Genomic DNA, 144,179 nt, shown 5'->3' with positions numbered 1-144,179 from the left:
GAGGACTACACAGATGACTTGACAGCTTACAGATGCTGGGGAGGAATACATTTCAGGAAGGCCAGGGCTGTAGATCATTGCCTGGCATCTCTCTTCACCTCTGTAAGCTGTTCTTTCTGGGATCAGGTTTCAGAAAGGAATGCCGTCACGGGAGATTTTACACTATGACTAAAACTGCTGACTTTCCAGCAGGATGATTAACCTTCCGTTCTGGGCTCGGCACTTGCTTTATTTACTAATACATCCCCTAGTTGTTAAATGGTGGAAGAGCAGGGGTAAATGCTCTGGCTTGGGAGTGTATGTGTGAGTGGAGAAAGTACCACCCATCTCCCCAGCATCGTAGTCTCTCCTCCGAAACAGTAGGAAGAGTCCTCATCTGCAGTCAGGGAACTATTACAAGGAAAAAGCATGAAAAGCAATTGGAGTTCACTGTCAGCTTTGATCCCAGCAGAAAAACTATCTATAGAATAGTGTCCCAGGCTGCAATATATCTTCTGTTACATTCTCTGTGCTGGGAAGGAGGATCTGGACAGGGTCCACTGGGAAGGCAACAGCTGCGGGGAGATTTTATGGCCATGTGGTTCTACTAGAGGCCGAGCTCTCTGGTGTCAGGAGGTTGACTTGGGGCAACTCCTACAAAACACACCTTTTGCTGTACAGCAACAAACCACCAGCCAGGAGTCAAAACCCTTTACCTGCAATTGCACCAAAATAATATTTTCTGTGAAACAGTTGGAAGTCAATTATTAATCTGAAAGATCAAGAATACTTAAATGATTACTATTTCTTAATGTCACAGAAATTTCTTATTAGCTGCTCTTTTGTAGTAGCAAAAATATACCTCAAAATACAAAAGTTGAAAATGGGAACATTAGCATTGCTAACTTGTGCTGTGGATTTGTTTCAGTCGCTGCCAATGTTCGCACTTTTTTTTAATGGCTTTATGTCCTTCCCCTCCTGTCAAAGGACAGTGTTGGCAGCCATCATGGAAGTATCTGAAACCTCAGGCTTCCTGAAGCCTGGAAAAAGAGAAAGCAAACAAACCCACCTTTAATGTGTATATACATACAGATGCATACACGCATAGGTATAGGTATACATAGTACGGATAGGTGCGTCCATGTGTATCTGTCTATCAGTATGGAGGGAGGGAGAGAGAGAGAAAGTCATAAACATCTCATGATCTTTGTGAAGGCAAGAATTTCAGTTTTTGGAAGGCAATGCCAGTCCTGGGGAAAAAAAAAAACAACCCAACCAAACAAACAAAAAAACCCCAAACAAACAAAAAAAAAACCCCAAAACATTCATGAAGGTCTGGAGGTACGTAGATGGTCTGGAGAAGACTCAGCATGCTGCCACACTGGGTGCTTCAGGAGACAGCATATTTACGGCTGGGTCTTGTAAGCACTTGATGTACTTGAGCAGCTTTTCACATGGATGGAGGTGGTAGTCAGTGGGGAGCACGAGCTACCCATGAAGGAGCACAAGAGCTCCATCTCTTCCAGCAACAGATTCCAGCACCCTAATACTGCAGTTAGTTTTCTCACTCGTGGTAGTAAAGTTTGCATCACACTTTGTGAGGTCAGAAGCTAAGGATCCAAAAATTACATTCTTCCTCATGAGTAAGCTTTAGCATGATCTGGAATGACTCATCAGGTTGAAGGGTTCTAAGGCCAAGCCATTTATGAAAATATGCTTTTAAATATTGGCTGACTTTTCTGAGAAGGAAATTTTGTATAAAAAACAGGAAGAATTTCACCCAGTAGGCATTAAATATTTAAATACATTTTTTGACAAGATTTGTAATTCTGTATGCTGTAGATTTTCTTATTTTTCTTTTTTTTTTCTATATGCCAAAATAAATTTTAAAGCAAAAAAAAAAACAATACATAAATGTTGGCAAATATTCTTACCATCTAGTATATTCAGACTTATATTTAATTAACTTATATTTAATTAAATTGTCAGGCTTGATTTTTACCAAGCTCTTTCTGTGGCTATGACAAGTTCTGTCTTCCAGATCTGATTATTAATTAAAAGTCTACTGTGAATTTCAGGCTCCCTCATGTTTAAAATACAGTACATGTTTAATGGGACTAAGAATTAAAATATGCTTCTTAATTTTATTTAATTTATGACTTAAAATTACAGAATTTAAATTCTAAGGACGCTACAGAACACATCAATTAACTGTACTGAGCTAATTAACTTTTATCATTTTTTTGACTGCAACGCATATATTTTCAGACCTGAAAGAAATTACTGAACTGCTTATTACTGAGATTAGCTTAAAAGCTTTGTTTTGATTTCAGTGGAGGGCACATTTTAATCCACTTTTGGAGTAAATAATGAATGACTGAATCCTCACTGCATTTATCAGAAAGATCCAATGATGAAATTAAACATTATTTTAGAGTATTGTTTCCCACTGTTTCTTGAGTGGCGTAATAAAGTCTTGGGAAGCTTGTTGCAGGACTTTGAAGATGTGAACATCTCACTGCTGTGCAGTAGAGTAAACCGCAGAGAATTTGCTCTCCTGCAGTAGAGGAGCAGGATTAGAGTTCAGGTTCTCAGTGGCTGCTGCTCAGAAACCCCCGAGCTTGACCCAGTGGACACCAATGGCTACCCGGAAGTTCCCACAGATTCCTGTAGATTCTGGATGAGACGGATTAGAGCTGTGTTGCACGAATTGCAGTTGGTATGTTGCTTTCATATGCCTGTTTCTCTAGAGAAAGTTATTTTATCCTTTTGTCATGAAGTTAACATATCACTCTTTTTTTTTTTTTTTTTAAATGAACCATTGTCCCTGTATGGACTACTTTATTTTCTCCATTCAAGGCCATAAGAGACCCTTAAGCACAAGCTTGGGTAAAATTTGCATGAGAAATTATTTGTAGCACGCAGCCAACCACCACTTCATCATACTTACAGGAAACCCCCGCGCCTCTCAACAAAGCAAAAAAATTAAAAATAGGATTCTGTATGCAGGGCCTGATGTTATCGCTGCTGTCTTCAGCTGCAGTCCTGTCATTTATGACAGTTGCGTAGTTTGTGCAGCTCAGGTCTTTACAGGCTGAGAATATGCTGAGAGAAATTAAATGTTTATGGAAATGCAATTAGAGTAATAAGCAATAAGGAGGATGCAGTGTGAAAAACAAGTTTAAAGGACAACACAAGCATCCCAGAAGCGTCCCAATAGAACTTTTAAACTGTCTGAACTGGGAAGGAAAATATCCTCTGGACAATCTGCCAAAGATTGCTTCTTCTTCACAAGTAACTTCAAAATCCAAATGAAAGACTCTTCCAGGAGATATTTCCTGCTTCAGCTACCACTCTGGACTGGGGAATGCATTAGTTCAAGCAAGTCCTACAGCTTGCATTAAGAAAACCTCACCGATTCTGAACTGAAAATCAACAAATCTTTGTGTGTTACTCAGCAAACATCTGTCAGCAAGATTAAGATTTCACGTCAATATGTTACATTTCCTGTAGCCCTCTTATCTGTGATATCTGTGATGATACCTCATTCTCTCCTCTCCCTCCGTAACACATTCCTCTGTAGAATCCTCTTCTGCATGGAAGAAGCCCCCTGAGGTCACCTCATCTTCCTGTAATGCATTTTCTAGTCTCTCTTCTGCTGTGATGCCTGTAAGATAACAGCTGCGTCCTGTAAGAAAGCATCCTGTAAGAAAAAAGCTTGAGAGAGGCACTTGTAAAAGAGAAGCTACATTAAAAGCATAAGAAACTGTGATACAGGGGTTTTTTTTTATGTTTGACAGTCTCCTCCTCTCCAAAACACATATGGGGCTTGTTCTCCTAGGAGTCTCATTAACGAAGGGCAACTCAAAAACATGGAGCACTAGGAACCTGTGGGAGGTTGTTATAAACATTCATTAAATATTTAAAAATAATAATATGTACACCCAGCCCCAGTTAACTGAGGCTGGTTACCTAAGCAGACACTTTGCTGCTGGTGGACTTTCTGCTCTGCTGGGCAAAAATAGGTGGGTTTTTTTTCTGATTTGTAAAACTAGCTGTGCCGCTGATAGTTTTGGATAATCACATGAATCCAGTTTTACAATTTGAGATGGAAAGCCTGGTTAAAGCCATAGTAGGCAACAAGCCCTGACTGGCAATAAAATAATCCTTAAATGCTAGATGTTCCTCAGCGTTGTATTGTAGGGGCTGCATTTAAGGCACTGTCTGGCATTCACAGCAAATTTTGCCGTTCAGTCTTTGAGGAAAGTAATGGGGTCTGCAGTTAGGGATGATTTCAATAGAGAGCAATTAGGATAAGGAAAAAAAATCAGCTATTTCTGTATTCTCTCCCTGGCCTTGCCCTGGTGACTCCACGTGTGGCTGCACAAGCGATTTGTCTTTGGGCAGAAGATAGCACCTACCTCCCCATGCTGCCATGAGATTAGCTTCATGTTTGTAAAGCGCTTTGGCAAGATCAGGTGTTAAGTGTTATTTGGGACTCCTACACCCCTCCCTCTGACACTGCTTCAGCACCAGAGCTTCAGCAGGCAGCGGAGGTGTCTGGTGCAAACCAGCGGCAGAGGGATGTGAGCAGCCTCCGCTGTAGCCACTCTCCCACTCGTATTAACGTATGAGGCCACTTTTGTGAAGTTATGCTGAGCTTTAATTACGGCGTAATTTGCTCTGCCTGCCATTTTTAATATGTGGCTGTATATATTTTGTCGTCTTTGATTGGTTCTGTGGTTATACTTATACTGAGTGGGGTTATCTTTTGAGCAGCAGCACAGATCAGTGGGAATAAGAAAACATGTTAAAAGTAGAAGAGCAGGATTATTTTACGCTTAGTGTAATTTCTCAGACATTTTACTTGCCCGCCTCTCCTTCTTGGGGAAACAGAAGCATCCTTTCTCTGTTTTTCTAAGCATCTATGCATTTTCCTGTGCTTGTGGGAAAGGCAACTGGGCAATGACCTAATTTGATGGAAATGAAAGGGATTTCCTAGCAAAGGATGGTAATTTGCACAGCGCTGCAGGTATGTGAAAGTGCGGACTGGTAACCTGGGAGTACTGAGAGGGGAAGACCTCTGCCATAACCGAGCTATAATCATCTTGCACTTTCATTAATTGCCAAGAGCCAGAGCTCTTAAGTGTCATATTATTTTTTATATGAAATCTATTAAATTACTACACCTTGGCCATTTTCTCCAGTCATTCCTATCAGCCCTCATTATTGCCGTCCCTCAGTAGCAAGTCTCGGAAATGAATGCAGTTCCTACAGCCCTCCATTCATGAAACTGGTGGTGGTAGAGGACAGACTCTCTATGAAGAATAAAAATGGGTGAACTGCTCGTAAGAATATAATTAAACAGTTTCTCCTCTCTAAATTAAACCAGAAATCATCTTCCAAATGCAATGCCTGACCTCAAAGCTGACTCTTAGTTTTCAAAAAGGCTGCCACAGATGTGACAATGAATAAATAAGAATATGCTACAATTCCCTAGTCTAGCATATTCCATTTTACTGTGCTTTGTAAATATTAACTAGAGAGTAAATCTGACATCAGCCTGAGATGAATGTAAGTGTGTTTCATTCCATGTTAATCCGAGGGACAGAGAAACACGGAGGGATTGGGTGATCTGCATAGAAATGTTCTGGTGCTCTTTTCTTTCCTTCCTATGTGATGTCAATAATGAGCTGAAAAATAATGTCTGAGTTGCACCTGCATGCACATCATGTGTTTGATGTGCACTGTTTTTTTTTCTGAACATTAGCACCAGCCAAGCCATACACCAGGCCATGCACATAATGTTATTTTTATATATGCAGAAGTATGAAGTAATAGCCTGCCTCTTTATTATATTTTAAACTACAGTATATTTTTATATTTACCAAACATATCTGTGAGAAAGGAAAACAGGCAATGAAAAAGATAACAATTACTCAATTTATTTGAGTAATCAAATCAAATAAAAATTACAATCAAAATTAAATCAAATCAAAATTATTTAAATGCTCTACATATACAGCTGTCACAACAAAGAATACTTTCTTCTTACAGAGCAAAATAATCTTTAGCTTCAGGAAAAGTAAAGCAAGTGTTCATATAGAAAAAATAGCTGCTGAGCTTTATTTTGCATGTTTTCAAAAATCTGAAAGCTATTTCTCTCAGCTAAGGAAGAGTTTATGACTGAGTCAATCTTCAACCGGAAAAATAACACACTCTCTTTAAGTAAAAGTTTGGATCCTTTTTGCATACCTAGAATGAATGCTTGTACTTAGCAGTTGACCTCCCAAAAGGAAAAGTGAAAGGCTCAAAATTCATCTTTTATTACCAACTAAATTACAAAGTCGATTGTTTATCACTTGTATGTATTGACAAGTTAAACATTTACACTTCTGTAGTGTAGAAAAGACAGCAGGATTTGACTCTAAAAGGAACAGGGTGTGAAAAATACAGTGGAGAAAGTCTTGAGTTCCTTTTGGAGACAGTGAAATCCTTATCATCACTCCAGGTTGTATTTTCAGACTAACCAAATTTCATGTACGGAATTACAGTGACTTTTCTTTCTTCTCACAGGTCTGTTTAAAGGAAGTCCATCACTATTTGGAAAGTTTTTTCATATGTGCTAAAGGGATTAATGTATAAACTTAGTGAGGCATATGCTGAGGACCTTTTTTTTTAATTACAAAAATATTTTACTGAATAACAAGCATAAACAGGGAGGAAGAAATGAAATGTGCCCTGTCCTGAATGTGAAGAGTGAAGTACCTGAAGATGCTAATAAGCTGTGCTGACTTCTGCACTTTTCTGTCTGTCAAAAACATTAGCCTTCCTCTGCCAGCTGCCTCAATCTCTTCCTTTCCCAGAAAATTCCAATGATGTAATTGTGTATTCCAAGTATGAATTTCTTCAGAGTGATAGAAATCACAGGACAACGCAAAACAAAGCAAATGTAGTATCAAAATAACCCAAATAAAAGACTCTGTTGGAGCAGTGCAAAATAATTATGTTTTACTTGCTGTGTGTGCAGATCCATCCAAGTACGTTGACTGCAGAGGGGGTGAAACGTGCCTCTGTCTTGCTCTGGGCTCATGGGTTGTTCTCATTCAGCTCATTGGTCGTGATCCCTCACTTTAACCAAGGCTAAAGCTTGGGTCGTCCTGGCTTCTGTTTTCCAGGATGCTGGTAATATTTTTCAAAACCAGATACTTTTTGGCAAGATTGCAGTGCTGCATGTTTATACCTTCTGTCCAAAAGCAGAATGGGGGCTGTTACGACAGTGAAATGTGTTCTGTTTCTTTGAGTCTGCTCTGGGAAGACTGGAAAGGGGAAGGCTGATGGAGTCTCTGGGAGGACTCTTCACCAAGAAGTCAAAGAGGGAGAGCAGGGCTTTCTGTAGTAGCTTTCTCAAAGAGCTCCTTGTTTGCTGTTGGAGGCAACAGGATTTTCTGTGTTTACCGTTGTCACATGACGACAATATCAGAAACACAAAGCTACTCAAAAGTTGTTGTGTACCTGTCACCATGTGCTTGTTTAAATACTTGTAAAGGTAAATGATTTAGCAAAAGGAATATGAACCCTAAGTGCCGACACCCTTTTGCTAGTTGACTACGTCTTAAACTGCTTTTTGTGCTCGCTTTTATGGCTAAACTCAAAACCTTCTTTGTTGTTGAGACCCTTTATTTGGCTGGCACAGACCACAAACTATGGACACAGTGTGCAATCACAGCCTTACATAAACACTCATTGCAAGACCACTGCAAGACAGACAGAATTTCAGTGTATCTGAAATCTTTTCCTGCAGTGTAGCTGCAGGAAAGTCTGATGTGATTATTGCTCGCTGTCGTAGTTCAGCCCCGATCAGGACCAGACTATGCAGTCTCTCTCTCACTCCCCCCACCCTTCGAGAGAACAGGGAGAGAAAATGTAAGAAAAACGGCTCGAGGTTTGAGATAAGGACAGGGAGAAATCCTTAAAGTTACCGTCACGGGCAAAACAGACTCTACTTGGGGAAAAATATTCATTTATTACTACAAATAGCAGGATAATGAGACAGAGAACAAGATAACCTCCATCCACCCCTCCCTCTTCCCAAGCTTAACATTATCTCTACTACCTTCCCCCCCCGAGCGGCACAGCGGGGGAAGAGGGAATGGGGGTTGCAGTCAGTTCATCATATGTTGTTTTACGCTGCTGCTTTCATGGTCGGGGGAAGAACTCCTCACATTCCTCCCCTGCTCCATCGTGGGGTCCCTCCCACGGGCCACGGTCCTTCGTGGAACTGCTCCGGCGTGGGCCATCTCTTCCACGGAGTTCAGTCCCTTCAGAACAGCTGTCCCAGCAGGCCCTCCACGGGCCACAGCTGCCTTCAGGCATCCACCTCCCCCGGTACGGGGTCCTTCACAGGCTCCAAGTGGATCTCTGCTCCTCCGTGGACCTCCATGGGCTGCAGGGGGACAACCTGCTCCACCATGGTCGTCACCACAGGCTGCAGGGGAATCTTGGCCAGGAGCCGCATTACTCCTCCCCCTCCTTCTTCACTGACCTTGGCGTCTGCAGCTGTTCCTCACAACAGGCTGGTAGATGTCTCTCAGGATCTTTTTTACATCTTATTCACTTCTCATCTCCTCTCCACTTCTTGCAGCCAGGCTGAACCGAGTCGGGCCCAGTCGTCTGCCTGGCGAGAGGCCAGAGGGTGAGGCCTGCAAGGCCCATGAGGCCTGCGCCTCCCCCTCTGCGCCTCTGCCCCCGCTCAGCTTCTTCACATCTTCTCTCCTCTTTTTTTTTTTCTGTTTTCCCCTTCTTAAATACGTTATCGCAGAGGCGTTATCACGGAACATTCTGCTACCAATCGGCTTGGCCTTGGCCAGCAGCGGGTCCGCCCCAGGCCCGGCCGAGTCCACTGAACAAAGGGGAGCGACTTCTAGCAGTTTCCTACAGAAGCTACCACCTTAGGCACCCCCTCACTAACAAAACCACGACACTCGCAAACGTCCTGGGTGTGCCGGGGACCACTTGATAGCATAGGTTTTCTTGTTGAAGTGGATCTCTGATACAGGATTCACAGCTTTTAGGTGCAAAATGGTGGAAGGGCTTGTGACAGTGTTTTCTTAAGCAAAGTAGGATAAAAAGCAAAATATACTAGCTCTCTGTAGAAAAATAAACATCCTGGGCTCCAGCACAGTCGTTCAGATAGGCTCTCTCCTTCTCCTTATTTCTCTCCTGAATAGTGCTTTGGATAGTATTTGAGGAAGGATGAGGAAGGGTAATGATAAATTGATGATAAACTTCTGTGAATTAAGAAACAGGAGGACATACTTATTAATTTTATGGATGAGTAGCAGCCGAATCACAACTGAGACTTGAATTGGCAGACTCTTTGAATCTCTATTCCAAGTGAAATTCCAAAATAAAAAGTCATTCTAAAACAAAAAAATAAACTTGGAGATTTCCCATGGAAGGACATTTTTGGATTTTTTTCAGGGACAGTATTCTGAATGACATATTTGTCCTTTACAAATTCTTCCTCAAGGTCTTTGAACAGCCAATAGCTCTGGCTCTTGACCATGCTGTGATGTGGGACACTCAAGAGTGAGGAAACCAAAAAAGCCTGATTTCCTCAAATTTTTGGACTCCTGAGAAGCCCAGCTCTTGGAAGTCCTGGAAGGACCTTCACATCTGGTTTGGAACCTGGAGCCGGGTTATTGTGGGATAATTTGTACGCCAGCGTAGACTAATCATGAGGGCCCTGTCATTTAAACCCTCCAATTACTTTTTTTCTGCAATAGCTTCTGCTCTTCTTCACATCCCACAATGCATTCCAGGGCTACTATGTTAATTGGAAGTATATTCATGTGCGTGAAGTGGACTTTAATTAGCACCTAAGGGGTACATTCTGGTGTCCTGACTCACGTGGCATGGAGGCGTACCTCAGAATTGCTCCATGGAAGCCTGTGGGACTGGTCCTGAGGAAAGGTGCTTCCTGGCCTGGACGAAGGCTGGCTGGGAAGCTCCAAGTCACCCAGATGGGACAAGAGGCTCCACTGACTTTCCAGCATGCAATGCCATGGCCCGGGGCCCCGTAAAACAATAGTTACACTAACTCTTCCAATTATTTTGCTCAACTAATAAGTAATATGAGTGGCTCCAGATTTTAAGTCTGTGAGCAATGTAGGAACACTGTAAAAATTGGAATTGCAGACAGCCTTGTAATAAATTAATAACTTTGACTATTATGTGAGTCATCTGTAAAGTGGGCCCTGAGTTATGAAGACACACACCAACTGTGGGGGGTATTATGGAAAATTAAAATTAATGTGACATAATACTACTTCAATTACAAGAAAAGTACTGCAGCTGGAAGAGATGGGAAAAGTGGGAGGGGCATAACTCCACTGATTAGCATAATTAGAGCCATGCATCTGGTTTCCAAAAGCCAGGTGCAAATTGGTTTCAGCTTGGTATCAGCACCTCCTGCCAGCCATGCAGTGAGACAGCCATGAGCAGACATCCCTGCTCCTGCTTCACAGGATGAAGCTGGCAGCCAGGGTAGAAAGAAACAAAAGGCACTGATTAAAACAAAAAGCCTAGTCGGCAGGTTCCACAATCAGGACATAATAAGTCATTTTTGGTTTGTTTTTTTTTTTTTTCCTTAATGCTATTAATCGCCTTTCAAAGCCCTTACAAAATGCTCTTCCCTGATGATATAAAACATCCCCTCCAGCATCAATTCTCTGGCTCTTTCCTCGTTCTAAATACACGTGCACTCAAAATCCTCACCTGGAGGACTGTGGGTGCAGATGCCACTAAATACAGGTTCTTTGGTGGTTACTACAGGATGACGTGTGCCATTATCCTTTTCGCGGACATCATATAACAATCCCAGCAGGAGGAACCAGGGCCAAGTTATAAATCACCTGGGCAGTGTCCCAGTTGTGCTATCTTTAAGAAGCATGTCCTGCCCATAGTGACAACTTGGGATTAAAATGTCAGCAAGTACTTCATGAAAGTTGTTATCTATGAATTATTTCACAACTCCCTAGAGTATTTATGAAAATAGGCTGTAAGAGTTATTCAGACTTGAGAATTATTATCTTAATTGTGCTTGGACTGGAAAAATAATCGCAATGCACTGAGGTTACTGATCTCTTCTCAATGAGCTCAGTGGTAGTAAAATATTTTGAAATGTTTTAAAGTGAGGAGACAGCTGAAGTTATTTAAACACAAAGCCCTGACTAAAAATATTCTAAGCAACATGTCCATCACAAATGTAATACAGAAATATATGAAAGCTAGACTGTGAAAAGCATGTCTTAATTGCTTATCATGTTTCTTTTCCTGTATTATCAAAATGTTGTGCAGAATTTTATCAACACCAAATCTATTTTATATTGTTAAAGACAGTAAAATGTTTTAAAATACAGCATTAATAGGTTTAATGTTTCCTGTCGAACCTGATGTAACTCATATAATGTGAAAAGATTGCATATCTGCCAATGAAGAGAAAGACAATCCTTAAATATTCTTCTACTTTTTGCAAATTATACACTAGGGGTTTTTTTTATATTAAATAACTGTCTAGTGTACATCCTGCTGGGTAAAGAATTGTCATCTATAATATATTTATTTTGGCTGAATAACCCTTAGCATGAATGAATGTACAGTAATTCATTTATTGTTCAAAACACAGGTCTTGGTATAAACACAGGGACTCAGTATAAATGTTACTTTGAGGATCGATATTTATCATCTCTGTGATTGTTGTTGGACTGATGCTTCATTTACAAGTGGAAACAAATCCTTTTTTTCCCCTTTTAACTGCCAGCCTTGTAATCACAGCTTAAGATTTAGAAGCCAGCTTTAAGACCTTTCCTTTTGGCACATAACCGCCAGCAGCTTGGGTTTGGCAGAGCTGCAAGGCCCTCACCCACACTGTTGGTCCCGTCTTCCCTGATGCCTTACGCAGGGCTGGTGCAGACGTAAACAGTGGGAGCACGGCAAATGGCGAGCTCTTTGCTGCTAGAGCACAGAACCCTGGGTCTGAAAACAGGCTCCCCTCTCACTAAGACACATGAAGGTATGTCTGTCTCGGCCACTAGCACAGGTCTGAGCCTGCTGGCAGGTCCACACCTGCCCATCATTCACCTCATTTCTAAAGCTGGAGAGACCGCAAACATTTCCTACTCGGCAGAGATGCGAGCTGGCATGTGCTCAGCCTGGGAAGCCAGAGCATACGTGGGTATGGGGAGATGGCTACCCATCTCTCTCCACTGGCTCATCAAGGAGGGCAGGTGACTAGCTTTGATTGATCACCTATTTCACAGGTGACTGAAGTCACATGAGGCAAATCTCTTTCTCTCAGCCTAAGTGATCAGCAGCATGCCACCTGCAATTCTCATCTTGGAATCATAGAATGGTTTGGGTTGGAAGGGAATTTTAAAGGTCATCTAGTTAAAATCCCTGCAAGGAGCAGGGACATCTCTAACTAGATCAGGTTGCTCAGAGCCTCATCTAACCTGGCCTTGAATGTTTCCAGGGGGCATCAACCACCTCTCTGGGCAACCTGTTCCAGTGTTTCAACCCCCTCATTGTAAGAAAGCTCTGAGTCTACCTCTCTCTGTTTTAAAACCATTTCCCCTTGTCCTATCGCAACAGGCCCTACTGAACAGTCTCTCCCCATCTTTCCTGTAGGCCCCCCTTTAGGAACTGGAAGGCTGCTATAAAGTCTCCCTGGAGCCTTCTCTTCTCCAGGCTGAACAGCCCCCACTCTCTCAGCCTGTCCTCACAGGAGAGGTGCTCCAGCCCTCTGATCATCTTCGTGGCCCTCCTCTGGACCCTCTCCAACTGGTCTATGTCCTTCTTATGTTTGGGGCTCCAGAACTGGACGCAGTCCTCCAGATGGGGTCTCATGAGAGCAGAGCAGCAGAATCACTTCCCTCATCTTGCTGGCCACACTTCTTTTGATGCATCCCAGTCCCTTTTTAATAACGCCATGATACTATACATGAAAGACTGTAATACTATACATGAAAGAAAGTAATACTATTTAGTTTAAATAATTTTTCAAGCTGATGCACTGCTCTTTGCTGTGTGCTTACTGACTGAGGAGCAGATGAGTTCAGATCAACTTTACCTAAAATGGAAAAAGCTGCTTTCACAGTTGTCCGCAGTGAAATACCCAGCCTAGTCTAGACTGGAGTAGCTCACTGATGCGGACTTTTAATTTGTACATTACAGTGCTGAATGTATTGTTATATAATACTATATAGTGGGGTATCTTGGGGGGGCAGCTCCCATTCCTCTGAATTCCCCTGCTCTGTCTCCTGCTGTTCTTGCTTTCATCTGTAGCTGCCCCCCACTCACGCTCATGCTGCCTCCACCTGCAGCAGCCATCTCTTCGGGGACTTGGACTTACTTTCCTCAGTTGGTGCGTCTCTTCCCCCACCCCTGCTGCAGTTTTGGCAGTAGTGCAATAATATTACAATATCTCTTGTCTAGGCTTGATTAGAAATCTTAACATACCCACTTTGATTGCTGTTGCAGTGAAGTTCCTGTTATCTGCTATACAAGATGGGCAACTTTGAAAAAAACCCCAAAAACTTGTTTTTAACAATTAGTGGTCTTTTTTTCTGACATTCCCAACATTGCCTGGTGTCATAGGCTTAGTCACTGGATTTCTAGTGAATTCGTATTTCTCTACAGAAGGCAGAAAACATGGCAGAAATATATGTAACAGCCTGGCAGGCACTTAAGGAAACAAAATGCAATGACAGAATTCATTGTGCATGCATTGATGGCTGCACTTGAGTATGGCTGGCAGGGTCGTAGCACAGCTAGATTTCTATGGATGCGGTATGGCTCTACGTATTTATAAATAAAACAACCTGACTTTCATAAAGGCTGTTTTCATTATAAATGAATGTCCTTTGAGTTGGATTCACCCTCTAGATACTATCAAAAAATCGCCTCCGACCTGGCTGGAATCCCATGGACTCTGATGTATCTTGATGACTTTGCCATACGTGACCTCTCTCCGCCCTATCACACCAGATACTGCCAGAAAGATTTTGGTGTTTTTGATGACGCTCACTACATTTGCACAACTGGATCTGTTCATTTCTGTAAAGCTCTGCATGGCTATCCCTGTTGCTCCCTGGTGCTTATGATAAGCCAAACCTTCCCTTACTGAAGGAAACTGTTCCTTCTCCATCTTGCCTTGGAAGAATGAACTTTTAGCTTTGGCTTATCCTAGTGTATTCAGCTTGCTAAGTTATTTACTAGCTTTTAAACATTTCTGCAAAATGTTTGTTAGATTTTTAAACTCTTGTGGCACCCAAACAATCCAAGCATCTTCAGTATAAACTTCTGTCAGTGTGTATATATGAGCTGTGTCCTAAATGTCTCTCCACATTCTGTGTTTCTATGCTGGTGTAAAATTAGTGTTTGAACCCAAAGAAAATTTTAATAAATGTCATGTTCGCTCTTATTCCAACTCCTCCATTGAAAATTTCCCCTCTAATGCAAATTAATCTACTTATTCATTCCTTCTCTCACTCCTTCTCTCTCTCCATTTACTCCTCTCTGTCCTCTTTTGTTTTATATCTTGCATTTATAATTTTTGCATTTCTACTCCTAAGAACAGATGACTGGGCAGGATCTTCGTGGTCACTTTGGTCCCTCGTATATCAACCTCTATCTTAAAAGCAGTTTGTGTCCCACTGATACTCTAGCTTTCAGTCTGCTCCAGGTCCTCACTGTTCTCACATTTGAGAACTTTGTTGTGTTTTCTAATCTGGAATTGTTAATGGCAACCATACTGTCCTTTATTTGCCTGTTGTACCAGCGTTGGAACAAAACCCCACCCTTACTTTCTCACTTTTGCTCTATATGCTTCCCAGCCTCTTTACCTGTTTTCTGGGTTTCCTCATTTCTCACTAAGCTATTTCTAGACTACCAGTGTCTGTGATGTTCAAAGCACTCTCCAGCTCCTCCAGGGTGGATATGCCATATCCTAGGGCTTCACAGATGTTTGTGGAAGCAGGCAAAGACTTTCTGTTCACGTTAACAGGAATCATTGTGGAACGGAAAGACAGACCTGGGAAAATGATGGAGAGAGCTACCATGGCAAGTGTGACAGTGCATTCTTTCCCAGTTCCTCACTGGAAGAAGAAACCAGTTCCCTTCTTTCCACTCCTCTTAAAAAGAACCCCTCAGTTCAAAGACAAGGTGTAAACAAGAGTGACTCCAGAAAGGGGAAGAAGCACATAATTGGTGACAAGAACTGTGCGAGCCTTTCCTGTATTTGCTGAGGAGGACAGGAAGCACTTCCATGCAGCTTGTGCTTCATATTCCTCCTCTCCTGTATGGGCACAGTGCCTGCTAGCATTCTTTTGTTCTTGTGCAAGCAGGCTACCTGGAAATAAGTTTATGTGATATAGCTAAGGCAGTAACAGCCCAGGGCAGTGAGGAATCAGTAGCGTTTTTATCTTTCATGCTCTGTTCCAGAAGAAACAAACACTGTGCGCATACCAGGGAGTGGCAAACCTTGTGTACTGGTTTCGGCAGGGATGGAGTTAATTTTCCTCTTAGTAGTGGGTGTGTTTTGGATTTTGGATGTGAAGAATGTTGATAAACACCCTGATGATACGAGTTGTTGCTAAAGAGACCAAGGACACTGTCTGGCTTTCCAAGTCTCCCTAATGTGCAGGTGCAGGAAGCTGGCAGAAAGACAGAATAATTGACCCAAACTGGCCAAAGAGAGTATTCCATGCCATAAACATCACACTCAGTACTTAAGTGGGGGGGTGAGCCGGTAAGCTCTCTCTTTTCTTTTCTCTCTCACTGTTCGGAACTGTTCTGGGATCGTTTATAGTTTTTTTCTTGTGCCGTGATTGCTGCTTGGGATGGGCTGTATTGGTCACTGAGTTGTTGGGTGGTGAGAAATTGTGCATCATTCATTGTTCTTGTTTATTTGTTTTGTTTTTTTAAAAGTCTTATTATTATCTTCTATTAGTATTATTATTATTATTACATATATATATAAAATTATATTTTCTTTTGCTATCCTAGTAAACTGCCTTTATCTCAACCCACGAGCTTTCTTTTCTTCCTGAGTCTCTTCCCCATGCTCTGGGGAGGGGGAGGGTGATCGAGCAGCTGTGTGGTACGCGATTGCTGACTGCAGCTAAACGACGACAATGAGTCTTTTTGCTCAAGGCCGAAAACTAGATTTTTAAAAATGGGCACTAGATATTTACAGGAGATGCCCTGTTTTTTTTAATTACTATTCTATGGCTAACAGTTGGCTCTAACCAAGCTATTACAGTTTGGTTAGACCTATGTGCAGTGACACTAGCTTCCTGCTCCCATGCTTTCCTCCTCCAGTCCAGTGCTCCTACATGCAACATGGGACTCACAGTTTATCAAGTGCATCTAATTTGTTATGCAGATTGTGGGGCAAGGGTATCAGGAAGTGACATGTATCAGGCAAAAAAGCCCCCAAACACATTACTTCCACCATGCCAGTCCAACCCCTCCCCATTTTCCTATTATGTGTATCCACATCTGTAGTGCAGACCTCACTTATACAGCTCGAATTCTTGCTTCTCCCTGCCATGGCACATCAGTCACATACCCCTTAGCCCCCCCCCCGTCTCTAGCTTTTCCCCCTAAAGTTTTAGTTTATTCCCACTTGCCATGCCTCCTTTCCTCCATCACTTTCTCACTACAAAGTGCCTATTTTTTAATTTCCTGCCACATACCTACTATGTTCTCTTCCAAGACTGTGATTATTTCTTTCTAAGTTGACATTAGACAGACCAGGGTGTCCATGGGCTGTAAGCCGGTCAGAGGCTGTTGACTGTACAGTTCTGATATGTAGAACTTAAGGAATATCTTAAAAAACTGAAGGAACAAGTTAAGGAATATCTAGAAACTGAAAATATTTCTCTTTGGGTATGTGTACAAGGCACAGTGCAATGCCATACAGATGTGATTGAGCCTGCTGTAAAGCCGGCTCTTCTGCCCAATGCTCTGTCCTGCCTTTTTTTGCCTGCCTTTAAGCAGGAAAAGGTAAAATTCCACATTTGTGTCACTATACCATCGCTGATACCAGAGTCAGCTCTCCTATAGCTAGCTCATTTACCTCTGACTTTTGCAGACATACTGTGAAGACTTTTTTTAGGAGGCTGTTGAAGAGTAAGAACAATGTACATGTGAAAGGAGTATTTAAAATATTTCACTTCTTTGGCTTTCTTTGTATGCTTTTTATATTCTGCCTGTGCTGATAAACTGGTTTTTAGGTGCATGCATTATTATTTTAGACAGTCACTGTAAACAATGTGCCTAGTAAGGACAGCATTAACTCAGCTTCAGTCCAACTTGCTTTTGTTTTCTTCCCTACCCTTTGCAACCAACTCCTGTCTGTCTTTGACAGGGAGTCAACAGGAAGCATGACACTGCGGGGCAGGATGTGTGACAGCGTTAAACTTCCTGGAGAAGCTCCATTCTTTGTCCTATCATAGCCATAAGCATCAGTGCAATAAGTATCCTTACTTACTGATCGCAAGAACCACTAGAGGAGACTGTCTCTTTCGTAATACTGTAGCAGTTAGGTTAAATGCATCATGTACAATGCTTTGCGTGGATAAAGAACTTTTGCAAATTTATGTTAAATGTGATTTGAATTATATAATAAAAAAAGAGAGTATGCTAAAGAACTGGGTTTTTTTTTTAACGGAAGATAGAAAAAGACTGGATTATTTTTTATTTTGGTTGAAAAAGAATCATCATAAAACCCAAGCAAACAGTTTCATATTGTAATTACCAATCCAGAGGAAATGCTGACGATGCTGATTTTTAGCCATAAGAAAAAGTGCTCAGATATATTTATTGACAGGTGAAATATTCTCGAGTCAGAGCAAAGTCATGCTTGCTAACGCAATCTCAGGTCCACGTTACAATCCATTCTCTAATGAATGACATAATAACGTCCTTTCCACCCATCAATATCACTTATTCATTCAACCTAAAGGTCAGGTGACAGAATAGCTCAAGATTTATTTTTATCATTTTATTTCATTTTTATCAGGAGTGAATTCCTACTTCCCAGTTACTTGGATCCCAGCCTCCTTTATTATTCAGCCTTGCTTCATTCAGCAGGCAGCATCTGGAGAATACATTCCTCATTTTCCACATGAGTTGCAGGGCAGGCAGCGGCCAACGCAGCGCTTCTATGTGAACAAGGAACAATATTTATCTGATGTGCAGAGAACATTTTATTTTCCCAAGAACTTTACCTAAGACACCACAGCCAGTTGATCACGAAGCCGGTGGGAGCTAGAAGTAGCTTTGCGTATGCCAGCCTTTGCCCCTGGGCTTGTCAGGCAATTGTACAAGTACTGCAATTCAAAGCGTTGTAAGGAATGTTTTCTTGCAACACTTTTTGTTTAGCGTAGCCAAGCCTAGAGTGAGGGTTTCTGGCAGACTCTTTGCATAGAAAGTTACAGTGCATATAATAGATTTTTTTTAAACCCCTCATAATTACTACATTTGCAGACATTTAGGCATGAGGATAGATGGGCTTGTTCTGTGTAGCGCAGAAAAAGCTACCCTAAAAACCTATAGGAATTTTAGGTGTTTGATAACAGACTTCCATTGCTGGAAGCAGCAAAACAAATCAGGAGATCGACTAGATTGGTTTCGGGGCACCTACTTATAAATCCATTGCACTTGCACTTTCAACAGAAACTTTAAAAGCTCCCTCCCCCAAAATATGGGTCCCAAAAGAAGCTTCTGCTATGGCAGTCGCGATGTCCGAAAGGATCCAGAGAACATTCAGTACCTACTATTTTGAATGATACGATGAGAAACTTTTTCATGCCTGAGAAATAAATGCCTTTTTCTATACCTCAGGGGAACCGTTGTGCAATCCCAAATGACTTGCCATGCCTAGGCTAGTCTTTAAACCCTTGGTTCCAACTGTACGAGGAGCTGGAGCTTCAGAAAGCCACGTTCCCTTCCCAGCCGCACCCCTTATAAGGAACTTTTCTTTCCTATCTTTGTTTACCAAGCCATCTCGGAGAGCTGAAGCCAATGCTTTGGCGTGCCACAGGATAGCCTCGTCCGTGCCTGCGGCTGAGTATTTCCATCTGAATATCAATATGTAGATAAGACAGATCAGTTGATCCCTCAAAGCGACCGATCTTTGTATTACTTTGTGATTGCATGCTAAATGAAAGCCAAACGGAGGAAGCACAGAGCTCAGCACTATTTCTTTCTGAGCTGGAAACGATGCTCACAAACATTTACAGCCCAAATACTGCATATACAAACCTGGGTTTACTGGCAATCTAACATCAAAGGGAGCTTTTTAATATAAATTTCAGGTTTATGATGCACATCTCTTGGTATATTTTACTACACTGGAATAATTTTTACTTAGGCTTCTCCAAGAGCATGGCAATTCCCCAGCAGCGTGTGTATCGCTCCTCTGACTTAAACAAAGGACGCGCGGCGGTAAATATTGCCAGTGCCTTAGTCTCAATTAAGAATTACCATGACCAGAAGACTTGGATCGACTATATATAGATTTCTGTGACTCTCCAAGTTGGCTTGTGTATTTTTGGCTCCTAAAGAAATGAACGCACGTCGTCGTCGTTGTCGTCTGTGGACCATGAATTTATTCCACATTTATTTCCCCGCAGCAGGGGCGCATGGCAGCTCCCGCACGGCGCTCCCGCGTCGAAGCCCTCGCCATATCCCGGCGCCCTGCCCGTTTGCCTCCCTCGGGCAGCTCTGCCCTCTGGCTTTTCCTCCTCCCCCCATTTTTGGGTTGCTGCCCGGGCCCGGCGGGGCGGGGGAAGGCCGTGCCGTAGCAACCGCGCGGTCTCCGGGTCAACAGCGGGGCGGCGGCCACGCCGTTTCGCGGCGGGCGGGGAGCAGGGAGGCGGCGGCGGCGGCCGGCGGCGGCCGGAGGCAGGTGAGGGCGGGTGGGCGGCGGCGCCGGCAGGGGGCGCCGCAGGGCGGGAGGCGGCAGCGGCCGAGCCCCCAGGGCCGCGGCCCCCCAGGTCCGGCCGCGGGGCAGAGTGGGAGTGCCCGGCCGTGGCGCTGGCGGGTAGGCTCGCAGGCGTGTGAGCGAACCTGTCAGCCCTTCACCCCAGGGGCCTCGGTTTCCCTTCTGTGTCTGTTTCCATGCAACGTGTTGGTTACATCAGGCAGTGGCTGTCAGGGTGGCTGCGTGGGCCTACGATGGCTACCACACCGGCGAGCAACATGGCTGCGCCTCACCCCGGGTGGCCCCGGCAGCAGGTCAAGCCCTGGTCAGGTCTTAGCCTGTGCTCCCCCTCTTCCTTGGGCCCCGCTGTGGTTTGTAATGATACTTTCTGCCCCGTTTCAGCAGCAAGCGGCTGCCCACCTCAGCCCTCCGCACACCTTTCACGTGGGGATCAGTGCTTCGGGTGGTGTGGGGTGGCTTCTCGGGCTGTAACGCACGTGGGTTTTCCTGAGGCGTTTTCGTGTGTTGGGAAAACTCAGCAAACACAGCCGCATCTGTTAAAAACAGCACGTTGGGGGTGAAGGTTTTAGCAGATTGTTTGCACTGGCCGGAGCGGAAGGGTAGAGGTGCCCAGATGAACGCTCGTTCACCTTTCAAAAATAACCTGTTTTGATCCAGACTTTGGGCTGAAGGTTATCCCGGATGTCATCGTTTTTAAACTCGCCTTTCCGAGACTTGAGGTAAACTCACTGTTTCTGTTGGAAGTTGCTTCGTTTCTTTTCAAGTGCTCCTTTTCATAGGGTGCCAGCATTTCACATCCAGGTGCTGTTCAAGCGGCTGGGGCTGGCGCTGGAGGCTAACGCAAGGGAAAACCTCTCTCCACACCCCATGGCATCTTGAACATGAGATGGCACCTGGAATTCATTCTCCGATGCAGGCTACTGCTTGAAATCTGCCTCGGTTATTACCGTGAGAGCATTGTGGCACTATTTCTGCAGCCTGAGAGAGGAATGGCACAAGTCTGGCAGCTCGCTGTGGGCATTGTCTGCGGTGGCTCCTCTGTGGCGAGGGCTCCTTTTTACTGCGCTAACAGCAACTCCCTGCTAGTCAGGGGCTGTGCTACTGGGGGGCATCTTCTGTGCAATGCCTGGGGTGTTAGGGTGCAGAATGAGCTCCTGTTTTTTTAATGTCCTCCCTGCCTTTCACACTGTGTCTTTCTGTGTGAGCAGGACAGAGGCTGGAATGGTTTATGTATTTCTGTATACGTATTTAAACCCCTATGAAGGGAATAAATAGCATCTTCAGTTCTGTAATGAAGAAAGAGGGAGGAGGCTAAGTCTTTGGATTATAATTTTATCCTATTTTTTGCTTTTCGCATAGGAAAAACTGCTTAATGACAATAGCTAGCATCTGGCCTGTTAGTGATTCATAAATATCCCGTATGAATTCATCGTATTTATTAAAAGAAGAACCAAGTAAATGGCAAAACACTACGTCTCAAAGCGATACACTCAGCCAATATATGCTACCTTGCTTCTCCTGGCGTTTTGTTTTCTATTCATATGCTGTTTCTTATTCACAGTTGGGCTTTATACCACATACACATACATACATGTATATGCGCATAATTCTTTTTCTTTGTGAGTCACGTTGCAGTCTTGTAGGCAAAGTTATGAATCTCTTCACAAAATTGCGTCTCAGATACTCCCAAGCTTACTCATAGATTGGATGTTCCAGTCTGTTCCAGTCTCACCTGTACTGTATATGGGGTGCTGTGCTGGCCTTTCTGCATTTTCAGAGGAGGAAACTGGGAATGACTGTTCAAGTGAATATAAACAGTGCCTGACTATATACAAAGCTCAAACAGCTGCAAACCTTCACCTGTGTCTCTCTAGAGTTAACATCTGTCACTGCTGCTTCTGCATTGAGTGGAGGAGGAGGATTGGTAAAATGCCAGTTTCTACAGGCATGCCAGCCCACCACTCTGTTTGTACGACTGATGACTGTGAAAGAGCTGGTGGTGGTCTGCACCGTATAGAGGGCTACTGTCACTGAGAGATGATTTCTGAAGATACAGTCTCATTTCCTTTATATATTATTGACTGAGGAACAGTCTATCTAATGAACCTTTGTAGCCAGGTCAGTTGTAACATTTGATCTTAGCAGAGAGTTCTGATCATATTCCATACTAGACTGAAAGTTATTTTTTAGTCATTAAAGACAGAAGTACCCTCCCTTCTTTGTATTTTGGACCAGTTTGATCCATGCGGTACATTTGCAGCCAGCTTACAGTATATGGGCAGTGGGGTCTGGGATACTCCAGATAATGTTGATGCTGGGGAAAATGGACAGAAATATCAAAAGTCCACGGAAAATAAACTTAGATACAGCTTAGCTCATGCAGAGTATTTTGTGAATGAACAGGAAATACCAAAGTCCTCCTAGAACCTCTGTGCTGAGGAACAGGGGCATTACTGTTGTCATTTCTGCATCAACCACTCTAAGCTCTGGGCTGTCTCTGCAGCGAGTTTCAAGTGGAGCTAGCCCTGCCAGCTATACATCAGTGCTGAGATATATTCCTTGTTCTGTAGAACTTAAAAGGAAACTTGACCTTCATGTCCGTGATTTCCTGTGCATGCACTTGATCCATCACAGCCTGGAACAGGTACTGCCAGAACATTTACACTTGAGGTAATTGATGTGAGGAAAGGGAGTTTCACCAGCCTTGCGATAAAGTCAGAATCTGCTGCTGGTGCTGCTATTGCTTATGGTAGGAGTTCAACATATAATTGTTAAGAAATCCTTGTTTATTGCACAGTAATTCTAATGTGTATGTGGTGATGGTCTGAAAATCTTTGAATGCCTATTAAGAGTTCTGATTCCCAAGATTTAGGAGAGATGTCTTAGAAGCTGGAAGAATTGCCATTTGGCAAACTGAACTTAGATTTCAGGGCTTGGATTTCAGCCTACAAGAGACATTTTCTTTAATGAATTGAAGGTAAATGTATATGGATGAATAAAAGACATAACAGCAAGTAGATGTGTAGGACTGAGAGCAGCTTTCCAGATTAAAAGCACAGTTCGGTATAAGAAAATAAAACAAGAGGTGAGCTATATATGTACAGAGTATCATGGAATATAGGTAAAGAGAGGAGACAATTCAAGTGAATTGTTTGGTTAAATGTTGTGTTTCCCTCATTTCTCTTTACAACAGATGCTTTTGATTCAAAGCACGGATAAGATCCAGAAAATTCCCACAAAGATTCCCACGAGGCCCACAAGAAGAAATAAGAAGAGAAGGAGAGGAGACTGGCTATCAGTCAGTAGTGGGACATGGATGTACAACCCCTCATTTCATCTACTAAGTGGCTTCAACTTCATGGACTCAAAAGAAATAAATTGTCCTTATCCCAGATTTTGTCACAGATTGGATTCCGGCACAGGAAAGGTATAAGACAAATAATTAATAGAATAATTAAAACTCCCTGACTTTGAATGGTCTATAGGGTCACACATATTTTGCACTCCAGCATACACAGAGGAGATTTACACGTTGTCTCTTATCTTACGATCATAGCAAAAAAGGAAGCTATATCCACAGTTGCTGACATTGCCAGTTCAGAGAACTGAGGAACTCCATCTCTTTTTCATCTGAGAAGGACTTAGGACCTGAGAAGGGCTTTAGTTACTCATCTCTACTGTTGCTTTACCCTAGGCTCCAGTTCACATCCTCTCCAATTTAGTTATAGCTGGGAAATAACTCGTGCTGCAGAGGCTGTTAGTCTTTTTCATGAAAATAACACACCATGAGATCTCTGTTGATTTTTAAATAGCAAATTTAATGTATACCATGCCATAATCTGCAATCTGCTGGTTGATCATCAGGACTAGCTGACCTGCTTAGGAACAGTATATTATTTCCAGAGATCCAGCTTTAAGGAAGCCATTAAATTTGGTTAGAATTCAGGCTGCCTTTTGTCCAAAGTCAGACTATAGAAAAAGTGTTCCTTTGTTGTTATCTGACAGCTAGAGAGGAAGAGTTTGCTAATAATTGTTAATCACTGCCATAATCTTGCTTTGCAGAGCACAGTAAGATACTCTTTTCTATGAAGAGCTTGCTGCCTGAGAAGTAGGAATTTTAATGTATTGCAATTGTTCTTGGTTGCATAATTTAAGATTTTGTCTGGCTTATGTCCATGGGGCATTCAAAGATCAACAGTGCAGATCCTGAAATCCTGTTTGCTGTAGATGAAGAAGAAGCTGTTAAGCAGGGCTAGTGTTCTTACAGTGTAATTTTAGGAGCAGAACGTACTATCTTAGCAGGGCAGCATACTGTACAGGATAGCTGCTTTGTGACGTTAAATATTCCCACCCCTAATGTTTTCCTATCAGTGGAGATCCTGTAGAAGATTTCTAGCTCCTGAAAGAGCAGAGTGCAACCTTTTCCTTAGTTGCACCCACTTCTACACCCAATTAGTTGTGTAAGAGAACAGCATTATCTGTACTGGATTTTGTATTTTGTTTGATGGACAAATATTTGCAAGTCCTGTTGTGAGGTAAATGGATAATACAGAAGTTTAATTGCTTAAACCTTTCATTTATTAAAGTCCCATGTAGCTTTTTGGCCTATAAATAATTAAATGTGGTGTTTTTTCCACACTTCTGGCTAAACTGGCAGGAAGCGGCAAGAGCAGGGCTGCCTCATGGGAGTAAATGAGCCAGGAGCCAAAGGGGACGGCAGCTCAGGCAGTGCCCTCACTGACCAGGATGCAGTCCTGCAACATCTAAGCACTGCAGACAGAGCAGGGTGCTGCTAACAGTGTCCACAGACAGACTTGGACAGGATGAGGTGATGAACCATGTCTAGGGTCCAGCTGGGGACTGCAGCCATGAGCAGCAGGAGATGGAGCCAGAAACAAGACTGGAGACAAGGCCACAACATAGGTCTAAGAGCCACATCCAGGAGACAGAACTGGAGACAAGGCAATAATACAGGGCTGAGAGGTCTATCCAGGAGAGAGGTCCACTTGTAGAACTTGAGACAGGTACACCTACAACACAGCTAAAGCAAAGACTGGATGCCCAGGCCTGAGTGCCCTGTGAGTGGAAACCCCAGATGAGGCTGATCAGGGCAATCAAGGCCAGTTGGTGCGCTCATGGCCCCAACATAGACATAGCCAGAAAAAATGGTAAAGCAAAATCATAATCAGAATTTCTCTCAAGTTTCTTAACATCAAGTGTTCAATACAGATGCATGTGCCTCACACATGGATAGTAGGTACATCAGCCCGAAAAATATTTGCTTGAAGTAATTCTTATGATTAGCAACTTAATATTTTGTAATTTTTACTGTAGATTATGTGACCACCTTGGGGAAACTTGTGGCTTCTCGGTATGCAGATGGTCTATTTCCTCAATATAAGAGAGCACAAGATGGCAGTGTGTATAACGTAAGTGTGACTGACTTGTGGTAACTTCCCCGTGCACTTAATAAGTTATTATCACTGTAGCAGAGTGATGCGACTAACTTGTCTCCCTGTGGCATGAAATACTTACGTTCTTTGTGTGAGAACTTTATCTGTTGATATTTTATTTTCTGTTTTGTCAAACTGTTGGTGATAACAATCAGTGGTAGAGAAGCTAGATAACTTTCTTTTTTTCCTTGCAAAGCATTATACTTGTGCCTTGGTGCAGCATTGCAGTAAATCTTTCCCAGCAAGACTGCAGTTTCTAAGCAACACTTACCCTGTCTTGAAAGAGGGAACACTTAAAAAGAAGATGCTCAGCCGAGTTAAAAAAAATAAAATCATAGTCAATAAAACGAATGGGGATGCTGAAATAAGAAGACATAATATGCTGTCATTGCCGATGCGAAGCACTGCTTTGCTTAGTGCCAGCAGGTCACAAAAGGCTCAGCCTACTCTATAGAGACAGCTAGCTGGATCTCTGCCCAGGCTCATGTTCTAAGGAATGTCTTAGCAACAGCTGCTGGCGGCCCCATTGTTAAGAGGATGGATTCTGATTGAAGAGATATGCATGTGAGTGAGGAGGGGAGAGATTGAATTCATAAACAATTTTACAAAAGCAAATGGCTTGTCATTTTTTTTTTTTCTGATAACTAGAGTCACTTCTGAGGCACAAGACTTAAAAATGGGAAAAGAACCATTTCAGGGGGGCTTTTCCCCTAATTTTTTCCCCCATCAATTCCATATGAGATATCTACATAATATTTTTTAATCTTAGGACATGTTGAGAGCAGTAGGAAAGACATTTCTGGTAGCATTAAGGTAGCAATGCCACTATACAAGATCTGGTGAGATCTCATTTCAGATATTGTGTACAGTTACCAGAGGTTGAGAAGAAGGAATTCAAACCGGAACAAGTACTGGAAAGAGCTAGTAGGATGAACTGCAGTGGAGTGCTGATCTTATAAGAGGGCTTGGTTGATGCTGACGTGTGTAAGGCTGAAGGAGACTGACAAAGGGTAGCATTATTGCCCTTGAATGCATACAGAAAGGCAAATTACAGGGATAGGGAAAAACTAGTTTTCTATGCTAAAAGGCATGCTAGCCCAAGAATAAATGGGTATGAACTGCTATGAATAAATTCAGGCTGGGCAGTCAGAAGTTTTCTAGCCCTCAGAGAAATGGCAATCTGGACTGGCCAACTACAAGTGAAGGAGTGGTGCACGAAAACCGCTGTATTTTAAGATGGAGTTTGATCGGTGTGGTGCAATAAACTTATTTGTAGAAGTCTGGCTGTCATAGGAGGAAACTGGATTTTCTAACTGCTCCTTCCCAAGCCTACATTCCTTTGGCAGACAGCCTGAGACTGTATCTGGGAGGCACATTACAGGGCCCTAGCTGACATTAAAGAACAGAGAAAAATAAAAATGAGAGGAAGAAGTGTGCAGACTGGCACACGAAATATATTCTCCCTGAGAAATGTTCTTGTTTAAAAATATTTATATCTCCAAGGTTTTGTACTTAGTCCTGGAAAAGCAGTTGGAAGTAGAAGGTAGCTGGTAAATCAGCTTACATGGGTCAGAGATATTGGGGGAATGTTTTTACTGGAACCTGTGGAGAATTTTTAAACCCACAAATCATTTTGCATGGTGAACGTGTACACATATATTCGTAGGGAGAGTCGACTGTTTTTCATTTGAATACTGAATCTACATTTTTCTTATTTTACTGATACGGTATGGGAAGTTTTGGTTGTTGATTGCAGTTGCCTGATCTAAATTTCCCTAAGGACCTACCCACAAATAGTTAAGCTGTACTGCTGGGCATTGTTAATGAAATAATAGTACAAACAGGAAATATTTCGCATTTTCTTTTCAAATGCTGAAGACAAGATGGAGATTGAAGTGCCCCAGAACCAAACATTATGCTCCCTTGTATTGCTGTACAAAATTTTAAGAGCCAGTCAGAATTCTAGTCTAAGAAGGTACAAAGTTTCTGTGTCCTTGTTTGTTCACCCATCTGCTCTGCAGCCCTTTCTACATTCTAGCCTGTGTTCAGCTCATTATAATTGCTCCAGTCTTGAGACAGACAAGTCAGACAACCCACTGGCACTGTCCCATGCTCGTATAAAAAGATTATGAAAAGCAATTAGGGCAAAATGCAGTGTGTTTTCTATTATAGCTTAGATGCATTTGTCAAGTATTTTCTCCTGAAATAGTGGGAGAAAAATGGGCTGTTTTCACTGCTACCTTGGCTGGCATATCTGGCACTTGCAAACCAGCTATTGCAGCTGTGCTAAGCTTGGGGCTGCATTTGTATTATTTGTTTTCATGTTCAATTTCTTTCTCTCCCTTATTTAAATAAAGCTAACAGCCAAAAAAGAACTGATTCTTCATTTTGTGGATTGTCTAATGGGAGCTATTGAGCTATATAAGCAGCGAATGGACTGGTTAACCAGTGAGAGCCGTCAGATATTTGGAGTGATTCAAGAACAGTGCATTGTCATTGTTTTGGATTTTGGCACTGTGGCTCCAACTGAATTTGATTTATGTCGGGATGCACTTGCTATGGTTCTTCTGGAACAGGTGACCCAAATTGCCAAATTCAACCTCATTCGGTAAGCAGAAAGAATCATAGAATCATAGAATGGTTTGGGTTGGAAGGGATACTTAAAGGTCATCTAGTTCAACGCCCCTGCAAGGAGCAGGGACATCTCCAACTAGATCAGCCCCCTCCAACCTGGCCTTGAATATTTCCAGGCATGGGGCATCTACCACCTCTCCGGGCAACCTGTTCCTGTGTTTCACCACCCTCACTGTAAAAAATTTCTTCCTTATATATAGTCTGAATCTACCTTCTTTTAGTTTAAAATCATTACCCCTTGTCCTGTTTCTACAAGCCCTATTGAAAAGTGTGACTTCATTTTTCTTATAAGCCCCCTTTAAGTACTGAAAGGCCATAATAAGCCTTCTGGAGCCTTCTTTTCTCCAGGCTAAACAAAGAAGTCCATGTCTGCCCATTGCTGGAGAATAAAAAGGAGTCTCATATCATATAGACATGTGTTTGGATAATATGCTTTCTGTAGTGGAAATTGTCCAGATTCATGTCATGGTAGTATCTATAGATTTTCCAGCAAGTTTCACCCACAGTCATGCCAAACTTGCTACTTCCATTTAACAGAAGACCACCATTACCCTGAAGAACAGGTGAAGACTAACAGAACCCAGATACTGATATATGCCTTCTACAAATGTAGCACAGAAAAACAGAAAGATAAGGGGGACTTTGCAATAGCAGTAATGCTCTTCGGGCATCTAAGTATTACAGTGAAACAATGAGGTCCCATCTAACTGCCTAGGCATTTTTGTGTCTTTAGGCATTACTGGTTTCTGCCTTACAGCTAAATGTACACTCCCCCAATGCCATAGACACAGGCATAGTCATTTGTATTTCTATAGATTTCCATGGTCACATAAATCAGTAGCAGAACTAGGAAACAATACTAGATTTCCATAACAAAAGACAAGTGCTTGTTCTCTAACATGAGTAAATGAATTTCAGTTTAGTTACAAATAGAAGAATAGAAGCAGCTATTCAGATTTATATATCTCTGCACAAATTTTCATATATGCTTAAAGGTTTGAACGCATAAGCTTGGGTTTAGATAGATAAATGGAATTTTGTGACCGTGAAAAAAATAAAGCACAAATTAGGTCATATAATTTTAAAATTGTTTCCACAATGATAACTTGCAACTGCACTGTGATTCTTAAAGTTGTTTTACCCAAGCTTTGTCCTGCAGATTTGATTCTGGTGCCCTATCTTAATTCTCTAGCTTGTGATACAACTGATATTTGAAAAGTAGATGATAACTTCCACAGCTTTTGAGAAGCACATAAAACATTTTCTTTGAAAATTATCTGCAAAGGCAAGGCAAAATTGAGGTACAATAATTGTGTTCATCGATTTGTTTGTTTGTGCAGGAGGGAGGCAAAGGACAATACAGAATATAAATTATTATTTTAAAAGAATCTTGGAAAACATACTTGTCTTTTAGATTTGCAGGAAGCTTTTCAAAATAGTGCTTTATGGAATGTCACAGATACTGGAACCAGTTATTTTTTAAATTTACTTTCTGTCTTTTAATGTACAAATGCACAGGCATACATGCTCGTATACTTTGTATTTCTGTATGCCATTAACGCTAAAGCCTTTGTTCAATTAAAATATAAAAAAACTTAGCATCACTTTTTTTTTTTTTTAATGAGTAGATAAAGATCAGCCCTACTACAAAAAAAAAGCTTGTCAGTTAAAATGGTCTGACACAAAGATCATTCAGCAAGTTCTCGACAGTTGTCCTGGAAGCCAAACCTTTTTTTCATGTACATATTTTAAAAACCTGATTGTGTTTTTATGTTAAAGGGAGATGTGAATTAGGAACTGTTTTTAAAGTACTTTATCTCTCTTGACCCTACTTGGAAAACAGTTGTCTCAAAAAAATTATTAAAATTACAGTATTTTTCTAAGGGTTTTATTTTTCCTCTACTTCTTTTATTGCAAGTCTAGATTTAGTGTCTGGGGTTTGTTGTAATTATTGCTTAAGAATATAGAATGGTAACAATAGCAGAGCTCCACTCTTTTGCTCTGTCAGCGTTATTCTCACTATTTCTGATTTATAGTTAATGTCATTTTCAGAGCTGCTCAGGATCTTATGAAGTGGCAACAGAAATCTACTGCTGTGTCTGAGCATACTGTAAAGTCTGCTGTTACGTGGCTCTGGAAGCTGGACCATATGACAGCTGCCAGCCATACCAGCTCTGTTGAAGCCCTGCTGGAAGCCATGAGTGATGAAGCGGTGAGCTCATACATCTTTTCAGAAGCCTCAAGTAAATCCAAGAATATTCAGTGCCAGACTGGCTACTATGACTTGCCCTGATGAATATTCCAAAGATAAATATTAATGATGGCATTTGGAAGGGTTTTTTTTTTTCCCAAGTATAGCTGCATACTATGCTTACTGATGGCCTGTTTATGTAAATATACTGTATTTTGAATGCAGAAACTTGTTTATTTTCTTTTCTAGAGTACACAGAATTCAGTCATTAAGGGAAAGAGAAAATGTCTTCCCTTCCACTTTCTTTGCCATATATGTTTTTCAGGGCTCCAAGTTTATCATAAAATGGCTAGTATGGACATTATTGAAGACAAGGAAACAATTTTTATTTTGTTATGTATCCAAAGTGCTCATGAAAAATTATACTTACAATCCAAAATAATAAGTACGGATATTTATTTAAGCATTGACTCATGGTACGCAGTTTGCAAATCCTTTTTCATCAGTGAGGTTATAGCTAGAGTTTCTTCCAGGACAAAAAGACAAAGCATGCACAGATATTTCTGCAATTAAACTCTATCTGTTTCTAAAAGTACCATATTACTTTATTCATTGTATTAGAGTCACAAGACATAAAACAAATATGTCATCATTTGAGCTAGTCACTTAAAAATAGTGTTGTTAAAGAAATATTTTATCAAATTTGCTTACGATGTTCATTGTTTCCGTTCCCTAGAACTCAAATTTAATGGAAAATTTGGCCTACTGTGTGTGGACTAGAATAATTGGTTTTTAGTGCCATTGAGATCCATCCCTGTGCACAGATCCAGTCCTAACTCCTTTGTAAATCTTATTCTGAGATGTTGTTTGAAGGAGAAGGTAAATTTGGCTTGAGTTTCCTACTGGTTCCCTGTACTGGTGGATTCTCATCCAGATGAATCTTCATGTTTGGAAACTGATATTAAAAAGGAACTGGGTGAGGAACAAATTGTGCGTCTGTGAGATTTTTTTATGACTGCTTTGCCAAATGCCTCCTTCATAAATTTTATTAACATTTTCAGTTTGCGATATGTTACTGATTTCCTCTTCTTGTATGAAGTTTGCTTGTTTAGATGACTGAATAAATTACAATTTTCAAAATACGAAGGACTAAATGGAAAGAGTTTAACCTTTTCCCACTAATCTGTAAGGAACATTTCCTCTGTGGTATGGTGCTGCTGGGTTTGTAGTTAAGTAGAGTGATTTGTCTGTGGTTAGCGATTTTATTTACTTTCTTGGGAGGAGCTGGTTCTTCATCAGCTATGCCCAAGAAATGCCAGCATTTAAAAGTTGCAGAGGCAGGCAGCAAATCCTTTGGAGGAAGTGTGAAAATTGGTAATCCTTACTGAATATCAAGTTTATGAATTATTGGCAGTCTTAGGAGGGAGGTGGAGAAGAAGTGAATTGGAAGGAACACAGAGAAAAGTGGTTGTGCCATATGCATGAATTCCCCCAGGTCAGGATCCTCTTCAGTAAAAGGAATAGGAACAAGGTGTTGTCCAAGGACTTGATCTTAGCTGGGAGAGCTGTGTGTGCTCAGATAGCTTTTTAGCTGGGTGAAACAGAGAAGGAACCTTGTAAAACAGAACTAAAGCCCAGATAGATGCAAGAGTTCTTTCACTTTGTTTCTGTGCACCTTTTTCTAAAGCTAATAAGTAATTTGTTAATCTTGCATTTTAATTAAACGCATTCATTCTTCTCTTTAACCTTAGCATTTGTCTAGCATTAACAGTGATGCCAGGACACCTGGCTGACCACAGATGACCGGCTTGCTCCCAAGCAAGTGTGGTCTGTGTCTATGGGCCCTGCCTCCCGCATGATATCTCGCCCCCTCTACAAGATCCAAGGGAAGCCCAGGGTGGCAAGGGCTTCATTCATTTGGCTGGTCTGGCCTGAGATTGAGTTGCTGCTTGGGAGGGATGTCTTCCAGTGCTGAGGATTAGCCCAAGTGTTTGTGGCAAAAGGTAGAGGAGGGAGAGAGCTTGAAATCCAGAAGTCCGTGTCTGTATCAACATGCTTATGATGCGTAACAGTACAAGGATCCTACAGCTTGGGAGCTTCAAGTACAAACTGGACAAAAGATGTTCATGTCCCAGTCTGTTGACTCAGGGAGCTGAAATACAAGTCAATATCAAAGGCAGTAGTGGTAATGGATGACCACACAGGTGATACTGAATTTGCTTTACTACTGCATGAAATTCTGTGGGTGTGGAAACATTTCCTCAGTGCCATCCCAGACTCAAATAGTTGTCTTCTCTTTTGTGGCTCATGGCTCGGGATTCCTGGTCATATTTGAGTGTATTTTTTCAGTTAGATAGTTATTTATCAGATATTCATCAGTGGATATGTACCATGCCATAGGACTGATATGCTATATTTACTGTCTTAAGCATCATCATGGGATAGCTGTTGTTACATTTGTTTTTAATGATGATGAAAATTCAAGAGGCATACTTATCATGAGGACTGTTAGCATGGATAAGTGCAGATAACATCACATCCCTCATAATGTAATACTCAAGTGATAACTAAAGCACATTTCTTCAGCTTCTCTCTCTTCTTACAATAACATTTTCAGAATATAAGTGTGTGTGGTCATAATAAACCTGCTTAGCTCCCTCTGCCTGAAAATACAAATTATCTGTAAATACCAGCAGTAGCATACAAAGAATGATGCATCTTTTCTATCCTCAAAATATATGCTGCCAGTAAAAGTATGTTTGATATAAATGTTCCTACTGATTTTCAGCCCTGGCAAGACACCAGCATAGCATCTCACAAGTGGAATGTAGCAGAGAGCCTTGTCCTGGCTAATAATATAGTTGTGCTTCCTTACACTTCTCTTCACTTGCAGTTAACTTCTGTTTTAAGGGGCTTGCATTGGGCAGAATGAGACCCAGGGACTGTGGGCCAGGTTCTCTTCTCACTTCAGGAAATTTTGTGTGGACTTCATTTGAGGTACTGGTGTAAATGAGAGGAAGAACCAAATACATGAAAATCTTATAGCCCAAGTAATGCATTGGTTCTACCAAATTTTCCTACTAGTACCCAGAACAGAACAGGGCTTGAGTAACTACCAGACATCTATGTAAAACAACCTCTTCCAATTCCCTTTTTTTTTTTTTTTTGTTTACTGACAGGTTGAAGCTGTTTATTACTTTGTGGTGGGTGATATTCCAGTGGACACAAAGCAACTACTCCTGGAGAAGGTTTCTCATGGCCCCTGTTCAGTCAACACTGTATCTTTCAATGCTAGGGAAGATGAAACTATTATTTTTCTGAAAGAGTTGAGCCACTTGGCCTCTGGCAGGTATGACAACGAAGAAGCACAGTAATGATTTGAGTACTTGTAAAGTGTTTTGCTGTTAGGAATGGTATCTGAATATATTTGGATATAGTCCCTGTTATACTCATGAGGAAAATTAAGCAAAGTTCCGTAAGCGATCTGGGGAAACTGGGGAAATAGTCTAAGAGATATGACTAAAATGCAGGACCTACTTGAACAGACCAGCATTTCTCCGCATATGTGCTCACTGGCTTGCAGAAAGGCCATTCCTTTTTTATATCCTAAATTGTCTGCTATCTGCTCCTCTTCTGACGTTTAACAAACTGTTCAGGGGAAAGAGTCACAACAAACAGAAACAGGTTTTTATTGTACTGCTTTGTACTCTGGTAATATCCATAGGGACCAGCAAAGGATCTAGAGTTTTGTTGGACCAAGAGCCATACAGATATGTACTGAAAAGGCAATGCCTGTCCTAAATGGGCAATTCCTGGAACAACAGAAAATTGATGTGGTGTTATCCATCAGGTCTGGTGGTGTGGAAATGCGGTTCTATACCATGCTGTCTAGTATCTATTTGGTATGGTTGGTGGAAACCGATGCATTCCACATGGCTTGTTGGCTACTTTATCCTGGGAATCAGCCATGTGGTAAGAATCAGTCTTCAGCAAAAAGGGTTAACAAAACTTTAATCTTGATTCTGATATAAAAATAAAGAAAACAAAAGAACAAACAAATACCAAACTCATGCTGCACAGCAGAAGGGCAGTAGGAGTCAGTAGGTGTTTGTCCGCTTAACAGAAGTCACTGTACAGTTACAGAGCTGTGAAATGGCTGCTGGTTCTTTCTGTTTCACTGTTGTTTGTGCCAGAGTGGGAAGACCTCCAACAGCAGAAATCTCCCAAATGACAGCAGAGCAATTGGTAAGATGGCAGCTGCTTAGCTCTTTTATAGCCATCTGTGTTTAGAAGTAGCTTTTAAGAGATGGAGCGCCTGCCAAAAAACAAGACTGTGGGAAAGTGTTACGTTTGCTCTGGTCTGATGTGTGTCTAAAATGATTGTGGTCATTTAGAACCGTGGTACCTCCATGATACCCGGTTCATTGCCAGGTGTTTTCTTTTGGCAGTGTTTTTACCTCCTTTATAAAATGAAAGTGAATGTGTCTTGTATAGTAGAGAAAGAGGCAAGAAGGATTGTGGTAGGGAGCTGAGAGGATCTGTTTTTTTTTGATGTGATCCCCACTATCTTCCTTTTACACGAGTCTAGCTTTGGTGCAGAGACTTATTGGGACAATTAATATCTTGCTGGTGGGTATTTGCCCAATAACTCTCTGTAAGTTTGCCAGCTTTCACAATGGAATGGCCATGGCTTTTCATGGTTTGAGCCTGTTTCTAGTGTAGTTCTGTTTTAGAAATGCGTCTTTCTCCTGCACTGAGAGCTTTTCTGTTTTGACAACAAGGGTAAATTATGTCTGCTTGACTTCCTGATTTGTATGTCGATGATGAAATATATGTTCCTGTTGGGCTTTCAACTGGGAGGATAATCTGATAAAAAGGTGTTAGTGTCATCTCAGACATCTCAAATGACATGCTTGCTGAACATGTTAAAAGCATTAATTAAAAATAGATTTCCAGGAGATTGAAGAGGAAGGTGCCTCAGAGTAGGTGATACCAAAATGAAAGGAGGTTCTTAATGAGAAGACTTCAGAATGTACATAAATGTATATAAAAGGTTTGATAACATTCATAGTGGTGTTGTAGTTGAAGGTTTGGAGATATTTAATAGATAAGCAAGTAATTCCAAAGTTGTACAGCACTATGATCTTGCATGTGTAATACACATCTTGTTAAAATTAGGAAAGTATTTATGTAGTTTATGTACTGGTGAAAACTCATTTTGTGTTACAGATTCCATGCTTTTGCTGAGGAGAATGACTACAGAGATGCTACTGGACCTGCACTAAAATGTGAAGAGGATGGAAAAGGTCTAATTGCCCTGAATTCCAGAAAAGTGAAAGGGCGAATGCCACTAGGTACACAATGTAAAAACCAAGATGATACTGATTTTTGTTAGTGAAGTTTCAGAATAAAAATGTAATATAGGAACTTGCTAAATGTAAAATCAAAAGAAGACTTCTGTAGGCATGGGTAGGGTGAGGACAGAACTGGTCAAATGGAAATTCTGTGGGTGGGAAGGAGAGGGAAAGGAAAAGAGAGAAGTGAAGAGAGCAGAGAATGTGCATGTGAGAATGAAAGAGAAATTTAAAAAGGGAAAAGAAGATTTATTTCGGGAGATGAAGAATAGTACTGGTGTGCTTGTGCTAGTGACCTTGTGGAAATGTATAGAGAAATGGCAGAAAGGAGGAGGAATAGTACAGAAGACCATCTGATACAACAGCTTCATCAATACAGGCCAAGTTCATATGTAATGTAAGGGGATTAAATCCACATGAGGTTGACTATTTCTCTCAAGATCTGAATTTGCCATGAAGATAGGCAATGAGCACAGTAAAATAACCAGAGAGAAGAAGGTGCAAAGGGAGGAGGGTGAATTGGTGAAAAAAAAAAACCCAGGAGGAAACAAATAACAGAAAGAAACAGTTTTACTGGGGGATGGAGCTGGGCAGAAAGCTCTCTGTGTGTTTCTCATTAGTCACAGTGCTACTTCCTCTGGGATAAGTCAGCCTTACTGTTCAGTGGGACTGGATTGGGGTCTCTGCCAGTTTGGGAGGAGAACAGCTTGTGGTGTGAAGTGAGGCTGTGTATGTCAAGTCTGGTATAGCAGGACATTAAATTGAAAAATGATTTATTTCAAAGATCGGGACACATAAGACTTCTTATTCTAATGGCTCATATCCCCATTATGCTGCCCCAAAGGTAGAAGGGTGTTACTCTTCTTACTGCTAGCAAATGTATAGCAGAAGGTGGATTTAGTGACTCACCTGAAGTCGTTTGTCAGTCTTGGCTAACTGGCCCATATTTCCTGGGTTGTAGTCTAGTTCCTTGTATACTAACACTTTCTCTGACTTGGACCGTGATTATAACAGTACAAGAGAACCATAGTGGGGTGCCAGAAATAAGAGAGTGAGGTGTCACCTGTTGTTTTTTGCTTTGTGAAGGGACACTCAAGCCTCACCCACACAGGGTTTAGAAATCAACAGCAGACTATGCTTTAAAACCCTGTCTCTTGTTTTGTACTAATTCAGAGCAGTATAATGATCGCCTTCAGTCTGCTATAAGTACTTCCTTGCTGGACCCCATTTGGGAGTGTTCGTGGGGGGAGCTGGCTTCCTCTTCCCCCAGGCAGTCAGCCTATTTCAATAGATTGGCCTAGAGCTCCTGTATGACTGAAATTACTTCCTCACCACTGTTTCTAAAGCTGAAATCTGAATAGCTTTAATCGCTCAAAAGGACAGTAATCTCCTTGAAGTGCATTGTCTGTTGTGTCTTATTGCTATTATGGAGTAGGATTTACACATTAAAAAGGAACACAATTAGCTTTCTGCATTTATGGGGTATTATAAGCCCAGTCGTGACATCACTGGCAGCCAATCAGAGCATTTCAGTCGTATGCAGAATCTAAAGTCCTTTCAGGAAAGAAAACACATTGGAGACATTATTCTGGTCTGTGTCTGATGTCTCTTGTTTCAGAAACCCCTTCAAGGGTGCAGAAGGCGATAACAATAAAAATGTCGGTTACTCACTAATGGACTCTGAAACTGGCTCTTGGATCTATGGCATAAACTACACAAGGAAATAAATAGAGAATGAACCAGAGATTTAATCTTCCGAATGTGATGTTTCCTGAAAATAAGGGGAGGCACAGGAATATTTTGATTATGTTTCTTTTTGCACCACAAACACGACAACTGGAAACTGAAACTCATCATTATGTTTTACAGACTAGAAAAGCTGTTTTAAGGGCATCTGATAGGTTTCTCAGTATCCACTGAATAACAGCATTTTGCAAATAGAGTATCTTCATGTTCACTCTTTTTCATCTGTTTAACCAAAACAAGTCAGAAGTGAACTATTTAAAACTGTAGATAAGAGCTCCATTCTCCCCTGTTTTGCATCTTGAGCAGTCATTTAGAAAGCAAGCGTGAGAAACTGCAAAATTTGAATTTTTTTTTACACTCATTTTGAGTGGGTGCTTGAGATCAAAACAGTAAATAATTAAGATCCTTATGTTGACAGACTCAGATATACTTAAGGCAGAGAAATGCTCCTACATGAAGCCAAATTTCACCAATGTAGTGATATCTCCTCATCCAGCACTGATTTTCCGCTTGTCACTTGTGCCTACATTCTTTGTGTAGCTTCTTCATCTGCAAAAAGCTGCAGAATTGAGCAATCTTGTTATACAGTTAAAATTACAAGTGGAAGGGAGGTGAAATTTAAGTTGGAACTTGAAGACATGGAAGACAAGAGGTGGTGGAAGCTGTGGAGAAGTTTCTTGCCCAAAAGGGGCACAGTTGTGTCGTCTGCTTGGAGTGACAGGGAGATAAGTGCTAAACAGGGCTTGAAAAGCAATGGTGTTTTGAACTAGATGTGAAATGAGTAGTGGGTCCTCATCAGCTGAAATAGAAACAACAGTAAATCTCTGTGTTTTTCTGGGTGGTGGAATAGATGAGCCGGTATGTGTAAAGAAAATGCAAATGGACCGAAATCAGGATTTGACTCATGACAAATCCAAAATGGGATGTATCTGACCTCCTTGTGATCAGTGTAAGACTATATTCTTAGATGTGCTTGATTTTCCACATTTACTTGATGGTCACAGGGAAAATTTCAGATTGCTATGTGTAAAACGGGAAGCACAAGAGCACCAGCCTCCTCTGTGACACAGAACTCTGCACTGTTTATGTACACAGACTTGGAAGAGACAGAACTCTCCCTTTGGAAAGCCAGGATAATGATTTAAGAGTAGGTACTTTGCCTACAAGCTGCAGCAAAGAAAAAGCCTTTGCTTTTTCCTTGTATATGCTTTGTTTAGTCTTAGCAGCCTAACCTTGGCCTGGCAAATCTCTTTGCTAGTGTGTAGAGAATGATGCAGATAGTGGCTCTGCGGTACCACATGGGATACAAAGTTCATTTGCTTTGTCCGTTTGCCCAGTGGGAAAGGGACAGGATTGGGCTACAGTGAGTTGCAGTGCTGCTTGACCTGGCAGTTACGCAGGTAAAGCTCTGTACCCCTCTCCTGTGCTGCTTTGTACCTCCATTCATCCCCCAACAAGTAGGATTTTTAAAAATCAGCCCTTGAGGGAATATTGCTATGTTCTGCTGCCACGTAGAGGCTGAGAAAGGGATTAGCAGTGAAAAAATGAAATTGCCCACCTTGCCGTGCAGGCAAATGAAGTTTAAAATAGATCTTATTCCATTATATTTGGATTTGCTTGCTTCCATGGTCTAAGTCAGAGAAGTAAGGAGTGCTTCTGTTTTCCATGAGTTGCTTTGCATTGGTATTTGCGTGATGTTTCAAAGATACTGTAGATTTTACAGGCTTTTAAATTTTTTTTTTTTGTGTGGGCTTTTTTTTTCTTGGCAGCTTTTGTATCTTGAGTATGAAATCAAATGGGCTACAGTGACTTGTCAAACTGGATGAGTTTGTCTGCGGGGAGGTAGGTGTGGAAAAGCTGCTTCTTTTAAGATTGCCAGAACTGGGAAATGGAAATGAGGGCGGTTATGAGTTTCCGTGTACATGTGCAAGTGTGTTTGTATTTTCATGTAGACCTACTACCTCGCTTCTCAATTTGCCTGTGTCAGCAAAATACTTCTGCCCCTTGCCGCAGGCTCTCCCTGCACCCTTCCCAATCCTCCTCCTCTTTCTCAGGGCCTCCCTCCTTCAGAGCAGAAATGCTGTTTAACCGAGGGCTGGGCACTTCTGAAACGTTACCCAGCGTGAGCTGGTCGTGTGAGCTGGTCGCGGCAGCTGTAGCCACAGGTGAAACCAACTGACTGCGCTGGGCACAAGCTGGGGACAGGCAAAAGGGCGTTAAGGCCGGTTCCCTCGTGTGTGTCTGGTGGCCGTCCTCTTGCCGTTGCCCTGTGGTGACTTTTGAATCGGAAACAGGGGGTCCCCAGGGGTCTGGCCGTTAAACCGCCAGCCTGGGCGTCCGGGTGGGGCACTTCATGGCATGGGGGATGGGGAGGGCCCTTTCCCTCTGGGGATAAAGTGATTTTTTTAAAGATGAGGTCTTTCCTGGGCCACAGGCTCCTGAAGGTGTGCAAGAGCCAGTGGACCTGGAGTGGTTGGGGACTGGAGGGACCCAGGGTGGTGACTTTCAGCTGCTTTTTGGTTAGTGGCCCTCAAAAATGGCACAGCTGAAGTGTGAGCGCAGAGAATTTAAACCAAAGAGATGTTTGTGCTTTCTTGGTCATTTTTTGCTGATGCACTTTGAAGGATTGGCTGCTGGATGAGAACCACACCTGGAAGACACTATACATTGTATGTATGTATATTTTGAGTTTGGGGGCTCAGTTTCGAAAGGCACAGCTTTTCCTTCCCGCTCCTGCTTAGCTGGAGAAGAAAAGAGGCCAAAGTGGAGGTGAGCCTCCCACGTAGAGAGAGAAAGTTGCTTGCCATCTGCTCTCCCAGTTGAATCCAGGAAAAACTGTTGCTGGATAAAACGTTTTCTAAGCAATTTGACCTTCACAATGCGCAGTTGTTGATGCCTGAATTTGTCCTGTATAATAAGTGTCATCAAACATGCTTGCTTTGCAAGTGCTTCGCTGTGCTGCAGCATAAATAAGGAAAAAAATACCTTCTTGTGTAATACCAATTCAATACAGATATCTTACTGGGGATATCTTACAGTAACAATAATCCTGTAAATTTGGTGAGTCCATAGCATCCATATAAGAGGAAATGAAGCAACACAATGATATCATCAATATTATTTCAAAGGTAGTTGAAATATGCATGCTTCTTTCACTATTTTCAAACATAATGTTAAAAACATTCATAAAATTAAATCTGGATTCCAATATTTGATAGTTTATGGAAGATATCCAGATTTAGTTGGAGACAGTTTCACTGGAACTGCATTCTTAACTGTCTTAAACTTAGAAATATGTGCATGTGTGGTGTGAATGCATGCGTTTTGTGGTTTTAACTGTAACAACAGGTGTGTGTGTGTATATATATATTCAATGGGTGACTACTATTCAGAAAATGTCTAGCTCTCTACTTGCTATAATTTTTCCAGTGCTCAGATTTTTAATGATGTTTTGCATTTCTGGGGAGAGATTGTTTATAAAAGAAAAGTTGACTTCTTTCTGAAGTATTTGAACAGAACACTTTTCTTAAACTTAAAAGGTAAACCCTGATAACAGACTGAGGGTTTTTTTTTCCTGCCTTTTGTGTTTTATGTTGTGGAATGACCTGCTTTACTAAAGCTTTTTGTGATTTAGGAAATGTTGATCTTTGTCCTAATGGCTGAAACAGACGGTTTTGAAATGCAGGAAGGTCCCAGGAGATGGCAGTCTACAATAAAACATTTCAAAATATTTCTTGGAAATGAGATGCATTTCTCAATTAAAATTGAGTTGTTATTTTGTAAAATGTTCATATTATTATTTCAGGGAAGTTTATCAAAGAACAAAATGATCAAATTTGTTTCTTTACTGACAACCTGCTTTAGTAGACAAGTTTGCATATCTTATCTTTTACACAGTGAACCACCACTGTATATTAACTGAACCACTAGATGATAAGATATAGCTTGCCTTGTTCAGCATCTTTATGTGCAATTCAGTAATAGGTTGTAATCTGCAATAGGTTGTAGTCTGCATTTGTGATTAGGATAGCTTCTGACTCAGTTTCTTTTATATTTTTACTGTAACAGTACACACAGTTTTTCTGTGTTGTCCTATATTGTGATTTAAACTCTGAGACTAACCTAATTTAACACATTTTTTTTTTATTAGTGTTCATACTGCTTAGGTATACATGGTGCCTCAATTTTAATAATTGTACTCTACTAAATAATTACATATTTTATTTTTTTTCATCAACATATCTGTTGAGATTAAGAAAACCTTGTGTGGTGGTTTAGCCCTAGTCACCACACAGTTTCTCGCTCTCCCTCTCCATCCTGAGCAGGATAGGGGAGAGAAAATTGGGAAGAAAGGAAAACTCCAGCTTTTGATTTTTCCAATTTTTTGAGAATATAGCATGATAGTAAAATATTTTAATTTTTTTTAGCATTTATTTATAGCTGTTGAGAATTGTTAGGATGAAAATAAACTTATCTTAGCAAAATTTCATCACATACTCTTCAGGAAAATAAGATTTCATTTTAAATAAAGGTATTTATGTACTTCAAGGGAATTGAAAGAGTTGAAAATGTCGTCTTTAAAGTTTCAAAGTTGGGTCTAATACTTGGAGCTAGCTTTTGCAAAGAAGTCCAGGGGACAGCATGTAAATTTCTTGTGAGTTTCCTTATTATTATCGGAGAGTGTTAAAAAGAATTTGCTTCCCTTGTGGGAACAATCTGTGGCCAACTCTGGAGGCTACTTCCACCATGCTAAGGACCTCTCATGTCCTGGTGCCAACTTTGAGCCCCTTTTTGAAGTCTGTCAGAGAACAGCACTTGTGACTGCAACGGAACCTCAAGAAAACAAGGTTATATGGGAACATCTGGAGGAACCAAATTACTTTGTGGTAGTTGAGGAGTTATAAAAAGCAGAAATTGTCTCAAAATGTCAAGTTCTGTTTATGATTTATTTTGCAGTAGCTGGTGTCCGTGAAGATGTCTTTTTGATCTGGAAGGAGTTGGAGGAAGCCAAGAGTACAGTGAGACAAGTTCAGAAAATTTTATCAGAGTCTGACCAGCCTGCTTCTCAGGATGGTATCATTTATGTTTCTTATATTAATGATCAGTATTTTATTTGTGAACAGTTTTGATTACATATCAATTTGGGGATGATTTTCTCAGAAATGTCGATATACAGGCAGCGCCTATACTTGGCATCTAAAATTAGGGCTGCTTAAAACTTTCCGTTACAAATCTCTGTTTCCGACTGCTTAAACTTGTTGAACTTTTAACAGTTCATGCTGAAACACACCATTTTTAGTTCACCAGTGACTAGGTTTAGAAATTGCCTAAATTTCAAGATATTGAAATTCATTTTTTGTGGTCTCTCCCTCTCTGCCTGGGCCAGTAAATCTTTAATTTTATGCTACACAGTGCTGGAGAAGTACGTCATCTCTCTCCCTATGCATTTTTAATGCTCTTTTAGTGTTTGCCTTCATATATAATCACTTCATAAATAAATTAAAAGAAATGAAATTACAGTGTGATTGATTTTGTCAGTCCTTCAGCGTTATTTGACTGTTGCCCATTGATGCAGTCTTTCTGTTTGCCTGCATTTCTTCCTGGTTTTGCCTTCCTGATCTGTTTAAAATGCTCTGCTGCAAAATGTAGTTTGTTCTGAAGGTTGCAATGTTCTGCAGGAGACAAAACAGAGAAAAAGAGACAGTTTTTCTGCTGACTATCCAGATAATGCACTAGTTACCTGAACTGAGACATGACTTTTTACAAAAAGCACGTGGAAGAAAGAAAACAACAGTTTTCTTTTTAAAATTACATGAGTGCATTTGTGACACTTGCCACACTGGCTGTTCTAAGGACGACAAGCAATTAGAAAACAAGTGTTTCCACATGAACAGGCTCCAACCCTGGGCCTGCCCTGATGCTGGCTGATCTCTGTGTGTGTTAAGGCAGTAGATGTCTCCATAGGTTTGTTTACAGGCTCGGTATCTCAATACTGTTGTCACTGTAGCTGTATCTAAACAGAGTAGACATTTATACCTCCTAGGTCCACCAAAATTAAAGTGTGACAAACCAATTTCACCCTGCTATGAGACTCCCTGCTGGGTTATTTGGTTTAGGTGTTGTTTATTGAGCTAGTGATGAGTGGATGTAGAGCCCTGTATCCTATTACCAGTATTCAGAGATGTGCAGTACTCAACCTTACGAAGGTCCTTAGAAAATTTCTAAGACAATATGACATAAAATGGTAAACATAAGAACAGCCATACTGGATCAGACAAAAAAAAAACCTGTTTCTTTCAGTATCAATTAAAAATGCTAGAAGGAGCGCATAGAACTAGAGAAAATGTGAAGACGAGATACAAGTGATTTGTGGCTTGGGATACATAGTGCAATATTTAGCCTATAAAAAAGGCACTATTGCAGAGAAACACAGTGAAATCTCTTCCAAAAACATTGTAGTTTGCCTTTTACTTTAAATGGCCTTCTCTGAAAAAGACTAGTGGCAACGTTAACCAATGTTCTCAACTGTATTTTCAATTATGTCTTCTGTTGTTTTCTTTTCTCAAATTTTTCTCCTTGAAGTTAGACATCTTATATAGGAATCTTTTCCACCATTTCGTAATTCAACCAGTATGAAGGTTGACTGCAGTCTTGTAGCTATTTATCTTCTTCACTTTCTGGCTTCTAATGGGTTTGTTCCAGTTACAAAGGAATTTGTTGCGAAGAATGTCTAATAAGAAAAAAAACCACAATCAAAGTAGGGAATATTAAAAATCAGTCAGAAAGATCTGCTCACTCCAACGCAGTCAGTGCAAGCAGAACAAGTTTGAAAATTTTGACTCCAGTATCATAGCCTGGTTTTGAAAACAGCTTATCCAAAATTAACCATGTTATACAGGAGATTTTTTTCCTTTTATTTTCTTTATTAGCAACGAAAGCTGATCACCCATTACAAAAGCATACGTCTGACAAATATTTGACTTCTGAGAAGTGGTTGCAGAAGTATGGCTTGAAAGCTCAGAAGCTCACACTGTACGATGCGCTTGCTGACTGTACTTTTCGCCATGCGAAGGGGATTGTTGACATAAAAACTAAACCAGAGGATGAATCTTCACAAACTGATGCTGTGAGTATTGTTCATTTTCCCTCTCATCTTGTGAGTTGTTTGGCTTTTCTTTTAAAGCTTGAAAACCCGACTGATAGATGAATTTATGATAAAGTTTATGGTCCATTGTTTTGCAGTTTTTGTTAAAATCAGCTTATTGGTGGAATGGGACAAAGATTGTTTCAAGGAGGTATCTGAAAATGACTTGTTTCAAGGACCCCTTCCTAGTCCACATATAATCTGCAAGGAAGAATCAGGATTGGCTTAAGCAGTGCCTTGATTTTCTATGTATTTGTGTGGGGAGGGCAAAGGTTGCTTGTCATCTTTATTCTTCCTTAGAAGAAGTGTTGATCTCAGCTGCTTCAGTGTTTGCAGGTCCTGAAGCAATTTTGGATTAATTTGTCTTCTATTTGTTTTTCTCAAGCTCTACCACTACACTGGTAAGCTTTGTTCTTGCTGGCTACAAGAATAAAAGCAGTTTCTATTGACTTTTGCTAGGAGCAAATTCTGTGACAGCCCTATCCCATGTCTATTTCTGCACCTGTTCATGCGCAACAAGGATGTACCTTTGAAGTTTGTTTGCCAAATATTAAAGGCACAGCAAAATAATGTGTTCTTGAACATGAAACCTTTTTTCTTGGCTGCAGGAGACAATGAGGAAGGTAATTAATGCAAAATACTGTGACAAGTTTCTACATACCTTATGGAAAGATGAATCTGTAGTTCACATATATGTTAGTACAGAAAAGTATAAGCAGTATGAAGAGAAAATGAGGACAGCTCTGAAACAAGTGGAAGGAAGGTTAGTGTTCTGTCACATAAAATCAGTTTGTATTATTTTACTTTGGTGTTGAAATGTTTGACATTTACTGTCATAATAAGCTGAAGCAGTTGGTAAACCGCCAGTAGCAGTACTAAGCCAGAAATCCATTTTAGATCAGAATCTTTTGTGTTGGATTTCTTAGTAGCCGTGTAAGAAAACCGATGAACAGTTTTATCTTTTGTTCTCCTTCTGGAACACAAATGTCAAAAGTCAGTCTGCACATAATTGAAATACTGCTGAATGGGCCAAAAAGCATCGGGACATGAGGTGGGAGAAAACTTCTAGAATAATCAATAAAACTTGGTAAACATTCATTCTGTGTACCTAGGATCCCTTATGATACCTCCAACACCAAGTAGCACAGTCTGGCTTGTGCCCATAACTGATAGTGCTTGTCTGCCCTTTTTTGCAATTTTGTGTTCAAGGCAAGTTTGAACAGTCAGGATCAGAGTCAGGGGATGAGCTATTAAGTAATGCATGTGATCAGAAGTTCAGTGCTCAAGCTAGCTCCCTAGATTCCTTTTCTCCAGCCATATAGGTACACTCTTAGATTTTGTAGGACAGCTACAAAAAAACTAGGCAATCTGAGGATCTGATTCATCTGTCCTAAAGATGCCCTAAAGTAAATTGGCTTTTATATGTACATTAGGAGAAGAAGGAAGCTTTAAAAATGGATGTTGTAGAACCAAGAGAAAGAATAAATGTTGCCCTCTGGTTTGTAAGTTAGGACAATGAGATGTCTCACTGAAAACAGCAGGGTGTGAATGTTCATTTTATTGTTGCTTCCTTAACAGAAGTATAACAGTCTGATTACATTTAGCAGGGTCAAACAGAGTTTTGTTACTTCTTTTAGTTTATCTTCATTTTGCTGCATTTAGGATAACATTAACATACTGTGAAAGGAAAATTTGAGGTAAAGGGTTTTGGTGAGTACATATTTTTTTTGACATCCAAGCCAAGATTACGGATTTGCTGTTTTCAGTGATTCATCTCATTGTTAAAATGTCTTGGCAGACCTCATCAAACGCTTTGGGGGAAATAATAGCAAAATAGCTACCAGTAGCAAATGTAATAGGATGCTTTAAGTTTCCATGATATCATTTTTTTAAACCTCTGTGGAGATGAGTAATGTTTTTCCCAGGGCCATTATATTCCGTCTGTTAGATGTCTCTGTTTCAGAGTAGACAAGTACTTTATGACTCTCGAGGGAAATCAGATTTGGACTTGCTGCAGCCATTACTGAGGAAATGTTCTTGTACACAGCAGTATGTATGCACGTATTTAACTAGCAGGCATGCTTCAGTCTTGTTTAAAATGTAAAAGTAAGTCTGTATTTAAGACTCAAGGTCAGCGAAGCATTGAAGCATCTGTGTTATATTAAGACTCTTCAAAGTGCTCAAGTTCCTTGCAGCGTAAGTTCTCAAGTGGATTCCTGGAACGAGAGGCATGTTAGCATATGCTTAAATGATTTCCTGAGTTCAGTCTGGAGAACAGTTACAGGGGCAATAGTTATAATTACTTCCACATGAGATTTCCCAGCTCAAACTACCTGATGATTCACTTGTATAAAGGTGCTATGTTGCTTTGTCTGTTTTGTCTGTCTCTAGATTCCTACTGAAATTAGAAAATAAAAGTGCCTTGTGTGGTTATGTAGCGGCAGAGGGTTGGTTCCTCAAGGCCAATATACAGCTTCTGACAGTGACTAGTAACAGGTGCTTAGGGAAAGAGAATAAGCGGTACAGTAGGGATAAAAAAGGTTCTTCATGTTAGATTCTGATACACAAAGCTCCAAAGATCTTATAGACTAGATTTTGATTTTTTTTTTTCTTCCTCCTCTAGGATTAAGTGGCTTCAACAAGGAAGCAGAGGGCTCTTTGGGAATGTGTTTGAAGATGATGTCTATATTCTTATTGACACATCTCAGTCTATGAAGGACAAGCTGCCACTGGTGAAGAAGAAAATATCTCAGCTCATACAGGTATGACAAAGGGGTGATTCTGAAGACTGAGGAGCATTTTAGAGTAGGCTGATATTTTCTGGATGATTGTTACTTTATTTCTGTTAATGATTGTTTAAAAACAGCAGCTTTATAAAAATATTTTGATTTTTCTTGGTGTGCTCATTTCTGAGTTGAAAAAAATCTGGAGAAAATGTTAAAAATTAAAAAGACTTTAGTAGTTCCTCTTTCCCTCAAGCCACCTCCCTCCTAAAAAAAAAAAGCAAAAAAAAAAGCTATGCAATGAAACACCTTTTGGCATTTTCATTTTTATTTTTAAGCAATGTCATCCAGTTCCACTGGCATGTTGTGATTTGCAATGTGTATTCTAGATTCACTTTCATACTTTTACAATAGAGGGTGTAGAATGTTTTGAACTTGCTTGCATCTTACAGTGACTCAGAACTTTGCAAAGGGACTTGTAAAGTGCAGAAGTACCTCAGAAGCAGTGAGTACTGGGATCACACCAAAGAGAGGATTTATCTCACCCGGTTTTAGAAATCTACAATGATGTCACCTAAGCTTACATTAATATCTGAGAGAAACAGGCACTGTTAAAATATTATTACTCTTAACTTTTTTAGACCTGAGAGGAGTAAATGACACATAAGAAGTCTAGCAGTCTGGCATTGATAGCAATCATTAGTAGGGCTAGAAAATGTAAAGCTATAACACAGAGGTTTTTGAGCTAAGTGCACAAGTGATAGGACATAGCATGATGTGGTCCTTTAGGCAGGTCAGCACTAGAAAATGATTAAATACTGTGCCAGAAAGTTTCACAGGCAGCTGCACAGAAATGGTGATGAAAGGAAGGCAAAGATTCCAGGCTCTGAAAGTTTGTACTAGCTTACAGAAATCTTTTCATCTTTATAACTTCTGTCCAAAAGCAACTTCAGCAAATTCTTAACTTAATTCTCTCTTGCTATCCTAGTTCCCTTTGCCAGTGCTGTACATTTGATTCTTCTTCTCCTCCTCTTAATGATATCTTTGTTTCTGATTTAAATTTCCTTTGGTAAGCGATCATAACCTCTTCCTTATACCACTGTTCATATTCAGTTTCATTTCTCTCTTTCTTGCCCTCCTAGACATTTGCTGTTCAAGTAGTTTGAAAAATATGAGTAAATGGAGACTTACATTGAGAAGTTCAAGTAATCTTAATAATTGCAGGCAATAATTGTCTCTGTCTCTGTATGTCTCTTGTCACAGTTCAACCCTGATCGGGACCAGACTATGCAGTCTCTCTCTCACTCCCCCCACCCTCCAAGAGAATAGGGGGAGATAATATAAGAAAAATGGCTTGAGGTTTGAGATAAGGACAGGGAGAAAATCCTTAAAGTCACCGTTACGGGCAAAACAGACTCAACTTGGGGAAAAATATTCATTTATTACTAAAACTAGCAGGAGAATGAGACAGGGAACAAGATAACCTCCCCCCACCCCTCATTCTTCCCAAGCTTAACATTATCTCTACCACTTTCCCCCCCCGCCCCCGAGCGGCACAGGGGGGAAGAGGGAATGGGGGTTGCGGTCAGTTCATCACGTGTTGTTTTACACCACTGCGTCATGGTCGGGGGAAGAACTCCTCACATTCCTCCCCTGCTCCGTCGTGGGGTCCCACCCATATGCCACAGTCCTTCATGAAACTGTTCCGGTGTAGGTCATCTCTTCCACGGGGTGCAGTCTCTCCAGAACTGCTGCCTCAGCGGACCCTCCACGGGCCACAGCCACCTTCAGGCATCCACCTCCCCTGATGTGGGGTCCTTCATGGGCTCCAGGTGGATCTCTGCTCCTCTGTGGGCCTCCATGGGCTGCAGGGGGACAACCTGCTCCACCATGGTCGTCACCACAGGCTGCAGGGGAATCTTGGCCAGGAGCCGCATTACTCCTCCCCCTCACTCTGAACTGACCTTGGCGTCTGCAGCCGTTCCTCTCACAAGAAAAGTTCTTCACAACAGGCTGGCAGATGCCTCTCAGAATCTCTTCACATCATCCATCTCATCTCCTCTCCACTTCTTGCAGCCAGGCCGGGCCGAGTTGGGCCCAGTCGGCTGCCTGGCGAGAGGCCAGAGGGTGAGGCCTGCAAGGTCCATGAAGCTCACGCCTCCCCCTCTGCGCCTCTGCCCCCACTCAGCTTCTTCACATCTTCTCTTCTCTTTTTTTTTTTAATGTTTTCCCCTTCTTAAATACGTTATCGCAGAGGCGTTACCACAGAACATTCTGTACCAATTGGCTCGACCTTGGCCAGCAGCGGGTCCGCCCTAGGCCTGGCCGAGTCCCCTGAACAAAGGGGAGCAACTTCTAGCAGTTTCCCACAGAAGCTACCATCTTAGCCCCCCCCCCCCCACTAAACAAAACCAGAACATCTCTGTATACTGTAGCTGAATATTATCATAATTTATTGTAACCATATAATCAACTACGTATTAATTAAAACAACTCCAACTAGTCAGTATTTCAGGATACAACTATTTTTTCTTTTAACACTGAGTAAAATTCAGATGCTGTCTTTTGCAGGAACAGTTGAGACACAAAAAGAGATTTAACTTTGTGAAATTTAGTGCCCAAGCAGTGGCGTGGCAAGAGAAACTTGCTGAAGTTAATGAGGAAAATTTGCAAGATGCTTGGCTTTGGATAAAAGGGCTTCAGGTAACGTGGCAACTAATTATTACAAAGCGTGTTTGTATGAAGTTGTATTTGTGTCTTCTCTTTCTGTATGGCTGGAGTATTTTTGGATTGACTAAGTATTTTACTTGAGTACGCTCAAAATATAGATGATGTACAGACTTTAGTAGATCCAAGTACATCGTATTATCCATCAGGTATAATCTTAAACAGTGGACCTGTTTGTAAGATCATATTAATTCAACTTGCAGCCTGCTATGTTTAGTAGCCACAATGCAAACATTGGCCAGTTTGATTTCTGCAGGAACCATAACAGTGCTCAGATCCTGTGTCTAAATTTGTCATTCTTGCTGCAGGGCTGCTGCATGGATGAGGGCTGTCAGTGGCTGACAGAGCTTCACGGGAAACTGGTGCAGCGAGCTGGAGGAGCATTTCTAGTTCCTTTTGGTGCATAGGAACTTTAGCCTTTATAGGAATATGAGAGCAACCTTACTCAGATCAAACATCTGTCTATCTGCCCAATATTCTTTCTCTGACAGTGGCTAAAATCTGAGTATTTTTCCCTGAAACAGGGTAGAAATGCTTGTACTCAGCCACAGTCAGCCACCAGATTGTAACTGTCAGCAGCTTTAGGACCAGTTAATGTGTCAAACATGGATAGCAATGTTATGAACACAGAACTGAAAATCAGTCATACAACAGTACAGATATATCCCATGTTATGTTTTCTAACACAGAAAACATGTTTATATAATAAAAATCCTCAGCATTATGACAGCTCTTCCTCAGATTTAATCAGGAAATTCCTGGGGGTGAGGGACTCAGGGAACGTACATAATACCTCTGAGACTACAAAGCAAGACAAATAACTTTGTATTCTCAGAAAATACTAACAGATAAACACATGGAGAAAAGACAGTATTAGTGTGTCCTCACTGAGTAGTTGGTGAATACTTACAACTGAGGTTAGTATACTTAACTTTACTGCCTTCCTTGAGACTTGAAAAGTTGGCTCTGTTTAAGTCATGCATGTGGTACAGCATCATGCAAGTTCAATAATACTTGAAGCTACTATAATTTGATACTATCTTATGTATGCATTTGGGAATGGCCTTTTTTATAATTATTGATAAAGTTGTGAATTGTTGATTACAAATTTCCTTCTGAGTTCAGATCTAGATGTCTGAAATGGTACACGGAATGGTACAAGAACAGTCTAGCTTTTTTGGGGGATGACATCTGCTGCTGACCTTTTAGTCTGTTTAAAGCAGTAAGTCTGAGATCAGAAAGCTGGCTTTACAGTGAAGCTGAAATGAACAGAAGATTGCTCTGGAATACTAATCAGAGTAGATCCTTTGATCTCATTTTATACACTTTGGTTCCAGAATGTTGAATAAGGAAGCTGAGCTATAAAAATTAACTAACTGTTCCTTAAAAATCCTGCAGAGGTGGTAACATTTAAAATTTTGGGGGTGATTATGCCATGTAGTTGAAGCATGTCAACTTTGTTTAAACACTGATAAAAAGTGTTTATTTGTAACAGTAGCAACTGAGAAATCTAAATTTAACAGCTTTTACCATAAGGTCCATAATTATTTCCCTCACATCATCAGCATTCACAGCATGTTCCCATGATATAGTGGAAGATGTTGTTTTGTTTCAAATCAGATCAGAACCATGTACCATTGTTGAAAAGAGCCAGGATGGCCAATTTACACATAATAATGAATGATGTGTGCCTAAAGCTTTATAATACTTACTGAAATATTAGATACATTTTAACACACACACACAAAAAGGCTGAGGCTAGTTATTTCTTATGAGTGGGTACTGGTAAGGATTGTTTGTGAGTTAGAAGGTAGGATTATAAAGTATCTGAGCTATCTTGTTGCCTGGCCCATATGTTCTTACACAGCCATGCAGAGTCACTCTCAGAGTGTACCTCCTATTCCATTTCACCTGATTTACTTACTTTGCCCTTTGTAATAGAACTATTTGCTGGAGGGATGAACTGGAAGAAGTTTTAACACAATTAATAGGACTGAAGAAATAATGCTGTCTCTTAACATATTTTTGCATGTATGGATCAACGTTAGTGATTTATATTTGTCTTCTGTAATGCATTATATATGTAGAACCTGAGTCTCTTCTCACTTACACCACTACAATCCTCACTGCCCTCCAGAGCAGTACTCAGGTGTTATACGAGCATAAAAGAGTGTCATATCTTTTCAGGGATTTTGCTTTGGCCCTGTTAAAAGACTAAGACTAAGACTTGACAAAACACTTTTCCAGGCTGATAAAACCTTACTTTTCCCTTAAATTTGAGAATCTTTGTACACTGAATGGTTGAAAGGTGGAAATCTGAAGATGTAAACTGTAGTTTTTAGGTTCCTATAAGCTGTGAAATGTATTTCAGTGAGTTTAGAGTTGCATTTAGTCTAAAAAGAAAAAAGACAGATCATGATCACTAAGTATGTGAATAACACAGGGAAAGTGCTAGTATTACAAATTATTTTTTGGGGGGAAATATGCTCTACTGTGCATATTTTGTTGTTATGACTAACTTTTGTGCTAAAAAATAAGTGGTGTTTACATTGATGTGCTGAGAGGGTAGGTGGGAGATAGTTTGGAAAAAATATTGTTCAGATAACCAGGAAGTCCTTTATCTATTTTTGAGAAATAAACTTTTGCAAAGCTTTTGTGGAGCTTTTGAATTATTTGGTTAAGTATGTATTTCAAGGGAGCGTGATGAGCTGGCAGTGAGGAGCAGCAATGGGAAAATATAATAGAACATATCTTTTATCTTACATCTTCCTGTCTGTTTATAGTCTTTTAGTGGTTGCTTTTGCTTCTACAGCTCAGATTTCTGTTGCCAGCATTTTGCTTATGTGTGTTTGCATAAATGCTGAATACCAATTTGGTACCAATTCATGCTACTTTGACACTTGCTTTGATTTTTCTAGCTATTTGACATAAATATTTTCACCATTTTATTACTCATTTCAGTTCTGTAATATCCCTTGAATCAGTACACCGACATTTTGAATTTAAGAACAGAGGCAAAGAACTGTTAGTATTTATAGCTGTTTCTTTGTCTTTTTCTTTTTGCTTTCTTAGGTTGAAAGTTCCACAAATACACTCAAAGCTCTCCAGATTGCTCTTGCTGATGCTGACACTCAGGCTATTTATCTCTTGACTGATGGGAGACCTGACCAGGTATTTCTGAAATGAGAAAACAGACAATGCTGTAGTGGGGTATCAGAAGGCTGAAGAATGAATATCATGAATATCAAGATGAATATCATACCTGGACAGCTGAGTCTCTTGCACGTTGCCATAATACTGAAAAATTGTATCTGAGAAATGTACTGTTCATGAAGGGGTTTTGATTAGAACTCTCTGCCCACAGTCCAGTCTTCGGTGCATTATAATTCATGACATTTCTCATGAGTTGTTTTAACGATCTGTTAATGGATTAAACATTAAAGCTATATTTTAGTATCAAGGTTAGGGTTTGTGTTAAATAAAATGTCTCCATAACTTAGTACAAATATCTAATGAATTCAAAATAAAAAATAGTGATGATTCTGTGATATAGTTGGATTTAAATATTAAAACCCTGCTAACTTTTGCGATGACTTAAAAACCTGAACAGAAAATGATTGATAGCAAAATTAAAAAAAACCAAACTTGTGTTCAACATTTATCCTCAAAGAACACACCGAATATATAAGTAGATACGTTCCTACATTCTGTTGCAGATCTTATACAAAGGCTATGTTGTGTCTGAGGGGTAAGGACCTAATTATTAATTTACATTATTTTTATATAAAGATGTTACCATTAATATTTTTCCATTAGGCCTCTGTATGATAGTGAATTCCATTTTTATTCTACTGAGTCAAAATTGATCTCATGTAGGTACAATTCTGGAGTAGCAGGAGTCTGGAATTGCTTTAAGTCTAGCTTTAAGTGGATAACAAAGTAAAAAATATGCTTTTATTTTTGAAAGTGTTATTACCATGACTTAAAATGATGCTATTTCATGTTATATCACCATATAAAGTAATAACACCAACTAAAAACTGGAAAAAAACCCCACTTGTTGATCAGATATAATGATGGAAATTAGATAGAACTGACTTTTGAGGCTGTAATGTGTGGTAAAAACTAGCCGATATGCTGAAAATGGCATTTTAAAAATACTTTATTTACGCTTGAAAATTTAGCTTGGTTGTAATGACAGATATGCAGCAAACCCCTGACTTAGGTAAATAGCTGGGCTGAAGGGCACATAAAATTAATTACTGAAGCATATCCAATAAATCTAGGATTCAGAAAACATCAGAAACTTCCTTGATAAGGAAGAAAAATGCCTACTTTTCTTTTTGTTCTATTTTTCTTCATAAAAGGAAAGTGGCCCACAATGAAGGGTGGATTTTTATGCTTCAAAATGATTTGAATATCAAAATGTAAACCTGATTTTAAATTAGCGGCTGAGAACCTTTGACTCACATCTTTTAATGTTTTTAATTTTAATCTTTGATATTTTTAAAGATTTTTAAAAGACAAGTTAATTGTTATTGACTATCACTCGTTAAAACTCAATTTAAAACCGATTAAAATCTTTGCATTGTTTCACACTTTTGCTAGCTAGGAGCATATATTAGTATTTTAGTAAAGAATAATTTGGCTTAATGTACGCTTATCCAGATTCTTCATTTCAATGTTTTTATTAAGTTAGAAATTAATGAATACTTCATTTCTCTTAACGTAGTTAATAATGACTTTTATGTTTTATATTAGACTTTTTAAATGAAAATGGGGAAATTACTAAGATTGCTTTCAAGTATTAAAGTGCAGCAAATTATATTGCAAATATCAGGAGAAAACTAAATTTATCAAGATTTATGACAGTATTCTGAACAACCAAAGTGTTATTAGAAGTCAGAGAACTGAATCAATAATTTCTTTCTATCAGATCCTTCAACATTTTTAGACCTAGTATATCTTTTACTTTCTCACCTGATTTTTATTTCTTTATTGAAGGAGGAAAACTAGCTTTCCTATTTTCTCAGCCTCTATGTTGTTTCCTGATACTGAATCAACTTGTCATTGAACTTATTTAGCATAACAAAAATATCAACAGTTATATATATCCAAAAATATTCAGTTATATACATCCAGTGATACTAAACACCAATGCGGTAGTTTAATTTCCTACACTTTAGAAATTTATTTTAAGATTTCAGAAGCAGAGTACTGATTATATTATAATTTGCATTTTATTTTGTTAGATTATCCTGTGCCTTAATGCCTTATCAGTGTTTCAAATTTGGTTTTAAATTAGCTCATTTTATATAATTATGAACTAGCAATCTATATAAAATGTATGCTTTTAACAGATCTATATCTGTCTCTAAGCAACAGTATGATTAAATTCTTACAAATTTTCCATATTTTGATAAATACATTTCTTGATGCCACATGTTTAACGTGCATGTTTTGATTTTCAGCCCCCTCAAATAATTTTGGCTCAAGTCCAGCTTCATTGTAAAATTCCCATCCATACTGTATCCTTCAACTGTGATGACACAGAAGCTAATAAATTTTTGTATGAACTATCTACTGAAACAGAGGGACGGTTTCATTGTTACAACATTTATTCTACTGATCCTAATGCTGCACACTTTATCATTGTGAGTATCTGAAAATAAATATATCTCTCCGTTTCTTCATGCTATGGAAGGAACCACAGGACTTGCTTTACTGTAATTTCATATTAGATTATTGAAAAAAGAGGGTTAATCCTAGTCAGATTTGAAGTGGTGTGACAGCAATGAGTGTGACATTTTTTGCTTGTGAAGGTTTATTAGACCACAACAAAAAAACTCAAATGCCAAGCAAAGTACATTTGTAGTGCTACTGTTGCAAAAAAAAAACAACCCTGAAAACCAACCCCCACCCAAACATACAGACCAAATTCAGTTTAGGAAGAAGCACACATGATCTCTGCTGTCTCAGAAACAAGTTACTGTTTAAAAGGAAACTATGGTTTGTATCCTGTTAATAAATGAGAGCATGCAGAGCTGAATTTGAATGATGATGAAGGAATAATTCTATGAATTTTGCTAAAGTTTGCTCTACAGAAGTCACTGGGGAGAGATCTATAATGAGTAAAATAACTAGAATAGCAGTGACCTATCAAGTGTGACTAAGCAGCTCAATCTAACAATCCCCAATAGGAAATATCTGAATAGACTAACAGAAACACTCATTTAAAGCATATTCTTGTTTTTAATTAAAGTTAACACTCAGTTAATTAGTTCCACAACTTTTAGAAATGGTGGTAGTGGAACAATGAGAACAACTAGGAACAAGACAGGAGCAGGAAATTTAGAACTTTGCAGACACCAGTTAGAAGGAAGATGTGAAAATACTCCAGCTCTTGAAAGATACCAGGGAGTGTACTGGAAAATTTTGGTGATTCTGCTGGTGTGGACTGTGTGACACTGCTCATCTTGGAAGGATGAGGGCCAGAGTCTGTGTTGTCCATCTCCAGACTTCTGGCCCTGTGGGAGTTGTAAAGAGATCATTGTTGGAGTTTCCTTCCTTGTTTCCTCCTATAGTCCAAATTATTCCCACTCAGTTCCAATGTTTACTTGAAGAGTATGGTTCTTACTTCCCATTTTTCAGGGACAGTGTGTGATACAGCTGTGATCTGTAGAATGACAGGACAACAGTTGTAATGTACATATCTTGTATTGTATTTTATGTATTGACTTATTTATTTGCTTGCTTGCTTGGAATGAGGGCAGCTACTGACCGCATTACATTATTCGGAAATATTGCTGTTACTCAAGGGGTAACTGGCTTCTTAGGGAATGCTTGTGCTTGATTTAGAAAACAGAGAGACTACCTGAAAAAGTGTATAAAATTATGCAGCTGTCCTAACTGAGTTATTATGCAAAATTATTATCAGAGCTTGCACAGTTTCTGCTCAGAAATGAAACATGTTTAGGAGTAATTGTAATAAAACATTGGATTTTCTTTTTGTTAGAGCGAAGACATAAATCTTTTGAAAAGAGAGCTTGAACAAGGAGAAAGAGACCTAGAGAAAGTGAAGACCTTTCATGCCGAATGTCTGATGATGGATTGTTATAATGGAGAAAATGATCCAGAGAATAAGTATGTCTGCATACTTCTATTATGTTAATAAGATCTAGGAGCTATCTGTTACATTTCTCCTTTTTCATTGTCTTGCATTTTTAACCTCTGACATTCTCCTCTTTGGGAAGAAAGGCTTTTTTTTTTTTTTTTAAACAGTTACACTAATGGAAAAGAAAAATCTGGAAAAATACACTAATACTGTGATGCCTTGAAACAAAATGATCTCAGATATCTCAATAATCTCAAATTATTAGGAATAATTAAAGCAAAGAGGTGAAAATATTTTTCTGTCTCCAACATATGGTAAAATTGTTCCCTGTGACCTGGAGAATTCATGAAAAATTATTGGCCTACTGGTAGAGCTGGCTTGGTACTTGGTACCAAATTGTCACTCATTGGGATATCCTGATTGAAATATAAATTACATACAAATGTATTTTTTAAAAGATGGCAAACACTATGAGTGAAATTCAGCTTACTTCTTTTCACATTTTTGATTTTACAATATGTATCTGTATGTTCATGCCATATTTATTCTTCCTTTTTATCAAAAGATAAGTAATCTCATCATTAAAAATAGTTTCTTTGTCCAGCATCAGTTAAAAAACATGTTGAAAATCTCACAGTGCCAAGAATGACTGTTCAAAAAGAGATCCTTCCACAGTATACTGAAGGCAGACTCCTGAGCCACTGTGGAAAAATTTTCTGCATGCCTGATTATACTTGTCTGGGGAACAAAAACAGACTTAAGATTCAAATATGAAGTTATTTGTAATCTCTAAAGGAGCACAGCCTTAATTAAAAAATAGCTTGCCCAGTGCCTTACTTATCTGTGCAGGAATAGTACAAAAGCAAAAAAGTACATTAAAAAAAATCAGATTTTGAGGACTGAAATCTATTAAAACCAGTAAGTTTAAAAAAAGGTGTTAAAAATAAAGTAAAATAAATTAAAAGTAGAGAGTGCTGTGGAGCGATTTCATATGTATGGAAGGGTAGGTAGGATGTCCAGTATAAATATGTAGATGAGTGTTCATTTCAGAATTTGCATATTTTATTTTTTATTAATGCTGGAACATATGTATATATATGTGTATGTGTGTGTGTATGTACGTGCATATATATGTAAGTGTGTGTGTGTCAGTTATTTTCATTGCTGATGGTAGGTTTACTCTACCTCCATAGGATTCCAAGTGGCTATTACAGATCATTCTGACCTTATTTAAAATATACGAGGGTGTTGCCTTAAAAGTAATGAGCATATTTTAAATAGACTAAGAAATTACTTTTAAATAGTTTAAAAAACTAAGAATATTTTAACCTCATTTGAACTCCCCTTTGAAATGCAGACTAGGATAATAGAGAAGGTATTTTGCACAGCTGAAAACATTTGAAATTAATATTTAAATTACCAGAAGACTTCAGCTTAGCATTTTTTAAGCCAGTGTTCTATATTTGAAGTAATTTCTTGCTTGTTTCTTCTTTTGGTCACTTACAAGCAGTAATCACCAGCAGACACATACTGTGTCTTCTGTCAGCAAACTCGTTGAAGAGCAGAGTACTACTCTTAGCAGTAGGCTGTGCTGTGCCTCAGAAGAGCCAGCACTGACACCACATCAGCAAATCTGGCAAACCACTGCTGACGCTCCAGCCCGAAGGAAGAAAGCATTATATGCAGGTGAGATTAATATGAACTGTAGTTGTTAGCAGAATTTATTCACTAACTTGAAAAGATTTGGTTGAAAATAGCAAAAAGCATCCCTCGTTGTAGGAACAAATGAAGCCTTTGGTGATTTAAATAACCATCTTTCTGAAATTCTAACTATTTTTTCTTCATTTTCACTTTTCAACCATCTTACTCATTTGACCCAAGCAAACAGAAAGATGTCTGCTCATTTATGCTTCATTACATGCCCTGTGACAAAAGAATAACCATTTTGACAGAATGTTTTAAAAGTTCTGCAGGCAGTTTTTAAATAGTAGAGATTAAACCCTTATTTCTTTTTGTTCTAAAGTAGTACATCATTGGGAAGACTGAAGAGCTGATCTATGTTTCACAAGTTATGGCATTTCTTACACTAATATTTCTGTTTACTACACCTGTAACACTACGTTTCTCTGAAGTATCCTATGTATGCAGTCTGAAACCAAGTTTACCTGGCTGATATGAAAGAGGTCTTCATCCTTGGGAAAGTAGAAAGTGCAAATCAATGCTGAAGTAACCTTGTGTAGGAAGTCCCTTAAAAATTGGGACTGTATACCAAAGAGAAACTCAAAAATCCCAGGCATGTATTTGAGCAGTAAGTTAGCTCTTCTTTTCTTTCCCTTTCAACACCTACAGAGCAAACAAAGACGAGTCTGCTGCGAATCCTGAGCCACAGTGTGAAATCTAGGGGAGAAAGCCCAGAGGAAGGAATATCTCCTGAAAAAAAGAGTGTTTCTGTCAAAAAGAGCATGAAATGTACAACCATTTTCAAAGGCAAGTTGACAGAACAGGAAGCTCTGGACGGAACAGTCGATAACGTTTCTCCTGCTTCATTTCTAACTCATAGCACCTAATTTGAGGCAAAACTGTGCAGATCTGCAGTTCAAAGGATCAGAACGCAGCAGAGATGCAGAGAACTGGATGTGCAGGAGGGTATTGTAACAAGGTCCTTAAAGCTGCAACCAGACTCCTGCCAGTGCCAAAACAATTCAGTTTACAAGAGCTTAGTTATGTCCACAGTGTGTGGCAGCAGTGATACAGCTATTCCTGAGACTGCTGCAAGGATATCACAGTTACTTCTTACCAACAGAATAAATAGATCTTCAGAATCTTGTTAGAATACAGTAATAGATTATTGTTGCGATACAGTAATTTGTAATTACATTCAGTGTTGAGGTTAAAGCTGAGAGTGATGGTTCTGGTTCTGTGGTACCAATGTAAAAGGAGGTTGTACTGTATATGCTAAGATTTGCAAAAAACACGCTCTCTAGGACAGGCAGATATGTAGAGACAAAAGTATTTGCAATGGGGCTTGGATATACATCCAGATAATTTTCATTTCTCTCAGTAATACATGCAACTCAGACCTTTATGATAGGTCCTCTAAGTTGTTCAAAAACCTCACCTATGATATTTAAAGTTGTTTGACCTTTTTACATTTCAGTGTCTTATACCTTTTATAAACATTTTCATAGCGATATATCTTAAATTAACCAGTCTATTAGTGATAGTACTTGGTACCACATCTTGAACTGGGAAATAAATTGATTAATCTTTCTTTTTGGGTTACAAGAAATAAATACATATGAAGTTAAATTAAAAAAAAATTCCCCACCTGTTTTATAAATTTCCTCATTGATTAATTAGGGTTCATGAGGCATATAGTAATGCTGTTACTATTGATCAAGCACCAAGAAACACAGGAAACATAATTCTTATTGATTAATTTAGCAACTGAAATAGACCTTATTGGGTAATCTTTGTGACACTGCTAGTAGGCTCAAATAAAAAAAAAAGATGCTATTTTATGTCAGCTTATTTATGTGTACTTTTGTGTGAACAAAAACTGTGAGCTAATAAAATGCAACTGTTTTATCTTAGATTTGAAAATGCAAAAAGCTGTGAAAAGGACATCTAAAAGGTATGCATGTGCCTGTATAAATACATCACAAAAATTACAGTTTATATTTTTCTTCAGTAATTTTGAACTTCTCAAATGTATTTCTACCTTGTGCTACATGTTACAGTCTCTTTTTTCTAGTTGTCTAGATATCTCTTCAGCTCTTTGGTTAAAGACTCATGGCTTGGTTGCTAGGCGACTCACCATCATGGATGCCTTAGCTCCTACAGCTGTCCCTCACCGTACCAAATACATCCCAGTTCTGGACAAGCATGTAGTTTCTAAAGTATTTGATGAGGTAAAACTCTTATGCTGTTTCAAAGCAAACATAGAACTTGGTACTGTTTTCAAAAATATTTTTTTTTATTTCTCTCTAGAAATGTCATAATTGCCTTCTCTGCATCTACATCTGTTGTTCTATGTGTAGTGGCATGGATTTTTCTGGATCTGAAGCAGGTTATAGAAAGGAAAGGAAGGTTGTGGGTTGCACACAAGGTGGAACAAGTAGAATTTATGAGCTGTGGAACTCATTCTCCCTCAAGCCTTGTGCTAGCATATCAAGGAAAAGCAGAGAATGGGTTCTGGGACTGGACATAGAGGTTGAATAGAAGACATTAACAAATTGATTAAGAATCTTTATTATTATAGTACTTCAGAAGACTTAACTGAAGATAATAAATGTACAGACGTTTTCACATTCTTCCTTCTGAGATCTTAGTTTTCTTGGTGTGGAATGCAGACATCAGTATTTGCTTTTCTGGGGATAGTGTAATTTTTATTTTTGGTCTTTGCTAGAAGTGATGATGGAGTAACTATGAGCAGTTTTCTCACCTTGGAGATGCAGCAAGCAAAAGATTTCCATAACAACTCTTCAATAACAAGAGGCTGACCTGTTGATTTCAGTTCTACATAACCTGTCAGCTTCACCTGAGTTATTTCAAAGAGGTTAATTTGTTAAACTGCCCATCAGATTCATATCCAGAAAAAAGAAATAATGGGGGCTTGTCTAAATTATGCTGTGGTGGTTCAGGAGCAAACCTTCCCTATAGAACCATCTGAGAATCTGTTGCAGATTGTAGCATCTTAAGTATAACTTTGCAAGTCATGGAGTTTTGACTCCATGTTTTGCTCAGAAGAATCAAGTTCAGATTCAGCCAACCAAAACATGTTGTTCAATATTAAATGAGAAAGATTGTTCTAGGATTATTGTAGTTTGATTTTGTCTTTAAAAAAGTTGAAATTCTGGTTTTGAAATAAAAGCCATTTTGAAAAAAGTGAATTTTTTGATATGAAAGTTTAAGTATTTAATTTAGAAAATGACAAACATTTTGGCACTAAAAAGGCTTCCCTGTGATTTCTCTCAGCTGAATCTGTTAAATTTCACTTGGCTTCCTGAGCAGTTTGCATTGCTCTCGAAGTATGGATAATATTTCAAGTTTACTGTGATTTGCTAAGAACACATTCCATTCTAGTTTTATTCTTCAGTACTGTAATAATGTGTTTATGTTTGTCTGCCCCTCATATTCTATTCAAAGTGTTTTATAAGCTGTATTAAACATTCATTTTGCAAATGATGCTGTTTGTACTTTGAGTTACTCTGGGGAATTGTAAGCGAATGTAGGAGAGGGCTTTTATGTGGTGAAGCCCTGCTGAACTTCTATAAACTTGGTTTGGGTAACATAGCAGATGACATCCATGGCAGTATGGAACTGGAAGAGGGGTACTCTCAGTTCCTTGCCTTTCAGCTTTCAAACTCCACCTGGAAATGACAGGTAGCCAGATTTCATGGCTCACAGTTCTGGGTGGAGATTTACCTCATCTGTCTCTGGTAAGATACTTCACTGACATGTTCCCATTAACTTTAGCTTCTAAGTGATCTTAAGATTAATTTAATATGAGGAGCTTTGATGTGATCTGGCTGTGATGTGACACAGATTTATTAATCAGAGAGAAGACATCCTCAGAAAGAGAGGGGAATATAAAGTCACACCACTGCTCCTGAAAAAGTAGTCACATAGCAGTAATTTGGAATCCAGCTAGGCTTTGATGATTCAAACACAAAAAAGACGTCACTGAAAAATGTTCTCAATTTTAAAAAGTGTTTTTATTGTTTTATTTTGTGATTGCTTGCTTTATTCCCCCAACAGGGGTTTTAGTTTTATTTAAATTGAACCTCATCCTTCTTTTTGTCATCTGTATCCTGATCTCAGACAGGCACTTGCAGAAGCTTCCCACTCAACCATACGTGTTGAAGATAGTTTTGAGGAGAGTAACATTCTCCACTTCTTTCTTGGATTCTTTTTCTGTTTATAATAATCATCAGGACATTGATATATAAAATAGCTTTTCTTATAAAAACTGCTGAGTAATTTAAGACTCAGGATGATGGGACTTTGGACTGAGAGATGGGAAGGAATCTTTCCTCCCCTCTGTCATCCTTTTCTACCCATTTCTCTGCCTTTTGAAGACCTGCTTGTAAGTGTATGACTTTGTCTTTTGTAATGGAGTTGACTTCTGTAGATACTGTATTGTGAGATTTGAAAGGTATTGAAGTTCCTGATTCTGAGGAACCTGTTAGGTTGCTAAGCGTTATTGTGGTTAATTAAGACTAGTTTCAGTGAGCAATATCCACCTTGTTCACTCTTTGGTGATCAGTGTAATGGTGCAAAATGTCTCTCTTCACCTTGAGCACTCTAATTCATTAGAAAATATGTTTCTCCAGAATAAGAGTGTTAAATACACTTAAATAAGTAACTGTCACACTTCTATGCTAGAATTAGCTGTTAATAAGTATAAGACTGTTGTTTTAAAGCAATACAATCTGAAATATGGTCATGATCTAGGCATGCTTGTCTCCCTTCTGACTTACCCTTCCATTTTTAGAGTGACTTTTTTTGAGAGTACTGATTTAGTTAGAATTAACTAGTAGTTAGGAGCCTTAATTTGCAATTTCTGTGTAAAGGGATTGTATCATTTCAGAAGATTTTATTAATAGGCTGGAAACTATGCTGTAATTCTGACATTTCTTTGAGGTGCTCAGATCTTTCTTTCTGCAGCCTTCCAGTGTTCCTTCTGTCAGTTCTCATTCTTGGACATGGATTCATGGACATTCAGTTATTCTGGCGAAGGAGAAGTTGTATGATAAATGCAGTCTTTGTCTTTTATTGTATGATAGTTGTTACCATTGGCGCATGTTAGCAACGACAAGAAGCGGATCACACTAATTAATCCTCAGGCAGTGAATCTTGATGCCTATAAAGAGAAGCTGGAACAAGCAATTAAATCCTATGAAAGGCAAGTCTACTCATAAAAAATTTATTGTATTTGCAGTCTAATTTCAGATTTTTTCTTACGTAGTGGGTATTTGCTTACACATGCTTTGCTCAATACTGGTAATTCTGCATGTTGACACACTTTAGTCCACGATCAGCCTGTAGAGGAAATGTTTCTTTCCTTCAGAAAACCATGCAGAATGAAACAAACAGATAACAAGCAAGCAGATAATAAATAACGTTGCTCATATTATGTTTGTTCATTAAAAAAAAATACTTTATGTGAATAAACCTGAAAGCAGTCTTCCTTGTGGAGGAATCCCCCCTAAACATACAGTAGTAGCCAGACATTTAGCTTACAATTAAGCTCCTAAATCCACAGGCTGACATTTGACATTTAAATTAGTGGTCTGCTTTTTGCTGCCAGCTGCCTAGCACGTAACTGTGTATGCAAGAGTGTAACTGAGGCACCTATAAGATAAAGACAATTTAAAAATTTGGCTTTTTGAGAAAGATATGCATTGTGCTTATTAATTAGATGTTGGTAAAAGCACATCAGAAGTAAACAAGATAAGGACATATCTCTAAGCTATTTCTTACCTTGATCTAACTTTGTGCATTTTTTTTTAAGTCATGCAATTATTTGACTACCAATGTCATTCAATAATATTATGAGAGCTTTAACTAGAATTGTTTTAATAAATGAGATATTTTTTCAGACTGTGTTCTAATAACATTTACATTATTTTATATGATCAAAAAACCCTTGATGACAACTGTTTAGTCTTTGTTTTTTGATTAATTTCACTGAGGCCCTTTAAGGTTTTTTTCCTCTGTAGCTCTATGATCATACCAGTTCCTTTTAAAGCATGTAATAGTTGTCGTTTTCATTCCCTTTTCCTATTTCTATATGTATCCATGTTTTGTGGTAAAAATAAAGAATTATGGTTTGCAAATGCTGCTTGCTATGTCTAATATTACTGGAATTAAGTGAGGATATTGGTTTTGTGTGCTCTGTCATTGAGACAATACTGTTATTATCAGGCTGATGAAGAACTCATAGAAATGTGGATTTGTCACTCATTTTGATAGAAGGTTCAAATGGTATATTTTTGATGGTGGCTTATGAAAAAGCGTTCAAGATTTTCATTGCTATGCCATACCATTGAATATTTTACATTTATTGACTTCAATTTTGAGGGAAAGAAAAGTGTTTTCTGGTTAAACTCTGATGATCTACTGACAGCATTTTCACAGTCTCCCTAAAACTTTGATGATTGAAGAGTATGATTTACTTATGTTTACCCACAAAGGTCAATGAATAAATGTATTTACTGATCCTACTGATCTGTAGGTTTGAATTCCCTACTTCTGTGGAAAAGATGTATAGAAGAGACATCTGTCTGAAGATCCTTATAGTTGACAATGTAAAAAAGAGTTCTCATTGCTTGTCCTCTACATGTGAAACAGTAACTCAGTCAAATTTATTTTGCTCTAAATGCCACAGTACTTTTCCAGTAATTGAATTTTGCAAAGGCTGCAGTTCAGCTTTGTGAATAGCGATTGGTCACAAATTTATTCTGACATCTATAGATGAGACAATACATCAGGGCATGCAGGTTTCAAGAACAGAAGCAAGCAAGACAATATCTTCCCTGTATGTAGATTGAGCTTAGCATCAGATTTAGAAGGAGAAAAGTGACAAGGGCAGAAATTCTGTGCTCTGACAAAGAGAATATCCAGTATTGAAGGAGTAAAATGCTGGAAGCTTCAAAATGTGTGTGACCTTGCATAGCTAGAGGCTTTTACAAATGAGTCAGTTATGAGTGTGCACATTTAGAAGTATGAAATAGGCAGTGAAGCATGCTGAGGCGCAGATTGTGAATGAACTAAGTAATTTACATTCTAAAAATGCTAGAGTGTGGTTTCTAGTAGATAAAATGAATCACCAATAAATTAGTATTCCAAATCTGGTGTTAATGAGCTTTTCTGTACATGCACCTGTAAATCTGGCAAGACTGTTAAAAGTCTAATGGTTACAATCTGAATTTTTCCTAACAATGAATCTGTTCTTGTATTTCCAAAGGAAGTTTGGAAATTTTTATAGAATTACAGCAATTATTAGGATCATTGGTAGAGATTTATTTCTGTAGTATGAAGTTAAGTAATTGAGTGATGGCTTCACTGTCTGAGATGTTAATAGAGAAAACGGTAAGCTAGATGACCTAATAAGAGTTTATGATTTATGTGTAAAAAGCAAAAGCAGAAAGTTTAGTGATGCTTTTAAAAGATCTCAGAACTACATTGCCTTGGAATAATCACTTCTGTTTTCCTGTCTGTCAGTAGTTTTTCTTCATAGTAGAGTTTAATGAAGTAAAAACTTGAATGCCATAACTGAGGGGTTGTCTTAGCAGGAAAAAAAAAAAAGCATTGCTCTCCATGTGTCTTCAGAATACAATTTTCTGAAACTGCTTAATTGGAGGAACTGTGCTTAGCTTAACTGGCATTTAATCAGTTTTGTTATTTGATTTAGCTTGCTGGTGCTGAAGAGAACTATCCATAGAAAATCCTGTCAGGAAGCAGCAGTGACTGCCATTAATCCTTCTATGACCCTGAAATAGTCATGTTGCTACTTGATGGAAGATGCTGTTTTCCAGTCTTCTCTTGCAGTTGATGATTTCATAGTTGAATGATAAGGATACAATTTGATGATATAGTGGTCTTGGAATACAAATCAGTGCAGATATCTTAAGAAACTCTGTTTATTTGCTAGTTTCGAGATGACCAGATGTACAGGGAACTACATCCCCTCAAAATCTGCTTTGCTTTCTTTAATAGGCGCCTAAACCTAGTTATTTGGAGAGCACTATCTCAAGAGGAAAGAGACAAGTAAGCTATCACCTTTTCATTTTCTAACTTACTTCTGAAAAGCTGGTTGTAAATATTTAATACTTTAAAATCACTATTTCTGTAACCAACTGGTTTTATTTTCAAATATTTCATAGGCATACCTTACTTTCAAAAATGTATGTGTGATATGGAGTAATATTAAATTCTAGACCTCCTTCTTGCAGTGCTGATCATTTTTAAAGGAGAGGGCCTGCATTCCATTTGAATGGTGCTGGTCTATTCTTAACCAGTGCCAAGTGGCAGGGCCTTGGGAGGGCAGCATGTCATTGCCTTTGGCATCAAGGTAAATCTCTCGCCTGGTAAAGAGCACTTCAGCGGCTGGTTTGTAAAGGTATAATAATCACCTTTACAGCATGTGCTGGAACTGTGTATCACACTGGACGTTTGTACTACTTTAACTAGCTTCTTTCTCTATATTGATTTTGAAAACTAGCCACTGTATAAACAGGACTGACATCAGTGAAGTTAGCATCTGTTTACTTCAGAGAATAAAGTGAAGATCAATTTACGAAAACTGAATTGGTGTGAAATATTCTAGGCAGAAAAAAAGGGAATGAAAAGTAGAATGCTTTTAAGAAGTCTTAAGCCAATGAGCAAAAAATACACAGCTCTGTCATCCATAAGGAGAACTAAAACCCCATTCTGGTGCAGAAAGGAAGTGAAGGCTGTCAAACAAAAGAGCAGCATATAATTTAAAAAAGGAAATAGATATCTATTGATAGACAAGGAATTATAGAATACAGAAAGTTGACAAAGTGGTATCCAGGTTACCATATTTATTATGGTAACTTATGGCCGATGATGTATATAAGGAACAAAAATGTCCTAGCAATTGTACACTATTGCTAGCAGGGCATATTAAAATCGTTACTATTGGTGCATGGAAATTGAAATATTTAATTTATTTATTTTCTAAATTTACAACTTGAATGATCACATTCATGTATTACAAAAGGATGACAACGTACTTTCAAAATCATTAGTAATCTGAAGGGAGAGGGTAATGAAGTCTACTAACTTGGTCACAGGAGTGCTGAACTAATTAGTTGAGGAGCTCTCTTGTTCACTATTGTGTATTAAAAGACTATCTCAGATATTAGGGAAATTAAGATTTACTAGAGAAGTGGTAATATCGTGCTTGTGTTCAAAATGGTTGTGAGATCCAAGTCAGGAGTTAACTTAACTGATTATAGATGAATAACTGGCACAGAGAACAAAATCTAGGTAAATAACTATATTAGTCAGTATAATTTCAATACAAAGTAGTTCCTAGAGGAGAAGAAAGATGAGCAGTGACAAAGAGTAGGACAACGTGGTAGGCATCACCATGGTTGTATATATTGGAAAGACAGACAGTTAAATACCCTTTCCAGTCTAGGTTTCATATTTTTAAAATGCTGGCAACACTGTAAAGTATAGCCACAGGAACAATTTGAATACTAACTGGAGATTTAAAGAATTCTACCTATTCTGGATTTTGGAGTTTTAGTTTGTTTTTATCAACAAGATTACTGTATCTGAGTCACCTTTCAGTGTATGGGTACCTTCAGTGTGTAGGTTCAAAACAGCTCTAAAATGGCACCAGATATTTATGTTCAGCCACATGAATTGCTCTGTAGATGTCTTTCTCTGAGATATGGTTAAGCCAGATGTGATTGTTTGACTAAACACAATGGTAGCTGGATGAAACACAAGAATGTGTGGTATACAGAAGATAGATTGGATGAGTCTGATGCTTTATTCTGCTTTTAATCTTTGTGATACTATTTGTGAAGTACTACCAAAATTAAATTTTTTCCTACTTGTGCTTTTTTTTTTTTTTTTTCTTTTAAGATTTAAAGACGATGGGCCAGTCCAATATATGCAGCATAAAGAAGCTTTGCTGGAAGCTTTAGAGAATTTGGGATGGCCAATTTCCTATGAAGATGTAATATTGTTAGAAGATGAGATATTGGCAGCATTAACATATATACAACAAGCCTCTGATCTTCAGGAAGCTGTCAAAAAGGAAACAGAGAAAAGCTCAGAATCACACATGAGCAATAATAAAAAGGTAATAGATATTCTAGATATATTCCTCTTCAGTATGTGCTTCTGGAGTAATTTTGTTCTGTGGTAATAGCTGATAAATAGGTGTTTGGCATGATGTTGTTACACAAACGGACAGAGGAAAGGTGATAGTTAAAAAGAGAGCAACCTCTTCTGCAACGACAGCAGAGATATATGAAAAGCAATTATGATATAAGATTTGTGGTTGTGTTAATATCTGATAAACAGGATTAAATGATCTTGTAATGTTGGAGTAATTTTCTGTAATTTTGCATGGTATCTTTCTTCTAAGAGAAAAGATGAAGAGAAGGGGTGGGATTCAGCTTCATATTCGAACACTGAAATTTAGCTGTCAAAAGGCGGGCGTGTGCGAGCTGTTGGCTAATCTGACAGTGCTGTGAACAGAGCCCTACTTGACAGTCTGTGGCATCTGGAAAGCTGTTTAGTTCATCCTAAAGTATACACCTGCTGTTGGTGAGCCAGTGTTCTCTCCATTCCTTTAATACATTGCCAGAAAGTAGTCAGCTACTCTGAAACTGTCATTGAAGTTTGAGATTTCTGATTGAGATATACATATGCATATAAATATATATATGTTCCCCAGATAAACCTCTGATTTTACCTGGAATGCTGTTAGAGATTTGATGAAATGCCTATGGAAATACATGAAGCAAGGAGTATAAAAATAAGGCTAGTAAGTTATTTTCAGCTGCCCTATTGGAAGAGAGAATATACTTTTTCATTGTAGCTTTTTCTGTGGTGATATATATGTTCAGAAAACATATCTTAGGTTACAATGTTGTATTCTTCTATTATTATTTTCACTCTTTCAGAATATCCTTGAAAATTAATTGGTTCTACCTTAATAATTTTATCTTCAAGTTATAAATATGAATTCTCAGGGAAATGAAGAAGAGACTTTTAAGTTTTAAAAAGCAATTTAACCTTCCCTAATTAAAAGATTAGTGTATACACTGTTGATGTTTTAAAATTCCCAGTACTTAATCTCTGAAGAAACCAAACAATTTCTCTTATTTGGTTTCAAGTTTTTCCATCTAATAGATTCATCAAACAGTGCTTCACGGGGAGTGCTGCTGCCTCTGCAGAACTGCTGTCTAGGTGCAGTTGTACTATGATAATATTAAAATAAGCTGTCTAGGAAATTAATAAGAAAGAAAATCTTATCTCAAACCTCTACATTCTAATAGAGGATACCTAACCAAACAGGGAATGCATCATAAAGCTCATATATTAATATATTCCTCCTCTTTTTCATTATTTTATATTACTGAGTGAGAGAAACAACTCTTTAACTGAACTTGAAGGTGTGCTTGGCCTAGTTGCAGTGAATGTTGAAGAAAATCCTAAGCTTTGTATTATGTAGGAAACATAATACAGTGATTGTAATAGTTCTTTTTCACCCTGACATATACATATATGCATGTACAAGTCTGTGTGTGTGTATATATACACAGGGGTAAGCTAAGTGAAACTCAAATGAGCAGAGTACAAATCTGCACTGTGAGTTCTCACCAATTGACATTTACAATTGTAAATATAAATTGTAAATTATGCCAGGTATCCATATATGCTACCTAGCAGGTCATGCCTAGAAATGTGCCAGCATTCTTTAAGAAAGCAATCTTTTGTAATATTTGACATTCCTTGACTGAGCTATACCTCTCTTTTCATTGAGATCAACAATAGTTTTCACGATGAGCTATGGCATTTTACATGCTATGACGTAAGTTATAAAAAATATTTGTGTTAAATTGAAGAGAATATATTGTGATAACACAGGCCATGTATGAAAATAAATTATTATGGGCAAGATCACATTTAATTTTCTGTAATCTTGGAGAATTTGCTCCACTAAGAATGTACATTTGAAAACACTTTATTATCTTCAAAGAACACATGATCTTGATTCATTTTACATTTGTCTGAAAGTGCTACATTGCTCCTGCAGCTGTTTTGATTATTGATTTACCTCTGCCATATAATGTCTCAATACAAGAGCAGCAGAAACATGTTAATGTTTCATTTTTGTTGATTGTAATTTTACTGTTGCCTTGAAACAATCAATGTGTGCTCTCAGACATGATGTGATTAACATTGTGCAATCACTTATCCTGAGTCAACCTGCTTTAGGAGCCTAATCAGAGCACCATCTTCAGTAATTGCTAATCTGCAACTGAAAGGCTTTGAGAAGCAGAAATGCAGGTGTAATTAGAATTCTGTTTTTATGGCGGAAAAAAAAAACAGTGAAAAAAACCAGAAAAACTGGAGAACCTTTAAAAATGCTATTCAGGGTTTTTCCAACTGTGATTTCTGTCTACAAAATGGATATAAAAAGCAAGGAGATAGCTGATATGGCACTGAATGAAAATTGTCATTGAGAGATGGAAAAAAAATTATTATTATCCTGGAGGTCTACTCAACAAAGCAGACTTTTAAATTTCCTGCTAATTTTTTTTTTCACTAAATTCAAAATAAAACCCCTTATTTTTTAGCTTTTAAGGGTTCCTAATTACCTTCACAACTTCTTAAAAGAATTAGTAATCCTTGTTGGATGTCCTTGCTATGGGAGCTTTCTGTTTAAGCCTACAACTGAATTAATGGTCTGGTTATCTTCCCTCTGTGCTCTCACCTCTGGGAGTTGTGTTCTGGCTGCTATGTTTGCACGTATCTGTGAAAGGTAGGGTATGCCAGAGCCTTACTGGAGGAGGATGAAGTAGACATCCATCTGCACAGGGCCATGAAATCACTGAAGACATCTAGTGATGCAAGGAGTAAATGCTTTGGGAAATGAGCAAACACATTTAGTTATTATTGGCCAAAACATAAAACACTGAACGCTGATGATTACCTGATTGGAGAGCTAATTGTAGACCGTATTTTACTCAGCTTACTCAATTCCTTTTGCTGTACAGATTAAAGCATGGGTTGACAAAAATCTTCCTCTCCAGGCTAACACTCAGCTTGCATCTAAAGATACTAAAAATGAGGAATGTATCATTTACTTTATTTTTTTTCTAATAAGTAACTGCTTTGACTTAAAATATTGTATGTTTTCCATTTTGAACTTGTCAGATATAATAGTCAGCCATTATTTGTTATTATGTTTTTTTTTTCTGATTGAATTATAAAGCTGTTTACAACATGATGTCACCTAAAAAAAGGAATTGTTCAGAGTCCCCTACCTACTTCTCATTAGACCACCTCAGGTCTACAGGGGTCATGGTGTTGCTGTTCTCCAAGTGTGACAGCTTTCAGGACAGTTTGGTGCATTCCGTTAATGGCTGTGACATTTTCTTGTAAAGTATTTCTTTCCCCACTGTTGTAATCTGGCCTTTGAGAGTGATAGAGAACATTTCCTCTGATACTAAATATTTCTGTTTCTGCATATTAATGGACTTCAGATTCTGTAGAGAAATAAAGCTGCGTTCATTGCTAAGGATTAACTCACATTAAGAATATACTTTTAAAAGTACTGTGTTTCCCTTAGGATGAACTCGAATGTGCAAAGCTTAATGCTTGTTTGTGACCCTGATGAATGGTCACCATGTGATTAAAAATAACTTAAAACAGTTAATAAGCATAATATGGTTAGTAAAGCATGTTTATTTGGGTGGAAAGGGACCTCTAGTGGCTCATTGAGTCGGTTCTTTCTTAAAAATGCATTTCATATACAAATGATTTAATTATTCCTGATGAAATATGAATAGCTGAGACTTGATTCTTTACCAGAATGGAAATTCTGGATCTCCCTTGGCAGTTTCTTCTGTTTTCTCATGTCCTATTTCTTACACGGCTCATTCTTTTTCACTGTTTAAGGATCACTAATCGCTGCTGGTTGATAACTTTTTTGCATTCATATGTTTCCTAAGCCACTTGGCATCCCCTGTCTTTGTTCTTGTTGTTTTAGGGAGGCAAAGGAAAACAATCATCCAAAATAGCAACAACAAAAAAGTTAGAACTACCTACAAATGTTTGGTCAAATTTTCCATTGTCATCAGTGACATAACCTGCTGGATAGACAGCACATAGCAACAAAAAGTTAGACTCTCTCATAAAAATTGACTGTGGTGTACACAGAATCAGCTTGTTGCCACTGACAGCCTGGGAAAAGCAGTGGTTGCTTGGCTCTGGAGGTGTCAGGATTGTGAAAAGCCAAAGTTAGAGCCAAGATACATGGAGATCTGTGGATAGTCTTCCTATCCATTCTCACTTACAGTAGGAAAGTGCAAAAACTAATCTCTTTGAAAGGGAATTTAAAAATGCAGCAGGTATTGACAGAAGTAAATAAAGTCTCCTTCATCTCGTAGTTTAACGCATTGCCTTCAACAGGAGCAAAGCTAGACAGGGTGGAAATCCCAGATAATCAGATGCAGTTCTTTTGTAATAAAAGTACTGGAGGACAATATACCAGAAATGGGCACTCTGATAGTGTCTGGGTCAATCAGGCTGAACACCTAAAAGCTGTGTGAGAGGAAGAAGAGCTGGATTTGAATTTAGACGGTATTTCTGAGCCACCTGAATTCTGCAGGACTCGACATCCTCATTGTGGATGCCTGCGCCATCTTTGGTCTTTGGATTAATGCAGAGTGCTGGAAGTCGCCCAAGTTATTAGTCAAGCATTACAAATTAGTTGATAATAAATATTCAGCAGCAGCTGTCCCTTTGGAGCCTGAGAAATTAAGTAAATGGTTTACCCAAATACCTTTTTGTGCCTGTGGAGCTGCAAGTCTTTGCACTCAAATCAGCCTTTGTTAGGTTGTACTTCAAGCAGTTGTTTAAAAGCTGGGAAGAGCCACTGGCTTAGACTAGGCTTGAAAAACAGAACTGTTGATATAATTTATATTCTATAGGGGTAAAGAATAAACTAGAAAAACACCACATATCTCCCATTTAAAATATCTCTTTGCATTTTTATGTGCATGTTTTGCTTATTTTTAGGAATTTTGTGAGGGAGGATTGTTTGTGATTTTTGTGTGGGAGACTGGAAAAAAGAGTTTGTGATAGTTACAATGAAACTGAGAACAAATAATTTGCTCATAGTTATTCTTCTCTTTTCCATCATTGTTAACTCTTAGGGAAAAGTGAGTATCAAAATCAAAGATACATTTTCAGGAAGAAAAATGTTGTCAGACAAGGAAGCAGATCATACACACTCTAGCAAGCAGGGGTTTTTAGGAGTCTGTAAGTTATGGTTGTTTTTCAGAAGCATATAGATCTGTGGAAAAGTTTGAGATTTCAAGTTGTGTGTTTTTATGATTCAAAAAAAACTACATAAGAAATGAATGCCTGCAAATTGTTTATGAGGTAGGCTAATAAATATGTGGTTTAAAAATTAATGGGGAAACGGATTTATTTAACTTTGCACTTGTCTATAATTTATAGTTACAAACAGGATGGAGAAAATAATAGACTTTTTCAATAATCAGTTTGCTATTGTGGTAGTAATTATAAATTATAGTGTTATTCTTGAGGATTATTAAGATGTACTTACAAAAATACTGGAGTTAAGGACTATTCAGTATTAGAAAGAAAATGCTTTTATATCATCAGTTTTCTTAATTTTCTCAGGAAAGCAAAATGTAAAGTGTTCTTTCACATTCTGACATATCCACGTAACACTCTGATCCTCTCAAAGCTTCCTGTAAAAGAGATGCCCTGAATGGGAAGAAATTCTTTCTTCTGAAAAAAAAAAAAGGGAGTCAGGAACCTGATTTACTTTAGAGGCAAATGACAGTGAGACTCCATAAAATGTTAACGTTAAAAGTCTTCAAGGTAAAAGAATACGGTGACTGTAAAGTCAAGTACACAGAAGCTCAGAAAGCCCGACAGTATATTTTTACATAGAGCCACTTGTGATTTGTGAGTCTTTGACTGTGTTTCCCACAGCCCCCTGCCTTGGTTGTGTGAGATTCATCGTGCTTTTTGCATTCTTCATTAACTTTTACTACTAATTGCAGTCACTGACTTCAACTAGGAGTTGAGTCGGTCCACAGCCAGCCAGCCCCATTGGTATTTCTGTTCTCACCATCCGGTGCGTGGTCCCCCAGACTTATTTATGAACAATTCAGCCATAAGCTCCAGTGTTCTGTGTGGCTGTGGTATGTTACAGGAGGTCTAGTCTGGGAGCTACCCCCACAAGAGGAAAATTAGTGTATGAAGAACCCAAACTAGCAGGGCAGAATGATGGACAGTGGCAGCTCTGGAAGATGTGGTATATTATTTTGCTAAGCTGGAAAGTTTTAAAACTGCTGAAAATTTTAGTTTTTAGCTTATTGTGTGTAAATAAACATTTTTTTCCCAGACACTTCAAGATTTAAAAAAAAAAAATTGAGTCTGTGTTTGATTTTTTTAATCAGTCATTCCATACAGTCAGTTACTTTTAATGGAAATAAGATTATTATGAAGACTCACCTATCTGGACAAAATGAATGTGTGTAGCAGCTTCACTTATTCTGCAAAATCAGTTGATTTTTCTTTACCTCATCCTTGAATATGAATTGTACAACTTGTAAATTTTTTTCGAGGAAAACAGCAGCCAGAGCCATAATTCATCAAGGTAAATTTCTGCCTGAACACTTGGAAATGTAGATTTTGTTATGACCATGTAAAATAGTGGTCAAAGTTTTTTAGTGAAAACTTTTAGGTGATCGTAGAATCATAGAATCGCAGAATGGTTTGGGTTGGAAGAGACCTTCAAAGGTCATCTAGTCCAACCCCTCTGCAAGAAGCAGGCACATCTCCAACTAGATCAGGTTGCTCAGAGCCCTGTCCAACCTGGCCTTGAATGTTTCCAAGGATGGGACGTCTACCACCTCTCTGGGCAACCTGTTCCAGTGTTCCACCACCCGCATTATAAACATTTCTTTCCTAATATCCAGTCTGAATCTACCTCCCTCGATTTTAAAACCGTTACCCCTAGTCCTATCACAGCAGGCCCTGCTAAAGAGTTTCTCCCCATCTTTCTTATCAGCCCCTTTTAGGTACTGGAAGGCCACTATAAGGTCTCCCTGGAGCCTCCTCTTCTCCAGGCTGAACAGCCCCAACTCTCTCAGCCTGTCCTCATAGGAAAGGTGCTCCAGCCCTCTGATCATCTTTGTGGCCCTCCTCTGGACTCGCACCAACAGGTCCATGTCCTTCTTTTGTTGAGGGCTCCAGAGCTGTATGTGGTATTCCAGGTGGGGTCTCACCAGAGCAGAGTAGAGGGGCAGAATCACCTCCCTTGACCTGCTGGCCACGCTTTCTTTGATGTAGTTGGTTTTCTTGGGCTACAAGTGCACATTTTCAGCTCATGTTGAGCTTCTCATCCACCAGCACTCCTGAGTCCTTCTCCTCAGGGCTGCTCTCAATCCGTTCTTGGCCCAGCCTGTATTTGTGCCTGGGATTGCCCCAACCCATATGCAGAACCTTGCACTAGGCCTTGTTGATCTTCATGAGTTTTGTACAGGCCCACCTCTTCAGCCTGTCAAGGTCCCTTTGGATGGCATCCCTCCCTTCCAGTGTCTTGACTGCATCACACAGCTTGGTGTCATCAGCAAACTTGCTGAGGGTGCACTCTATCCCACTGTCCATGTTGCCGACAAAGATGTTAAACAGGGCCAGTTCCCAATACTGAGCCTGAGGAATGCCACTCATCACCGGTCTCCACTTGGACATCAAGCCATTGACCACGACTCCTTGAATGGGGCCATCCTGTGAATTCCTTATTCACTGAGTGGTCTGTCCATCAAATCCAGGTCTCTCCAGTTTAGAGACAAGGATGTCATACAGGACAGTGTCAAATGCTTTGCACAAGTCCAGGTAAATGACGTCAGTTGGTTGTCCCTTGCCCACCAATGCTGTAATGCTGTCACAGAAGGCCACCACATTGGTCAGGCACGATTTGCCTTTAGTGAAGCCATGTTGTCTGTCACCAGTCACCTCCTTATATTCCATGTGCCTTAGCACTGTTTCCAGGAGGATCTGCTCTATGACCTTGCCAGGCACAGAGGTGAGACTGACTGGCCTGTAATTCCCCAGGTCTTCCTCATTTCCCTTTTTAAAAATGGAAGTTATGTTTTCCCTTTTCCAATCAGTGGGAACCTCGCCAGACTGCCTCAGCTTCTCAAATATGATGGAAGGCAGCTTGGTAACTTCATCCACCAGTTCCCTCAGAACCTGCAGATGCATCTCATCAGGTCCCATGGCTTTATGCACCTCCAGGTTCCTTAGATGGTCTCAGACCTGCTCTTCTCCTACAGTGGGCAATTCTTCATTCTCCCAGTCCCTGCTTTTGCCTTCTGCGACTTGGGCAATGTGGCTAGAGCCCTCGCCAGTGAAGACTAAGGCAAAAAAGTCATTGAGTACCTCAGCCTTCTCCATGTCATTTGTAACCAGGTCTCCCATTTCCTCCTGGAGAGGGCCCACATTCTCCCTGGTCTTACTTTTGTCCCCAACATACCTAAAGAAACTTTGCTTGTTGCCTTTGATGTCCCTGGCCAGATTTAATTCTGCCTGCCTTACCTGATCCCTGGCTGCTCGGACAACCTCTCTGTAGACCTCCCAGGCTATCTGTTCTTGCTTCCACTTTGGCTTGGAAGCAAGGATAGGTAGGCTTCCTCTTTGTTTTTAATTTGGTCCAGGAGCAATTTGTTCCTCCATGCAGGCTGCCTGGCGTTTTTACCCCACTTCCTCTTTGTTGGGATGCATTGGTCCACAGCTTGGAGGAGGTGCTTCTTGAATATTAACCAATTTTCTTGGGCCCCTCTTCCCTCCAGGGCTGTACCGCATGGTACTTCTCCCAGCAGATGCCTGAAGAGGCCAAAGTCTGCTCTCATGAAGTCCAGGGTAGAGAGCTTGCTGTGTGCCCTCCTCACTGCCCTGAGGATCTTGAACACCACCATCTCTGTCATCTTATCCACGAGTGCTTCCTGTAACATCGCTTCCTGTGCTCTGAATTTTTGAAATAATTCCAGTTTACTGTGAACTATCTGCAGAGGTCATAACATTGCATTGCCTACATTTTTAATTCATTCCAAAGGATGGCATGAGACTGACTGGCTTAGCTCTTGTGTAAAAATAATTGTATCAAATTACAGAGACTCGAAGAAGAAACTGTGAAGCCAAAGTCCCAAAAAAGACAAAAAGGCCAAGTATTTGTAACTCAGAAAAACCAAAAGGTGATAGCAAGATCAGACATCACAGGATTTTATTATCTAGGTATGTATTTTTGTCCACATTTTTAATATTTTTTGAAGTTTCTTAATACTGATAAAACATTAATTTTGATCATAATTAGCTGCTTCTTAATCAGATTTAATATTACATGTGCATATTCATGAAAAATTAATATATATCGTGTGTGCACATATATACATTTATAAAAAGACAAACACTTTGTAAAGTTAGAAAGCAATTATACATTTATGTAAGAAAAGTATGGAAGGAAATCCTTTTAAGTAACTGAGTATCTGAGAGTACCAACCTATCCCCCTTTGCTGTCTGGCGTGAATGTTTCTGTTGAGCGTTTGGCAAAAGATGAGCTTTTGTGTGTGGGTGTGTGGGGGTGTAGGTGTGTGTTTGTGTGTTCAAAGAATTCACTAAATGCTTCTGCCTTTTTGTTGAGTTTTGAGACAGAACGATGAGTAGCTAAAATTGTGTTCTGCTGTTTCTTTTAAAAAAATCTCATGTGTGTGTGTTATGTGTGTTTATTTTTGTGTTACATTTACTTGGTTTTTTTTAATTGACATATTTTTAACTGTGGTAGCAGTTTCAGTATGTCAACAATCATCCACCTGATCAGCTTACAAATTTCAGACCTGGGCTTGAAAATTATTCTTCTTTTTATTTTTATGATATTATTAATAATGGTTACTAAGACTATGTTTTACTTAGGTACAAATTTCTGTGTTGCTCTAGAACAGGTTACCCTAGCTAAATGAAAATGAAGAATGTATAGGGTAGACATGTTTGACCTTGGTGATGTGTTACAGCCTATAGGATTTTTTTTTTAAAAATTTCACAAGAGTTACAAGAAAAATATTATCAGTATTTTATTATGTTGTTTTTTAGGAACTGTGATAAAGAATATCAATTCTACTTGTGCACTTGTTGACTTCAGCAATGGGGAGACCTGGATTGTACCTATGAAGTTTGCTATACCTGTGGGAGGTGCTATGCCATGCCCGTATCTGAAGGTGAAAAATTGTATTTTTTTTTTATGACAGCAAATAAGCATTTTTAATTTTATTCATTTGGTCACACATAGAATAAAGGATAGAGTTTTTTTAATCTTTTAAATTCATCTACTTATTTTAAATAAAAGTTTTTAGTGATAGTAATAAGATGCTGTTTTCAAATGCTATTTTTCATTTGTTTGGAGCTTATTTTCATTGTGATCCTATTCCTTTGTTTATTATTATTCTATATGCTTTTCTTTATAAAACATGAATATTTGCACACCTGTAGAAGAAAGGTAAGCTATTTACCTGCAGAGTGACTGTTTCTTAGCACATAGATTGCAAATCAAGGAGAGCCTTTTATACATAAGGTGATGTACAGCAGCTTATAACCATTTGATTTTCACAGCATACTTTAAAGATAACCTTGTACTAAAGCAAATAACAGTAATGAAAAAAAAATCTTATTCCATTTCTGGTTTTATTTAAAATTTATCAGCTGACTATCAGTCACTGGTTTTTTTCTCCTGATTCTTATTTTACACATGAGAGAGATGATGGATACAGAAAGGATACAGAATGGATAAAGCTTTTTGAGTACAAGAAGTATTTTTATAACTGCTTTATTACACTTAAAACTGGAGACATGCCTTTTTTTCCCTTTGAAATGAGGGCAAATCCTGATCTGGTATTTACTGGTTTTCTGTAAAAGGAACATCCAACTCTAGAGAAGATCTGCAGACTTTTATAGAAAATTGTGACTTTCATGTTACTTTAAAAATTATTTTGTATTTCAGTTACATATGGAATTCTCTAAAATTTCCGAGGTTGGTTTAAAAGCTTATTAAAAACATATAAATTTGCACAAAGTCTAAGGGAATGAAGGGTTGTAAGAGTTTTGTCCTTCAGTGTGGCTTGCTATTTGATCCCTGGTACATTTTGTAGGGCTCTGTCTTTTATTTTCCCTTTGTATTCTCTCCTGATTCAGTGGAAATGGTGAGTGATTGGTACATGCAAGGACAAAGTTGTTCTTCTTTTCTTTTAAAGGTCTATATTAAAGGATGGGAACTTGTTAAATGATGATTCATGTAAAAATCTCTTGATATTTACCTTTTATATCTTGTAAAACTCACAAGTTACACGGTTCTGGCAAACCGATGCTTTCCCGACACGCAGGTTGGAGACTATGTATTTGCCAGAACTGGGACACAGACAGCAAATGAATATTATGTGCCTGCTATTGTCATAGCAACACCAAAGAGGGTGGAAATGGGTGACAAACTCTACACAGTTCTGATGTTCAACAGCAGGAAAGTAAGTAAACCGAGAAGATGATACGAATTTGGCAATGGTATTACCATTGTTCTATTTTTGATGAAATGGATACAATTTTCAAGGCTAATGAGCTCACTGTCCCACTCCCTCTCTCCAACTAACCAAAGTCAATCAGATTTCAGGGCTCAATGAAGAGCTCATGCAATAGAAATGAACCAAGAAATTCTGTAGGATAATTTATTTTTAAATTGTGCTCTGTTCTTTCCTCTATAATCCTCCTAGTGGTTTTCACAAGCTCCATGCTGCTAAATGTGAAGCATAGGGATTTTTATCACAGTCTTCAGCTAATTTCATTTCATTGGGTTTTTTTGTTTGTCAGCCATTATAATAATTTTACTGCCTTTTTCATAGTGCATATTAAGAAAATGTACTTTGTACTTGAAACTTTTATCTTCATTATTTAGAGACTGATTACAGTTACATTAAAACAGCTGGCTTTTTATACGTGTGTATCTTCATTGTTTCTGAGCTTTAGATTTAAATTAGATGAACGTTGATTGTATTATTGCAGGAACACTGTGTAAGAAGCAGACTTATTAAAATCAGCCAAAGGAAGTATGCCTTTTCCTGTCAATACATAAGAATGGTGCAGATGGTGGATTATATGACGTGAGTATGCTTGAACCTAAAAATATAAAAGTTATTTTATGTGAATCCTGCGTGTTGCACTTTGGGTTCAACTATGCTGTTAGATTTCTGTATGTAGTACTCTAACTACAGTTGTCATGAACTGACTTGCTTTACACATGCAACCAAGTTATTTGACCCACAAGCATGTCAGTCAAAAGAGCATTAACTATCTGTCCCACCATTTTATTATCTGGCAATTTATTGCCCTGTTTTCATTTTGCAAACATTGGTGGGATGTGATGATTTGAAGCTCAGCACCAGGAAGCTGTTAGAGGATTGCTGAAGGGTGAGATGAGGTTTCTATTTGTTGCAGATCTTATTTTTCTTTTAAGATATTTATTGTGATATAAAGCTATACATTAAATTGTAAGTTGTTTTTAAGATACTGAATCTTCTACTGAATCTTCTACTTCTTCTACTGAATCTTCTACTGAATCTTCATCTGGGGAATGATGGGGAGAGAGCATGTAGGATGAATATGAGCCCCTACTTAAGTTCTGCAGAACTTATGTTCAGCAGGGGTAACATTTTTCTGGTGTGAAGTGTGCGCTGAACGTGCAGTGGTTCCAAGTGATTGTGGATTACTTTTTCATCTTGTATTAAGTTCTAGTTTAATCCACTTGAAATAGCATTGGATTGTGATAGCCTTCAGAGCACCAACAATCTCCAACAGCTAGCAACAAGAGATCTTAGGAAGCAGAATAAGATCAGAACAATCATGTAGGGATATTTCTCCAGAATACATTCCCAACCTCCAGCAATTTGTGATTTAAGGATTTTCTGAGGCATAATTGGAATCTCTGTGTTAAACAGTCTTGACGGATTTTTCTTCCACAAATTTGTGTGGTTACTTCTTTGAACCCATGTAAACCTTTATCATCCATAGCCTCTTCCCAGAAGGAGCTGCACAGTTTCTCACATAGTTTCTATGGGAAAGCATTTACTTTTGTTTTGAATCTTGCAATTGCCTTGACGTCTCACAGGGATTCTAGACTGAAGGGTTTCCTCTTCCGTGTATGTTAAGTCATGTGGGCGCTGCTGCCAAAGAATTGTATAATCTCCATCATGGGAGATTTCTTCCCAAGGGTTTGAATGAACAAACCCACCTTTAAGGGTGGGTTTGCATCCCACCCTTAAAGGCAATTTTAGAATTTCTTCATTTTTACTGACATGTTCTAATATGATGATCAGTGTTAAAGCTTACATCTTGAAATTATGGGCGAGGGTGCCAGTTGCAGGCTGATCTGTGGATTCCCTGAGAATGATGGAATGAAAAAGCAATACTGATTCAAGACCTGTTTCCCACACATTTTCTAGTAGTGATTCCAGTACAGTTTGAAACTCACTCTTCTGACAGCTTGCAGCCACAGCATATAAATTAATGAAACCCCCATTTTACTGAGCAAAATTCCAAATTTGGAAATACATCAATACCTTGTTCCAGGCCAGATCACCTACGTGATGGTAGTAAGTAAACCTGAAGACCATGGTTTCCTACTTAATGCATACAGCCAGTTGAAAAGAGGCAGGTATACAGTTGAGCTGAGTTCAGCAAAATTAATAACAGTCTTCCACCGCGTTGCATTATAATCGAAATGAGGCACCTTATTAAGAAAAGATGTGACTAAATGTGTAAGCAATTAGACAGGCTTCCATTCTACATGCTTTGTTTCATGACTGAGTGCTTTAATATCAGATTTAATATTCATTCTCTGAACAGACTTTATTGCCAAGCTGACTTGCTGTTGTTATGTACAAATGATGAGAAAATTAAGTTATTCACTGGCAAACAGAGGAATTGTTTGGAGAACTGACTGAAATGAATGCACTAAATTTTTGCAAATGAAAAATAAATTTAGTCATTAGATCTAAAGTTTAGATGAAGTGATATTTGTCTGTTTTCCAAGAATTATATGTAGAAGCCTGCTACTATAGAGCTTTTATAGTTAAGACTCTTTTAAGTTTCCTACTTCTTGGATCTGTAATTCTCTACAGTAAATCACTTTGTTAGATTTGAGTAGACAGTCCCTGACAACATACTTACTAATTCAGGATATTCATCTTTTGCTTGTAACGTTCTCAGCTAGGTTTTGAGTTCTCTGTAAAGCCATATACTTGTAAAGTGAAATCTCATTCCTTCCTTGCTGCTTAACATGTCACTTTAGTATCATACAGACATACATAATGTCCTGTTCTGGGCATTGACTACCTCAACTCAGTGGCTGCATCATGAAAAACTGGTACTGGCATTATTTTAGTTTATATTTGTTTCTTTGTGTAACTGTCATTCTGTGTAGAACGACCGTTTTCCTTTTATGAGGAGGTGTACGTTCAAAGCCATTAAACAACTGTATTTCTTTAATCATGAATATGATTAATGAAATACAGTTACTAATATTAGCAATGATATGGCAATGCTGCAGCCCAGATTGAGTTGGAGTTGCCATTAGAGCCCCTGCCTTTTAGAAAGCACGGAAGTGTGCTTCCTACTGAAACTTATTATTTCTTATATTCTAAAATAGCTACCTGCCTCGCATGTCATACTCATCAGAGAGAACAGTGCAACATATTGCTCATGGGTGCGCACACATCTAATGAGAACATGTGGACATTGATAGAAACAAGCAAAGTAGAAGCAAACAGAAAGTTTGAACGCAATACAGTATTAGAAGCTTTAAAAGACATAATCCTTGTGTGCTAAGTCCTGTAGAAGTAAGGGGAAAAAAGTAAAAGGGATAGCCCAGGCTCCCCTGTTGGCAGGGAGTCCACAGTGAACATAAATATATTACTATAGCTTGCCTAACTCTTCAGCTCTGGATTCTTTGGCACTGTCTTTTGATGTTTGTGTGGTGTGTGCTAGGGGCCACGGTTAATTCACTGGTCTTTAGAGGTACTAAGATAGCTCTCATCGCTTTAATACCAGATGCTAGCATCTGTTTGGGGTGTTTTCATGCCATCACAGTGGAAAGAAATAATTATGTCAGAACAAGCACTTTTCAAATATAACTAACAAATTCCATATGCAAAGTAAAACACTATGTGCTCTGGGCCCACACCATAAAAGACAATTATTGCCCAAATCCTTTTTTTTTTTTGTGTCATAGAAGACAGAATTAGGTAGACAGAATTAGGGGCCAGAGCCCTGTTTTCGACAGTTCTTTACCTATTTCATAAATAAAAGGGAAACTGAATTGTAAGACATTTATAACCCTATCAAATGCTCAAGAGTGTGATAAGTCCTTCTCTTGTCAGTACTGTGAGATGTGAGAAAAAGTGAAATCTATGTCATGTAAAAAATAACTTAAAATAGTATACAATATGCGTGCTTTTAGCTTAGTGAATTTCCTTGTCTGAATTTCTAGCCTGGACAGAGAGACCACAAAGCTGTATCCTCACTCATCCGTGGAAGATGAAGGAGGAGAAAAAGCAAAGAAAAGTATTGTGACGGAAGATAGGGGAAGAAAGAAAAAGAAGAGGAGAGCAGTATACAAAAGACATCCCAGGGAGAGGATGTCGGACTCTGATGATCTTTTGTTTGTCTCCAGAAGGAAAGTAAAACAGAGAGGAAAAAATTCACTGCCTAGCACCGAATAAGAATTTGAAGGTAAAGAATTAGCTCTAGAAAATTACAAATATTAAGAATTAAACAGATCTGATGGGCCTTTAGTTAATCCCCACACATGGAACCAGGTTTCTGCATTTCTGGGTGTTAGACCAGCGTGCTTTCCCATGTCCTGTGTAATGAGGTTCTTTCACCTCCTTCGGAAACCATTCTTCACACTGAGCATTCTTAGCATGTGTTTCCACAGCAAAGGGAAGAACTGAATAAAGCATGTTCCGGCATATACTGCCTTAATTTCGCTAACATTTGTAGTAGCAGTGAAGATGCAATAGTACCAACCTTAGTACCTGCTGGTAAGCAGAGTACATATTCCAATCCTTCTACTGTTTGTAACTTGTTAGATTAAAGGTATGTCTATATTGCAGGCATTAAGTTATTGCATATGGAGCTCATTGCTTCAGAGGTTAAATTGCTTTTTGTGTCTGAACTAGCTCAGTTAAAGCTGACATCAGTATCTATACTCCCTGTCACTCTGCAGTAGAGACCGGGGCTAGTGAAGGTATCCCATTACATGCCACAGTCAGCTCTTCATTTTGAAGATCCTGCTGTCTGTGGAAAGATAAGAGGATTTTTATCCATACCTGCCAGTTGTACCTCTTATACTATATTAAACATATTCTCAATATCCTCATTAATTATTTACTTCCAGAAGTAGTGAATTATAGATTCACTCAATCATTATGTTGTCAATCAACTTGATCTGGCTCCTCTGAATTTTCCTTCTGTGTTCTCACTCATCTTTTAAAGATTGTCTGCAAATTCCATTTACATTGCTTATAATGGGTATTATTTTAGGAGTGCCCTGGTCAGAATTACATGAGAACAGAGGTGCTGGGCTTACCCTGTAGCTATGTGAGAGACCACAGCTTCCATAGGTAGGGCTGCTTCACTGGGAATGCTCAGTTATCCTCAACTCCTCCGTCTTGGACATAGAATCATAGAATCATCGAATCATAGAATCATAGAATCATAGAATAGTTAGAGTTGGAAGGGACCTTCAAAGGTCTTCTAGTCCAACCCCCTTGCAAGGAGCAGGGACATCCCCAATTAGATCAGGTTGCTCAGAGCCTCATCCAGCCTGGCCTTGAACGTTTCCAGGGATGGGGCATCCGCAACTTCTCTGGGCAACCTGTTCCAGTGTTCTATAACTCGCATCGTAAAAATTTTTTTCCTAATTTCCAATTGAAAACATCTTGAGATGTAGATGCTGAGTAAATGAGAAATAATGCTAATGTGATTAGCAAGTCTTCTTACCAATTCTATGGAAATTGAAGGAAAGAATAAACAAGAGCAGTGGCTATCAATGCACTTGAATCCTGCCTAGACTCACCAAATAATCTTGTAATACTCCATCAAGACTCTAATGAGAATTCAAGGTGGTATGCAGGTTGGACATGCTAAAAAGGCTACTCTGTCCTCTTCTTGTGACACCATGGACATTGGATATGGCTTTTTTTTTTTGTTTAAATTTATTTTCTTTTACATATCCTTCTGTGTTTTGTCAGAAAGGGGAAAGTCAGAGATCTCATTAAGATGTTAAAGAAAAATATATGGTCTCCTCACAGTTTCATCAGGTATCTCTTTGTCCAATCTATATACGTGATTGTGTGTCCTCTTTGGATGTAGATATTTGTCCCATTTCAAACTGTGATAATAATTTCATACCATTTTGTCTATTTAATTGTGTAAATTATATCAAATGTGTTACTTGACCCCTGACATAGATATCTATTTTTACTGCATTAATACTAGATTTTATTTTAAAGAGTGAAGAGAATAAAGAAAACAAATTTGCCTGGCATTGTTTTCTCCTTTTGCCGAAGGTTCAGGTCTAGTGTGGCTGCTTGGCAGTCCAATATGTGCTGAGCACCAGGTCTGTGAGATTCACCTGTATGCCTGTGTTGGTTTTGTTTAGTGGGGGAGGCTACGGTGGCACGCGCAGAGAGAGGGAGGCGCAAGCTTCATGGACCTTGCAGACCTCACCCTCTGGCCTCCCACCAGGTGGCCGTTTGGGCCCGACTTAGCCCAGCTCAGCTGCAAGAAGTGAAGAGAGGAGATGTGGAGAGAACCTGAGAGGTGACTGCCTGCCGATTGTGACGGATTTCTTCTGAGAGGAACGGCTGCAGATGCCAAGGTCAGCGAAGAAGGAGGAGAAGGAGTAAAATTGCTCCTTGACCAAGATTCCCCTGCAGCCCATGGTGCAGCCCATGGTGAGGCCGGCTGTCCCCCTGCAGCCCATGGAGGCCCATGGAAGAGCAGAGATCCACCTGCAGCCCGTGGAGGACCCCACGCTGGGGCAGGCGGATGCCTGAAGGAGGCTGTGGCTCGTGGAGGGCCCGCGCTGGGGCAGCCAGTTCCTGATCAATAGTCTCAATAGTCCTGATCTGTTTGCCTAAAGTAAGGGGTTTTTGTTCATAATTATGTAGTTTTCTGTGAATGTTACTATGTGTGTAATGTGTTAAAAGCATTTAATGCCATCAGCAGTTCCCACATTTCCTTTCCAAAGGTTTGTCTTGTCACGTCTTATGAACTCTTCAGATACACCTAGGTTTTTTAATAAACCATGTTTTGTAACTACTCCATGTGCTAATCAGCACTTCTTCCTGTGGTTCTACTGACTTGTGTGTACATTCATCTGTTATATGAGTTATGCTGAACTTGAATGAGCATTGCCCAATATAGAGATGGATTTTTATGCTCTCCAAGATAATGTGGATTCAGCTACATGACTCTTATATAGGTGGTTGATGAAGCCTTGTATTTCCATGAAGCCTTATATTTCCACAGAGTTGGGGGTCCTCTATGAATTAATGGAGTGTTTTGGAATGTTTGTGGTTTCGTTTGTGCTCAGCTAAAATATTCCTGATTGTTAGGAGGAATCGCCAACACATTCCTGTTGTTCCCACTTATGGAAACAACGTTAACAGAAAAGAATAAAGATTAAGCAATTGTGTTAGTTATTTAGTGTATATTAGCTTCATTATTGTGTTGATGTGTAATTTTCTCTTATTTATTCCAGAACTATTATATTTACCACATTATTATTTTAATGTGTATGTTTGCTGCTCGTATTGTGTTAGTTAGCTCTGTATGTTTATAAGAGAGTGAATGAAGTCCTGGCAAATTCCTGCTGACTCTTAGAGGGCTCATGCTTCTTTGTCTAGGTAAACTTGAATAATACTATTTGATTGAACAATATCACAAATACTTAACTCCGTCATTGGTTATTGAAATAATTGGTTTTATAGAGACTTTAAAAAAGATGCATTTGTTTCTGTAGGAAAAAATCCTCTGCCTGTCTTTCTAGTCGTCTTCTTGTTCTGTAATGCCTAAAATCAATGTTCATTTCACATTATTTCCTTGTTGATTTTCCAAAATGGTGATCTAGTAAAAAACTAAATCAGAAGACAATTCAGAGTGAAGTACAGGTATGATACACAGTAACAGACTGCATTGGCAAATCATAGCTAACAGAGCCCAAATTTCCTTTTTAATTTATAATGAGATGTGACTTGAAGCAATTACGCTGATAATTACTGTAACTGCCAATATGGAGTAGGTGGAAGACCTTTGAAAATGATCATTTTCTATCCTTTTCTGTGGCAAATCTAGTTCCTCTGAATGGGGTTCAAGAGTGTAACAGCTGTGGCACCTGGCAGTCTAGTGGATTGGCTGGGTTTCCCACAGCAGGATTTCACATTTTTAGCACCCACTTGTTTTCCAGTCTCATTTTCCGGACAGTTCATTCAACATTTGGAGAAGTCTATCATAATAAAGCAGTGTTCCCATCTGCTGGTCATGGCTGGTTTAATAAGCGGTTGATGTCAATTCAGCTGTGCTTGCATCTGTTACTTACTGCAGCTGTGTGTTCGTGAGGGCTCTCCAACAGCCTCCAGATCTAGCTTTTGTTTTTCTGCAGATAGCATGTTACAGCTTGGCTAAAACAACTCTTCTGTCAAGGTTGTCCATTCATCAAAAGAGGAAAATGTGTTAAACTTCATGTCTTTTTCCTCATAAAGAGTGAAATGTTGAGACATCCAAGGGAAGAAAGTTCCATTGGTGTAGGAGGCACGTGTTGGCGTGTCTGAGGAGGAATAGGAAGGGCAATTCTGTCCAAATTCAGGGACCAAGACCAGAATGGTTTCTTTCACCATCTTGGGAAGGTACAGAGAGACCGTGTGCACTGGGTAAAGAAAACAAATAGTTTGTGAATTGTTTGTGATAGGGAACACTCATTTAACAGTGCATCTTTCATTTTATTCAAGATAGCAGTATGGCCACAATGCCTTTCAGTATTTTAGTCCGGCAGTGGTTTTGTACTCCAGACTGGCACGGTCAGCTTATAGGATACAGTCAAGAAATTTCCTTTACCTCACACAGGTGAACTCCAGATTCCTGTCTCTTAGGTTGCCCAAGAAGAATCAGAATATTACTTCGGTTTATCTAAGTGCTGATGTTGTACGTGTATAAGACAATTTCCAAAGGCATGCTTTTGATTTTTAAACTCTTAGCTTCAGGGTTTTCAGTGGTAGCTATGGATGATCAGCATTCCTCAAAGTAACCATACTCATGTCTCGTACTCTCTACGTACTCAATCTATGCTGTTGCTTCCCTACCCTGTGTATCATAACTTTATTCTTCAGGTGCCTTTCTGTCGTAGTTCAGCCCTGATCGGGACCAGACTACGCAGTCTCTCTCTCACTCCCCCCACCTTCCGAGAGAACAGGGGGAGAAAATATAAGGAAAAACGGCTCGAGGTTTGAGATAAGGACAGGGAGAAATCCTTAAAGTTACCGTCACGGGCAAAACAGACTCGACTTGGGAAAAAAACTATTCATTTATTACTATAAACAGCAGGATAATGAGACAGAGAACAAGATAACCTCCATCCACCCCTCCCTCTTCCCAAGCTTAACATTATCTCTACCACCTTCCCCTCCTGAGCGGCACAGGGGGGAAGAGGGAATGGGGGTCATGGTCAGTTCATCATACGTTGTTTCACGCCGCTGCTTCGTGGTCGGGGGAAGAACTCCTCACATTCCTCCCCTGCTCCGTCGTGGGGTCCCACCCCTACGCCACAGTCCTTCGTGGAACTGCTCCGGCATGGGTCATCTCTTCCACGGAGTTCAGTCCCTTCAGAACAGCTGTCCCAGCGGGCCCTCCCCGGGCCACAGCTGCCTTCAGGCATCCACCTCCCCCGGTACAGGGTCCTTCATGGGCTCCAAGTGGATCTCTGCTCCTCCGTGGACCTCCATGGGCTGCAGGGGGACAACCTGCTCCACCATGGTCGTCACCACAGGCTGCAGGGGAATCTTGGCCAGGAGCCGCATTACTCCTCCCCCTCCTTCTTCACTGACCTTGGCATCTGCAGCCGTTCCTCACAACAGGCTGGCAGATGTCTCTCAGGATCTTTTTTACATCTTATTCACTTCTCATCTCCTCTCCACTTCTTGCAGCTGGGCCGGACCGAGTCAGGCCCAGTCGGCTGCCTGGCGAGAGGCCAGAGGGTGAGGCCTGCAAGGCCCATGAGGCCTGTGCCTCCCCCTCTGCGCCTCTGCCCCCACTCAGCTTCTTCACATCTTCTCTTCTCTCTTCCTTTTTTTTTCCTGTTTTCACTTTCTTAAATACGTTATCGCAGAGGCGTTATCACAGGACATTCTGCTACCAATTGGCTCGGCCTTGGCCAGCAGCGGGTCCGCCCTAGGCCCGGCCGAGTCCACTGAACAAAGGGGAGCGACTTCTAGCAGTTTCCTACAGAAGCTACAATCTTAGGCCCCCCCCTCACTAACAAAACTACGACACTTCCACAGTTTTGTTTTCTGCTACACGAGTATTTATTATGCAATCATTTAAAACCCCCCAAATCCCCTCTAAAGAAATAGACAAAGCAAAATAGAGCATGTGATTTTGTTTACTTTGTTCCTTTCTATTTTATTCTCTTTCATTCTTCCTTCTGCTTCCAGTCTTTTGCCATTCGTTCATTACGATTGTCATCATTTTGTGCCAGAAAAGTGCTTAGTAGTTGGTGGCCTCACTGATATGATTGTAAAAAGTGACTTTTCAGTGACACAGTATTGTTAATAGCAAACCAGAGAAGATAAGTATGGTCGTACTGGGTCAAACAAAGGTCTATGTAGCCCAGACCCTGTCCCCAGCAGCGGCTAGAAGATGATTCCTGAGGAATTATCAATGTCCTTTTTGGCATATCAAGGTGAATGGACATTAAAAATTCTCACAAGCTTAACTTCATATACCTGTGCAATTTCCAGATCAGATATATATATTCATCTTTACATTTGAAGTAAAGTGAAGTTGAAAAGATACATTTAACCAAATAGAAACAGAAGGCGGCCAATTCATGTATACACATGTACGTATTGTAACCCAGTGGTACGTTTTTATTTGGTGAATTCCAGCTTTTATGGCAGCCAGTTTAATCACAGACCTTTTTTCTGTTCCATATACGTGACACGTTTATGACTGTGTCTGATTGCTAGGATATTCTTCTGCTTTGATGTAGCAATAATATCTCAGGTCTTTTCCTTTATTACCTCCTCTACACTTTGATTCTTCTCTGATCAGATGTTTTTCTCAGATGAAGAATATTCTTAGATTAATATTACATTGTTATTTCATTCCACATATCTTTCTGAATGAATTAGCAAATATTAAAGATTGCTGCATCTTTAAACAAAGAATAATAGAGACAATTTCACCTTACAAGACAGTGTCTGGCCCTCCTGGCTCTTCTGGATACCCAGAGCGTAACACAGTTACTGCAGGTTTCAAATGGCAGGGGCAAGGGTGCTGTGCTAGCTGTACCCAGGAACTCTGGGGCCCTGACAGAGCCAGTGATGCAATGACCCAAGGACACCTCTGCAGCTGAGCGTAGATTTCTGCATGTTGTTAGGGAGTCTTTTGCATAAATATGTGGGGAAATAAGTTCCATTAGATGCAAAATGAGTGGGACAGAAATACAGAAAGGGTTATTCTAATTTGAGATTGGTTGGAGCCCAGGAATTTTACCATATAGCTTCTCCTATGATCTTTCTGTGTGTTTGTGTCTGTTCAGAATAATAGTGAGGAAGCGCCTTCTTTGAGTGAGTGATCTTTATTTCATGCAGCACACTTCTTCCGAGCACTAAATATTTCACTTAGCGCAATGTAACCATTGTATATGCACATGGCAAAGCTGGTAGAGTCTCCCTTGAGACCCTTGAGTGTGGAGCCAACACCTGGAGCTGCTTGTGGTGCTTATTACCAAATCTCAAGGAGCCACTCAGAGCAGGAGAAGGTGGCACATTTTTTTGGATGAATGGATGTCCCCTGCTGCAGGAGAACTAAAAGTACCATACTTAATACTCTGCTTCTTTTGGGCTTGATCTACTGTCTGCTTCTAAATACAAGCACACTGAAAATCTCAAGCCCCACTCTGTCTGTGCTTCACATTTTTAACAGCCATTAATATCAGAATATTTAAAAGAGTGTATAAATGTATATATTTATTTCTATAGTCAATGGAGGAAAAAAAAGAGTCTTTGAAGATCTATTTTAGACATCTCCTCTCAGATGTCTACTCTAGGCAGCTGGTTCAGGAGTACATGTGGCCAGGAAAATCCTATCCACTGTCTGTGTATGTAAGTATTTCCTAGGAGAATTCCTGGAGAATTTTCCAGTTTGGGAAAAATTTGGACAGTTTGATACCTGTTTCTTTCTCAGTGTGGAGCAAAAAAAAAAAAAGCATACAGATATTTTTATTTGGTAAAGGAGAATTATGGAGTTTGTGTAGTCAGAATAACCTTGCAGGTTACTTCAGTTACTAGGATACTTTGGTGGGATGCGAGAGAGATTGTTGACACTTCTGCCTCCTAGCCTGATTAAGAGAAGACTCAAACCCAGAAAAAACTGTGTCATAGTTTAACCCCTGCCAGCAACTAAGCACTGCACAGCCGCTTGCTCACTCCCTCTTGGTGGGATGGGGGAGGGAACTGGAAGGGTAAAAGAGAGAAAATTTGTGGGTTGAGATAAAAACAGTTTAATGGGTAGTGCAAACGCTGCATGCACAAGCAAAGCAAAACAAGGAATTCATTCACCACTTCCCATCGACAGGCAGATGTTCAGCCATCTCCAGGAAAGCAGGGCTCCATCACGTGTACCAGCCCACATTTTTAGCAGAAGAAGATATGTCTCAATCGGACTAATTCAGCATCGACATGATCATCTCACCTCTGTCTTTTGTGATTACTGTGTATTTGAGGCTGAACATGTGCAGTTCCAATGACATGAACAAAACAGAGTGTGGGCCAATTTTGCAAGTACACATTGTTTAAGTGTGTGCCAACCAAGTATGGATTGTATGCCAGCCCACAGTGACAAAGACTAGGATGCCCTTGAAAAAATGGCTGAAGAGAACTTACGTTAGTATTCCACTGGGTGCAATACAAGTTTGTGGGAAATAGAAACAGGAATGTTAACCAAGCGCAGGATCAAAACTAGCAGCACAGGCAGTCTGAACAGTTAATTCTTCTGCATAAAGGGTGATCATCTATCACCATTTGTTCTTTAGACAAGCTATGTTTAAAGATTGATTTATTATATAAATACGGATTGTGATGGATGAGTTTCCTTTTCACTTGTTATTAGAGATCCATTTCACTGTTCCTTTCTGGGTGTGCAGTCTGACCTCAAGAAGCACCTGTCATGGGATAACATTTATTAATTTTCCCTGCTGTGGCCCACAAGACTTTTTTCCTGCTTGAGTTTGGTTAACTGTTTTGTTGCATTGCTTTGTATTAAGCCTGAGAATTGTGAGGTTGATTTATTCTTTTCATTCGAACATTCCTGTTTGTCCGTTCGCACAACGTGAGCTCTGTCTCAAGTTCCACACCGTGCTGCGGATGTACAGGAGGTTGTGTTTTCATATGCTTGCTTCTTTACACCGATCTGTTTTAAAGAGGCAAGTAGTATTACCGTGGTCTGTCAACAAGATGAATTTTCCAATTAGATTTGCCAGATGGCTAAGCTTGACCAGGACAGCCTAATTTCAGGTTCTGTCAATAAAGCATAACCAGCTCACCAAACATCCAGGTTGTGGGTTCCTCGTGCTGCCTCGTAGAATCACAGAATGATTAAGGTTGGAAAAGACCTCCAGATCATCAAGTACAACTGTCAACCTAACACCACCATGCCTACAAACCATGTCCTGAAGTGCCACATCTACCCGTTCTTTGAACATCTCCAGGGATGGTGACTCCACCACTTCCTTCGGCAGCCTGTTCCAGTGCCTGATCACTCTTTCAGTAAAGAAGTGTTTCCTAATATCCAACCTAAACCTCTCCTGCCACAACTTGAGGCCATACAAAGTTGACAGTGGTGGGGTATGGGTTGCCTGTCTGGTTTTGAAGTTGACCAAGACTATGCTCAGACTTCTTCTTTGTGATTCTCTTCCAACTACTAAGATGGTACTTGCCCTATTCAGTCCCCCCACATTTCTCTTTCTTTTTGATAAAGAAGGATAGCCTACAAAAGAAAAAAAAAAAAAAGTGATACTCACCTCCACCTCACCTCAAACTCCGGACCACAGGCATTGGGACTTAACTTCTGGCATTCAGCATTACGTGCATTCATTGGTGCTGCACAAAAAGGTTAAAAAAGAAATACTTTATACCAGACTGCTTGGTTGAGTACAAGAAAGGCGTAGGAAGAGAACACCTGCCAGTTAGCTGTTATATTGGCAGTGTGGCCATGAAACTCCCAAGGTCCCATGGAAGTAAGGATAAAAGGGAAGTGAGTGTAAAAGCTTTTATAAGACCATCTGATAGAACTGGAGGAAGTAGAAAGCTTTTGAGATTGAATTCCTTTAGAAAGTCATCAGTAACCTCCTACTCAGTTGTGAAGCCATGAAAGCAGCTCCATGTTTCCAAGAAAAAGGGCACCTACGTGGAAGAAGTTTCTATAGAAAACTTTGACTCAATCTGCACAGGTATGTAAAGAACCTTTTCCTCCATGGCTGTTTCCTTTCTTGCCTAGTGAGTACCCTGCTAGCTTGCCTGCTGCATAAATACAACTGGACTCCCAAGGGCTTAGTCCTTTGATAAATAACACTGTGAGACATCACATAGCTGCTCTTAACCACATATCTACACTGCTCCGAGTGGATCTGGGGCCACCTGCCACCACCTACAGTTGGTAAGACGAGGATGTTATAGCATCAAACCTGAGGTTTTTCCCCCCAGCTTGAGGTGCTTCTCATGGGGGTGCTTGGCAGGAAAGGGTGCAGGCTTATGCTGACTGCTCCGGAAAACTGAAGAGTTAGCAATGCCAGTCCTCCCCACACTGGCCCTGGAGCCAGGCCAACAGCACTAAGCAAGTGCTGTCCCTAACCAAGGCATGAGATGAGGTTTGCTGACAAAGCCGTGTCACTTCTGGAGAGACACACCTCAAACTGGCTCAGTAGTACCCAGCTTCCAATTTAACAGAAACATGCTGACGGGCAAAATGGTGTGAGGGTTGATTTCAGCACATCATACACTTGGTCTTCTAATTACAGGGCTGTAAGGAAGAGTTAGCAGCAAACAAATACAAACACATCTGTGGCCTAAACTGAATGCTAGCTCTTTTTGCCCAATTCTTCCACTCAACCAGCTCTTAGGGTTGAGGCCTCAGCACTAACAGTGTCATCCCTTCCTCTCAAAGTTGCCCCACGTCTCAGTCCTTAGCAGGTTTAAAAGAAGTAATCATCTATCTGAGATGGCATTCCCTGCTCCAGACAGTTTCCTAAACAGGTAATTCAGAGATGTGCGTTGCAGCATCTGTGCAGCTGCCTCTCTGCCTCTCTGTTTTCCACATGATCTTTAACTACCAGAGGTTTTTGTGGAAAGGATGTAGGGAAATTCAGGGGACAGGCTGTGGCATGTAGTCACAGCCACCTGCATGCACTGGTCTAGAGCCCAGTTTTGTGATTGTAGGCTGACTTTTCTCTTTGTCAGACAGTGATGAGGAGGCTGGAGATCCCTGCACACCTCATCTCTGTTTCATGTTGTGCCTCTCCAGCAGAGAGGAAAGAAGGTCAAAGAGGGACGGAGATTCAGGACAGGAGATGCCATAGTTTTCAGGGAAGCTGATGAGACGGGTATTTTAGAGCTTTTCCTCAGACTACTCATGTCTTTTTCTCCTAGAAATAGCCTTTCATCTGGAGAGAAATGGTTATGGACGGGTATACAAGTTTTCCAGGCAACCATTTTATGGTTCAGCATAAAAAGAAGTATGGTGATGTGTTGCAGGGCCTCAGTTGCCAAGGTGGTCTTTTTTTTTTCTTCCTAGAGCTTGCCTTTGATCTCACCGATCCATTTATTCCCCAGCATCTGAGTGGTTCTTCTGCGAGATTGCATTGGGACTATTGTCCTCAGTTTCAGTAGTTTAAAAAAAATAATTACTGTCATTGAATTTCACAGGTGTGGTTAAGGCATTATTAGATGGAAGGCTTTTGATTTTAGGACTGTGGCTAATTCCAACACGTTTAGTTCCCCTGAGGTAAGCTGTGAGTTTCAGGATGAGCAGAGCTCTAAAATGGACAGTTAACATGAACAGCCTGGCAGATCTTCCCTGGTTTTGCTGTAAAGATACAGAACAGACCAGACTTATTCAAACCTGCACCAAGCTTTGTTCCGAGGAGCTCACAAGCTCCAGCCAAGCTCTCCCTCATCCTGGAATGTAGTTTGAGTTCACAGCATGGCACATCTGACTTCATATATAGGTTAGGCTTTTTTTTTTTTTGCCTCTCCCCCTTGTCTTCATAACATTACCAGGCAGATTTCTTCTGCAAACAGCTTTGTCAGTGCACTAAGTCAACCAGGAGCCACGTTGTAGCACTGAGCAGCTATTGTAGCACTGAGCCTGAATGGATCAGCTCTGGTGATAAGCAGCCTGCGTTGGTTTAGGATCCACCCTGCACTGCTAGAGCTACACACCTGCTAGTAGGCCCAGAGTTAAAGCAGAACTTGGTTGGTCGTACTTGAAAACAAAATCCAGGTCAGCGGTAAGTAATAAAAACTTGTGGACGATGACTTTTCAAGCTCAGCATTCTCCTCAGATGAAATCACTAACATTACATCCTCCTTGGATTGTCCTGTTAGCATCTCCTCGAAGCCGCAGCTGGTGCAGTATGTGGTGCAAGAGGGCACCTGAGCTCCAGGTGTTGCGCTGGCTGGAGCTATTGCAGGGTTTAGCTCTGCAGCGTGGGGCCCTTTGGTCTTTGGGGCGTTAAGTCTCTGTGCTTGCTGAGATGAAGTAGGACTGTGTTTGCTAAGAACATAAGGGAGTATTTCTGTAAGGGGATAGTCTCCTCACATACCAGCAATTCATAGAATTACCATCTCCTCATGCCTTTCTGATACAACATACCGTGAATCTACTCACTTTTCATGGCTAAAACAGAAAACCAAACCTTTTACCAAGAAATAAGTGTGGGGAGTGGATTCAGGCAATGTAGTGAATACAGATGGCGAACGTAGCTGAAAATGTTTTGTTTTCTTTCTACTATTCTTCATGTTTTTCATCTTCTCTGCCTGTCTGCAGAGCCTGGCTTTGTTCTGAAAGTCTTTTCACACATACTGCATTCATCTACCACCCACAGATGCTGCCTGTTTATTCTTTCCTGTTGTTTTCATTGATCTAACATGAAAGTCACCTTGAACTAAAAGAGCTTTGCCCTTGGTAGGCGAGCAAAATGTTAAAAAATGTAAATATAAAAATAGGCATACAACATACAGGGGCTAGGCAAGGTTCTGTAGGGAATGCTGATGTAGGAGGTCATGGATATTTTATCTGAGTTGTCCATAAAAAGGCAGGGTAGCATTGGATTGAGTAGATTACTCACAGAATGGTTGCAAATTAGACATGAAGGCAGGGTGTGTTATACCTTTCAGTATTTATTTTGTATCCATTTTTTTTTCTAGATGGAAGCATATTTGGGTATTCACTGACCAGTTTTTTATTCACATCAGGATGGGTGTCAGGGAGTCAGTATGTAATTTGCTTGTGGATATATTATAAGAGGTTTATCACTGGACAAAAAATCTTTCACAAGAAAGTTGCTGCCAAGGTATCAACCCTTCTTTTATGCAGCTGCTTTACAGATGAAGAAACTCAGACCCTTCCTTGCTAGAGAAGAAGCAAGACGTCAACTTAACAGCTTGGTACTGACTGCTTCAATATTTTTTGGCACATGAATTTAAAAATATGTTTTCGGACAATTATATTGTGAATATGCCTGCCATACTGTCAGCTAAGTGTTACTCTGGTTTTTTTTTCTCTTAATTAAATATAGGACTAAATGCATTTAGCCACGTTAGTGTTGGCTTGGACAAGTGGTGCTGGGCTTGCTAATCTCATGCAGCTCTGCCAGCCCTGATGGTCAAACAGCAGCTACATGCTGTTGCTGTGTGCTTTCATCTCAAGCCCAAAAGCCAAGATAGAGTTCCTTCGTGTCCTCCTCGACAAAATTAATTTTCTTTGCCTCTTCTTTCCCCTCTTCATACCATGGATCTTCTGCTTAATTCTGGCTGTAAAGCAGCAGGAGACAGTATATTTTACTGTCACAGAGAAATGGGTTACACTCAAGGGAAAAGCTTGTGAGTTTGTGCTTTTTAAATGGCACAAAAGAGCAAAGCCTCAACTTTTTCCATAATTGATGGGCATTTTGGGTGTTCTTTCTCCTGTAAATGTGTGACACTGTGCTGGGTGGAATCTGGTCCACTGAGAAGAACTTTCCTAGTGACAACCTGATGGCTGAGTAGTAACCTGTGGTCCATTTTTCTTCCTTTTCCAAGCCTACCCACCCTGTATTGCTTAAGAAGAGATCAATGCATTCAAATGACCAGTCTGACCAGTTTTAACCATAACCTGTACAATCTGACTGCAAAAGCCTTGAAGTTCTCAGCATGCCAAAGCCCCAAACACAATGTTCCTCACTTCCTACCATTGACTGTGTCTCCCACTGGAACTTCTGTTCCTGTATGCATGCAAACTTGTGTGTATGTGGTTTTTATGTGCTGTAGCAAGCGCTTTTTAACGTCAAAGAAGTCAGGGAGAAGCTGAGAGGTCAGGTTCAGTCCTTCATAGAAACTGGCAAAGACGGATCTGAGAACAGTTATGTAGTAGCACAGGTGGAGTAGGTAATAAAAAAGAACGTTGTCTTTTATGTGCATCATATCTACAGGCATATCTATTGCTCTTTTGCCTTTTTTTTCTTGAATTAGATTAGGAGTACTTCTACAAGGGCTTGAGTCTTCTTACAAGCTATACAATACTGACCTTAATGGCACTGCAGTTTTGATCTTCCCAGCAGTGGCCCCAGATAACTTTAAGGGGTTGTTGTTACAGGCACTGTAGACACCAAGTACATTACATCAGTTAATTCCCATAATATTCACCTGGTAGTTATGATCATATAATACTTTAAAAAAAATGCATCTCATTTGTGACCTAAACGGGTTTCTATGAACTAAAATGTACAAAAGAAAGTCAGCCAAGTCAGTGGTAAGACCCACGCTTGATAATTTTCATCTAAGTTGAAATCTAAGTGCAAGCACTTGGTGGGGAATACATGTGTGTCCAGATTAAGCATCTAACTGAGCTGAGCTGGAGGAAAATCCATTGATTCAGTATGTAGATGTGATGCTCATAAATACTGTAGCCACAAATATGCTTCCTAAATTAAGGAACTTTTAAAATTTCTCTCTATTTTTCTCTCGAGACACAGAATTGAAACAAACAGGATGAAGTCCTGAAGCCTGGATACATCTGTCCAGTGCTATCTGAGATGCGTAAGGGTCTCCAAGACATCTGGTTCAGGCTGACATATATGACATAAGACTTGTGGAAGACTCATTTGGTCTGGCTGCTAGATGCTGGGTGAGATAATCCACAGCACCTAAAATAGCACTGAGCCCTGCCAGTGAACTCATTCCCTCTTGTGAATACTGCAGGAGACGCTTAGGTTTGTCTGTTTATATCCACTACCATTTATATCTGCTTAACTATGTGAAGAGTAAAAGAAATATTTTTGGCCTTAGAAAGCTTTAGAAAAAAAAGGCACCGATATCAAGGCATGGCACAAAAAATTTCTGAGCTGCTGCCCAGAAAGTCATCAAAAGAACATTCATCCACTCTGCCAGCTACATTGACAAATCATTCAAGTCTAAAAAATTGTCATAAATGGCATAAAAACATTAACATAACTACTGTTCTGAAACTTGCTGATGGCAAAGCCAGGTCTTTTAGCTGGACAACAAAGAGAAAGGCTTTCTGGCTGAGGAACTGGCACCTTTTTCAATCTGTTGCAACCTACAGGTGGGTTCAGCTGTGTGTGGAGTTTCAGGCCCTGTCAGTGCTGTTCTCCCCTTGTTGGCCTGCTTTTGTGCTTGACACATTTGTTCTTTGTGTTTGTTCAAACAGTGCTTTGCTACTGGAAGAAAGGAGCCCCCGTGGCTCTTTTCTCCTATGAGCATGGCAAAGCAGATGAGAAAAGGAGCTCCTGTCTCTAAAATCAGCACTGGGGCTGTTTGCTTGGAGCTCAGCCCTGTCAGGCGCCAAATGCTCCTCTAACGTCGCTCAGAGGCAGTGCCATTGCATGCCCTGGGTCAAGGTGCCTACAGACACAGGCACTTAGGGAGACATCAAAAAATATTTATTTATTGCTGATTTAAGTGACTACTGCTCTTGAAAATACCCCAAAATGTGTAAGTAACCCTAAAACTCCAGCCTAGGGCTCCTTCTGAGGGTATGTGACTTGAGGGTGCTGACACCATGTGTGGAGTGCCTGGCACCCAGCAGGATCTAGCCCCGAGCTCCGGTCAGGCCACACTGGGCAAAGCTGTTCCCAGCGGCGAGGCCACGAAGACGGCGCTGGCTGCCCGAGCCCTGCGGAAGCCTGAGCTTGCCCTGCTGAATCGTTATGATGTGAGGCGACAAAAAACCCCAACCACCCCAGCCGGACTCTCTTTGGACACAAAAAAATTGTGGAGTAAGATTGAGGTGGGAAGAGGGGTTTGTTTGCAATTCCTTTGTTTCTTTACTTTGGTCTTGAAGAAGAGGCGACGGACAGGTTCCCTAGTGCCATTTACACTGAGGCACAGCTGTGCTTCCCTGGGCCTGATGTTTTTGTTCTGAATTGTAGCAAACAGGATGCATTCCCTACAGGGCACTCAAGTTTTCCTTCAAGCTAACACCCTCTACTGTTCACTCCTGCATATTCTGCATAAACAAAATGTAGCCACAATTAAAGTGCCTACTGACTTCTGTGTGGTATAGCAATTTCTCGAGTACTGTCCTTTTTTTTTTTTGGCTATTTGAAACCAGTACAGCAGTGATTTACTCACCTGACCTACCTGGTACATCTTTCAGAAAAAAATGACACGCAGCACTGTCACTTTTCAATAGTTTTGATGTAGGATACAACTTTGGGATTTATTTTTGAAAATATCTGCAATTCCTGCAGTGCCAAGAATGTCCTGATTACACTTTGATGCTGTTCAATGTAGGGGCCCTAGTTGAGCAATTAGAAGTTAGTGAAGTTGATTTTCTTATTTTTTATGCTATATTTTTGTTTGATGTAGTTGTGAAAGTTGAATGGATTTTCGTTGTGAATGGTAGTTGCTCACATTTCAGAGGTTTTTTATTTTGGAGAAGACACTCCTCTTTCTTGTGTTTAAAGAGTCTGTGTGAATGAGTTATCAGACTCTGAATTACCATGTAAACCAGACATCTGGGCTGGCCTGCCTCTGAACTACAGGTGCGCGCCATTCACCAGCTGTTTATGCAGTAGCGTAGTCAGACTGATCAGCCCATGCTTTGAGGATAAAGTCAAGGCAAATGAAAGGTCCCTGTAATGAAATACTATTTGTCACTTCAAGAAGGGTGGTAAACCCAAAAGGACTTATTTTCTCTCTCTGAAAGACAGCTACATGGCAGTGGAAGAGGCAGGAGAAACTGCAGAGCTCTCCTCCCTAGTTTCTCAGTAGCTCTCAGTAGTATGACACAAGTGTCTGAAGCTCAGTTTCAGCCTCTTTACGTCTGCAGAAGAACATTTAGCACATTTTGCTTTCTAGCAATCCCCATCTCCCTTCACAAGAAAAGAGCTTAAGCATAATCTAAATTTAGGAATACTGTTTTCTAGGGGCATGAAACTTGTCCTTCAGTGCTATTCTCCATGTGTAAGGCAATAAAGGGGGAGCTAACCTTTAGGAACATAATCTGCCAAAACATTCCTTTCCCTCTCACCATTACCAGCATCAAATCAGCCAGTATTTGTTCCTCTGTGCATAGGCAGGTGCAAGCATAGTTAATTCTTATCAGCCACACCAGATTTGAGCAGGATTAATCTCATGAGTTCTTCTGTCTTACTGCCAGCCTCTGAAGCTATTTCTAAAAACTGCCTGGGCCTGCCTCTAGCCCTCAGGCTTACTGACCGCCCAGAGTTTTCCCTGAGTTTCCTCTGTGCTGAAAAATAAGGCACTGTCCTGGGAAATGCCTGTTCCCAGTGGCAGCTGTGCTGCCTTTTCTCATTTGATTTTCCAAGAGGCATCAGATTAGTAGCAATCTCTTTGCTAGCTGCTAATCCTGAGCACTGTATTACAGTGCCTTGCTGTCCCTCTGAATATCACATTAAGTAGACAGTGAACGGAATATTGTTTCTGGGTGCTACAGCAGCATTAGCAAAGATATATTGATACCCCTGCCTCAAGTAACTTTCAAGGCAATTCCATCCTACTCAGGCCAAGGCACAGGGCAATGCATAGTCCTCATCAACCCTTAGGCACAGGCAGCATCAACTTTAAAACCTATGTTTTGCTGATAGTTGCTGCTATGGAGGGTCTTTGGCCATTGTGCAGGATTTTTAAGTATCTTATTAGTTAGTTGAAATAGAACTCCTTTTGGTATGGAACTAGGACAAGCGGGCCCAAAACTAGGATGATTTCACTGCCTTGACAAACATATGAATCCTGATAAGCTATGACAGGCTATGCCAGTCCATGGTAAGTTATGCCTTAACCACGTGTGTGTGTAAGTTAAAAGGAGTTAGGCCATAGTTAGCATAGTGCTGATGCTACAAAAGAAGGTATCTCCTCCAAAGAGAGAGAGAAGAGCCATCTGACAAGAACCTGTCTCTCCTACCAAGAGAGCAGTGAGAGCTAGTGACTTGCTCAGTTCAGGTAAATCAGTGAGGGAGGACATTAATCACTGGCACGAGCTCTCAGACAGCTTGTTTGTTTATGCAAAGCTTGCATACCCTATGTTCCTGTTGACCAAATTTCTGGCATCTTTGCCTTTGTTGTTTGTGGTCATCTTGATATGATAACACAATTCCCACCTGCCCCAACCAGTGATATTTATTTGCTCTTTTAAAGCCTTTCTTACTTTCTTCAAGATTTCAGCTTTTCCTCATCTGTGTGAGCTGGGGCTGGCCATATCTGCCAGTGATACCGGAGTCTGAGCACTGCTGCTCTGGCTGTGCGTTGTTCGTATGGAAACATGTTGGTCTGCTGCTGCCCTGCTTTACTCCCTGGTCTGTGGGAAGTCGTCTAAACAGTGCCAGATAAATGAAGATTCAGCAAGATTCAGCGCCCTTTACTGAAATATTGAACTTTCTATATCATTTTCATCTGCTTGCTTTTATGGCCATTATTAACACCAGTATTAGCAAGGCATATTTTACACCTTGAGCCTTGTATACAGTAAATGGAAATAAATCGCAGTGGGTAAAATAACTTCAAAGCAAAATAAAGAGGATATGATTTTTTTCTACTCCTCTTTGCTCGGTGGTTGAGGTAAGTCACTGCTTTCTGACAGGAGGCAGGATATTAGGCTGCTTGAAGTGTGGTTGAAGTGAGGGCACATGGGCATTTGGAGCTGTTAGCCCCTGGCAGCTTTCCCATACACTTTCTTTAGTTCTTTAGTTTCTTTAGTTCTAAGTTTACAGCTTGGCATAGCACTTACAGAAAGCAGTTAGAGACCTACCACTCACCATTTGTCTCATGCTTCTCAGGACAGAGTCCATCTCAGAGTCTGCACAGACTGGTTTTAGATCTGAGTAAAGATATTTATGAGTTCAGGAAAGAGACATCTTTGCTCTGTGATTACCAGCATTTGGCTGCAGACTGTCAACCGAGTTTCCTCACGTTCACTGGTGTGACCCAGCAATGACAGCAACTGCCTTCATAAAGCATGACGAGAAAAGCTTTTAAGCCCTACTTTATATTTCACATAAGTGTCTCTCCTTGTGCTTGCTGCTAATGGGCCACCATTATGTGACTGAAAATGCCAATTTATTCTGTTTGGAGGAGCTGGGCTGTATCCCTATCAGTGCCTTAGGCCTGACTAGCATTTTTCTGGAATTCCCTGAGAGACAGCAGGATAGTTTTATTTTCACTAACAGACAGGATTGTCCTGAGAAACAACCTAAAAAATAAGTTTTCTTGTGTTTTTATTATCCCAAGCTAGTCACTTGGGAAACATTAACAGGCTGCATTTGCCATCATGTTTGTTTAAACAGAGCAGCATGAAAATTCACAGAAAAATCTCCACAGCTCCCTCGGCACCTGTAGTGCTTCTGCACAGCTCGCTGAGCCCGTGTCTGCAGGCAGTTTGACTCACACAAGATGGTAAGCGACATCACAGGTAGGCTTGCAGTCAGCAAGAATTTCCACACCTCTCTTAGGCCATGAGCTGTGTCCCTGCTGATCAGTGACCATGTGCTCCCCATCCCTCAGGGCTCTCTTCTAACAGAGAACCAAGCACGGGCAGGTACTTGCTTTTTTTTTTTTTGTGTGAAATACTCCGTAAACTGGCTGTGCTACAGAAATGATACAGCTGAGTGCTCGCTCGGGCAACTCACAGGAAGGTTCCCTTACCTATCTACACACATGCCTCTGTTTACTGAACACCAAACAATATTAGAGGCATCCCGTTCATTCTTTGGGAAGTTTAGCTTGTAATGGCTTGTATAGTGATTTTGATGTAAAAATGACTGGCTCTAGGTGGATGCTAAAGCTTTTGTTTCTATATCAAGGATCTAATCCTGTTGCACTAAAATGTGTGGGATGCTTTCCATTGATTTCAGTGGGATACAGTGTCAGCTGCTGTGTATTCTGCATTTATTTTTATGCAAACCATGGAAAAGTTCATTCACTTTGGGTAAAAAAGAATTGCACACAGTTCTATCCTTCCCCCTTACTGTATCTCCCCCGGTAGTGCAGAATAAGGTAAAAGAAACAGTTTATTCACTTATAATTAGGACAACATGGACATTACAGAGTGGAACACTAAACAGGTATGTGCGCTCTTTTGCTTTTATTTATCAGCACATCTCTCGCTCTAGCAGAGCTAGTTTTTGAAAATAGCTTGGCCGTGTTCAGTTTTCTACAGCAGTCAGTTCCTCACAGGATTAGGCTGTTTCTGAACTGTGAAAATACCTGTATTGTGGATTTCACATGCCCCATTTGAACATTTCTATTCCTTTTTTTCCTGTCTTTTGAATCTTTCTGTTTTGCATTTGCACGTCTGAATTGCATGGTTTTGTTCAGCTGAGCTCCCACTCTCTATCTCGGCTCCAAATCATAACTGAAGCGCTTTAAATGCAAAGGGCTTCTTAAGGCAGATCTAATCAGAGCTTCTCTTGGGAACGAAACTAAATGAGCTTTCCTTAGGTTTGCAATTCAGTCCAATTATTTCACAGATCTTTGTTCATTTAGTTCCCCTGAAGTGGAACAATCAGAAGAAATGGTTCAGAGCTACCGTGCAAACAAGAAATGACAATTTCTCAACCTGAAGAAAATGAGATTTTAAAAATGTATTTATTTATTTTAAAAGTCTTTTCTTCTGTTATGCATCCTGATGGTGCTTTACTGCACACCATAGCAGTCTTGAGAGGACTATTAGAATAATGTTAATGCCCTTCACGGCAGAACCACATAGCCAAAGCCTCAGATACTGTACACAAGCTCAGCTCTGTTGATTGCCCTGGACCTACACCAGTTTAGGGCAGCTGAGGACTTGAAATTCAGTGGAGTGAGTTACAAGGCTGTCATAAAAGGATGAGGTATCAGTTCTTGGATAATATCATTACACACGATACTACTAGTTATGTAACAGATTCAGAAGATGACTTCTAGCAGTGCTGGTTGCCACCAAACACTTACTCCTTTTTGACAGCAAAGGATGATTACATACCAGAATTTCTACTTTGGCTACTGACTGCCTTCCCCATAGGGCCTGAACCTCTCCACGTTTTGGCTGCTCATTACAACAACATCCAGTCCGTGAGGTGCACTGCCTCAGCTGGCTGAACAACTGGGGATTATGGTGAGGTGACTACTGCCAGGAACTGGCCTCAAGGTGTGGAAGGACAGCTCTGACATAATGTCTGCTTCCAGCTGGGGCCTGATTCAACTCGGTGAAACTAGTGAAAGTTCCTGTAGGAAATCCTGTTTTACAATAGTGAGTTTAGCTGAGGTTAGATAGTGACAGGCTTGAACCAGCAAACCGCTTTGATGGAGGTTAATCTGAAGTTAAGGTTCCATTACGATTTCATGGAGAATAGAGCTCTGCAGAAAGTGCATCCGTTTTCCCCATGAAGCAATACACAAATGATTCACAGGTATGTATTAGGATGTATTTTATATATTTACAGAAAAGTAACAGTCATTTGATTGGGAATTATTACCTCTCTTTTCAGCAAGTCGTGTAAGTGCATGCTTCTGTGTGGTAGCCTTAGATTAATTCATTTGGTCAGGTTGTCACTATACTTGCAACTGTTTCTCCTTGAGTCAGGAGAGTTTGAAGAAAAACTATTTCAGCCTCCTTTTTAGCCAAGCACTGGAAGAGTTCAGTAATTACCTTTTATTGATAACATTCTACAGTGTATAAACAGAATATTGTGATCTCAGCAACCCAGTGCATCCAGGTAATTAGTTCATATGAAACCACCATCCACACGCCCCAGAGAAGTAGTACTGCATGTCAGCTCACATCTTGTATTCTTAGCAATTTTCTGTTCCTCTTTTAAAAAGGAAAGACCCTCTAATAGCTCTATAGATATTCAAAGCTGATTTTATCCATATCTTACACTAAATTATCTTACATTGCATTATCTTTAGACAGAGTTCTAAGATTTTGAAACTTTAGTGGGCAGAGAACTGCAAAACACATGCAAATCAGTACATAAAGAACTGTGATACAAACAGCTTGGGAAACTTAACTCTCACTAGCAAGTATTAGGGTATTGTAGTTTGTTATCATTTTTATGAAGTTACAGTATTTCTTCCTGTCAGCTGCTCCCATATGGAACTGACAAAAATGTCTCCCTTTGAATAAGGACTACACATGATATTAAGGAGTACAAGTGTGAGCATCTCACAATACTGATGCTAAAATGTCCAGGTATGTGGTTAATTCTTCCCATTGGTTACTTCTACCCATCCCTGGAAAGTGGCAGCATACTTCTTTGAAATGCTCCTCTGGGTAGTTTCTCGGTTTTAAGACTTTTTTTTTTCCCCCACAGAAATATAGATAAATGTGACTGCTAACTGCACAGATATCAGGAGATGCGCACACTGCTGATTGCTGATGAGTTTAAGAGTACTCATGAATTCAAGCTCCTCTTGGTTTGCAGAGCAGCGAGAAGCTGGTGTGAACTTGTCCCAAGCTCTGGAACTCCCCAGAGGGAAACCAGTGGGCACACTGGTCACACGAAAGCAAACTGTTCCTGCTCTCTAGGCAAAGAAGATGTGAGTAGGGCAGAGCACTGTTATCTGGCTGAACAAAGTCAAGCCTGAACTCCTCATCAGTGCTCTGAGCCCAGGCTAGCAGAGAGCAGAGGAGATTTACAGAACTAAGGTGATAAGTGTCAGCTGGCTTGATCCTCTTCTCAGATCTACTTTTTGCCTCACAGATTAGACATTCCCCAAAATGCTGTCCTGCTGCTGGATGCAGGAGAACACGGCAGTGTACCTTCCAGCAATTTTTGAGTTTTGAATTCTTCCAGTGTATCATGGGCTCATGATTTCATTCTATGATGGACTAAGCCAAGGCTCTGAAAACTCCTGTTGCAATTAATTCCTATTTTTCTGCTGCATTTGGGAGAAGTTACTGCTGCATCACCTGTCTTTTTTTTTTTCTTTATTTCTCAGAGGTTACTAATGATTAACCTAAAAATTCGCAAGCCAGCTGGTCCTGAAGTTAAAGGGAGCTTCAACTTGACAGACTAACTCTGGAGAAATGAAAAGCAGCTGGAGAAAGATACCTGTGTGAAATTCTTTCTCTCAGAAGATTGTCAATATACGTTACAAAAAAGTGCAATTTATGGACTCAATAATTGTGATTTTTTTTTTCCCCTCAGTTTTCTTTCTCCGATTTTAAAGAAAATAGCTCAAGATTATGTATAATTTTTCTGGTCATTTAGCCATTGTGTTATTGGCAGTACTTCTCTAACTCACAGACATCTAATGAATACAATAAAAAGGATCTATTTAAAGATCACAGCATGATACGAGAGGCAATTTCATTATATGCAAGTAAAGGCAAATAAAAAGACAGGCAGTGTCACAAAACACAGAAAAAGGGAGAAGGCTGTTTCCCCATTTTCTCTCCTGAAAATAGTCTAAGCCATGCACCACAACTAACTTACTGAAGAAAAAGGTTTCCTAAAATGTATTGTTTGAAAAAAAAAAGATTAATAGAAAATATTTTGAAACACACCACCTCAGCTCACCAGCCATTTTCTAGCAACTATAGGATTTTTAAAGCACAGATATTCACTCTGAATTGGTGTTAGAGAGATTGTACTTTGTGTGTTATGCTTGGAAGGAAGAAAGGGATACTGCAAAACTGGAATGGCAGAGCTCTAAGAAGCAAATATTTGCAGGGGGAGCCAAAGGAATGAGCACCCTTCATATTGCTCTGGCTGGTGCTGACTGTTCCTGCAGCATCTGCTTTAGCGATTGGCAAGAGGATAAGAACACTTCATCTCGGAAAGGTCTTTTGACCAGAGGTTGCTAGCAAGGAAAGTCTCTGTTTTCAGGACACATGGACTGATATTACAGTTATTTGTAGAAACATAAGCAGTCTGAGGAAAATTTTCTCAGTTCTCCAATTCAACAGTCAACTGGTCTGAAAAGTGGGCGGAATAAGAATTAATTGAAAAGTTATTGGACTGCACTGACACTCAAGGACACGAGGTGCCTGCCAGTCCTGAGGGAGTCTCTTCTTCCTCTAAGGTATTTAGGAAGCAAAACCTGAGTGGCAGCAAGCATCAGCAGCAGAGAATGTCTAATAAAGCACGTTTCTAGACAGAAAGGCACTGATTAAGTACTACTCAAATGCTAGCATTTTCCGGACTTCAAAATAAAGGAGGAAAGTCTAGAAGTGGGTATTGTCAGCTATGTTCTAATTTTATTAATGTGAAGATAAAACTGGATACACAGTGAATTCAGACTAAAAATCTAGAAAATAGAATTCTTGGCACAATAACAAAACAAGAAAACATGAAAGAGGGAAGCAGATGGGCACAGCTGAACAGGGGCTTGAGGATAAGTATGGGGAGTTTATGACAGGAAAGATGAAAGAAAACAAGAGGAAGAATTTGGAGAGTGGACTGACAGCTGAGGAGTTTCACTTGCAAGCTGTAAATAAGCTGGAAAAGTATAAAATAAGAAAGTAAGCTATGAGAAAGAAGAGAGTGTTTAGCTGAGGACTAAGGCGTGGAAGACTATAACATAAAGAATAGCTTTTTTTTTTTTCTATTTTGAGGTGCTGGAACTCCAGATTTTCCCTTTCTTATTAATCATAATTTCCAGCTGCTAACTATCACCGATGCTTTGCTTAATTGCAGATAGAGTGGAACAAAATGGATATTTAATTTGCATAAAAAACTACAAAATACTTTGTCAAAATTAGACATGGTAATTCATGCTTATATTTTCAAGAGGTGTCTGTCAGAGACCAATAATTTTAGGTCACTGAGTGAAATTATCAGTAGTGCCTTGCTGAACATAACTATTTGGATGGGTGATGTCTTGCAGCTGTCAGGACGTTGAACCTACTTGTTGATGTCTCTCAGACAACTGGTTTAATGATTGTATAAGTGAAGCAGGAGCTAAACTTGGAAAGAAAATATTATGGAAATTAGGGAAATGTTGGAAGGAAGGAATATTTGTTCCCTGAATATGTGTATTTTCACTTATATTTAACAATTCAGAAAATGGAAAAATGAAAAGATAGTTCTTTTTTTCCTGTCATCTTCAATATCTAGGTGACTGGCAAAACTCTGCCATGACTAGGTTGAAACCTGCTAGGAAGTAGGTTGGAATAAGAACATAATTAGCACATAGGAATAAATATGAGAACTGGAAAATGTTGCCAAATTTAACTACAGGACTCAGTATGGTTTTCTGCCTCTTAGTGCCTGCTACTTTGACAACGACTGTTGACCATAAAGAGCAATTAAACCTTTTTGTCAGTCTGCTGTGTGCCCTTCATGCTATTAGCTAAGTGTGGTCAGAGCCTTAGTGGTTCCATATCAACACTTTGTTTTGTCTGTGTAGCTCTACATTCTAAATGTGTTTGTTCAATCTCTTTGGGGGATTATTTAGCAGAATTAAATCTGTGAGCTTTGCAACTAGTTACATTTCATTTTGGAACTAATTTCTAATACAATTACTAGCTACGTCACTGAGGCTGCCTTTGAAGACGTATGGTCCCAACACTGATGTTTGGAACAGTCATCAATATTCAGAAAAGCGTTATATTTAGCAAACCAGATTTTCATTTGAGTAAACTGACGGCAACTAAAAGCCTTTTCTAGCATTTTTAGTGAATTAGCTGAACATTGTGGTGCTTAGAATTTGTACAAAGCCCTCAGCAGCACCTGTGCCTCAGAAGCAAATGACGCAAGAGTAGCAGAAGGAGGGGCAGTTGGTTCAGCAGCTCCCTACCTCACGCTAACTACACTATGGCAGAGCATGGAGGGCGCTGGAGCAATTTTGGTCCCCTCTTGCCCTGTGAATGTCCTCAGGACTCACTTTGCATATCTGGTGGAAAGAGGCTCTATTGTTTGACTTGATGTGTAATGGGCACATGTGTAATGGGCACACGTATAATGAGGCATCATAAACTTGCAGCAAGTTTAAACCTTCTGTTGCCCTTTTTGGGGGTTTTTCAATGCCTGAATGATGCCTACATCCTTTATAACAGTGTTTCTGTTTCTTGCTGTAGGGAGCTTTGCCACCACTTTGTCCTTCTCTTCATAAACTCCCAACTAATCCCACCTTCCCTCACTTTCTTCCCCTTCTCTTTCTCGCCATGTAACAGCTCTGTCATTCCAGGTAGTGCCCTGTTTGAAGGCAGAAACATGTCGCGTCTCTCAGTGAACGCAACTTCTTGAAGAGGACACAAGGCCTTCACATATATCTGAGAAGCGGGTACTGTTTTCCCTGGTACTAACACAAATTGTATTTTTCCAGGATTTTTTTAAAAATGTATTTTTTATGCAAAAGCTTTTTGTGTGGAAAGGGCTGTTTGTTCTAATGCAACAGGAAAGCTTAACATTGCTTGTGTCTTCAGTATATAGTTTAACAACCCACATAAAATAAAAAATATTTGTGTTGGAATTTTAGGCTTTAATTAAGGCTTGTACCCCTCTACAGAACTGTAAGTGTAGGATTGGTACTTCTACAGAGAATTATAACTCCAGGAAGAACCCAGAAGAGAGAAAGGAAAACAATCAGTGCAGGTTGTATATTTATAGACTGAAAAATCAACTACCTATTCTAAAATTTAGGTAATTCAGCTTCATCTAAAAACTGAGAAATAATTCTTATTTTTTAAAAAACGTTGTTATATTGACAATGGATTATTTCCTTGAAGAGAAAATATTTTTAAACATGCATGTTATGATAAATGCTTAGATAATTAGTTATTAGTTATAATTAGTTTCCTTTATGAAACATTTTTTCTCTCAGAGATTAAATTCTACAATACAAAAGATTTGAAGAGACTTAACTTTGATTAGAGTAGGTAAATTAAGGTATTGAGAAGATGTATTATAACTTTAACACAATACTTTAATTTTCTTACACCAATACCACTGAATACTATGACAGACTTTGGAAAGTGATGCATTCTAGAGGTGGACATTCATCTTTGTTGCTTCAGCCTGATCCCCTTATTGCCCAGATCTGGGACCTTTTGGAAATCTCCACAGCTTTTTCCTGGATTTCCTTCACAGGCTTCCTTCACGTGGCAACCAGAACATGGGGGCAAGCTGTACCACAAGACCTTTTAGTCATAGGAAGCCAGGACCTGCAAAGGGTGCGTGTAGTGCCTGGAAAGTGCAACCAGTGCTTGAGCCTTTTGAGGGACAACAGCAAGGTGGCACTTGGTGCACGTCTGGTCGGCCACCTCCCCTACCCACGCTTCCCGGGGGGGGGGTGCGGGGGTGCAATCCAGCAGAAAAGGAGGAGAAAAAATATGGTCTTCAAACACTTTGTGCCTTGGCAGGCTTTTCTGTTTTGATCCACAAAAAAATGTTACTCTGAAGACTAATGAGCTGAGTGAGAGAGAGCTTGAGTTTCTGGTGGGGTTTTAGACGTGGCATTTTGCTTTGATGAGTGCTTGTTGTGTGATGTGGTTCATTTTTCATATGTAAAATAATTCTTAGCAAGGGGTGAGTGACTCTGCCTCTCCACAAACCCAAGCACTTAAGTGCATCTCTAGTGCGGTGTTGTGCTCAGTCTAGCTGAACAGACGTGCAGCAAAGTGCAGCAGCCTCTCAGTTACGAATGACATGGCTTTTGCCGACTCTTTTTTTTTCCAGCTGAAGAATCATTTTATGGAGTTTTCATACACGGTCTTTTGTCTCCAACTTTTCTGGACCCTGGGAGAAGCAGGATGGGAATCAAACAGGTGAAGCTCAGGGGAGTGTGAAAGCCTTCAAGGCAGCTTCAGCAGGACAAGGTGAGGGGAGCAGGCTGCCCGGCGCAGGCTGAAGGTGAGCTCTCTCCAGCCAGGGAGGGAGGGCCAAAGGACCGGAGAAGAAACTTGCCCAGCCGTACATCGAGGAGAGACCTCTCCTCACCGCGGAGAAGGCCCCGGTCCCCACAGCGGTGCTGTGACCGGCTGTGGGCTACTGTCTCCTCACGGACGTGCAGGGACGTTTCCCTCCCGCCCCCCCTCATCCCCCTCACCTCCCGCCGCCACCGCCATCGCCTTCCTGACCAGGCCCCGCTCCCCGCCCGGCCGAACCCGCTCCCCTCAGCCCCGCCGTCCTTAACGGGCAGCCCGGCGCGCAAGGCGTGCGGCTGGCCCCGGGGGGCGGTGTATGCGGGAGCGGGGAGCGGGGCAGGGGGGAGCGGTGGGCAGCCGGGTTTCTCCGGCGGCGGGGAGCGCTCTCCCCCTCTGGGGACGCCTCGGAGCCGGCCCCCTCCAGCCCCACCCGCCAGTCTCTCCCCGCGGCGGCGGCGGGAGCAGTGAGCGCGGCCGGGAGCCGGGTGGCGGCGGCGGCGGGACCCCGCCGGGCGCAGAGGGACTGAGGCAGCGCGGAGGGGATGAGCGCCCGCCCGGGCGGGGCGTGGGTCGCTGCCGGGGGGAGCCGCCGCGCAGGGGGTCACGTCGCTTGTCACGTCGCTTCGCGCCCTGCCAAAGGCCCTGCGGCGGGCTCTCAACTTTCCTCGGCGTGGCAAGAAATGTGCCGCCGAGCCGCCGAGCCGCTTTGACGTCTTGATCCTCTCGGAGAACTTAACAGGATCGCAAAGCCCCTTCGAGCGGCTTTCTCCGGTGAGCCGGGCTTAGGCGAGCGGGTTTTGGCTGTAATCCGTCCCCGCCCCGAGCGGAGGGGCGGCAGCGGCGGCCCCTGCCCTGCCCCGCCGCCCCCGCCGGACTGGAGCGGGCCGGGCCGGGCCGGGCCGCCCCCCCGGGGAGCGTTGCTGCCGGCCGGGAGAAGGGTCCGGACCGAAGGAGCGACGGGGAAAGGGCAGGGGTGCCTGCCGGTGTGGCTTAAGGATAACGGCCACGAAGCGGCTGCGCTCGGACGGACGGACGGACGGACAGACAGAGGCCGAGTTTCTGAACTGGGATGCTGCCGAGGGAAATGCGAAAAGGTGAGTCTGGAAGAGGAAGGCGGCACTAAGCCTTCGTGTCTGTTATGCCCGTGAGAGTGGGATCATCTCCTGCCTCTGATTTCAATTCTAAACCTTAACTCAAAAGCTTGACATGGAAGCGTAACTTACTACCTTTTTTTTTTTTTTAAAGGAAAAGTGTTAATTGGATTAATTGACACAGAAATCCCTGTATCCACAGTTAGATTCAGGACTCAAATCCATACGGAACTGGGGCTGAGGGGAATTTTTTTCCGTTTTTTTTTTTTTTAAAGATTTGGGCTAGAAGGGACCTTGAAGGTAATCTAGTTCCAACCCTCCAGCCCCTGCCGTGGGCAGGGACACTTTCCACTAGACCTGGTCGCTCAAAACCTCGTCCAGTCCGGCCTCGAACACTTTGACTGAGGCTTAGCTGTATCGATTTTGATCCATGTGCCACAAACTTCTCTGCTGTCCAGCGCCCGTGGTATAAGCACAAAGTTGTCAAACCCTATATAGAGAAAAGGCTGGCAAGCGCAGTGAAAGGAAATAACTTTCCTGACATTCCTGGTGCTCCCGCTAAATTGACCTTGTTGTTAGCAATATGTCATCTTTTGCAAAACTTGTGTAGTGTAGACCAGGCCATAGTGTGCCTAACAACCTGCAAGATACGATAATGACTGTAATCAATGTCTTTCTCTAATGCATGGTCCACTTACTTGCTCAGAGGAAAAAGCCAAAAGAAGACAAGGAAAAATGACAAGAACTTTACTTTAAGTCTCTGAAGAAATTATGTTAAATGTAAATGTTGACACTGGTTAGTAGTGGGCACTTTTTACTATATTTTGTTTTCCACATTCAGAGTTGTTACAATCAAAGCAAGTAGTAAGAGGACTGTAATTTTCATAGTTACACTGAGTAAATTGTAGTTTCAGATGTTAGACTTTTTGAAATAGCATAACTGCCTTCAGTCGGCATAGTTATTTTTTGTTCTCTGATATTTTTAATGTCGTTTTCTTTGGGTATGCATGCTATAACCATCTGATTAGAAAAATACATGGTGCACATGATAATGGGACTGTCAGGATGTCTAATCAGCAAGGGTAATCATAGTAAACAAGCAGTGAACGACTTGAGGGAAGAGCACATGAGCTTTAAAAAATTATACACCATCCTTCCATGTCAGCATCTCTCAGCTCAGCCTTCTGTATACCTCTGCGCATTCCAACCTTTGTCATCCAATTTGCACCCAACCAAGCTCTGTCATTTCAGCTCAGCCACCTTATCCAGCAGCCTTCTCCAATGTTGCCATCTCTTTTCATTAGCATCTCGTAAATCCTCTTCTGCTGAACGCCTTGTTACTGCATGTGAAACGTGACACAAATTAGCTCACGTTTTCCTTCCCTAGCCAAATGGGATGGCTGCGATAGTTTACATAAAGTGAGCAGGGAGTGACTTTGAATGGATAACATTCACATGTATGCACGTGCATACATGTAAACATATATATATTTTTTAATAGATATTCATTCAGAAGTGCAAACCTGCTGTGTTTTAGCTGTATTCATGCCCTTGTTATGTTCACTTTTAAGTCTTACCTTAGCAAATGAATGTTGCCAGAACTGGTAAATTTTAGACAGTGTTTACAGAAGCCTTGCACAGAGCTTATTTTCTGTATATAAACATGAATACTTGCATCATATTAACCCATACTAGCAGCAGAAACAACATGATGTGACTTGGTTGTCCAGTCAACTCTAAGTTGTAATTTACTGCGTTTTAATTTACAGTGTTGTGTTCAATATACACAGCTAGTTTCTCCTGAACAGTTTCCAGTCTAAAAGATGATACCGTCACAGAAAATGGTCTGCAAAAAAATTTAGTAAATCTTAAAAAGTAGAACTGTATTACTAATAATTCATAGATATGAAACTCAGTCCAAATAATTCAAATTATTTAAAAGATTATTTTGCTGCTACAAGGTGGCAGGGACTCAAGCATCGAATGGATCAAGGATAATCACATGCGTTCCATTCTAAAACTATAAATTATACATATATGGATATGCAGTGTTGTGTGTATGAACATGCATCCTGGAGCGAGGTAGTGTGTTTGCTTGACAGATCTTTAGTGCGGAGGTTACTAGGCTACGCATATGAATTACGTGCATTTTCGGATATTAGTGCCCAAAGACTATGAAAAATGCAATATGATATAGCAGAGAGTAATAACATTTGAAAAGTGTACTTTTAAAAGAGATCATAGGGTGTAAGAATTGTTGATTTAAACTGTTATGCATCATGATTCATGAGGGTAAGGTGGTGCAGCCTGCTAATTATTTTTTCAACCCCTTGGGCTTGATCCAGTAACCTTTATACAAAGCTGATTTCCATGAGAGCGTGCCAGAGTTAAATCTGCAGGTTAATTTACAAACCTGCAAATAATAGTTGCACCTTGTTTGCAAATCACATAGTTGCTTAAAGGTCCAGTGTGCAGTCTGTGAAGTTCGTTTGTTGCCTATACCGGTTGCTGGACTGGAACTGCAGGCTGTCACATGTAACATACACAACATACATAACAAACAGCTGAACTACAACCGTTATGAAGTGATGTAACAAGGATCATGTAGGTGGAGGTCAAATCCCAAAATAAATCGCAAAGACTTACCAGGGTTGAACCTGAGAGGCTCTGTGAGGATTTGGAACGTATCTTAACTAAAATGATGTAAGCGATCCTATGCAGCTTATCACTGCTTCCATAGCAATAAGTAAAATGTTGTTGAAAGCTTCAAGAGCAACAGTATATTACCAACTACACAAATATGTAAGATCCATTATAAAATCATATGTAAAGTCACCTTTTACTTTGTGACAGTGATACATATTTCACCTTGAAAAGCTGTTTTTTCAACTCCATCGTATTTTCTGTCTGTAGTCCTTTTAATCTAAATAAATAAGCTTTAAGAATATTAAGTGGTGATATAAACAGCTTGATCAGCCATCATTATTAGATAAACAACTACGTTTACTTAATATCTGAAGTATTAATATTTTTTTGTTAACAATTTTGAATTAAATTAGGGTGAGTTAACATGTTCTGCCCAAATGGGGAGCTGCTAGAGTAGCCCAAATCTGAACTCTTGTACTCTTGAGAGGGAGATAATAATAATGAAAACTCATTTCCCAGGTGTTTAAACTAATGTACATTATTGGACAATTTTGACAGGCTACACAGTTCATTTTGGTGGCTTAGCTGATAGCCAGAAACTTCCTAAGTTTGATACAATTTTTAATACTTAACTGTGCACCTGTGTGTTGTAGATATCTACTTGCATTGGGTGCAGGTGCCCACGTGCTGCAGGGGGGCTTCAGGGGCCGCTGTGAGGAGAGGCCGGGGCTGCCCTGTGCTGGACACAGCTGGTTCCAGCCGACTCCAATGGACCCACTGCAGGGCATGGCTGAGCCACTCAGCCACCACGATGGTGCCTCAGGGAAAATGTATTTAAGAAAGGGTAAAATGCCACACAGGCAGTGTTAGTGGACTAATGAAAAAAAAAGAAATTGTGAGACACAGCTCTGCAGACACCAAGGTCAGAGAAGAAGGAGGGGAGGTGTTGTTCCAGGTGCCGGAGCAGAGATTCCCCTGCAGCCCATGGAGAGGACCATGCTGGTCCTCAGCAGATATCCACTGTGGAGGACTCCGTGGTGGAGTAAGTAGATATTTCCTGAAGGAAACTGCAGCCAGTGGAGAGGAGCCCATGCAGGAACAGGTTCTCTTAACAGGAACTGTGGCCCATGGAGGGCTCATGCTGGAGCAGGTTTCTCCTGGGGAGATGATTCTGCCCCTCTACTCTGCTCTCGCGAGGCCCTATATGAAGTACTGTGTTCAGCTCTGAAGCCCCCAACATAAAAAGGACATGGATCTGTTGGAGCGAGTCTTGAGGAGAGCCACGAAGATGATCAGAGGGCTGGAGCACCTCTTCTATGAGCACAAGCTGAGAGGGTTGGGGCTGTTCAGCCTGGAGAAGAGAAGGCTCCGGGGAGACCTTATAGTGGCCTTCCAGTACCTAAAGGGGGCTTATAAAAAAGACAGGGAGAAACTCTTTAGCAGGGCCTATTATGATAGGACCAGGGGTAATGATTTTAAAACAGAAGGAGATAGATTCTGACTGGATATAAGGAAAAACATTTTTACACTGAGGGTGGTGAAACACTGGGACAGGTTGCCCAGAGAGGTGGTTGATGCCGCATCCCTGGAAAAATTCAAGGCCAGGTTGGACGGTGCTCTGAGCAACCTGATCTGGTTGGAGATGTCCCTGCTTCTTGCAGGGGGGTTGGACTAGATGACCTTTGAAGGTGCCTTCCAACTCAAACTATTCTATGATTCCATGAAGTTGCTAAGCCACTATCCATCATATTTGAGAAGTTGTGGCAATTAGGTGAAGTTCACACTGCATGGAAGAGGGGTAATATATCCTCCCTTTTTAAAAAGGGAAACAAGGAAGACCCAGGGAACTACAGGCCAGTCGGTCTCACCTCTGTGCCTGGCAAGGTCGTGGAGCAGATCCTCTTGGAAACAGTGCTAAGGCACATGGAAAATAAGTAGGTGACTGGTGACAGCCAGCATGGCTTCACTAAAGCCAAATAGTGCCTGACCAATTTGCTGGCCTTCTACAATGGGGTTACAGTGTTGGTGGGTAAGGGAAGAGCAACTGACATCATCTGCCTGAACTCGTGTAAAGCATTTGACATTCTCCCACATGACGTCCTTATCTCTAAACTGGAGAGACAGAATTTGGTGGACAGACCACTTGGCGGATAAAGAATTGTCTGGATGATTGCACTCAAAGAGTTGCAGTCAATGGCTTGATGTTTAAGTGCAGATTGGTGATGAGTGGCATTCCTTACAGGTCGGTATTTAACATCTTTGTCAGCAACAGGGATTGTGGGATAGAGTGCACCCTCAGCAAGTTCACCACTGACACCACACACTGATCAAGTGACCCATCTGCTGGATGAGGGAAAGGCTGTTGATGTGGTCTACCTAGACTTCAGCAAAGCCTTTGACACTGTCTCCCACAGTATTCTCCTGCAGAAGCTGGCAGCCCATGGCTTGGATGGGTACACTCTTGGCTGGGTAAGGAGCTGGCTGGAGGGCCGGGCTCAGAGAGTGGTGGTGAATGGAGTTAAATCCAGCTGGCTACCGGTCACAAGTGGTGTTCCCCAGGGGTCGGTGCTGGGGCCTGTCCTCTTCAATATCTTTATTGATGATCTAGATGAGGGCATTGAGTGCACCCTCAGTAAGTTCACAGATGACACCAAATTGGCTGGGAGTGTGGATCTGCCTGGGGGTAGCGAGGCCCTACAGAGGGATCTGGACAGGCTGGAGAGCTGGGCTGAAGCCAGTGGGATGAGGTTCAACAAGACCAAATGCCGAGTCCTGCACTTCGGCCACAACAACCCCAGGCAGTGCTATAGGCTTGGGGCGGAGTGGCTGGAGGACTGTGTGGAGGAAACGGACCTGGGGGTACTGATTGATGCTCGGCTGAGCATGAGCCGACAGTGTGCCCGGGTGGCCAAGAAGGCCAACGGCATCCTGGCTTGCATCAAAAACAGTGTTACTAGCAGGAACAGGGAGGTAATTGTCCCCCTGTACTCGGCACTGGTGAGGCCGCACCTCGAGTACTGTGTTCAGTTTTGGGCCCCTCACTGCAAGAAAGACATTGAGGCCCTGGAACGCGTTCAGAGGAGGGCTATGAAGCTGGTGAGGGGTCTGGAGCACAGGCCTTATGAGGAGCAGCTGAGGGAGCTGGGATTGTTCAGTCTGGAGAAGAGGAGGCTCAGGGGAGACCTTATAGCTCTCTATAACTTCCTGAAGGGAGGTTGTAGTGAGCTAGGGGTCGGCCTTTTCTCTCGTGTAGACAGTGATAGAACTAGAGGCAATGGTTTCAAGCTGTGCCAGGGGAGATTCAGGCTGAACATTAGGAAATATTACTTCTCGGAAAGGGTAGTCAGGCACTGGAATGCACTGCCCAGGGAGGTGGTGGAGTCACCGACCATGGGGGTGTTCAAGAGACGTTTGGATGTTGTGTTGAGGGATATGATTTAGCTGAGAAGTATTGGTGATGGTTGGACTGGATGATCTTTTAGGTCTTTTCCAATCTTGATAATAATTCTGTGATAATTCTGCTTTCTATCTCCTAAGAAGCTAGTTTTCCATCTGAAATAGTGTTTGGTTTCATATCCTATGATTTGTTTTGTTTCTTTAGTGACATAGTTTTTGGAAGTCTAGATATACAACTGTTTCCTGTACTCATTGCTCCACTGGCATACTCAAACCATTCCAGGAGATTATGAATTTCTAATTCCACATTCTATTAGTAGTGTCTAATTCCAGACTGTAATATCTAATTTCAGGAGATTATAACATCTGGAGAAGCCATTTCAGTTTGAAGTTTAAAGAAATACTATACTTAATGGTTTTTAACAAACTTTCAGGAACTGATGCAGAAATGACAGGTCTGGAATATAGAAAGGCATTCTTCTCTACTCTCCAGGTTCAAAAGCAATATGTCTTTTCAGTGAGATACTACACGTTGTTGATAGCAAACTATCTCCATCAGCCCTAGACTTCAGAAGGTTTTTATTATCTCATACTTTTACAGTCTTAAAAGATGTTTTATTTTGTGGCAGGTTATGAACCAGGTGACCCTTATTTAAGAACTGCTGTAGACAGACATCAATCTGATTGTGTATCACCAGAAATGATGACAAGGTTATTGCTGTGTTAGGTGGTAGAACTAGTTGAGATCTCAGTACTAACTTTGTGTTGGAAATACATCCTTAGAAAAAAAATTAATGGTTTGTTACTTATGAATCATTCTGTTTTTCCCACCATCAAACTTTAAAAAACCTGGAACTAGAATAAAGTGGAAATTTAATTGAGGTACATGGGGACTACATGATGCTGTTCAGTGCAAGAGTGACCATCTACCTCTCTCTTCTGCAATGTGATAGAGAGTTCTATTTTGGTTTCTAAAAAAAAACAGAATTACTTGGCTGAGCTATAAAGGAGAGGAGGGACTAGATGGAGCAGTAAAATCCAAGCAGCTGGTGCCCCCTTACTCTTAAAAGTTGTCTTTCATGAGACTTAGTATAGCTCAAAGCAGCATAAATGAAATAGCAAGAGCAACTATTAGTAGGAAGAAGCAAGTTGCTACTGTGTCTTACTTTAATGTGCGTAACAATTTGTCAGCAGGAGGCATGCGGCTCTGTTTTGAAATGAAGTGGCTGTGACAGCTTTGCAGCCTCCCATTGGAACTTCAGGTCTTGGAACCTGGGCAGTGAGAGAGAGTGTAAATTACAGGCTACTTTTGCAGATTTTGGCAAGCTGAACTTTGAAGAAATCAGCAATAAGGAAAAAAAACCACATTTTCTTCTTACCTTGAATTATGTTCAAATTAATATATGAGAAATGGGAGTTACCTTAATACTTAGTTACAGCAAAATAAATGTTCTAATCATGAAAGCACTATTCTGTGTCACCTCTCTAATTCTGTGTAACAGAGTATGTAATGGAAGCAGTAATTATAACTAAAAATGATTTATGAAAAAAAATCCTGGAAATTAGATATTTTTTGCAAAATACCTATTTTGAACTTATTCATTTGGCTAGTTAATTTATTAATATCCATGTTTGTCTTTCAAAGGCTGAATCATTCTAAAATAAATCATATTTATTGATATTTATAATGGATCTACATTAACAGAAAGATAGAAATAATTTGGCAGTTGTTTTTTGAACAGACAAAACATTCTCACGAACATTCCTTTTGTGAGACTGTGCCAGTTAATATTTTTATACTTAGTCATGTTTTTAGCATAAATGATCAGCACTTTAGGAATTAATTCTTCTGAGTGAACATTCAAATCTGAAAGCGGGTTGAAAGACCCTCTTTTTTTTTTTATATATGTATACCAATGTGTCATAAAGAGGCCTATTTTTTTTTTTTCCCAGTAAAGCTTAAGTTAACCAGTATGCACAAGGCTCAGTTTAAGAGGAGACACAGTTATACATGAAGTTACTTGCACTGAGACAAAATTAGAAATGGGGACTACTAACCAGATTTCCAGGTCTTAAATGATGCCCTAGGGTTATTTCTAGACTATATTTAATTATGTCTGGATTAAAAAATTAAGTTAATCTATTTTATATTTTGAAATATATTAAATAATTTTAAAAGTTATGTAAGATTCCCTTTAGTGCTCTGGGAATTAAGTGGAGGGCAAATCAAGTCTCTGTTTTTTAAGAAACTGAATGGGTAACATAGACCTAATTATGGATTATGCGCTTTGCTTCAGGAATAATTCAGGGCAGAATGTTAGTTTCTGTAAGATCTGTGTTTCATTTGCTGCTAAAGCTACACGTTGTATGGTCAGTGAGATAGAGGATTACAGGTGAAAAAGGGACAGCAGAAGGTCTTAGGTAGTTGAGAATTTAATTCTAGTCATATCTCAAACAAAAAAGGTTCCTGATTGGAGTTTCAAAACTTAAAAAAAAAAAATTCAAAATTCAGAACTTTCATGGACGGCCTTTCAGTCCCTCATTTTTAGAGACATTTGTCTTGAGTCTTAAAACCTGTTTAGCAGGAATAGATGTGATATGAATTTGACTTGCTAATGTTGCTAAGGCATTGAAGGCCAAATCTGGAAAGGCATTTAAGTAAATTTCCTACATCTTGTAGGAGCTGGGCTGCTAAATATCTTAGCAGAGCTTGTCTTGAAGCATTATAACAAAAATGATGTCTGAAAATAAATGAGAAAAAACCTAATATGTGTTTAGTGCAGAGTTTAGATAATACAGAGTTAACACACAGCCTATATTAACCGAGGGATACATTTCATTAGTTATCTGCTTGGTTAATGTGCATTTTCAGAATAAAAAACTTAATCATAAAAGAGATAAAATTAGCACAAGGGGATCAGCTTAAAGTGGAATGAGTTGTCCTAGCACATGTACTACCCAGCTTTTTTTTGGTTGGCCTTCTAACTGTAACATTCCTTTACTGAGATTTTAAATGCAGTTCCACTATGGATAATGGGTATGACAGTGTACATATTCAGAAAGCCCAGAGACTAAGAAGAATATAATGTCATGTAACCTTTTTCTTTAGTCATGATGAATTTTCTTTGTTACACTTTTACTAGGACTTTTTTCTAGCTAGTGCAAATAAATCAAGAAACGGGTACCACATTATATGTGTAAATATCACTGACTATTTTTCAAATGGTTGAATTTGGTTTTTACTGTTCCATTGTTTTAATAAATCTGTCTTTTTAAGTGCCAAGAACATTTCTTTTTTGGCCTTCACAAAATGTTTTGGTTTTTTTTTTCCCATTTCAGCTGTTATTTAGATATTGATATGTGAAGCAAAATGGCAAAAATCAACACCCAGCACTCGTACCCTGGTATGCACAGACTATCTGTCAGAACTACTGATGAAGATATTGAAAGGATTGAAAATGGCTGTATCAGGTAATATATTCCTTTAATCACAGTGAAGAGGAGTGTTGACCCAGTACACTTAACTGACTTAACAATATATATCCAAAGTACAGAAGAGATGGCAACAGGAAGGTTGTCATGGCTTATGGTGTTGGAACCAAAATCTGTATTACCTCAGGAATAAAACCCATTTTCATGTCAGTGGGAATTACACCAACTCATTAAGGAGAAACCTCTTTCTCAAGTCACCACGCAGGTAGCAGGGTCTGCGCTTCCCACAGAGTCTGTGGGATTTGGAGAAAAAGGGATCCTCCCCGTGCCTCCCAGTGCCGTGCAGGGATCCTCCCAGTGCCTCAGGAAGTTGTGGGGTTTTGTTTGGTTTGGTTTTTTGGGTTTGGTTTTTTTTTTTGTGTGTGTGTTTTTTTTGTTTTTTTTTTTTTTTAAGTAGCCTTTTCAAATTGCCTAGTTCCTGTGATAGGGAACATTTGTAGTGTATAAAGAGTATCGACATTTTTGTACTGCCTTTTCAGAGCCTCTCCCTGCACAGTGGAACTGTAACAGTTTCTTTACATTCACCTTTCTCTGTTTTTGATAGTTTTAAAGTGGCTGTTTAAAATGTGCCAGTGAGCTTGCACGAACATTTTACACAGTACCAGTCATTTGTCAACTCTGGGCAAACCCTCCTAAGCCTGTAGGAAAGTGTCTGATGATCCACAGCCCCTGTACAGACTGGAAAAATGTTCTGCTTTTGGCTTGTTATGGTCAACCACCTCTGCTACGTGGACTTTGTCAGAGTGTCTCTTGCTGTTCAGATGTGTACCCAGACTGCAGCACTCAAAATCCTGCTGGGTTGATAGGACTGCCTACTTTATGATGATTTTGGATTGCATGCCCCTAGCATCTAATATGGATGAATTGGTCCTATTTGATTTGGTCCATTTTTTTCCTTTCTGCTTTGCTTACGTAATACCTTCTGTCATGTCGGTGCACCTACACTAGTGAAAACGGATCTGCTTTTGTTCTGCACAATATGGCTTGCTTGACTTAGCTATTCTACCTCGTGGTCTCCTTAGGAGATTTGCAAGAGCTGTGTCCCTTTGTCTCAATTTACAGTGATATCTCAGAAACAGGAAAAACACAGATAGAAGTGTCCTTTTCCTAGAGCATATCAGTGATTGGCAGCTCATAGACTGGAATTACTGGCAAGGATGTGAGAGTGTAGTTATAAAGGTTTAAATGTAGAATTAAATCACTGCAGTCATCGGCAGATTTAGAGGCAATGACTTACTTATGACAGATAAAGAGACTGAAATATCAATTGCACTTTATCATCATGATGATAGTCTTCCAAAGCCATTTATTTAAAGGAAGGTTTGCTGTTATCAGCGTTAATTACAGGAGTTCATAGAACTGTGTTCATAGAACATAGAGTTAAAGAATACAGTCTCACTGTGTAAAAGAGATCTCGTATTTCAGATTTTTGGATTGCTGAAGTGATTGCTAGTAAGTATATACAATACCTTTGTAATATGAGTCAAAGAATTCTGATACACCTTTCTTAAATTCAGATTTGGTTTAGAATATATCTGTTCCAAAAGACAGATCCCATTCAAAAATTTAGCCCTTCTTTGTCTTGTAGCAAAATATACAACTATAGATTTTGGAAAAAAACCCAGGTTTTCTAGAGTAGCAACATTTCTCCTTTGCCTTTATCTTCCTCCAACTCCTGTTGGCTATAGTTCAACAAAGCAATTAAGCACATTACTTAGTTGTCATTAAAGTCAGTAGGTGTTAAATTTATGCTTAATGCTAAGGATGTGCTTAAGTGCTTTTCTGCTGTGGAATGATGTATTATCAAGGAAAACATTCACTGAAACAGTTAACAGAAAGCTGCTGGTGATCTTTAAACTGTCATTCTCAATTATGCTGGAGCTGGTGATTCATGTGCTCATATTCTTATAGCGTAATATGCTATAAAGTTGGTCCATTTTCTTAAAACAAAAATCAACAAAACAAAAAATAACAAATGAGTCCACATATTTAAAATCCAGCCTCTGTATAGAAACAACTCAAATAGGACAGAGTGAACATTAGCTTATAGACACAGTTTGGCTATCTAAAAGTTAGCAGTAGGATGCAGCTGTGCCTTGTAGACACCTGAATTTCAGTGTCTTTCTGTGAGTAGGTGTGTTAAGTTACTGCTGTCATCAGTGGAGGTGTAGTCACTACTAATATTCAGTGGCACCTAGGTAACTGTTCAGCTTACCCTAAAGTTGAATAACTCATTTGGCTGTGTTGGTTACGAGAGGTATTTCATTGCCTAAAATAGGCATCTAAAGCCATTTGAGACACCATAGAGTAACTGAAGAATTTAGCTGGGTCTAGTGGATATGAGGTAAGACCTGGCTGCTCTGGAGAAGTCAGATAAAGTATTTTGAGATATTCCAAATGGTCCTAGACTCATATATTAAGGCCACTGAATCAAGCCCTGAGATGGCAATTGACTGTAATGAGAAGTTAGATACTCAGTTTATATTAGACACCCTAATTCAGGTCACTGACATCTGGAGCCAAATCCCACCCTTGAAGTCTGACTCACAGTCGTTACTCAAACAGGCATCAGCAATTCCGGTTTAACTGATCAGAACTTCAAAACAGTTACTACTAAATGAAAATCCTGGATTATTTGCATGCATTTTAGGTAAAAATGGTCTTCTAGGGTTTGCTTGAAGATCTGTGTGCAAATTTAGAGCTGAATTAAGGGAAGGCAAGAGACAGGTGCAGAGCAGGTGCTGATATAAATATCCTTCACAGAGCTTACTTTGCTAGATATTTCAAAAGCGTGGGAAGAAATTGTCCTTTAGAGAGCTGAAGAGGCGTGGAGCAGAAACTTCAGTGTCAGTGAATTTTCCCTAAAATATAGTGACATTGCTGCCACCGTGGAAATAAAATATTTTTCATTATGGCCTGAGGAGGCACAAGCAGCTGCTGGTGTTTCTGCTTTATAACCTGCTCTCTTACTTCTTGGCACACTGCATATTCTCTTCTCATGTTGATTTCAGACCGTGCAACACCTTGGATAGTAATGGCAGTGGTTAGTGTTTTGCTGCAGATACCAAACACGCTTATGGAGTCCAGATGGGAATGAGTCTGTAAAAAAAAAAAAGTAAAAACTATGCCACATGCATTGAAGGTGTCACATTAAAAACTCCATCTGTGACTGTCTCTCAGTGTCGATATAAAGCCAGCTGACAAATAAGGCCTCTTGTATTGTTTGTACAGGGTTGAGGGAAGTCAGGAATGAGTATATGACTGATATAGTAGGGAGCTACAATAATGGAAGGATGTTTTCATTTTAGACTTACTTTTTCATTTGTGTTGTGTGAATTAAAGTGAAATATGTTTGTGATTGCTGTGTAGTATCAGACAGTTGCTTTCATAAGGGTTGCCTGGCGGAGTCCTGTGTGTATTGTTTTCTGATCCTGTTGCAGAGATACATAAGCTGCATTTGTGAAAGTGAAATGCAAGCTCTTTAGTATTATTCCCACAAAAAGATTTTGATTTCCCTGAATTGTCTACACATGTTACTGATACAACCTTTTTGTAAGGTAAACCTGAATTTATTTATGAAATGTTATATTTAGTTACAACATAAACCTAGTTGTAGAAATTCTTGATGCACATATGGAGTAATCAGAAAACTGTTTTTTAAAAACAGTCAAGCAATTAAAATAAAAATATAGATTTCAAAATTTTAGTAGTTGAGTCCACCCAATTTGATTCCAGCAGTTGAGTCTGAGAGTTTTGCCTTTTTTTTTCCTACAGAATATATTTTTTCAGTGAGTGTGTCTGATCACTTATTGGTAAGAATCTGACTAGAGAGTAATTTAAATAATTTGAAAATTTTAATTGGGTTTTTGGGACTCTTGGAAGGTGTCCAGATCAGGTTACATTAAGCATGCCATTTTCTTTCACCTAGATTAAAACATTTCTTCAACTTGCTTCTGGCTTTGGATGTTTGGATGCCAAAAACCATACCCTAGATTGAAAACATTGGATTGTAGAGGTTTTTGACACATTAAGTGTTCTGTAGCTGCTGCTAGCAAGAGGACAGACAGTTGGTAAAGCTGTCAATGTTACAGACACACAAGATACGATGAGCCTGTGTAGGGACAGTGGAGCACAGCTTTCCACACTGCTGAGGAGTGTGGAGGTCATGATCATGCACATGAAGCACTTAACAAATAATGTACTTTTAGCAAGTATGACTCTGTGCTGGTAGGTGGAGCTAGTAGGACAGTATTGCTTTTGGTACCTGATCTAGCTTGTTTAGAGCTCGCTCAGCTACCTCGGCACTATTCTGTATTGCCTTCCTAGGCATTTACTCAAAATAAAGCTGAGCTCTTCCTTCTTAGCCTTTTATTTATTGTCAGCAGATGCCCAAGCACAGCAATGTTAGCAATAAAGGAGACTGGGACTAAAAAAAGTTTACAAAAAAGAAATAAGAAGGATCATTAACAGGGCATTTTGGATAGCAATTTTCAACTCCTGCTTGGCTCTTGTCCTCGCTGATAAACCAGCAGAGTTATATCAAAAAAGAACATCACATGGTGTTCATTGTATTTCAGCATGCTTATAGAGGCTAATGAAATTGAAATATATCTCCATCTGAGACTTCAGGAAAAGTCAATTCCTGGGCCTCGCCTCGGTGTAGAGTTTTCTTAGACTGATAAAGAATGCACTCTGACAGTCTTTTTTCTTTTCTTAAAGTCTACTTGGAAGGATACCTAAAGTATTTTAATCCATATTTACTTTGTTTTCTGTATCGTTGTTCATTACTTTATCTTGTGACTCTTAAATTTAACTACCTATGTTTAGAGCAAATATAACAACTTTATGTGCAGTCACTAAAAGCAGTTGAGTTACTGCAATTTAGTGAGATATTGCTCATTATCTGAGTCTCTGATTGAACACAAACTTCTGATCCATCCAAATGTGAAATAAAAGATACTGGTTTAAGTCTTCATAAAAGACTGTCATATTTCTGTAAAATACAATATTTTTTTCACATCTGAATTGTGACACTTAAAATTATTTTCTAAGAACTCCCACCATCGTCTTATAAAAAGTATTTTCAGACTCAAAACCAGTAATAATTGGTAAGTGAGAACAGAAGGAGCAATGTTAGAATTTATTGCTGTCTAAGATCACACAAAACATGTATTTTCCTGTAAAAAGGAATGAAAGAACTTAAAACCAGCCATAGCAGTGCAGTCTAAAAGACTGACTAGTCCAATATCCTTTCTCCAGCAGGACTGTAGGCAGATGCTCCAGGAAAAAAAAAAAAGTGGGCAAACTGCAAGTATCTGCAGCATACTTTCCTCCAATACTCTCCTAGCATCCACCTCAGGAGACTTCTTGAGCTGAAAGCGGGCTCTGTATCTGGTAATCCGTAATGGATTTCGATTCCATGAGTTTGTTCATTCTGCTCTAGAATCCATGTTAACTTTGGCATCCACAGCGTTCTCAGCACCCACAACATAAACTAGGTTATAGAAGTTTTTCAATACTAAGCAATATCTATTGGTGTCTTGTTATTAGAACAGAAGGCGAAAACAGTTAACAAGTAGAGAATTCTGGGAGTGGCAGGACCTATCTTTTTTTAGCATGATTATAGAAATAATAAAGTTTTAATTGTCTGTTTGTTAGTTTCTCGGCTGTGAGTACACATAAAATTGCGTTGCTCATTATCCTTTTGCGGGCATCCAAAATGCTGTTGCCAGTTCTTATTAAGATACTGGAAGTATCATTATCGCCAGTGTTTTCTTGGCAATACAGATAAAGAGAGTCATGTGAGAGTTCTTGTTTGCATTACAAAGGAGGAAAAAAGTGATCCTTAATGGATGTGACAAAATCTTGTAAAAGTGAATACTAAAGAAGGAAACCCTAGAAGTCTTATTAAAAAAAAACCAAACTGGAGTGAGCCCTACTAAAAGTCTAGGTTCCAGTGAAGTCAATTTCAAAACTCCATTACTGAAAGATGAGGCTAAAATTTCATCTGTTTTTCTCAAATGCTCTTTATTTTGGTGCTAGTAAGTAGCCTTCCAATTACAGGAACTCCTGGGAGTTGGCAGACCTGCAGGTAGCTTAACGTTGTAATCCCTGTCTGCAGCTGTGTACAACTGGGCTGCTGTTGTGTTTTCCACATGTGGCAATAGCCTTATTGCTGCCAGAGCAGCCCTGAAGACTGTAGCCTGTTCTGCTGTGCAACAGGTGAAGTTTCGGTTACGAAGCGAGCAGCATTAGGCCTGCCGTTGCTCAGCTGGTGGTGACAGGCTGGTGAGAACAGCAGTGGTGCTGCTCAGGACTACCTAGGGTAAAACCACCATTTTCCTTTTCAATTCAAGCAAGAGTGAAAGCAAAACGAGATGCATATTTGCACTGGTAGAAATTCCAGACTCTTAAAGCCAAACAATTTCTAGGAGAACAACACTGAAAAAAAGCAGTGGGCAGTCACTTTAAAGCCCCCTCGGGATGAACTTCGTGTTGAAGGAAAGCTGCTGATGCCTTACAGGAGGTGTTGGCGTAGAAAACTTCCTATCATTGTGTATCTGCACACCAGAGTAGTACTGACCAGTAAGGACTCAGCTGCTGAGCTTACTAGAATGGATGACAGAGCCTGTACTGACTTCATTTCATGTTGGATGGCTCCAGAAAGGTAGGAATATGGGCTTAGCACTATGTTTATCAAATGTATGCCATATTACTAGGAAGAGGACAATTTACTACATTGTTTCCTGACGTAGTGGCGGAAAGAATCAGATGGGGCGAAGGAAGTCTGCTGGAGGCTGTGTGGAATTCTTAGAAAAACCTTATTCTTGCAGAACCCATTCACTGTGTGAGGATACATCTTCAGAACTGCAGAGAGTCATTTCTGTGGAGGGAAGACATCTATCTGAATCCCGGGCGAGCTCATTCACAGGCAGGGGAGCAATGGCAAGGTAATGTGCTAACAAATACCCTTTCCACTATTAAGTTGTAACATGTTCAAAGAGAGAGATCACAATTTTGGGGGCAAAGTAAGAAGAACCATTACTTTCCGAGGAAAATGGATGGACTCCAGCTGGAGAAAGTCTATAAAAAGTAACAGAAGCTGCTTCTGACCTTGATTCTGAACTCATTGCTTACTCATTGCTAGTAAAAACCTTTTAATCCTAGAGATGCTGAATGAGCTCACACAAATTAGTCTGAATGAAAAAAAATATTTTTACATGATCAGATCTGAAGATATATTGAATGCTGAGAAAATGCATGAAGTGAGGCCAGACTGTAAAGTAAGTGGATAAGTGTTTGATTCTGGCTGATAGCTGATGCAATGTTTGTTTCCTGTCCAATACGACATAATCATTCCTTTGTTGGTAGATGGTTTTGGCAAGGGAGGAGACAGGAGTTCTTGTGCTGGGAGTGCAAGAGTTTCTCTCAGTTTTTAGAATCCAGTTATGTGTATAATGGCTTGGGAGCCTTAGTCAGCAAAATTCAAGTCAGCCATTCGCTTAAGTCATTTACTTTACTGGGACTTACACATGAACCTGAAGTGGAGCTTCAAAAACTTATTGTGTCTGCTTTAAATATTTCCAGCTGAGACTACAGGGCTCTGTCTTCAGATACCGTTGTTACATGCAATACAGACCATACTCAGTTTAAGGGTAGTGTATTTCAAAGAGTAAAGAAAAAAATATTATAAAACTAGCATTATTTAAAGAGTGTTGTTTACACTTCAGGCTTTTGGATAGTGGAGAATAAACTTATACTTCCCTCTTTGGTTATCAGATAGTGACACCACTGCATGTAGATCACAAAGTCTGCAATAAGTTAGTTTTAGATGGAGAACATTTATAGGTGTGTGTTTTGTGTAAACATAAAGCACATGAATATATAAACTAATATTGAGAACTTTCTTATTAGTCTTTGTTTATGTTGTTCTTTACCCTTTTTCAAGACACACACATGTGTACCTAGTGTTACTTATGCTCTGAGTATTCAAGGAAGCCTGTGATGAATATATGAATACTTAGCAATTTAAATATTATGGTAACATAACATGCCTCTTGAATGCAGATTCTAAAGGACCTAAGACAACAGCATCTGATGGACTTCATTGAGTATCTTACTTCAAGATGTAAAGGACAAAAAAGTGAAAATAACCTAGCATGGCAGAAATCAGAAAATTCTATTTCTTTATTCAAATAGAGGGGCTCTCAATCTTATTTGGTAAAATCTGTTTGCTGCTTAACTAACAGGTCTCATCAAAATGCTTCATTTTCTAATGTAAGAAAGAACATCTATATTAGTAGTTTTCCGTACCACTCCTTATGTGAAAGCTGAGTTCTCCTCAGGCAAGCAGAAAAATTCTGTAGCTTAATTTTATGCAGCATTTTTTTAATACAGTGAGGAATCTATTAAATAATCTCAGATTTTTATGTGGAGCTTTGCTTTTCTTTTGTGTTCTTCGTAGGCCTTGAATTCTCTTAAGTGTTGGAAATTGAAGATGATTTATATTAGGCTATATTGGTATGATGCTAAAGAACTAGAAGGATATTTTTCTAATTTCTGATATGTGTTATTATTCCTACCTTTTCATCCTTTTTATTTCAGAGTGAGAGAATCTGGGCAAGATCTATGAGGAGCTGTAGTTAGGCCCTTGAGATGTGCAATCAAGAGGCAGATGTACTTTCCCATGAGATTTAAATTGTTCATATCAACTTCTTGGTGGATTCTGAGCATACGTAATATGAGCCGATGCAGAGAGAATGTAAAGAGCTTTCCTTGATTAACCCAAGGCCTCTGTAAGAAGTTAAATATTGTTCAGGATTTCATTGTGCTGTTTTTGAGGCCAAGTTTGGGAAACCTGAATTAGCACCACTTTTGTCCAAACTAGACTGCTGATAAGAAATAATACAATATATTGTGTGAGTAAGAAATAGAATAACTTTTGTAGATTTCAGTCTCCATTATTTTCAATTTTTCAGAAGCATATTTCTTTTTAAACTTTGACAGAAAACATTGTAAGGATTAGTAATGTGAATTTGTGGATAGAGAAAAAGATACATACTGATACAATGATAATTACACTGTCGTGATTTTTTTCTTATCTCATTTCAGTGCTCTACTAGAAATTTAGGATGAGGAAACAGTGCTTTCTATGCAGTAGGCAGGTTTTTATGTGTGAGAGACATTTACTGTGTCTGCAAACAGACCCTTTAAATTCATGGGGAAAGTGGCTGAATTTTTATCATTCCTTATTGCAAAGTCCGTCCTCTCTCACCAACTATTCAGCTTTTGTTTCCACTGTGTGTACCAGCCCTTGAGCATGTGATCTTGTGAGTATTTTTTATCTCCTAATTCTGTCTGTCTAGGATTCCCCCATTATCACGTAATATCAGAAGTTTGTCAGAAATCAACTGCCCTACTCCTGCCACTTGATTTGCCCTGACTTGGCAAGAATACTCTTCTGTTGCTCCTGCAGTGCTGGTAGAGTGGACTAGGAACTGATGTGTGAGATACTTTCCTGATCCACCGTGAAAGGCGATGTATTAAATTGTAGGAAGTGAGTGGGTTCACACAGTTAATCCATCAAGTTTAACTTTGTGCAGTTGGAGAAGCAGAGAAAAATCCTCCTGGGCTACTCTTTGTGGAGATTGTTTAAGTTATCTGATGTTCTTGTCTGGTTCAGTCAATATTGTATGTCTGTCCATGCAGGCTATCACGATTTGTCATATCTGTGAGGTCCTGGGCCACAAGACACTTGCACCATGAAGACCAAAGACCTGATTCTTTCCTTGAGCGTATCCGAGGGCCAGAGCTCGTAGAGGTGTCCAGTAGGCAAAGTAACATCCGCTCCTTTCTGGGTATCCGTGAACGGCCTGGGGAAGTAAACAGGTAAGAAGATGTGTTTGTACTTTAAAGGAAGACAACTGAGGTTATGGTATTTTCTTGGTGATTAGCACGTAAGTTTTATTTTAAGAAGAGGGTAAGGAGCTTAGCATGGGAGATGAACAGAGTATCCAATGCTGCCCAGGAATCTTCACATAACTGAAGTATTACAGCTTTCAGCAGACTTTCTGCCTCAAATGCATTGTGGCAAAGATCTTGAAGTAAAGGATTCTGATCGTGCTGCTTCAGGCAGAATGGTTTCTCAGAACTGGAATTTTATCATACGCTACCTGTGCAACTTGATGTTGTTAAACTCCTCTCCACTGAGGATGAATGCAATTTTTATTTCAAGAATCTTGGATGCTGCTAGTTGTGGCTTTTCAGGACATTCTTGTTATGTATATTGTCTGTGAGTGTTAGGAAACCCCGAACAAGCAGTTGTGCAAAATGTGTTGTTGCTTTGTTAAACTTGCTTAGGAGTTTGGCTGCTAATGTTACAGAAGGCTTCTGATGCAGAAATGAGAAAATCTGTTGGCTGTTGACTTAACTTATTAGCACATACTCAGTCTTTGGTATGGAAGGCAGGTTCAGTCTTATCTTAAAAGTTTACCAATAAAGCAACAGAGACTTTTCTCCATAAAGGAGAAACCTTTATGTATTTACAATCTTTTGATTCAATTAATTATTACTTTGCATGATGCAGTGCTTTAAATTTAACTCCAGCTAAAAAAGGAAAATGAAATCTCAAGACTAAAATTGACTTTCTGTTGGGTATTATGCATTGAAGCATAGACTCCCTTTTTTTTTTTTTTTTGCATAGTTACAGACTGGTAGGTAAGCAAGTAATAGGTTGATTTGTTTCAAAATATCAGCTAGTAATTCAGATTAAAGCAAGAACCTTTGAAGGGCTGTGCATGATACAGGATACCTTGACTTGTTGTGGGCCAGGACAGCCTTATCCGACATCACTCCTTATCATTTTAACAGTAGATCAACTACTGATTAGCAGTTCAGCTCAGAAGTACATTTTGTTGAATTAGCCAGATTGCTGTCTGGTTTTTCAGGCATTTGTATCAGTAGCAACTTCAGATTTGAAGTAATTAGAGAGGACAAGATTGCTTTTGGACCAACAAACTTCTATATAAGGCTATTAGAAGTGAATTTGGAAATAACCATCCTTGCCTTCTCAGTTTTGCACTGTTGCCACATGACAGTAACTCCCAGTTGTTGAAAGCTTAATTCTGCAGCAGCGATAGGTGTGCTTGTTACTTATCCGAAAGCCTTGGCACTGCATCTGTGAAGAAGACTTGAAAGGATTGAAGGAAGCTTAAAATAGTAGCCAAATGAGTACAGGGCTAAAAATAGTGAGATGCATGTTGCCATGCACTAATACGCCCAAGAACAAGCTTCAGACATCAGATGTGGTCACAAATGTGTATACCAAGCACATGATAAAAAGAAACTGGTGCCTTGAAATAGTTATGCAAAGGGGCTTATCACTGCAGTCAAAGTTAACCTTCCTAATCTTCTCAGTGCATATGTGAGAAGCTAGCAGGGCAGTCTGATGTGTCAATAAACACGTGTATGAAATACCGACAGCCTTTACCCTCTTTAATGTGTTTTATTTAACTCGCTGCAGTCACTGGCCCTTCGCCAGGTTTAATGTCAACTATAGCAACAACACCAATGAAGAGTAAGTACTGATAACTTCGAAACACCTTTCTACTACTAGCTCCTTCTCTTTTTCCCTTTCCAGTCTAGTAACTTCTGTAGTATGAAATCCTTATCTCTTCCTAAGCCTTTCCTAAGAACATAGTTTAATTATGAAGAACAATCGAGTTTTCTTAGTATTAAAAGCATCCTTCATGCTCCCTGTGAACTTCTTTGTGTCTGAAGTTACCCTTACATCTCAAGGAGTGAATCTGATTCAGCATTTAGTCCCTACCTCCTCTAGTTCAGCTGGCTGATTTTACTGCATTGCCAATTGTTTTATTGATTCTTCAGTTTTTAAATGAAGAATCAACAGTGATTTTCCTCTCTTTAACATACTAGTCCCTTTTTGCAAAACAAGTGCCCCAAAAATTTCAGAGTATCAAATGAGAAGTGAACACTGATCAGGTTACCAAGAAAATGTGTGCAGTCTAAATGGAAACTAACCATCTTTTTAAAATGTATGTTTCAGTTCAGCAGTTGTTGTTGGTGTAGAAGTAGAGAGAGTGACAATAAGGCTTGCATTGCAACAGAAGCTCTGACAGAAGCTGTCCTTTGGAATCTATTTTATATATTTGACAAGATGTTTCACGGTGTTACGCCAAAGAGAAGTCTCTTGAAAAGGTGAAGAGCTCCTGTAATTTAAAATCACCCAACAGCAGTGTTTGTTGCATGTCTTAGACCACAGCTATCTGAGGACATACCTGCTGTGTAGCATCCAGCAGCAGATTGTTCTCACACGTGACGGTCACTAATTTTTTTTTGTTGCTTTCCAGATGAAAACAAAAATTCAAAATAATCAGGGCAGTTTCTGATTACATCAGAAATACTTTCAAGAAACTCACTTTTTTCTCCGAGTAGCTCCATCACAGTCTAGCTCAAACTGTACATTTTAAATGATGCTGCAAAGCCTTCATACACATAACTGAACAAGAGGTCTTCCTGTTTGGTTTGCATAACTTTCATTTAAAGAAGAAAATCAGTATGCAGTGAACAGTGACAGAAATGTGTAGAATTTTATTTAGAGTGGTATAAAAAAGGTGCTAAAAGCCTGGAGCCCAGCCTGCTAGTCAGGGCCCAAAGGACTGATTAAGATGGAAAGATTGCTTTCTTACTCTGTTTCTGACAATGACTCATGTACCTTGGGCAAAACTTTTATCCTTCCAATGTTTCGTTATTTTTAAATGAGGACAACACCTGTCTGTCTACCTGCCTGACAGTCTGAAACATGCTTGATTTGCAAAGTACTTGACAGATGAGAAATGCAAATATTTGACTCATTCAAAGACTATGACAGTGTTTTTATAGGGGCTGATGAAGATATGTTTTCTAAGACTGAAGATGCACGCTCCTTTTAATGTGCTGGAAACACAGAATGGATGCCACTGTATTTCTGTCAAAGAGGACAGGCACAAATGACTGTTTGATTAGTTACTGGATTCCAGTTTACTCAGTAGCACTGATAAAGAAAAAAAGATGCAGGTCTTTTTGAAGCTTTGGGTTTTTCTTTATGTTAAAGACCTAGGAGTGCCTGCCCTTGGGCATGCTTTCAAGTCTTTGATTATGGCCAACCTTCTCCTCTGAGTGACTTCCACCGCCTTCCCCAGTAGGTGGGAGTATGGTAAGTTGGGAGTTACCACAATAGAGAGGTGAGCAGAGGCCACAGAAATGGAACAATCTCACTTATGAAAGATACCTGTAGTTGACAGATGAGTTTGTAGGAGATGTCAGGCCAGAGAAAAAGAAGTATTGGCGTTAGATGCTGTGTGAAATAATGGTTTTTTTTCACTTTTTTAAAGCAACATGTAGGAGGAAGTTTGAATTGTCAAAGTATTGCCTCCAAAGTTCACCACCACTGAGACTTTTTGATTGATTCTCTATCTCAACCTACTTTTCCCTGCATAACAACATCCACAAATGTACAGTGGCCCTACTGTTTGAGAATTATGTTTACTTGTAGTTCTTCTTTTCTGGTAAGAATGCCAGACATTTGAAGGATAGAGGAGCTATGTTAATGCTAACAACAGCAACTGTGAAGTGGCCTTTAGATCTGGCATCATGCGTAGTAATGTGCAGTGAAATCCTGATATGTTTTTTAAATAGGAGGGAGTTTTTGTGGCAAATTTCAAAGTGAAGCCATGAAAGTCCAGGGGAGTAAGTGGCAGAGAAATAAACAGTTGAGTGGCAGTTCCCACTGCCATGTAGAAATCAGTCTTGGTAAATGAAAAAATGCTAATTTAGCTCTGAGATTAAGTATTGACAGAATCTTAGGAAAGATGTTAACTTTCTGCAGTTTTGAAGAGGATGCGTGGGCCTATCTGCCTAAGTTAACAGCTCAAGGCTCTTCTGTTCAGACAAACCTAAGAGTAGGAGAAGTCAGATCCGTCTTTAGATCTGGCTTATCATATTCCAGTCAGCTAAAGGCTGTACATGCTTGAACAGTATGAAAATCTGTATTTAGATTTAAATCTTGCAGCTTGGGTCTGTGCTGGATACTATGGAATGGTAGGATATAATTATGTTAAATGGTCCGTATTTTAATTTATTACATGAAAAGCAATTAATAAACATGAGGACAATCATGATTCTATTAAGTCTAAGAAAAATTCCCGCTGGTTTGAGCAAGGATGGAACTTCATGCTTAATGCTCAGCCTTTAAATACAGCGGTGATCGAATACAGGCAGAGGAATTTGACCAACCATAGATATCTGCATCTGAACTAAGCAACCCGTTTTTCCTTCACAGCTGATGGAAGGAAAAAATGCTTTCAGGGCACAAGTCATCTTGTGGATATGGACTATGAGATGTGGACTATCTTGTAGATACAGTAGATCTAAAATAGGTTGGCTTAATCATGTTGACTATAAAGCATTTATAAAAAGGCTAGTATGTAGTTAAATGAGATACATCTCTTTTCTCTACACTTGCTGCTTTTGTTCAAACATTAACTGGGATTCTTCTCCAATGCAATTGTTGAAGCCAGAGGTAATCAATTAATTATAGCTACGTTGGGTTTAAAGAATCATAGAATCATAGAATCATAAAGGTCATCTAGTCCAACCCCCCTGCAAGGAGGAGGGACATCTTCGACTAGATCAGGTTGCTTAGAGCCTCATCCAGCCTGGCCTTGAATGTTTCCAGGGATGGTGCATCCATCACCTCTCTGGGCAACCTGTTCTGGTGTTCTACCACCCTCAGTGTAAAAATTTTTTTGCTAATATCTAATCTAAATCTACCTCCCTCTATTTTAAAACCGTTACCCCTAGTCCTGTTACAACAGGCCCTACTGAACCGTCTCTCCCCATCTTTCCTGTAGGCCTCCTTGAGGAAGACTGCTATAAGGTCTCCCCGGAACCTCCTCTTCTCCAGGCTGAACAGCCCCAACTTTCTCAGTCTGTCCTCATAGGAGAGGTGCTCCAGCCCTCTGATCATCTTTGTGGCCCTCCTCTGGACCATTATGAGAGAAAATTCAACCTCATTTCATTTAATTACCATTAAAGCTTCAGACAGTCACTAGGAAGTTTTAGATGTGCAAAAAATGTTGACAATTTGTTAAGCCATTTCAAGTTCTATTATTATTTGATAGATTTATTTTTAAATACCTGAGTTCTAAAGAATGAAACAAACTGGAAGCATGTAATTAAAATCAGCCTGGTACACTGATGTCTGAAAAGGTCAAGAAAGCATGGGTGACTAATGCATAGAATCAGCCAGTTGGTTACCTCATGTAGTGGTGTGGTGATGTCAGTTCAAGAGGCCTGCAAACCATTTTTACGGGTTGGATGAAGGATTCCACTGAGAAACCCTGTCCTGCTGTGTCCACAATCCAGTCTAGTTTCCTGTACCTCAACATCCGCCCTCTCCCTTAACCGCTAGAATATTGGTAATATTGCTAAGCCTTACATTATGTTGTACAGAAAAAAGGAAGAAAAGAAAGAGGTTAAAGAGGAGAAAAAAGAGGAAAAGAAGGAGGATAAGAAGGAGGAGAAAAAAGAGGAAAAGAAAGAGGAAAAGAAAGATGACAAAAAAGATGACAAAAAAGATGATAAAAAAAAAGAAGAGTAAGTATAAAGAATGAATGTGTGCTTATAACACATCTCCTACACTACCAAGCATGGTATGGCATTTCATATTAATACTCTGACGACAATTATTGTTCTGTAGCCTGCCCAATGTTTCCCTGCCAAATCTTTAACACATTTTCCCCTTTGGAAAGGTCAACTGCTGAACAAACTTGTTGTGTCTTCAAGACCGGTGCTTGAGCTATCATGAACAGCTTCCTAGGCCAGTAAAAGGGAATTCAGCTACCTCTGGTCACTTTGATTTGCTGTTGAAGATCACTTTTTTTGCCGTGAGGTGTTTTAGGATAGCAGCTCTCTTTGCAGATCTGCATAGCTTTTCGTTGTTCCAGAATGTCCCTGGTGATGCAGAGAAGATGAACCAGAAGTCTGGATTGGACAAAGAAGAAAAATCTGACATGTAGAATATTATAGATTTACTAATAAGTTTAGTTATTACACTGACTAGCATATTTAATTACTTAATATGGTGCAGTTCATTACTAGTGATCACTAAAATTTGCTAAAAAATATAGAAATATATAAAAAGATAATGCATTTGAGTGGACTTCACAGTTAAAGTATATGTTACAGTAATATACTGCAAGTTTGTATCTATGCATATGGGGCATGTGCTATGTAGGCATGGGGAAATGTAGTTAGGAGTTACTTCCAGACAGAATCTGCTTCATCTGAAGATCCTGACTTTATTAATCAAAGTTTTATTTGATTTGAAAGCCTTTCTTCTAAGGGTTCTCTTTTGGCTTCAATTACTATGTAGCGAGAGCCTGAGGTTTACAGTAGCCTAAAGTGTTTTCAAACATTTCAGCAAAGAAAATAAATGTTTTACTGTCTAGAAGGTAGTGTACTCCGTCATATGAAGACCATATTTCATGGTCACCAGTTTTGAAGTGATGACCAGTTTTTTAGAAGAAACATCTCAAAACCTGTTGTGAAGATGGCAATGTAAATACTTTTTAGATTAAAACTGCTTCCTTTACTAACGTTATGACAGAAATACAAATATGAAATAAATTATCATTACATTTTAATATATTTACATTCTTGGAGATTAGGAAGAGTTATACCAATACATGTCCAACCATTGCCTTGTCACATATTCCTGACACTACTATACAGTTCACAGACCACATTATCACATGTAACTGTTGGAATAACTTTTGCAGCTGTGGACCTCACATTCCACTGATACGTATTTCCTCTGATTGCATACAACATGCCTAATGCTGTGTATTCCATATCAACATTGCTTATGCTGGGAAGCGCACTTCTGAGCATACTCTGCATGTGCCATTAGCCATGCTATTCTTTAAATCTTCTCTAAATTCCAGGTCTGTATGGTTCATTTAGCATCTCTCATTGTTTTGAGGCCTAGGGCACCAGTACTGTGAATGTGTGAAATTTGCTTTTACGTAACAATACATGTTTTAGTTCTAGTCACACACTATATGTGTGTATTCGCACAGTCTTACTTGTGGAAACGTACATTTGAATACGTACGTGTTTTACTTGTTTAAATGTGTGCTCATACAGTCATTTCCATAACAGGATCTGTGAAATACATCCAAATTAATCTTCAAAGGAAGGCTCTTCCTCTAGCAATGGACCATAGCCTTCTAGCTGGAATGGTAATAACAAACATTTAACCGTTTACTTTTTTTTTCAGTGAGGATCATATGCAGAAAGGGTGTGATTTTCAGCCTACACAATGCAAATATCTGTTTTTCTTTCCACTCTTACTGTTTCCAAACTTGGGTCAAGCAAATCAATAGAATATGTCAGGTGGGATGAAGTGAATATTTGGTGTCTCATCTGGAGCTGCCTGCATGGAAACTTTCTCTTCTTAGGCAGCTGTGAGTTCATCACGAGATGAGAAGCCTCCAGAAGAGGAACATCCATCAGGTCACTTCATTACATTTCCGGTGTAAATCTGCACGTTTTACTTTCCAGGAAGAAAAAAGAGATCTTTGTGATAGATCCTTCAAGCAATCTTTACTACAACTGGCTGACCATAATTGCAGCACCCGTGTTCTATAACTGGTGTATGCTAGTGTGCAGGTATGGATTGAAGTAACAATAATTTTAGATTTCAAACTTAGTGTATCGTTGTGTAAATGATCCTCTTATCTCCCTATGGTATTTTTTTGGGTGGCTTACCTAGAAGATTTACAGTTCCTATACCCTGAGGAATATACGATATACATGCCACTGGGAGTAGATGGTCGATGTTTATTTTTATCTTTTTTTTGGTCTAAAAACAGTGAAAGAGTTTGTTGTAACTTGCGGTGAGCATCCTCAGGAGCGCTGGCTGTAGCCTTTGTGTGCCACCTACTGGCTGGCCAGCTGCTGGAGACAGCTCTCCCAGTCACTCATTAGAGAAGAGAAGGAAGGGCTGTGGGCAGTGTTGGGTCGTCTGAAATTGGTATCATCCATCGATGGATGCTTAAAGGGCAGGGGGATTTTACTTGAGTATTTATTTGCCCTTGTAAAATGTGGAAATCAGTTTGAGTCAAAGTAATGGAGTGCTGTGGAAATGGTTCACTTAGGCTGTGTCAGGTGGCAGGGAGGGATGAGGACGGCTTGCCACTCAGAAACAAATCTTTTATTTGGGAATTAGCTTAAAGGAGACGTGTATCCTGTGAGATCTGATGTGTGTTTAGTTGTGGGGATATGTGTATTCCTCCGTAAGTGCCCTTGTTGGGCATATGTGTGTTTGAGTTTTACTTCTGGCCTAAACACCTTTGAATTCTGAAAGATCCTAGTGTCTGTTTAGACATAGCTCTAGTGTGCAGATGTCTAGGTATGGAGTTATGCTGCCCTTAGTTTTTCAGTGCCCTTATTTTTTCAGTGTCCAGCACTAACATGCTGCTGGGACACACAGTGCAAGTACTCTGCTTATGTAGTTGGTGTAATTTTAAATTTTGTATTGAATGTTTGTTTCTTTAGAGCCTGCTTTGATGAGCTACAAGTTGATCATATTAAATTATGGCTGTTCTTGGATTATGTCTCTGATATCATCTATGTTCTTGACATGTTTGTCAGATTCAGGACAGGTGAGTCTTCTGGGGTTTTAGTATTTTCAGATACAGCATGGATGTTTCACTGTATTTCACCTATTTTAGTGACTCTGTACGGTGAAGTAGAAAAGATTAATGTCTCTCTCAGCAGCTGGTCGTGGTTAACATAGCTCACATTTTTATGCTTTCAAAACATTTTACTATAGGACTGCAGTTCCGTGAAGGGATGGAAAAAGAGCTGAGGGGCTTTATCTCCCTTCAGTGGAAGGTGCAGTCAAAGTTATTTTTAATAATTGTGAGTCAGAAATTCATCTGCCTGGCTAACTTTTTTGTTTAGTTGCATAACTCTGTTAATAAGGGCATATTTGACCAACTCTTTCAGCAGTTTTCTGGAAGGTGACACATTCATGGCACAGAAACTACTTCCATTTCTAGTCACCATCACTTTGCAGGTACCTGAAGACAGATCCACACATACCCATGAGGCAGCTGTATGGATATGCACACATTTCAGAAATACAGCATGCTGTGTAGGGCAGAAAGAAATGCAGCTTGATCTTCCTCAGCAGATGCTTCCCTGAGAAAGCTGCTGCTTGTAGATTGCTAAGGGATTAGCAAAATGTGATAATCCCTGATACACAGGGGATGTTTTGCTTTTCTCTCAGTGGACTTTTCTTCCTGACTGGTCTGGTGGGCAGACAGTTGGACATCTCCACTTGCAATAGCAGCAAATATTTTGCAATGCATAGGCTGTTCCCTCTGGAACATTTTTAATGCCTTGAGCTTTCAGGGGTACAAAACAGCACTGCAGCTGTACGGCTCAAGCAGCCTTTCTATGAGGCCTCGTATGCAGAGGCAGTTTGCTTTAAAGTCTCTTACCACAGTTTATGTGTTCTTAAAATTTAAAAAGTCTAATACTTTCTAGAGTCTTTTGAATTCTGCTTGGTAGCTCTCTCACTAGAAACAGAAAAAAAAAGTGCAAAGCATTTTCCCCAAATGAAATCCTGTCAGCTTTAACATTGGACAGAAGAGGAAAAATATGACTCAGGGGTGGGGCAGGAGGGAATGGATTTTATCTGAAGGATATCTATATTGTTCTGAAAAAGATTCCAGCAATGCATTATAGCTACTTATTCTTGGTATTTATTTAAAAATATTCTACTCTGATTTGATACACAATTGCTTAACACTTGCTTAACTTTAGTTATGACTCATGCCAATGATTCATTAAAAATGAGACATTTGAAACTCCCCTTTCTTTTTGCAAAGATACCTAAAAGAAAAAGATTCAGCTGTCCCAGAATAACGCAGAAAACTGCGGGGAGCACTGTGGTAATAATAGAGTCATTGCTCTACATCAGTAGATAACAGCTTTGAAACTTAACTGAAATATTTAAATTTGCAATTAAATATTTTTCATTAAATGAACTCATAGTGTTTCAATGTCTGTATGCGTAACAGTACAAATTTTAGTGTTCTCAGATATCTGAAATGTAAGTCACTCAGTAGTGTTGATGGTATTTTTATTCTAACAAGTAAAATAAGTATTTTTGTTCTTTGAAGGCTTCCTTGAACAAGGCTTGCTGGTTCAGGATGAAAAGAAACTACGAGATAACTATACCAAAACTATGCAGTTCAGACTGGATGTGCTGTCTCTTCTGCCAACAGACTTGGCATATTTGAAGCTTGGTTTGAACTATCCCGAGCTGCGATTTAACCGCTTGCTGAGGATTTCTCGGCTGTTTGAGTTTTTTGACCGTACTGAAACCAGGACAAATTATCCAAACATGTTTCGTATTGGAAATCTTGTCTTATACATTCTTATCATCATCCACTGGAACGCATGTATATACTTTGCAATTTCAAAGCTCATCGGATTTGGAACCGACTCTTGGGTCTACCCCAATGTGTCCATTCCAGAGTATGGTCGCCTGTCTAGAAAGTACATTTACAGTCTGTACTGGTCAACGCTCACGCTGACAACCATTGGGGAAACACCTCCCCCGGTGAAAGATGAAGAGTATCTCTTTGTGGTCATTGACTTCCTGGTGGGTGTGCTGATTTTCGCTACCATTGTCGGTAACGTGGGCTCCATGATTTCCAACATGAATGCCTCCAGGGCAG

The 144,179-nt window shown here is 39.9% G+C and overlaps 2 protein-coding genes across 4 annotated transcripts in view; both read left to right on the top strand.

The window, feature by feature from the left end:
• The first annotated feature begins 23,300 nt into the window (after window positions 1–23,300).
• VWA3B (von Willebrand factor A domain containing 3B) lies at window positions 23,301–85,565 on the top strand. The gene is made up of 26 exons (XM_086754572.1): window positions 23,301–23,420; window positions 25,328–25,422; window positions 27,804–28,054; window positions 30,133–30,292; window positions 33,451–33,620; window positions 35,501–35,625; window positions 42,328–42,444; window positions 44,301–44,497; window positions 45,124–45,278; window positions 47,139–47,277; window positions 49,810–49,941; window positions 53,038–53,136; window positions 55,437–55,619; window positions 56,981–57,108; window positions 58,590–58,765; window positions 59,429–59,566; window positions 60,674–60,713; window positions 60,834–60,990; window positions 63,868–63,986; window positions 66,803–66,853; window positions 68,708–68,927; window positions 78,019–78,139; window positions 78,992–79,116; window positions 80,275–80,412; window positions 80,945–81,042; window positions 84,426–85,565. The coding sequence occupies exons 1-26, from the start codon at window positions 23,306–23,308 to the stop codon at window positions 84,655–84,657; spliced, it is 3,681 nt and encodes a 1,226-aa protein (XP_086610698.1). The 5' UTR covers window positions 23,301–23,305; the 3' UTR covers window positions 84,658–85,565.
• A 37,679-nt stretch (window positions 85,566–123,244) lies between these two features.
• The window catches only part of CNGA3 (cyclic nucleotide gated channel subunit alpha 3), a 22,089-nt gene continuing 1,154 nt past the window's right edge, over window positions 123,245–144,179 (top strand). Inside the window, exons 1-8 of one of the 3 annotated variants that reach the window (XM_010121306.2) lie at window positions 123,245–123,345; window positions 130,200–130,316; window positions 133,075–133,254; window positions 134,888–134,941; window positions 138,877–139,020; window positions 140,989–141,096; window positions 141,985–142,091; window positions 143,619–144,179. The exon at window positions 143,619–144,179 is cut by the window's right edge and continues 1,154 nt beyond it. In XM_010121306.2, the coding sequence (XP_010119608.1) occupies window positions 123,245–123,345; window positions 130,200–130,316; window positions 133,075–133,254; window positions 134,888–134,941; window positions 138,877–139,020; window positions 140,989–141,096; window positions 141,985–142,091; window positions 143,619–144,179 (1,372 nt within the window). The remainder of the gene's footprint in view (window positions 123,346–130,199; window positions 130,317–133,074; window positions 133,255–134,887; window positions 134,942–138,876; window positions 139,021–140,988; window positions 141,097–141,984; window positions 142,092–143,618) is intronic. The other 2 variants (XM_086740703.1, XM_010121307.2) reach the window with 2 other exon arrangements.

Source organism: Chlamydotis macqueenii, chromosome 1 (genome assembly GCF_036417535.1).
Source record: "Chlamydotis macqueenii isolate bChlMac1 chromosome 1, bChlMac1.mat, whole genome shotgun sequence".
Taxonomy (NCBI): domain Eukaryota; kingdom Metazoa; phylum Chordata; class Aves; order Otidiformes; family Otididae; genus Chlamydotis; species Chlamydotis macqueenii.
This window is presented reverse-complemented; position numbering and strand designations above follow the sequence as displayed.

Excerpts from the sequence above, each read along its gene's own strand:
- VWA3B (XM_086754572.1), top strand. The coding sequence starts at position 23,306 with ATGGATGTACAACCCCTCATTTCATCTACTAAGTGGCTTCAACTTCAT. Across the intron at positions 66,854-68,707 it reads TCTCAAGAGGAAAGAGACAA|ATTTAAAGACGATGGGCCAG; the intron begins GTAAGCTATCAC and ends TTTTCTTTTAAG. Across the intron at positions 81,043-84,425 it reads CAGATGGTGGATTATATGAC|CCTGGACAGAGAGACCACAA; the intron begins GTGAGTATGCTT and ends CTGAATTTCTAG.